The sequence below is a fragment of the Phascolarctos cinereus genome, unplaced genomic scaffold (assembly GCF_003287225.1).
Source record: "Phascolarctos cinereus isolate Bilbo 61053 unplaced genomic scaffold, phaCin_HiC Scaffold_4;HRSCAF=312, whole genome shotgun sequence".
Lineage (NCBI taxonomy): Eukaryota > Metazoa > Chordata > Mammalia > Diprotodontia > Phascolarctidae > Phascolarctos > Phascolarctos cinereus.
In genome coordinates, this window is record NW_027555847.1 from 651263158 (window position 1) to 651377864 (window position 114707).

General features: G+C 44.7%; 1 protein-coding gene and 1 non-coding gene across 3 annotated transcripts; both read left to right on the forward strand.

Annotated features, from left to right (window-relative positions):
- The first annotated feature begins 10408 nt into the window (after positions 1-10408).
- On the forward strand, positions 10409-63193 carry RHPN1 (rhophilin Rho GTPase binding protein 1). 2 transcript variants are annotated; one of them, XM_020995268.2, is made up of 16 exons: positions 10409-10722; positions 21330-21371; positions 29237-29352; positions 31843-31971; positions 34985-35060; positions 38618-38695; positions 41110-41234; positions 42321-42487; positions 43376-43563; positions 49754-49910; positions 51219-51338; positions 55823-56017; positions 57600-57676; positions 58622-58768; positions 61262-61420; positions 62168-63193. In XM_020995268.2, exons 1-16 carry the CDS (start codon positions 10636-10638, stop codon positions 62348-62350), a joined length of 2046 nt encoding a protein of 681 aa, XP_020850927.1. In that variant the 5' UTR covers positions 10409-10635; the 3' UTR covers positions 62351-63193. The 2 variants fall into 2 exon arrangements, with proteins under 2 accessions (XP_020850927.1, XP_020850926.1); XM_020995267.2 differs by lacking the exon at positions 21330-21371 and having other exon boundaries at positions 10448-10722.
- A 43047-nt stretch (positions 63194-106240) lies between these two features.
- Positions 106241-106344, forward strand: LOC144457277 (U6 spliceosomal RNA). The gene has a single exon (XR_013486598.1). It is a non-coding gene; the product is annotated as a U6 spliceosomal RNA (small nuclear RNA).
- The last annotated feature ends 8363 nt before the right edge of the window (positions 106345-114707 follow it).

Below are 114707 nucleotides of genomic sequence, written 5' to 3' on the forward strand. Positions count from 1 at the left end.
CTGTAAGTTTTCAGTTCATCCAAGGCGGTACAATCACGGGCAAGGCTCCTGGCCTGTGCTGTGGTCTGTGAGTGACCACAAGCACTCTTTTCTGCCTTGGAACTGTGAGGAGGATTCTTTCTGCACTGCTGCCAGTGCTCCTCCTCGCCCCAGGACAGCCACCCAGAACTGTGACCAGATCTAAGCATGGGCAAAGGAAGAGAATCTTGCCTCAGTGCCAGCAAAGAGATCCCTGCAATCCCCCTCTGATCAGCCATTTGATCCCCTCACTGTCTATAGGCTACAAGGGCTGGGACTAGACTGTGCCCCTCTCTCACCCAGGTCTGACAAACCCTTCCCACTGACCTTCTAAGTTGTCTTTGGCGTTTGTGGGTTGAGAAGTCTGGAAACCACCACAGCTTCCCCGTGATTCAGTCCCCTGAGGTCTGCTCTGGGTTCACCAAAGCCTGGTCTTTGTCTGTGTGGCCCATGCTGAACTGAGTTCCTCTCCCAGCCCCATGCAACAGACCTTTCTCATCAACCATCCATGTTGTCCTGGGCTGGAAATTTGTTTCACTCTGTCTTTTTGTGGGTTCTGCTGCTCTAGAATTTGTTTAAAGTCATTTTTACAAGTACTTGGAGGAGTTTGGGGGAGAGCTCAAGTGAGTCCCTGATTTTACTCTGCCAGCTTGGCTCTGCCCAAGGACTGTTTTCTGTCTAGCATGCTTATATTTATGTCCCCACCTAGCACAGTGCATGGCACCTATTAAGAACTTAATAAAGAATAGCCCAGTGGTGTAGTGGATAGAGCTATGGGCTTGGAGTTAGGAAGACTTATCTTTTTGAGTTCAAATCTGGCCTCAGACACTTACTAATTGTGATCCTGGGCAATCCACTTAACACTGTTTGCCTTAATTCCTCATCTGTAAAATGAGCTGGAGAAGGAAATGGTAAACTACTCCTGTATCTTTGCCAAGAAAATCGTCAAGAAAATCATGAAGTTGGATAAAACTGAAACAACTGAACAACAACAACAACAATAACAACAAGAGCTTAATGGATGCTTTTATCTATCAATCCATCACATATCTGGTTATCTAATTATTAGGGACACATTTTCTAACATCAAGCTTATATTGGTCTCTTTTCATTGTTCACCCATTGCCCCTAATTTGGCCCTCTGGAGCCAAATAGAACAGCTCTAATCCACCCCACTTGACTAGCCTTCAAATACTTGAAGATAATTATCACATCCCTCCTCAAGTAGTAATAATGAAGCTAGAGCACTGGTCTTAGAATCAGAAACACCTTCTTTCAAATCCTTCCCCAGACACTTACTATGTAACCCTGGGCAAATCACTTCCCCTATTTGACTCAGTTTTCTTATCTGTAAAACAGGGATAATAACAACACCTACCTCCCAGGCTTGTTGTGAAAATCAAATGAGATAATATTGTAAAGTGCTTTGCAAACCATGAAGTGTTATATAAATGTTTGTTATCTACTCTAAATCTTCTCTTTTCCAAGTTAAATAAACATTCCCAGCTCATTCAACCAGTCCTCATGGACTCAAGTCCTTTTATCATGCTGGTTGCCCTCTTCTGGACATACTCCAGCTTTGCTATAAAAGTAGAGTCAGTGAATGATATGATATGAAATATGAAATAAGACTAGAAAGGTAAGTTAAGGCCCAAGGGTGACAGGATTGTAAATACCAGGTAAGGGGAATTCATACTTATCTTAAAGACAATAGGGAACCACTATAGATTTTTGAGCTGGGGAGTAACAGAACCAAATCTTGGCTTAGAAAGATTCCATGATTCTTGGCCACATGGCATCACCAGAAGAATATTGCTGTTAAGAGAAAAATTGAGAGAGGTAGTGGCACAGTAGATGAACAACTGGCCTCCAAGCCAGGAAGATCTTCTTTCAAGTCCTGTTTCTGACACATATTGGCTGTGTGACCTGAAGCAGGGCAATTCATCTTTCAGTGCCCCCAGGAATCTCTGTAAGAGTATAAATTTCAGTGTCAATCGTTATTGTTTTTAAGTGTTTCCTCCTTAGGAGTTCTCTATACCAATTAAATCACAGGTGCAATTGAAGAAAAAGGTAAGGAACCTTTTATGACAATGCATAGCTTGATATCATCAAAAGTACTGTGAATTGGCCCAACCATTCTGAAAAGCAATGGAGAATTATGTGAAAAAAATGATTAAATTGCTCATACTCCTTGATGCAGAGATCCCACTGCTGACACAGAGAGGACAAAGACAAAAAGAAAGGTCCCATGCATACCAAAATATTTATAGTCAAACTTCTAGGTAGGACAGGAGCAAAAGAAAAGAAAACAAAGTGGTACCCAGCAATTGCAGAATAGTAGTTCAGTTTTGTTTCAGTTGTGTCCTACTCTTGGTGACCCCATTTGGGATTTTCTTGGTAAAGATACTGGAGTGGTTTGCCATTTTCTTCTCTATCTCATTTTACAGATGAGGAAACTGAGGCAAACAGAGTTAAGTGATGTACCCAGGGTCACATAAGTGGTATCTAAGGCTGTATTTGAACTCAGGAAGATGATTCTTCCTGACTCGAAGCCTGGCATTTTATCCACAGTGCATATCTAGTTGCCCCAATTACAGAATAACCAAGCAAATTATAGGATATGCATGTCATGGAATATCATTGAGCTCTAAGAAATAAAGAATGATGAAGAATTTAGGGAAACATGAGAAGACTTGTATGAACTGATTCAACATAAAGTAAGTAGGACCAGGAAAATATATGTATGTGTATATATACATGTACATACTATACATGCATATACACACACACACATACATACATATATATATATATATATATATATATATATATATATATACACATATATTCTAGTAATGGAAATGAAATGAAATGAAGGAAGAAAGGGAAAAAAATAAGCATTTATTACATACTTACTTAAGGTGCCAGTGCTTAAGTGCTGGGGATACAGATATAAACAAAAAGACAGTCCTGCCCTTAAGATGCTTACAATCTAATGGGGGAAGACTATACATAAAACAAAATGAAAATGAATTATAACGACCAAACTTGGGGGGAAAGAAGAGATGAAGAAGTGTACCTTATGTCTTTTCTTGGAGAGGTGGTGCACTGTGGGTATGGAATATTATATATGCTGTCAGAAATAATTGATGAGTCAGTTAATTTTTTGTTTCCTTGCTACAAGGGAAGTCTTACTGGGTTGGGGGGTGGGGAAGGAGGGACCTATACCTGAGTTTATCTGGAAATGACTGTGATGTAAGAACAAAACTCATCAATAAAATATTTTTTCTCACTTTTTTGGTAAATAGTATTTTATTTTTTTCTAATTACATGTAAAGTTGGTTTTCAGCATTCATTTTATAATATTTGGAGTTCCAAATTTTTCTCCCTCCCTCCCTACCTTCACCCCTCCTCAAGACAGCAAACAGTCTGATATAGATTATACATGTACAAACGTGGAAACATATTTTCACATTAGTCATGTTGTGAAAGAAGAAACACAACAAAAGGGAAAATCCACAAAAAACAAAAAGTGAAAATAATATGCTTCAATCTTCATTCAGACTCCATAGTTCTTTCTCTAAATGTGGATAGGATTTTCCATCATGAGTCTTTTGGAATTGTCTTAGATCTTCGTTAGCTGAGAAGATCTAAGTCTATCATAATTAATCATCTTGAAGTGTTACTGTTACTGTGTACAATGTTCTCCTGGTACTACTCACTTCACTCAACATCAATTCATGTAAGTCTTTTCAGGTTTTTCTGAAATCCATCTGCTCATCATAAAATGTTTTTTTTTAAGAAAAATCTAGGATAACTATATCTGCAGAATTCTTCCAATCTATGAATGTAGTAACCCTGGAAGAAAAGGATTTCTTTTTTTTGCTTAAAAATTCAATTTAACAAACATTTATTTGGTGCCTGCTGCATGTATACATTGTGTCACATAGCTAGCAAATGTTTCAGATAGCAATCTGCCTAGTGTGAGGGGGTGGTCAAAGACAGAAATGAAAATAGTCCCTGCCTTCAAGGAGCACTTATTGGGTAATACTTGTAAACATATAGGGAATACCAATTAACTTGACAAAAGCTGGGTTTTTTTTAGAAGACTAAAAAAATTGATAATGTGTTCATTACACCTGAAATTCTGAGTCTTTGGAAATCTATTATTCTTCTATTATTTAAATACTTCTAATAAAATTGGTTTCATAAAAATATCTCATGACATCACTTTTTAACACTGAAGATAAGTAGATGAGTTTCCTGATGTCCAGAAGTTTCCAGTTATAGAATTCCAGAATCCATGTTGATCAGATCAGAACCTCAGGATCTAACCCTATCCTACAGTATCTTTGACAAACGAACATCCATTTCCTACTTAGGCTAAAAACCTTGGAGTCATCCTCAACTCCTCACTCCCACTCACCCTATGTATCCTGTTGGTTGTCAGTTCCTGTAATAATATGTCCCTTTCTCTCCACTCACACAGTCACTACCCTGGTGCAGGTCTGCATCATCTCACACCTGGATTATTGTATATTGCATTATATAGCCTTCTGGTTGGTCTTTCTGCCTCGTCTTTCCTGCACTCTAATCTTTCCACCACTCAACTGTCAATTCAATCTTCACAAAGCTCATCTGAAATTATTCAATAAATTCCAATGTTTTCCTGTTTTCTCCAGGACCAAATATAAAATCTTGATTTACTTTTAAAGTCTTTCACAACCTTCCCCTTTCCCTTCCTATCCTTTCAGTGTTCTTACACTTTTCTCTCCTCTACTTACTCTATGATAGTTATGGTGTATTTGTTGTTTCTCCCACACGCAAGACTTGGTCTCCCAACTCAGTTCCTTTTCACTGGCTGTCCCCCATGTTTGGGGTGCTATCACTCTTCACCACTTCCTGGCTTCCTTCAAGACTCAGCTTACATTTCACCTTCTGCAAGAGACCTTTCCTGGTTTCTCCCCATTACTAGTGCTTTCCCTCTGAGATTACTTCCTACTTATACTGTGTTTATCTTGTATGTAGGGAGTTGATGAAAGCTGTCTTCCCCATTAGAATGTGAGCCCCTCAGGGCAGAGACTATGTTGTTGCCTTTCTTTGTATCCCAGTGCTTGGCACTGCTTGTTAATGAATGCTTGTTGGCTGAGGAACCTCACTACCACCCAAGGCAGCCCAATTAAGAAGATTGAAATCCACCTTCCTGTAGCTTCAATTCAATAAAAAGTTATTAAGCACTGTGTTAGGCTCTGGGAATGGTATAAAGTTTTGAGAAGATCTGCCCTCACAGCCCTTACAGTTGTAACCCTTCAATCAACCAATCAATAAACATTTATTAAGTGCCTACTACGTGCCAGGCACTATGCTAAACACTGGGGATACAAAAAGAGGCAAAAGACAGTCTTGCCTTCAAGAGCTTACAATCTAATGGGGAAAACAACAAGAAAACAAATATGTACAAAGTGAGCTACACACAGGATAAATAAGAAATAATTAAAAGAGGGAAGGCCCTGGAATTAGGAGGGGCTGGGGAAGGCTTTCTCTAGAAGGTGGGATTTTAGTTGTGACTTAAAAGGAAGTCTTTCTCCTAACCTTTACAAAGGACATAGATATGCTTTGAGATTTCTCACTTCTCTGCCTTGCTGCTAAAAGAACTAATAGAATCTGGAAATACCAGCATCTGACATATTCCCAGAGGATAGCCACTAGGTCTTCTTACAAGTATTCAGTATGACAAAACTCAAAACATTAAATATTTTTTATTTGTAAGTTAAAGGAAACATTAAAGGTTCTCTTTATAATTTACAGTACTGTATTCCCTGCAGCTACTGAAAAGGGAAAGGCTGGGATTTGATTCTGCACATTGGTACTCTCCTCCCTAGCCCTTTGACTGTTCTATTTAGCTCTTCCTCCAGCAACTCTCCCCAGGTGTCACCAGATGCTACTTTCCATCCTTCTCCATTGTCTGCCTCTTGTAGTTCTCCTCATCTCCCAGAAGGTAGTGATTACTCCTCATAGACTCTTCTTGGGCACTCTATAGTACTGAAACCTATAAGTTAGCTCTATTACTGGTTTCTGCAATTCTGCTGCTCTCCAGAAGATGGCAATCATGACCTTCTCCAGAGGACCAGTTCATTAGCAGCTGGTTCCCTAGCAGTCCTTAATAACTCTGGAGATTTCTATTCCTGGTCAAATGTGCCTAGAGCTCAGACTACACCTGCGGTTCAGAATGCCTCTATTCTTTTGAAGCAATAGGACCTGTGTCCCATAGCCAAAACCTTCTTAATCTAAGATTCTCTGAGGGTGCTACAGGAATAATCCTTTTTTGCACAGTTCAAACATTTTTTCCCCCAACTCCATGCAAACTTAGGTGAATCAATCCTCTGTCTCCCAGTACCCAGGTGGTCTCCCTTATGCTTGCACCAGCACTTCCCAAGGTGTTTTGTTTTTTAAAAAGACACTTCTTTTCTCTTGTTCATCTTTCCCTTCTTACCTCTTTTCCTAAGTTTCCTCAGATAGCTGGTCCAAGTTTTTAAATACCTTATGGCAAATTTGAGAAAAATATTCAAAAGGAAGGGGAAAAAGTAGAGCCAGCTGCTTATGGGGAAGAAGACAGGGAGTTGATTTTGTAGTTTCTACTATACAGTTTTGTGTGTGTGTAGGTGTAGGTATTGATAACACACATATAATTATAACACACAGTAATACTTGATAATGCATTCAAGAGACAAAATGCTATGTGCCATCCTCTTCTGGATATACTGTAGCTTTATATCTCAATATATCTATTATTTCATCACTGTGGGTACTTCCTTTAGTGGTGCAGATTACAACTCATCATGAGTGATTTCTCATCCAGTGCTACTCTTGTTTATATCATTTCTAAAACATATTGCCCAGAATTCAGTTTCTTCATCTGTATGCGGTTTAATAGTATCTACCCTGCATATTTCACTGGGATGTTGTAAGAATCAAATGAAACAATGGAGATGAAAGCACTATATATAGTGGTTTTTATTTAATTTCTTATTGTCAAAGGAATTCTTAATACAATTATGTTTAGTTCTGGCTACCACATTAAAAAAAAAAGGACATTGGAAATCTGGACAGCCTTCAGACAGGGGCAAAAGGTAGCAAAGGGTCTCAAAACCATGTTACCCAAGCATCAGTTGAAGCAACTGTGGATGCTTATGACAAAAAGACTTATGACAGACATGACAGCTATCTTTATTTTTTTAGTTGTTATTTTCAGTTCCAAATTCTTTCCCTCTCTCCACCCTCTCCCCTGCTATCTAATGAGATGATAAGAATTACAATACTCATTATACATATGAAGTCATACAAAACATATGTCCACATTAGCCATGTTGTGAATATAAAAAGAAGCAAGAAAAACAGAGAAAAAATATGCTTTGATATGTACTTGGACTCCATCAGTTCTCTATTTAGAGGTGCATAGCATTTTTCATCGAGTCCTTTGGAATTGTCATGGATCATTGTATTGATCAGATTTGTGAAGCATGACAGCTATCTTCAAGGTCTCTGGGGAGAATGGACCCAAGAATATAGTAAAATGATAGTGAGGCAAATGAGTAGAGAGAACATATGTGGTAAATGAGTATCCAAGAGCTCCTGGTTACTGTAAATCTTTTTCTCCCTTTGCCAAATCTCCATGAGCTTCCCCTTAGATAAAGCTCTGTGCTGGGTTCTGAGAGTTGGGGTCACTGTAGGGTCCATAGTGACTCTGTGTCACAAGCGATTATTAGCCACTATACTCTGGCAGCCACTGCTTCTAGCTCTGTTTGTCTCTGCTATAGACTGGTTATCAGTTAGAGCTCTGATGGAACTTCAGGATTTCCAGAATGCCCACAGTCTGGGGGTAGTGGAGGGGAGGGGGAAGAGAGACAGACAGACGAAATACAGATACACAGGGACAGAGCCAGAGAGAGAGACAGAAGGAAGGAGGGAGGGTGGGAGATAAAGGGAGGGAATGAGGAAAAGAGAGAGAGAGAGAGAGAGAGAGAGAGAGAGAGAGAGAGAGAGAGAGAGAGAGAGAAGAGAGAGAGAGAGAGACAACCCCATACCAGACATACTCCATCTTGTCAATGTGCCCTTTAAAATGGAACCAAACACAATATTCCACACTTGGCCTGAGCAGGACATAGGGTAGAAGCCATCCTTTCAGAAGACCTGTCACACTGCCTCCAATTTACAATCTAGTTGAGGTGACGGCATACATGCAGATAGGGTTGTAGAAGGGGAGAGCTTAGATTGGCCAGGATAGTCTTGGAGGGTCTTTCATAGTCTTGCCCTCAAGGAGTTTGCAGTCTAATGAGGGAGACAATGAGCAAATAAATATATACAACGTGAGCTATATACAGAATAAATAGGAAATAATTAAAGGAGAGAAGGCAGTGGAATTAAGAGAGGTTGGGAAAGGATTCCTCAAAAAGGTGGGAGTCCCTCTCATAATACTTCACATTTTTTTTTTGGTGATTAAAAAGTTCTCTCAATATGCTTAAAATATTTTTATTGATATCATTTGTTTATCATATCACTATTTCCTTCTCCCTTCCCCTCTCAGAGAGCCATTCCAAATAACAATTATTTTTAAAGGAAAAAATAGGAAGAGGAAAAAATTATCAAAACCAATTAAAAGACAGAAAGAGTCTGAAAATACATGCAATGTTTCACACTTATGGATCCTCCACTTCTGCAAAGGAGCAGGGTAGAAGTGTCTTCTCATACCTTAGGGGTCATGCTTGTTCTTTGTAATTTTGTGATATTCACTTGTGATTTTTGTGGTTGTTCTTTCCATTTGCATTATTGTTGTCATTTTGTATATTCAATTTGATAAAATTAAATATACATTTATTAAGCACCTACTATGTGCTAGGCACTGTACTAAGTACTAGGGATACAAATAAGGGAAAAAAACACTTCCTGCCTTCAAGGAGCTTACAGTTTAATGGGGAAGACAACGTACAAAAGGAAGGCAGAAAGTGGGTATGGGGAAGTGCCACTAGGTTTGGTTTTTTTCCGGGGGGGGGGAGGCTGTGATTACTTTACTCTGAGTCAGTTCATGTTTTTCATGAACTTTTTTTCATGCCCTTCCAAGCTTCTCTATTGATCATATTGGTAGTTTCTTTCCGCTCAATAATATTTCACTACATTCTTGTACCACAAGTTGCTTAGCCATTCCCCAATCTGTGGGCACCTACTTTGTTTCCAGTTTTTTGTTTGTTTGTTTTGTTTTTTGGCTATTACAGAAAATGCTGCTATAAATATTTTGGTGTATATGAAGTTTTTATTCCTATCAACGAGTTCCTTAAAGTATATGCCTGGTAGTGGAATCCCTGGATCAAAAGATATGGACATTTTATTTGCACCATTTCAAATTTAATAGTTCCTATTTCTGTAGACCTTTTAGGTTTAGAAAGCACAGTCCTCACACGGACTCTGCTAGGGAGGCAGGGGCAGTATTATTACCCTAATTTTACGGAGATGAAGAGTGAAGCCTCTTTGTCCAGGGTCTCATAGCTTGTAAATATCACAGATCCAACTTGCACGCAGGTCTTCAGATACCAGGGAGAGTGCTTCCTTAAGCCACCCCGCAAAGCAAGGTTTTTGGGAAAGGCAAACTAAGAGGTGGTGGAAATAGCACTAACCCAGGTCTCCTAGGTTCAGGTCCAGCCTCTGCCACTTACTTGCTGTACGATGTTGGGAAAGGCCCTTTCCCTTTCTGGTCCTCAGTTTCCTCCACCGTAAAATCAGTGTGCAGAACTACAGAGATAATCTCAAAGGTCTCTTCCATCTGTAAAAATCTGTGGTCCCATCATAAGAGGCTACAAAGTAAATTTGCAAGGGCTGAGGAATTGCATTAGTGGCTTTTCTTCCAAAGTTGCGTGGGGGAGGAAGTTGGGGCAGAGCGGAGCCACGCGACCCAGCTGCAGCCCGGCTCTGAGAGTCGGTTAAAGGACCGACTGACCGGGGGTTGGGGGCGGGGGGCGGAGAAGGGAGGGGAGAGAGGCCAGGGGAGGCGCAGGCGCAGGTAGTCTCTCGCTACCCCCAGGCGGCCCCTCCCGGCTCTCGCCTTCCTGTCTCGGAGCGTTCTAATTCCCACCGTTGCCTAGGGTGACAGAATTCCCCCGGGACTCCGCCGGGAGGGAGAGAGGCCGAGCAGACCCGCCGAGACCGTTCCGCCCCCATGGAAACCGCCCACCCCCTCACTCCCATTGGCCCGAGGCCACCTCCATCCCAGCCATTGCCGCAGGCGATTGGGTGAGGTCAATTTTTTTTTTGCCCGCCCCCCCCGTCCTCCTTCCAGGGGTCACCTCCCAACCTTTCCCCAGGCACCCCGCCCCAGTCCCGCCCCCCCCCTCCGGGTAAGGGGAGTCAAGTGGGAGCGGAGGGCTGGGAAGCGGGCGGGAGCTGCTGAAGGGGGTGGAGAGGGGGGGAGGAGGAGGGACCCGACTGCCCGAACTGCCCGGCTCTGTGGGCTCCGGACCTGCCCCTGGATTGTGCACTTGCTTGCACTTGGCCGCGTCCCTGGGCGGTAGCTGCAGGTTGTCCTACACGGGACCTGGGCTGCTGGATGTCCCAGCGGCGTGGGCCGAGATGATCCTCGAGGAGAGCCCAGACGGCGAGGGAGGCGGCGACGATGGCTTCTTGCTTCAACCTGAGGACGAGGGTAGCGCCCGAAAGGTGAGGGGGGCGTCCTGGGCTGGAGAGCCCCTCAGGTAACCCTTCCGGGGAAGCAAAATGCGGGTGCAGGGTTGCCCCTCCCTACCCCAATCTCCAGTGGAGGGGGGGCAGCGTATGACCTGGGCACTGGAAGGGGGCGAGGGTCCCCGGCTTTGCATCTCCTCCCCCCTTCTGCGCACACAGGGGCTAGGGTGGGAGGTGGATTGGGGAGACCAGAAGGGAAGGTATCATTAGCACCAGTGACAGGTCTGACGGGACCAACACCTGCTGTTTGAGACTTGTTGGCAGGGGTGAGGAGGTGGAGGAAGAGGAGGTAGAGCTGGCTGTCCCCTGAAGCCTGAGGACAGGCCTACTACGGGTTCCTCCCTCCAGCCCTTCATCCCCCCTCCCTCCCCTGCCAACCCCCCCGACAATTGTTAAAATGCCTCTGACCCCCCCCCCCAACCAAATGCATCTTTCCCTTCTCCTACTTCTATGACTATCTCTGAGAATCTCCAGATGGTGCTGGGACCACCAAGTCCCTGGCCCCAGGTCAAGGCTGTGAGGGTGTTATTGCCTAGTTTTCCAAGTGTGTAGGGTATACTAGGAGATCAAGGAATCCCTCCTGAAGGATCTGGGTGGGATCCTAGCGTACAAAATCTGGCAGAAGGGACCGTAGAACTTAGAGGGGCAGAGCTGTAAGGGGCTTTAGGACTTGGAGATATGGGGGACTCGGTGGGGTGGAAACTGCCTTTAGAACCATTTAGTCCATTGGTTAACAGATGAGAAAACTGAGGCCCAAAGAAGAAAAAGAACTTGGCCATGGTCACAGAGTCCATTCTAAAGCTGAGACTGGAACCCAGGACTCCCGGCTCCCGTTAAGTTATGAGAGAACTTTTATGGGAGCTCAGCACCTGTTACTGTGTTAGGTTTAGCAATTTCTGTATTGTCTGGCACTTTGTTACCAAATAGTGCCTCTGGGAAGTCTTCTGGGGCTGCCCTAGCCTGAAGTCATGACTTCTTCCTCCCTTCCTAGTAGGCTTCCATCACTTGACTTTTCTCATGGGATGCTTGGGACAGCTTTGTTGTGGCAGTGGTTGTCCTGAGCTATTATTTAAAGCTTTATTAAAATTTTAATTTATTAATTTTAAAAAATTATTAAATTTTCTTTTCTTTAACTTTTAAAGCTTTTTTTTAAACGCTTTTATTTTTTCTTTTCTTTAACTTTTGAAGAGTTTCCTTGTTCTCACTCTCTCTCTGGCCTCTCATAACCAATAAGTTACCAGGTCTTGTTGATTCCACCTTCCCCAAATCTCTCACATCCCTCCATTCCCACTACCACTCTCTTAGAGACATTCATTGCCACCATTGCATGGACCATTGCAGTGGCCTCATCTCTATTCTCTCCTCCCTCCAATCCATCCTTTTCACTGCTTCCGAAATACAATTCCTTATGTATCGATCTGGTCAAGCTGCTACTCTGCTCAGAAATCTTCAGTCACTTCCAATGCCTTAATTCCTAGTCTTATCTCTGATGACTCTCTTGTAAAGGACTCTGCTTTAGCCAAAATTGGACAACTCTCTTCCCCTCAAACATGCTAAACTCTCTTACTGCCACATCTTTGCTCATGATGGTCCCCCTTTGTTAAATCCTTTCCTATCTTTTAAATCCCAGTTCAAAAACTACTTTTTCCAGGAAGCCTTTTCCTGGTAATAATGACCTTCCCCTTCTAACCTCTCCCAACAGGTCCACTGTACTTATGTACGATGTTTGTGTCTTTTCCCCTTACTAGACTGTGAGGGGCACAAGGGTTGGGACCTGTCTTATCTAAATTTTCTGTTATTTCTGCAGCAGTTTAAGATTCACAAAACAAACAGGAAGTAAGTAGTTATGCATATTATCTCCATTTTATAGACAGCCAGTCAGTCAATAAGCATTTAATAAGTATGCACTATGTGCCAGACACCCTGCTAAGCACTGGGGATACCAAAAGAAGCAAATTATAGTCCCTGCCTTCAAGGAGCTCACAATCTAATGGGAGAGACAACAGCAAACAGCTATGTGCAAACAAGCTACTTACAGGATAAATTGAAATAATTCACTGAAGGAAGGCACTAGAATTAAGAGAGGTTGAGAAAGGCTTCTCATGGAGACTTGAAGGAAGCCAGGGAAGCCAGGAGGCTAAATGTGGGACTCAGAATTAAGGATCAAAGAATCTCTTGGGGGCAGCTAGGTGGCACAGTGGATAGAGCACCGGACCTGAAGTCAGGAGGACCTTGCTTTTTCCCCAAGACAGCTCTTCTTATGGAAGGCAATGACCTTATACATGGCCCTTTCCTGGCTAGAGAGTTTCTTGGATTGATCCTCTTATAATATAGTAATAATAATAATAATAACAATAACAGAAGAACATTTAAAGCTGGGGCTTTAAGTTTCCCTTGCTTTAACTTTAAAGTTTTTTTTTTCTCCCAAAGCAATTTGTTATCTCAGTTGAAAGCTCCCTGGGTTGGTGTGGAGTTTAGGGCTGTGTATGTTTTCCTCACTGAGGAAACTTGTTTGTCCTTCAATCTGGAGGAGAAGTATTGATGAAAGTATCAATGTCTGAGAAGTTAACTTGCTTACGGCCACAGCTAGCAAATATCTAGGTGAGATTCAACTCACTTTTTGCTTAACTCCATTTTTAATTTCCCTAATGAGTTGTATTGCTTCCTCCAGAGCCTAACAGGGTGCTTTGTATATGGCAGGTGACTGATACAATGTTTGCTGGTGGATCTGTAAAGGCCTGATGTAGAAAATGGCACTTGAGAACGAGGCTAGGGATTCTGGGAGGCGGAGCTGAGGATCCAGAGTCTCCCAGGCATGGAGGGTTTGTAGGAGATGATCATAAGGAGGCCTGTTCAACTGGCTTATAGAGTGTGTGAAGGGGAGTAATGAGCACACAATGAGTCTGGAAAGGTAGACTGGAACCAGATGGGAAGTTATATATCACTGCATTCCTTCCATGAACATTGATTAAGTGCTTACTGTATGTGTCCTAGTTTTAAGTATTCAGGGTTGTTTTAAGCCTAAGGCCATAGAGGAAATTGCAGATAGCTTTTCCCAGTGGTCTTGATATTTTAGGTTGGTCCCAGCCTCATATTCTTTGGAACAAGAGAGCCTTGGCCCTGGAATCAGGGAAGCTGAGTTCTTGCCCCAGCTCTACCACTAATTTGCTGAATTAATGATCTTGATTTTCTCTTTTTATCTCTGGGTCTTGATTTACATGAACAAAAACACTTTCTATCACTACTCTCCACTCTGAAAGATAGATAGAGCATGTATTTGTGTCCTACTTTGACAGACAAGGAGACTGAGGTTCAAAGAGGAGAAGAGCCAGCCCTGGAACATAGGTCTTCATATTCTAAGTCCAGATCACCCTTCTGGGTGCTGTGCCTTTTAAAATGGCTTTAAAGAGAAGAGGGAGCAGCTGAGACACAGGCTGAGAGCTCTCTGAGTGTTCCCAGGAGACTCAATGGAGCCATCTCCAGTTTCCACTCCCAGACTGGCTGGGGGCCCTGGGTATTATTTCAATCAGGGGCTGCTAACTTGGACGGGCCACCTGCAGCCCTGTTCTGAGGGGATCTTGTAACACAGGGAAGCTATTTTCCCCATCTCTAGTGACAGGGGATAAATTCTCTTCCCAAATGCCATGCTTTGTTAACCATCTTAGGATTCATCGAGTCATAGAATACTGGCACTGGAAAATACCTTGGACTCAGGAAAGCATAAGTCTCAGTGATTAGTCAAAGGATCATGGGGAATAATAACCATAACATTACCTCTAGTTTCTATAGAATTTCACAGTTGACACCACTTACCTTTCAGCAATCCAGTGAGATAGATAGGTAGGACAGATATTCTTTCCAAGAAAACATGTGACATGCCCATGGTCATCCAGCTAGTAAATGTTGGAATTGGGACATGCATGAATCTAGGCCCAGTGCCCTGCCTCTCAATGGAAAGGTACCAAATCTCTTAAGGTTCCTCATCTATAATGGTCGAGGGATTGGAGAGATGGTCTTTGATTCCCCTTCCAGCTCTAAATCCGTGATCCCATGGCAGAAAGCTGAGGGCTGGGTGCTAAAGGCCAGTTGAGTGTTGTTAAAAAAAATTCAAAGGAGACAGGTGATTGAAGACTTCCTTGGAAGACCTTAGTTGGGCCTCCATTTCACTTGTCATCTTTATTTACTTCCTGGTCTTCAAGGGGAGCCTTCTCACTTGTAATTTTGAATTTCCTCCTTTCTTCCAGAATGGAAGTGTCCTGAGTGTGGATAGGGACAGATGGTGCTGTTTGTTGTTTGTCCTTCCTTCTGGAAGAGAATCAGTGACATCAGGAGGGTGATGTCTTGACTTGGATTTGAATTGGATTTAAGTGAGGCAGAACTTTGCCAAGTCATCAGCCTCCGTCTCTCTTCCAGTCATCGGAGTCCGGTGGCAGGACATTGGTTAGGACAACTGTCGATGGCCCTGGGGGTTGGGGGTGGGGACAGATGGTACATTGAAAGAGGAGGAGATGGACATGGTGGAGCCCCAGGAGCTAGAATGCTACAGCTGAAACCTTCCCACCCCTCTTGAATGAGTAACCTCAAGGACAAAGCATGGAGGCAGCAAAATGGGATAGATTCCAGGGACGGTGTGTATCCATTTTAGTTGTATTGAAGGTGAGAAAGGAGAACTAAGACTAGAAAGACAGTTGTCAGATCCTGGAGGGATTCGGATGCCAGTCTGAGTGGTACAGAATTTATCCTGTGGGCAAATGGGGAGCCATGGGAGGGTTATGAGCAGGGGAGGGATGCTGTCAGAACTGGTATTTCATGACTGTTTCTTGTGTAGAGCACTGGAGTGAACGAATATGAATAAGGCATTTATTTAGGGCTTACTGTGTGCAAAGCACCGTGCTAAGTGTTAGAGATATAAAGAGAAAAATAAGACAATCCTTGCTCTCAAGGGGCTCACCGTCTAATGGAGGGAGATAGCACTGGGAAGATTTGAACTATAGGTCAGATGGAAAAGTTAAGGTATAGGGGAAAAGCAGATATTAAGGCTTCTTCTTGAATGTCATTTCCACTGACAAACTAACAGTTCCTGAACCATCTGACAGTGCCAGGGGCTTTGATGACAAGAGCCTTCTTTTCTGGATCTTCAGCAGCTGTGACTATAGCATCCACAGGAACAGTTGCCAGGCTGCCGGCAGTATCTCCTGTTGCTTCCCAGGATGATGGATGGCTAAGGGCACTGGGTGGCTCTTGGGTTCAGGATCTTGGGCTGCCTGCTTCAGGATCTAAGGGGAGATGGTGATCACAGTGGTGGTGGTTTGACTTGGCTGGCCCATGCTGCTTCCTGTCTCTCCTTCTGATTGACTGGCTGGCTTGCCTGCCCTGGGGGTAGCAGTTTGTGAGGACAGCCTATGCCATCTCAACACAGGAGCTGCTTTGGATGATGACTGTGAAGGCCAGGCTGGAAGCGGAACTGGGAACCATTGGTCCTGAACCTGCTCCTGGGGTTTTAACAAATGTCCTTTCCCAGGCCCTCAGTTTCCTTATCTGTAAAAAAAAAAGGGGGGGGTGGTCTCTTTTATCTCTAGATCCAGGAGGAGCCTGCAGTCTTGTGACTTTGAAGCAGACCAGCTTCCCCTGAAACCCGGGCCTTCTGCTTCCTGGCCTGGGGACCTGTTTCTTCTGCCACGCCTCGTTGTTCAGTCCTTAGTGTTCTGAATCTGGAACTAAACTGAACTCCTAGGGTTTTTAATGAGAATAATAATAGCTCTCATTTTGGTGACACTTTAAGCCTTGTAAGATGAGTTCCCCACATCAATCCAGTGAGGTAGGTGGTGCTGGTATTATCCCCACTGGAAAGATGTAGAATCCAGATACCTGGATTGGAGAATTGGTTCTGCCCGCTTACTACCCACTTGAGTGACCTCCAACCTCAGTTTCTGTCTCTGAGAAATGGAGATAAGGATATTTGCATGAATTAACTCTCTAAGACAGTTAAGAAGACAGTGCATTAAAGCCTTTGAGGGCTAATGAATTTTATCTCCCCCTGAGACTGCCAGAGATATCCCTTGGGGCAAAGCCCTGGTCTCTTTCCCTCTGTTCTATCTTCCCATCTTCCCTCCTAACCATGTTCTCAGCGCTGAGGCACCTGGAGCCAGGTTGGGGTGAGGTCTGGGGGAGGGGGGATCAACTGAAAAGAAAAAAAAGGCTTTGCTGAATTGAACTGCAGAGCAAATATTCCCAAATTGTAGCTGCTTGACTAAGTGAGGAGTGGCCCACAAAATGAACGAGGGAACTCACCTCAGAGCAACATTTTCCATCACAGGAAAGACAGAATTCCTCCCCCTGCACAAATAACTGTGATATAAAATGGAAATAAATGCCTCTGTGTGTGTGTGTGTGTGTGTGTGTGTGTGTGTGTTTGTGTGTGTAACAGAGAAAGAGAGAGAGAGAGAGAGAGAGAGAGAGAGAGAGAGAGAGAGAGAGAGAGAGAGAGAGAGAGAGAGGATTTCTATATCATAGTTTCCATCTCTGTCAAATGATGGGATTATGCTAGACAGGGTTCCTTTTCTTTGAAAAAAAAATCAATTTTATTTTCAGCTCTGAATTCTTTCCATCCTACTTCTTTCCCCTCATTAAGAAAGTAAGGAAAACAAAACCTGTTAACAAACTCAAGCAAAACAAATTTCCATATTAAACCATATCCAAAAAAATGTGCCTTAATCTGCACTTCTCTGTTTGGACATGGGGGTAACACGTTTCATCATGAGTCCTCTGGAATTGTGATTGGCCATTGTGTTCATCAGAGTTCCTAAGTCTTTCCAAGTTGTTTGTCTTTACAGAATTATTATTGTAGAAATTGTTCTTTTGGTTCTGCACCCTTCGTTCTGAATCAGTTCTTATAAGTCTTCCCACATTTCTCTGAAACTACCTCTTTCATCATTTCTCAGAGCACAATAGTGTTACGTTACATTTATATTCTATAACTTGATCAGTCATTTCCCAATAGATGAGTGTCCCTTCAGTTTCTGATTCTTTGCCACCTCAAAAGGCTGCTATGAATATTTTTGTACATATGGTAGACCATGGAGTCTTAACTTTTTTTATGTATCATGGACCCTTTTGGTATTCCTGTGAAACCTATGAATGCCTTCTTAGAATGATGCTTTTTTTTAATAAAAAATTCAATTGATTAATTTATTTTTAGCTTCTGCAAGATTTTTAGTTTTAAATTTTCTCTCCTGTCCACTCCTCAAGACAGTGTGCAATGCAATATGGGCTCTACTTAGGCAGAGTGATGTTTTTAGATAACCGAAGGTAATGCTAACTTTAAATTAAAAGTTATTGAAAATGAATGTATTTTTTCCTCAACCAAGTTACCCTTCCTCCCCCCAAATCTAGGCGAGGAGTTAAGATCTTTGAGGTATCTTCCAGTTCTAATATTCTTTGATTATGTAACTGTCACAAGAGGATGGATCAAAGGAATGTTTAGCTTAGGAAAGATAGATGACTTCACATGTATAATCAATATCAACTTGCTTGCCTCCTCAAGGAGGGAAAAAAGGACAGAGAGAGAGAATTTAGAACTCAAATTTTAAAAAAATGATTGTTAAAATATTTTTTTAGATATAATTGGGAAATATTTAATGAAATAAAATATATTAAAAAAAGAAAAAGATGGAGAACAGACTAGCTGTCTTCAAATATTTGAAAGGTTACATGTGGAAGAGAGAGGTTAAATTTGTTCTGCTTGGTCCCAAAGCATAGAATGGAAACTGTTCAGAGACATATTTAGACTTGGCCAAAGGAAAAACTTCCAAACAATTAGAGCTAAAGAGAAGTGAAATGAGCAGCCCTGGGAAGTAGTGAGTTCTTCCTCGTTAGAGATCTTCAAGAAAAGTCCTGATGGCCCCTTGTTGGGGATATACAACCATTCCCTTTACAAGAGGCAGGCAGGAGATAGACTAGATGATCCCTGAAGTCCCTTCTAATTGAGAAAGATGGATAGGGGACCAAGAATAAGAAGCAGTGAGGAGAGGGTCCAGTTTTAGCAGTGGAACACAGCTCCTGAAACCCTGGGCGATAAAGCTGCCAAGTTATGTTGAGTCTAGGTGATGAAGAGCCTTAAATGATGACTCACAGGAAGTTAGGCTACCTAGAAAGTGAATGTCTATAGTACACACCTGGTTACTATAGCCTTTGACTACATCAGCAAGCTTTACTAGACCAAGTTTTAGAAAAGTGCCCAGGGGGCATTTAGTTCAACCCATAAAGGAACAGGAATCTCCTTTAAAACATCCCTAACTGAAAAAAAAAATTAAATAAATAAAAAGTAAAAAAAAAAACCTAACAAAATAAATGGCAATCTAGTCTTTATTGGAATGCCTCCAATAATGGTGAGTTCACTACTTAACTGTTCAGCAGCTGGTTCCATTATTGGGCAGCTCCTTCCTGGCTGAGTTAGCAAACCCCACCCAATAAGCAGAGCAGGGGCAGCCTGACAGAATACTTTGTACATTGAGGCTGGCTTCAAACTTCGCAGCCAATACAAACACTAAATGAACTCCTAGGGTTTAAAAAACCCTGGGTCTTAGCTTCCTCAGCCATAAGACAAGAGAGTTGGATGAGATGGTCTCTGAGGTCCCTTCGAGCTCTTGACCTGTGACTTTGAAGCAGATCAGCTGCCACAGGAACCCAGGCCTCCTCAGCCCAGGGACTTGTTTTTCTGCCACACCCCGTTGTTCTGTGTTCAGTGCTCTGAAACAGGAACTAAAATGAACTCGTAGGGTTTTAATGAATAATAGTAGTTTAATGAATAATAGTAGTTTGGTGACTCTTTAAGCCATATAAAATACTTTTCCCATATCAATTCTGTAAGTAGGTGGTGCTAGTATTGTCTCCATTGGACAGATGAGAAAACTGAGGCTAGAAAACTTAAGTGACTTATTCTAATTGCTCAAGGTCACACAGTTGGTAAGTAGCAACCCAAGGGACCCAGGTTCCCTGAATCTCTTATTTATGCCTCTTTTCAAAGAACACCATATTTGGAGCCAGCGTCCCTGGGTTAGAACCCCAGCTCTGCTCCTTACTTACTACCTGTGTGAGCTTGGGTGAGTCTTTCTTCTGTGAACCTTCATTTCTTCATCTATAAAAGCTTTTTTTTTTTTGGGAGGGTGCCCACAGAGGTAGATTAGATATGTTGGACTTTGAGGCCGTTTCAGTTCTGCTGAATAGAGTAAGCCTCTAAGGAGAAGTGTCAGATGGACCCAAGCAGCCCTCAGAAACTCCAGAGTGCAGGCAGAACCAGATTAAAATGTAACTGAGAAATGTTTAAATAAAAATACAATACAATGTAGGCAATGTTAATTGGTGGTTTTCTTTTCTTTTCTTTTTTTAAATTGGCGTTTTCTAAATCAATATGTTGCCAGCAGGGATCATCTGTATTTGAGTTTGACCCATCTGCTCTACTGTGCTCCTGTGATTTACTACTGCTCCTTCAGGAACCCAAGTAGTCCTTATACTTTGGTTCTTCCCCTGGGTAGGGGGGAGGGGGGGTTGAAGTGGGTTAGCCCTCCTGCCTTCACCAGGTTGTGACTGCACCCTGAAGAAATGGGCAAGCCATAGCCCAGGCCCAGGAAGGGGCTTCTTGCCTGAGTTCAGAGTAGCAAGGATTAGAGTCAAGATTTGAACCCAGGCCACCTGATTTCAAGTCTGAGAACTCTCTCTTCCACACCAGTACTGTCTCCAATAATAATTCATATTTCTATAGTATTTTAGGGCTTATCCATTGTTCTCCTCACTGTGAGAGATTGAAAAAAGACCCTTTGAAGAGGAGGATGCCTAGATTAGATAAACTAGGTCAAGGCATGATTATCCTGCCCAGTGAAAAGTCAGAATGAGAACATAAGGTTTAATCTGACTGGGCTATAAGACTGCATCTCCCTCCTCCCCAGGCATTCCCTAAGGCCTTAAGAACATCCTCCCAGAGAGAGATCCTCCTGCCTTACACTTCTGCCCAGCCTCTCCCCACTCCTATCCCAAAGGACAGCCTTTTTATTCTGCCATTTTCTACCTGTCCCTCCCCTGCTTGGGGTGGGGGGCATCCTTGGCTCTCTATTATCCTGGAGGCAAAGTCTGTGCTCTGTATCTTGGTATTCAAGGCCTTCTACAGTCTGTTCCCCTTCTACTAATAATAAACGATGTCTCTGTTTGTTCGTATCCTAGCAAACCTCACTTCCTCTTGAATCCAGCCTGCTGCCTGATTCCTGGTTCAGTGATTTGTTTTCAACCACACCCTGTTGTTCTGTCCCCTCTTCCCCACTCCCCTTTTTCTGAAAAGCCTGGTATAGTGGAAAGGGCCCTGACCACAAAGCCAGAGGTCCTGGCTCTGATTCCTCGCTTTGCCGTTTACTGCCTTTCTCACCTAGGCAAGAACATATCCCTTCCTTAGCCTGTTTGTCCTTAAGTAAAATGGGAATAACAATTTATTGCCACACCTGTCATACAGGGGCTCTTGTGAGGGCCAAGAATGGATATAAAGTTCACTTCTAATTCTGAAGTTAAAATTTGACCAAATGCTTTCCTCTCAACAGCCTTCTGAAGCAGAGACTCCAAGGATTATTCTCATTTTACAGGTAAAGAAACTGAGGTCAAGAGATGTGAGATGACTTTCTCAAGATTTCACAGCTAGGACATTTTAGAGCAGGGGATTAGAATCAGGGCTTTTAATGGAGATCAGAGTTTGTGGTCCACAAAGGCTTTGTGGAGAAGGTTGGGGCCTGAGTTGGATCTTGAAGGACAGTAGTATTTGAATAGAAGGAGAGTTAGAGAGAGGGTCATTTGGTGGCAGGAACTAGCCTGATGTGTATCAGGAAAGTCAGCAAGAAATACATGTGCTTCATTATGCAATGACTAAGATTGTTAAACTGAACCCTTCTCAGCATTATGAGGATCTAAGACATCTCCAGAGGCCTCAGGATGGAAAATGCTGTCCACATCCAAAGAAAGAACTATGGAAGTCGAATCGCTATCACTTATTTTTACCTTCTGTTGAGTTTTGTTTCATCTTTCTGATGGTTCCTCCTATTGGTTTTAATTTTTGCTTACAACTTCACTAATGTGAAAATATGTTTAATGGGTATGTAAATGTAAAGCCTATATCAGATTGTCTGCCGTCTTGGGAAGGGTTGGGGGGAGGAAGGGAGAGAAAAATTTTCAACTCAAAAGCATGTGGAAGTGATTGTTGATAAATCAAAATAAATTAATAAAATTTTAAAAAAAGAAATACATGTGCTTTAGGGGCTGAATGGACCTTAAAGATCATCTAGTTTAACCTACTAATTTTTAAGATGGAGATGAAGACAAAGTGTCGTGGCCAAGATACTGGACATTAAGTCAGGAGGACCTGGGTTCAGATCCTGCCTTAGACACTTACTAGTTGTGAGACTCTTGGCAAGTATCTTAACCTCACTGTGTCAGTTTCCTCATCTGTAAAATAAGGGAAAAATATAAATGTGTATTTTAGCAGCTGGGGTGGGGATGATGATCAGGAAAGGTCTTCTGTAGGAGGTGGCATTTGAGCTTTGAAGGGAGCTTAAAGTTTAGAGGTAGAGGTGAGCAGGAGGGAGTGGAGGATAGTCTGTGCAAAGGCATGAGATGGAAGATGGAAAGTTCTAGTTAAAAAACAGCCCATAGGTCAGTATGGCTATAGCCCAAAGTGCATGAATGCATGACGAGCAGTAATATGTAATAAGCTTGGAAAGGTAGACTTCAACCAGATGTTGAAGGGCTTTAAACACCAAACAAAAGATGTTTGTATTTTAATGTGGATGCAATTTTTGAGCAGGAAAGTGACATGGTCATACTTGTGCTTCAGGAATATCACTTTGTTGGCTGTGTGACAAGTGGATCGAGAGACACTTGAGGCAGGAAGACCCACTAGGATTTCATTGCCATAGTTCAGGGGAGAGGTCATGAAGGTATTAACTAGGGTATTGGTTGTGTGAGTAGAGAGGAGGGTTCAGATAGGGGAAATGTAGAAGTAGAAACAATTTGGCAACTGATTAGGTAGGTGGAGTAAGGGAAAGTGAAGAGTGTTACTGTGGAATAAAGATACAAAGTAGTTGCATCCAGACAAAGATTTACTTAGCAATGAATGCCTGGAGCTACAGAAACATATTGGGTTTAAGGATCTTGGTAGCCAGGGACATTGACCATTGGTTTCTACCCAGTTTGGAGGGAATAAAAAAATAGGATAAACAGTATGTAGGGATTGAGACACCAGGAGACACTGAGGCAGGAGTGAGGGGGTAGTTTTGTGACATTCCTTAAGTTGGGTGATAGTTGGGAGGGGGAATAATCAGGTGATTCACATGAAGTTGAGACTTAACTTCACAGAATGGTGAATAAAGGACAAAATGGAGTTATGCATGCTGTTTTTTAATGTAACCAGGAATCAAAGATGATACCCAGGCTGCGAGCCTGAATGATTGAAAGGGTGGTGATGCCCTTGACAAAATTAGGGAAACTGGGAAGGGAATGATGAATTTTTGGGAAAGATGAATTTTTTTCTTTAATTAATTAATTATTAATTCTTTTATTAAGCACCTACTGTGTGCCGAGCACTGGGCTAACATGTTGAGTTTGAGGTACCTGTGGGACATCCAAAATGTCTGATAGGCACTTGGTCACAGGAGATTGGAACTCGGGAGAGAGGTTAGGGCTAGATATAAAGGCTGGGAGTCATCTGCATAGACATGTACAAAAAAACCCCAACATATGGAAGCTAATGACTGAGAGAGGGGCTGTGGAGAGGTAAGTGGGCCTATGACAGAGCCTTGAGGTATACTGCCAATTAGGGGATATAATACAGATGATGATCTAGCAGAGAAGACTGAAGAATAGCAGTCAGCAGTCAGTAGAGGAACTAACAGAGTGCAGTGTCGTGGAAACCCAGGGAGGAAATGTACCCAAGAAGAGAGATGGGCAAATGTTGCGCAGAGGTAAAGAAGGTTAAAGTCTGAGTAAAGCCCACTCAATTTGGTGACTAAGAGATCACTGGTTACTGGAGGATATTCCCATTGATGTCGTTGGAAACCCAATTATGAGGGGTGGAGAAATGAGTGAGCTAAGAGTTAGTGGATGAAGAGGATAGACAGCATTTTCTACAAGTTTCGATGTGAAAGGGAGATAATAACTTGATAGAATGATAAGGTCGAGGAAAAGCTTTTTAAGGTTTTTTTTTTCCCAGTTTATCCTGTACATGCTTGTTTGTACATAATTGTAGCTGTTTCCCCCATTAAACTGTGAACTCCTTCAGAGCTGACACTTTGTTTTGCTTTTCTTTGTATCTCCAGCTCTTGGCTATACATAGCAAGTGTTTAACAAATGCTTACTGACTGACAGGGAAGGACCCAGTGGATCAATAGTTAGACACCCTCTTTTCTTCCTGCCTTCAGAGCTTCAGATGGATGTAGAGTCCCAGCAAGGAAGTGAGGAACCCAAGATTCTAATCTTGGCCCCACCATGTATCTACTGTGTTACCTTGGACAAATTCCTTTCCCTCTTTGTAATAATCAAAATTGTCCATTTTACCTTTTGTGATCCTCTGTCTCTTGTTTGGTCATGAATCCTTCTCCTATCCCTACATCTGACAGGTAATTTCTTCCTTGCTCCTATAATTTGTTTATGATGACGCCCTTTTATGCCTTTTAGAGTTTGTTTTTCTTGAGACTAATCTCTTCCTTAACCTACTCTTCCTCTTATTACACCTTCTTTCTTCTCCTATTTCCATGCTGTTTCCCTGTTTAGTGAAATATATTGCAGTACCTAGGGTGTGTGTGTGTGTGTGTGTGTGTGTGTGTGTGTGTGTGTGTGTGTGTGAGTTCAGATGAGAGGTTCACTACTTCCTCCTTGTTTATATAGACTTTTACTTGCTCACCTCGGTTTCAGGATATAATTTTCCTTCTCATTTCTCTCTCTTTGTCCCCCCTTCCCCAGTATATTCCTTTTCCTCTCCCTTCAGTTTTGCTGAGTAAGTTATTCTTAGTTGTAAGTCTATATCTTTTGCTTTCTGGAATGTCATATTCTAAGCTATCCACTTCTTTATGGTGGTAGTTATTGAATCTTGTGTGATCCTTGTGGCTCCTTGGTACTTGAATTCTTTCTGAATGCTTGCACTGTTTTGTTTTGTTTCGTTTTTTTCTTCTTTGATCTGGAAGCTCTGGGTTTTAGCTCTAATGTTCCTGAGAATTTTCACTTTGGATTTTCTGTGAGGAGGTGACTGGTAGATTCTTCCTATTTTCACTTAGCCTTCTACTTTTAAGAGATCTGTGAAATTTTCTTTTTAAGATTTATTGAAATATGTGGAGGATTTTTTTATGGTAATGGCTTTTTTGATAGTTCACAGATTAAATTATCTCTCTTCAATCTGTTTTGCAGGTCAGTTGTTTTTGCTATGAGATATTTTATATTTTCTTCTTTTTTAGCCTTTTCATTTTGTTTTAATATTTCTTTTGTCTCAGGGAGTCATTAGCTTCTATGTGATCCATTCTAATTTTCAGGGAGTTTATTGCTTGGGAATGTTTTTGTATGTCTTTTTCCAAGCTGTTAATTCCATTTCTAATTATTTCTTCCATTTCTTTCTTGTTTCTTTTCCATTTTTTTCCCCTCTAGAGCACCCATTTATTTATAAAAAAAAAATTTTAACTCATTACAAAAAAACTTTTGCTTTATCTTCCCTAGAAATTCTAGTTGAACTTATACCCAAGCTATGTTTTTCTTTGTAGATGTTTTGGAGTTAATTTTCCTTTTCATGGTTTGTATTTTGCATATCCCTGTCTCCACAATAGCTTTTTGTGGTGGGATTCTCTTTTGTTTTCTCATTCTTTCAGCCTACTTCCTGACTTTAAATTTTGTGTTAGGGCCAGACTCAGCATATTTATGGAGGGAATGTCTGTGTTGGACCTGCTGTTGCTTTCTGAAGATTATTGAATATTGTTTTATTCCATAATTTCAGGGACAGTGTAGAAGGGAGAATCCTTAAGCTTTCAGTGGTCGAATCTAGGGTAAAGTCTGACTGTTGTCTTCTGCAGAGTTCCTTACTTGGGTTTGGGTATGAGCAGCAGGCCTATGGTTTTGCCATGTTCGGAGTTCCAGTAGACTGCTGTTGGACTCAGTCACTGTCAGCTAGCTGGAGAGTTCTACTTATTCATTGACAGAACTGCAGTTTCCCCTTTGGTTTGGAATTCCTTTGCTGATTATTCTGCTGCAGGATTCAGACTGGGCTAGAGGCTGGAATTTAGACCTCACCTCTGCTTTGCTTCTGAGGTCAGTCATACAGCTGCTGCTTATTTCTAAACTTGCTTCTTGCTCGGTACATAGCTTACAATCTGCAACACCTTGAAATGCCACCCAGAGTCTGTCCAAGATTTGTGACCTGGAACTGAGTAGTGAATAACTGAGCTGCCAGTTGGCACCTGCTCCTGCACCCTTCAGGAGGCCAAGCCTGTCTCTAATGGATGTGGGGCTTCTTCTTGCCTTTGTACATTGCCTCTCCTTGTTCTGAAATGGTCTACATGTGGTTATTCCTCGTCCCCTGTGTCCAAAGACCTCTCTGTCTGTCTCCCTGTGCCTGCCTGGGCTGGAAAAATGATTCATGATTTTTTTTTCTTGGATTTCCTGATCAAGACGGTCTTCCTGACTACAGGTCTAGTGCTCTACCAGCTCTGCTGCTAACCTGCCCTAAAATCTACCCAACATGTTAGAGTCCTACTCCTAGCTCTTTTAACATTCTCTACCCATGTGGTATGTCCATCTGCACTCTCTTACTCTTGATACCTAACCAACCTACATCCTTTTCTGAATATGCATCTTCTAGAGAATATAATTTACTCCTCTTATTGGACTGGCTATATACTGCAGCCTTTTTAGAGGAGGGAAGAAAGAAGGAAGGAGTGAAGGAAGGGAGGGAGGGAAGGAGGGCCTACAATGTGCCAGGCTCTGTGCTAAGCACTTTACAAATATTTATCGTATTCAATCTACCATATGTCTTACTTTGTCTTCTGCCTTAGTTATGCTTGTGATGTCCCATAATGCCTGACCGTATAGCATCATCAGAAAAATATTGGTATTAAAATGATGGGCTTTGTGTTAAGGAAAAGTATGGGAGCCTTGAAATCCCTATATCGTTTACCAGACACAATCCAGGTTGCTCACATCTTCTTATTCAAATCTGAGTCCAGGTCATTGTTCCATCTCTAGTGCCTATCTTAGGCATCTGTGCTAACAGACTAACTCAGTGGACTGCCTGCCCACCTACATGCCATTGTTTGGGCAGTAGGCATTTGTTTTGTCCTCATCCATATAATTTTTCCTGTGCAGTTGTTGAACATCTGATTTCTGACTGTACCCTAGTACCTTGAGGCTTTATGCTACAGCATGATGTCATCCACCACCAGCAGCATCTAGAGCCTCTTAACCATCTATTGGTGCACAACATCTATAGTTCCACATTTGAACTCTACACTAGAAATATTCCATGCTAGTGGTGAACGTTTTTTGCAAACAGATAATCTCTCTATTTTATATGTCACTTGATATTACCAATCAAAAACTCATTGAGCTGAGTATAAGCTATGGTCTAAAATTCATACTCTAGGACCAGGCTCAATCTAGGTGGATGGGGATGGGGTTAAGAGGTGGGATTTATCATGGTAAATTAACTAATAGACCAAGTTTAGTAGGTAACACTTTGGCTTCCACTGTGATTTCTGAGGGACCATCAGAATTTGGGCTTTTCAAGGACTCACACCCTAACACATAAACAGTCAAGACAATTCTCACTCTTCCCCCAGGGACCTGTACAGTCCTCCAGACTGATAGCACTGTGGTAGAAGAGCAAGTATAATACAAGGATGCCACCCACCTGTCATCTACCTTTCATACATTGAAAAGGTGGTATGGCATTGAAGGGATATTATATATATGTTTGTATGTTTGGTGTTCTTGGCACCTGGGCTGGTGGTCTTTTACATGGGCCTTTGCTGGGCTCATATGAAACTACCCGTAGATGCCAGTATGCCTGTTTTTGGAGATCAGATCAGCTTTGGATGGATCAGAGTTGAAGGCCAGGTATCACACAAATCAGTGGCCCATGATTGCATGGCTCCACTGGGCCTTTGTGTAGATAAGTTCTTATAGTCTTCATAGAAGCTGTGGCAATACGTGATACCCATTTGGTAGCATAATTCATGCCATTCTTTGGCTTATTAGGGCAATTCTATTCATTCAGCTGAGTGAATTCCCAGTGGAAAAGTCTAGCCAACTGAGTTAGGAGTGGATAGGGGGGAATAGGTGGGGTAGAGGGTAATGTCTGAATGGGATTCTCCCATTGGCCAATAGAAGCACAGCAGCAGCAGCAGAAGAATGTATATAATAATTGTTGGGTCTGTCACAGAACCATTTAGTTTATCTACACAATGCATGTGGCTAGGTAGCATTTCATCTGAAAATATTTGTGCTTTTTAGTGGATGTCTGGCTCAATATGCATATTGCACTGGTACAATATGGTGGCCAGAAAGGCTAACGGTATTCAAAGCTTCATAAGGAGAGGTAGAATGTCTTCAACAAAGGAGGTAACATCTCTTCTGTGCCCTTCCCCTGTCAGATCATACAAATATCAGACTATCCTGTGTTTGGTTCCTAGCATCATGCTTTACAGGCTGGACCAGAAGAAGGTTACCAACATAGTGAGAGAACTGGAGAGTGTACCACGGGAGGCTTGGTTGAAGGAGCTGGGAATGTTTAGCCTGGAGGAGAGAAGACTTGACTCATGTTAGTTATTTCAAGTTATTTGAAGAGCTGCCATGTGGGTAAGATATTCAGTTTGTTCTTCTTGGCCTCAGAATGAAGAACTGGGAATAGTGCATGGCAGATGCAGAAAGGCAGACTTAAGCTTGATGTGAGGCATATTCTCTTGACAACTAGAGCTAACCCAAAGTAGAGTGGGCCTCCGGGGGAAGTATTGGGCTTCCCATCATTGGAGGTCCTCAAACAGAGGTACGTGACCATTACAGTCAGGCAGAGGTCTAACTTGGAGGCCTCTGAGGTCTCTTCCAGCTCTTAAATTCTGCGATTCTGTGAGATGAGATTTGGCATAGTTGTGAGAACTTTGGAATGATTGAGAAGTCCTCTTTATTTTCTGAAATGTGACCCAGGCCATCTTGTCCTTCAGATGTCACAGGTATAGTGACCATCCTGTGGGCTCGTGTCTATAATATAGGGTATAGAGGAAGGTGTCCAGCCTCTGGAGGATGTACAGGGTAAGGAGGAGAAGGGGGCAAGGTGAAGTTCTTACGAGCACTTGGAGGAGGTGAGTTTTGGAGCCACGGAGGCTAGAAGAAAGCATGATAGCAGGGACAGGTAGAGAAGGAGATCTGAGGTCCCAGCTGCACAGGCCATCTGTCTTGAATTGAACCCTCTTCATTCACCTCCCTGCAGGGCTGCAACCCCCTGGTCCAGACCCAGAGGAGCTGCCTACAGAACCACCGGGCCAGGATCAACCAGCAGATCAACAGGGAAATGAGGATGCGCACAGGGGCAGAGAACCTCTTCAAGTGAGTGCCCGGCCTCGCCAACGTGTTCTCACAATGGTCCAGGCAATGTCACATTCTGGAGTTATTCCCTGGGAAACTCCTTGTGGAAATCAGCCCTAACCCACTTAGCTGTGTGGGCCATGCCTCTCCCCACTTAGTCCTGGAGGCTTCCTAAAGGCAAGAACTGTCTCCTCTCCCCCATTCTAGGGGTTCTCCGAGGGTCAGGTCTGTGTTCCCCCTGGCATGCAGGGTGTATCCTGATACCAGGTGTATCCCCTGGCATCCTGAAGGCAACAGCTGTCTCCTCTCAATTCTAGGGGTTCCCTGGAAGCTGGCTCTGTGTTCTCTTTCCCATTCTGGGGGCTCCCTAACCCTGGCCTGACCAACTGTCCCTTGGGCATTTCCAGCTGACTTTTCTGTCGGCATAGGTTCCCGAGAGTAGGGGCTTTAACAGGTTTCAGGGTCTTTCTGGGATAGGGGTCAAAATGTGAGTTGGTATCCTGGAAGAGAGTAAACATGTGCTTATCCTTCAGGGATGAGGAAATCATTTCTGGCTTCATATTCTAACTCTTTGCACTCATCAGCCCTGCCTTTCTCTTTCCTCTAGGACTTCTTCCTTCTCTGTAAGAGTGCCTTCCCTCAGACTCCCTCTCAGTATGTGGCTCCAGGTGTCCTTTCTCTCCCTCATGTTCCCTGCCCACTCTGTGCCCATTTCAGCCCCCACAACCCTTGGCCAAGCCCCACTCACCCTGGGACATTTAGAGGATGATGTAAGCCCCAATCATGATGACTTTGTCCTAGGCTAGCTCGTCCCTTGGCCATCCCCCACAGGCCTCCAGACTTAACCAACTGTACCTCCCCTGTTCCTTCAGACCCACTCGAGGGAGGAATGCACTGTCTCAGCACCTGGTGACACCTGGCTCACAGAGGAAGGACTCAGTGCCAAGTTAAGATTTATGGGATCACAGGGCACAGATTTAGAGCAGAAAGAGATCTTTGAGATCATTTAGTCCAACAAGGAAGAAACAGGTTCCCAGATGGGTTAGAGGCATGGGCAGTGAGTAGCAGAGCCAAGATTTGAATCCAGGTAGATCAGACCATCAAACAAGCATTTATTAAGCACTTACTGTATGCCAGGCACTATGCTAAGTTCTGGGGATACAATGAAAAGCAAACTTCTTTGATTTTAGATCCAGCCCTGCTGGATCTTTACTGTGCTGCTGCTACCTCTGAATATAATTTAGATGTAGAAGAGACTCATAGAGATGATATCTCCAAATGTGTGTCTTTACAGGATGAGAAGCCAGGGCCTGGAAAAGTGAGATGACTCGCCTAAGCAGGAAGTCTTAGGATGCCTTAGATTGCAAATCCCTCCCTTCAAACCACCTTCCCCCCCAAAAAAAAGCACCCTGAAAATCCCTCTTCCTTGGCTCCCTCTCGGCAAAACTCTAGAGGAAGGAACTCAGGTTGATGAAAGGAAAGAGCTCTGGTCCAGGAGTCGAGAGTTCTGGGCTAGAATTCCAGAGCTAGGAGTGGAAGGTATTCCCCATCCTGGCTTTGTCAGAGAGATTTCGGTCCTCATGGTACCAGAGTAGGAACTCTTCTAAGTAAGGTTTGTAAAGTACTTTATCTCACTTCATCCTCATAACAATCCTGGGAGGGAGGAGGTGTTATCCCCATTTTGCAGATGAGGAAACTGAGGCTGTGAGAAATAAAGTGACTTGCCCAGGGCCACACAGCTGGTAAGTTTCTGAGGTTGGATTTGAACTTAGACCTTCTGGCCCCAGGTCCAGTGCCCTATCTTGCTTAGTCACCTGTCTGCTTCAAGTGACTTGCCCAAGGCCTCACAGACACTAGGTCTTAGTGCTAGGATTCAAACTTGGGTCTCCAGACTTCACGTCCAGCATTTTTCCACAATAAATGCTTCAAATGGAATGTTCTTCAGGCTCCTTCCTCATCATGGGCGTTTCCCTCTAATAACAGAATCACAGCTGTCTGCATACGCTTCCACTTATATAATGTCCCTGTTTTTAAAAGAAGTGGGGCTCATCTAGGTGATAGAGTGGTTAGAGTCAGGAAGACCCGAGTTCAAATCTAGTCCCTGACATTTACTAGCTGTGTGCCCCTGGGCAAGTCACTTGGTCTCTGTCTGCCTCAGTTTCCTTAACTGTAAAATGAGCATAATAATAGCACCTCCCTTTCAGGGTTGCTGTGAGGATCAAATGAGATAATATTTGTAAAATGCTTAGCACAGGTGCATAGTAGTTGTTTAGTAAATGCTCATTTCCCCCCTCAGAAAAAATGTGGCAGAGCTCTGCCTCCCTGATTGCTAGGGGTGACTTTGGGCTCAATTAGTCTCTTCTCTGATTTAAGCCTTAGTTTTCCCCATCTGTGAAATGGGGCTAATAATTATACTTGTCCCCACCTCTTTCAACAGAGTCTCTTGAAGGAACTACTTTAGGCTCCCTAAATCAAGACATCTTTTAAAAAACGTTGTGGTTCTTTCTCTAGAGCTACCACCAACCACCGAGTTAAGGAGACTGTTGCCCTGGAGCTGAGCTATGTGAATTCCAACCTGCAGTTGCTGAAGGAGGAGCTGGAGGAGCTGAACAGTAGCGTGGATGTGTACCAGAACGAGAGGTGCCTGGGGGGATGGGAGGGGCTCCAGCTTGGAGTTCAGACTTCTTGTTTTTAAGGAAGGGAAACTGAGGCCCTAAGAAGATCCCTGTCTCATCTGTGTCAGAGCTGGGGCTGACAACAACAAACATTTAGCATTTCTGTGGCACTTTGATGGTCAACCAGTACTTTATATTTAAATTATTCTCTTTTGTCCCCCACAGCAACCTTGTAGGGGAGGTGGGGTAGGGATGACCTCCATTTTGCAGATGAGGTCCTGGGAAAGGTCACACAGCTGGTAAGCAGCAGAGTCAGAATTTGAACCATGTTTTCATACCAGAAATCCAGGATTCTTCCTTCTCTCTCTACCCCTTCTGGGGGATTTCATCAGCTCCTGTGGGTGCAGTTATCATCTCTGCTCAGATAACTCCCAGTCTTTTTGTTTGTTTGTTTTAGGCAATTGGGGTTAAGTGACTTGCCCACGGTCACACAGCTAGTAAGTGTCAAGTGTTAGGTCTCAGGCTGGATTTGAACTCAGGTCCTCCTGATTTCAGGGCCGGTGCTCTATCTACTGCGCCACCTAGCTGCCCCTAACTCCCAATCTTTATATCCAGACCTGAGACTCTCTCCTGAGCCCCTCTAGCCCTGCATCACCAGCTCCCCATGGGACACTTCTCGCAGGTCATTCTATAGGCATCTCAAACTTGATTGTCCAAAGTAGACTGCCTTCTCTTCCTCTTCCAAATCTTTTAGTCACTTAGATATGCAGCCTTGAGGTCATCTTCAACCCTTCCCTCTCTCTCACAAGTATCCAATTAGTTGCCAAGTATAGTTGATTGTTCTGAAAAACATCTCTTGAATCCATTACTTTCTCTTCAACCCAGTCAGCCTAGTTCAGGCCCTTTTGGCCTCTGAACTGTTGTAGTAACCTCCCACTTGGACCTCCAGGCTCTTCCTCCCCTGATCCATCTTCCAAATTGATATTCCTAAAATGCAGATCTCATTTTGCTGGATAGAATCTATGGTTTACTTTTATCTCTAGAATCAAACACAAAACTTCTCTGTTGGGCACTTAAAAGCCTTCACAACCTGACCCCCCACCAGCCTTCTAAGTTTCTTGTGTACTATTCCTCGGCTTTCCGACTTTGCTCCACAGGTAAAAATTCCACCTCTTGTCCCCTTGCTTGTACAAGCTGTCCCTCAGGCCTGTAATGCCCTCCTTCCTCATCTACCTTTGAGAGCCCCTAGGTCCATTCAGAGCTCAGCTCAAGTGCTGTTTCCTAATTGAGAACTTTCCTGATTCCTTCCTACTACTAGCCCTTCTCCCTTGAAATCACCAAGTACTTTTTTTGTACATACTTGTGCGTACCTGTTTTCCCTAGAATGTAAGCTCCTTGAAGGCAGGGATTATTTCATTCCCCCCCCCCCCCGCCTTATCCTTAGTGGCACATAGCAGGCACTTAATAGATTCATATTGATTGATTTTCTACTACCCCTCGTCAGTTGCCCTAATTCAGGGTCCATGCAGCCTTTTCTTTCAGAGACTGCTTCCCTAGCTCCCCCCTCCCAGAGGCACAGATTTCTGTCAGTCTTAAGTCACCCTCACTCTAGAAATGACAACTATTATTATCTGAGAAGCCAAGTAGAAAGAATGCTGGCTTTGGGTTCAAGAGACCAGTAATCAAGAGATCAAAATCAGAGGGAGCCTTAGACATCCCCATCTAATCCAGGGTTTCTTAAACTTTTTTCTACTCAGACCCCTTCAGTGCTTCTTAACCTACAGTTTAATAAGTACTGAATTCTAATCCAACTCTTCCATATTACAGAGGAGGAAAATGAAGGCTCAGACAAGGAAATGACTTGTCTAAGGTCACACAGCTTAAAAATAGCAGAGCCAGAATTCAAGCCCTAGTCTCTTGAACCCAAACCAGTGCTTTTCATACTGTATCACCAAATATTTCATTTCAGCACCATAGCTTACTAACTGGGTAACCGTGGGTGAGTGAGTCCCCTCCTTCTTGCTAAGCCTCAGTTTCCCCATCTGGAAGATGGTGGCAATGGTATTTGGTCTCCTCCTATGCAAGGTTGTTATGGGGGGAAAGCTCTAAGGTTTATAAAGTGCTATAGAAATGTGAATGGCTATTATAACTGCCTTTCCTTACCTCATTCCTAATGCCTCATTTTAAATTAGGCTCCCTTGAGTCTAGGGCTGGGAGAGAGCCTGACTTGCAGGAACCATAGGGCTTGGGCTCCTGGTTTGGGGGGAGGTGGGGGAGGCTCTGGCTCATGGAATCTCAGAATTAGAAAGGACTTGCGAAGTTGTTAGAATGAAAGGATATATGAAAAATTATTTATTAGTCACTGGTTGCCAGGCACTGTGCTAATCACTGGAGATAGAAGCATCAGCAAGGTACTTCCTGCCTGCAAAGAGCTTACTTTGTTTTTTATTTTTATTTATTTTTTATCTATTTTAAAAACATTTATTTATTTATTTTTAATTTATTTACTTTTTAGTATTTATTTTTTATTTTCACTTTTTTCTAAGGAGCTACTTTCTGATAGGATAGACAGTACACTTAGGGGGTATTTTGGTCTAGGAAGTCCTGAAAGCTATGAATAGAATAATAGGCTGGTCCATTGACATGTCTTTTCCGGAGCATGTGGTGGTATTGATTTGAACACAGTTCTTCAAGCCTAGAGGTAGAAAGGAGGGTCTGTCTGGGTTCATGTGAGGCAACAGAGCAGAAAATGGCCTGGGTTAAGAAGCTTGGTGCCAGGGTGGGCATTGGAGGCTATCCTTATCTGCTCCTGAGTGTGGTCTCTGGAGGTCTGGTTTGAAGGGTGGAGGAGCAGCACCAGAATAGGGAGGGAGGAACAAGCATTTATTAAACACCTACTGTGTGCCAGATACGGTGCTAAGTGTCTTACCTTGGTGAAGAAGTATGGATCCAGCCCTCTCTCTTCTCTAGGCTGGCTGCTTAGCCTGGGGCGGGTGAGGGGTCTTGAACCTCAGAGCTCAGAGTCCCTTTTGTTTCAGTGAAGGCATCAGCGTCCCCATGATCCCACTGGGGCTGAAGGAGACCAAAGACTTGGATCTGGCCACGCCTCTGAGGGTAAGTCCTTGGCCCTGACTGAGGAAGCTCCCAGTCTGACGGAAAGACTGGGCCTGTGCCCTCAGGGAGCCCTTAGTCTGAGAGGAAGATGGCCCTTTCCCAGGGGGAGCATACAGCCTGGTTGGGAAGAGTCTGGTGATCTGAGTTCCAGTTTCCACTCTGACATCTCTTAGCTGCCTGACCAGGGGCGAGTTATTTCTCCTGCCTCAGTTTCTTCCCCTATAAAACGGGGCTAATATTCATACTACCTCCCTCCCAGCTTGTTTCAAGGAAAGTGTTTTCTAAGTTTTAAAGGACTATAGAAATGTGAGAAGGTGCTATTGTATTATTATGGCTTCTACCCAATAACTCTGGATTCCTCAGCTTAGCATTCTGGGTCCTCCACAGTCTGTCCCCACGTAACTAACCTTCCTGACTGTGTCTTCCAATTGCCTCTTACGCTCTTTATGCATCAGCCAGACTGAGTTTCTGTCCCACAGACACGTCCTGCCTTTTTTTTTTTAAACATCTAAACTTTTGTTCTCTCCCATTTCCTAACCCTGAAATGCCTTCCCCCCCCGCTCCACTTTGTGAAATTCTATCCATTTTTCCAGGCCCAGTGTGTTAGCTACCTCTTCCAAGAAGCCTTCTTTGATTCCTGCCCCACTCCCCCAAGATAAGAGTGATCTCTGCTTCTCTGAGTGCTCACAAGCCTAAGAGAGACTTTTCACCTTTCACTCAAAAGAAATGTTAGGTGCACAGATTTAGAGACATCTCCACTCCAAATGTTCCTATGGACTATTTGTGCCTGACTTGTGGTAGAGCTTTCTGAGCTCGTACCAGTCTGATCAGCTGCAGTCAGACACACTCTTGTGATGTCATTTTGGTTCTCTTCAAGAAAGAAACACAATAAACAACCAGCCATCGGTGTGCAGCTCCCTGAAGGACGCTAAGATCTAGCCCTGGGCTTTAGACCTCGCTGACCCTTTGGCCTCTCCCTGGGCCTCTCACAGCTGATCTGTGGGACCTGCCTTCAGCTCCCCGACTATTTCACCTTTTACTTCTTACTAACATTTTCTGATTCCTAGACTCCCAGCTTGAGGCCCCAAGCTTCCCGAGTCCATGAGCTTTCTTGATTCCTAGGGCTCCCAAATTTGTTGTCCCAAATCCTTGCTGTCTTGATTTGTCCAATCACCTGTCACCCTGTCCAGGTTGCTATTCTTCACTTGGAATAATGGATTAAAAAACCCCCCAAGATTCAAAGAAACAGTTGTTTTACTAAAAGCATTCTACTATCTTAGGGTGGAAGTAGTTCTCAAGACATTATGAAAAGCATTTCAGAGAGATAAAAACAAAAACCACTAGCCAGAAAATTAAAAACAGTAGTCGAGGGTGCTCCTTAGGGTATCATGAGTTCCCCACCAAAATCTAAAAACTGTCTTATGTTCTTTTTTGGCTAAAGTGGTCCACAGCTGGGTCCTAGATCAGGCCACCCTGGGGCAAAGTTCACTCAACCTGCCTCAGGACTGCACTCTCTAACTTCCTTCAGAGTCTCATCTGGTGTTATGGGAATATAAGGAGGGTTAACTCCTACCTGCCCAGTTCTACCAGTGTCCTGGATGGCAAAAACCTTCCTCTACCAAGGCCAACATCTTCAGATGATGTTTCCCAGCTGGATTCCTCCCTCCTAGCAATAACAACAATAGTGATGATAGCTTCCATTTTCGCACTTCCTAAGAAGGTTCATAAAATTTGTTCCTCCATTAGCTCAGTGAATAAGCTAGTGCAATGATTGTTATCCTCATTTTATGGATAAGGAAACTGAGTCTTTCATGGGAAATGACTTTCCATCACTTCATAGTGAGGTAGTATCAGCTGGCATTTGAAACCAGGCCTCCTTATTTCAATAACAACAAAAATAATACTAAAACTAGATTTCAGTAATGCCTCTGGCAAAGCTGTCATGCTATTTTTGTGGACATAGAGAGATGTGGGCAAAATGGTGGAGTGAATTGGAAACTGCTTGAGGCAGTTAGATGACCTACTGGATAGAAAGCCAGACCTGGAGTCAGGAAGACTCAAGTTCAAATTCAGCCTCAGACACTAGCTCTGTGACCCTATCACTTAATCTTTGTCTGCCCCAGTTTCCTCATCTGTAAAATGAGGTCATTGGAGCAGCTAGGTGGTTCAGCGGATAGAGCACCAGCCCAGAAGTCAGGAGGACCTGAGTTCAAATCTGGCCTCAGACCAAACACTTGACACTTACTAGCTATGTGACCGTGGGCAAGTCATTTAACCCCAATTGCCTAAAAATAGTAAAAAAAAGTTTTTAAAAATGGGGTTATTAATAGCACCCACCACCCAGGGTTGTTGTGAGGATCAAATGAGATAATATTTGTCAAGTGCTTTGTAAACCTCAAAGCATTATATAAATTTAGCTATTGTTGTTACTGAATGACCATACCTAAAAAGTAATCATCAATGGGTTGGAAGGCATCCTAGAGGGACTTCTCCAGCAGAGTGTCCCACACTCTGACCTGAGTTCTGAGCTCTTTAACATTTTTGTGAGTGACTGGGATAAAGGCTAGATGATATGTTTAATTGAATTTATAGACAATGTAGAATTGGAAAGAGTCGTTAACATTTTATATGACAGAGTTGGGACCCAAAAAGATCTTGACCAAGGTGGGCCAAATTTAATAAAACTTAATTTAGTGCAGCAAATGTAAAGTGTTACGTTTCAGTTCAGAAAATCAGTTTCACAAGTACAAAATACTGTGTGGCCACACCATCTCCATGTCATGTGAAACACTCATCCACGGTGTAAGCTCTTCATCCCAGCTTTGTATCATCTACATGTTGGATGAGAGCACTGTCATCTGTGCTTTGACCAGATTCATAGATTTTTAGGGAATGGATCTTTGAGACCATCTAGTCCAATTCCTCCTCAAACAGGAATTCTCTTTATGATATATCCAAGAAGGGGTTGTCTAGGTGTCCTTTGAAGACTTCTATTGACCTCCCCCTGAGGGAGAGCTGTTCTGCTTTTGGATAACTCTAATTTTTATGAAGTTTTTTTTATATACTGAACCTGAGTCTATACCTCCCACCCATTCCTAGTTCTGCCCTCTGGGGCCAGGCATAATAATTCAAATCCCTCTTCTCTGTGATAGCCCTTCAAACCATAGGAACATAGATTTAAGGCTAGAAGGGACCTTGGAGACCAATGAGTCCAACCGCCTCATTTTACATGTGAAGAAACTGAGGCTAACAGGTTCAGTGACTTGCTCAGGGTTGAACACCTATTTAGTGTCTGAGAGAAGATTGGAACTCAGTTCTTCTTGACTCCAAGTCCATTGCTCTATCCACTCTGCCATTCTGACTCAAATACTTGAAGATAGCTGCTAAGATTTTGTACTCCAGGATAAGCATCCCTAGTCCCTTTTTCTGGTCCAGTTACAGCATGATTTCAGTCCCTTTCACCATCCTGGCTGCCGTCCTTTGGACCCTTTCCAGTTTATCCATGGCCTTCCTAAAATGGGACATTCAGAACTGAACATCATCCTTTCATTCCCTAGGAGATGATCTCAGAACACTATGGCGAGGACAGCACCTCTTATGAAGTGGAGATCAAGAAGCTTATGGACCTGAGACAGGTGTGTGGGCAGGTGGCCAGTTACTCAATGGACCACGTAGATAAGAGTGGGTAGAACATGTGCTGTATGCACACCTATGAGGGTGAGGGGCATGGGGAAGGAGCTCAAAGGGGAGGACAGGGTGGATGGAAAGAGCTGGATTGGAATCAGAAAATACAGTTATCCCTGCCACATTGCAGGTTCAGGGCCTGGTGCCCCTGGGATCTGGAAAATCTGTGTAAAATGTTTTTTGTCCTCCCTCTCTCTGTACCAGAGAAGAAGTCTGAATTTTTTTTCTTTTTTTTTTTTATGGGTTATTTACAGTACCTTATTGTAAAATTTGGGTTAAGTATTTGGTTATAGGCTCTGTGTCATCTGCTGGCCTTTGTGTGTCATCTGTGGCTTCTGCAAAACTCCCCCAAAATTCCCATTTAATTTCTTATGCCAACCCACAATATATCAAAACTGCGATGGGGAAAGTCACAATGTGGAAGGGATTACTGTACCTGGATTCTAATTCTGGCTTTGCCACTTATTGGCTGATTGGCCCTGGGCAGCTCACTTTACCTCTATTGATCTCATTTTCCCTATTTGTAAGAATGAAGGAATTAGACTAGGTTTTTCTCAAGTCCCTTCTACCTTTAAACTTTTGTGATTCTGCAAGTAATAATAATAATAATGATAATAATAGCTAACGTTTATGTAGCACCTACTATGTGTCAAGCACTGGGCTAAGCACTTAACTCATAACAGCTAACATTTATGGGGTGCTTACTATGTGCCGGGGGCAGCAAGGTGACTCTGGATAGAGTACTGGCCCTAAAGTCAGGAAGACTTAGCATCCTGAGTTCAAATCTGGCTTCAGCTGTGTGACCCTGGGCAAGTCATTTAACCCTGTCTGCCTCAGTTTCCTCATCAGCAAAATGAGCTGGAGAAGGAAATAGCAAACCATTTCAATTATCTTTACTAAGAAAACCCCAAATGGGGTCATGAAGAGTGGGACAGGACTGAAATGACTGAAAAAATGCCAGGCACTTTGTGAGGAGCTTTATAAATATTATGCCATTTTATCTTCACAACAACCTAGGGGGTGGGGGAGAAAGGGTAGGTGCTGTTATTATCCCCATTTTATAGATGAAAAAACTGAGGCAAACAGAGTGACTTGCCCAGGGTCATACAGCTAATAAATGTCTAAGACCAGATTTGAACTCTGGTCTTCCTGAGTCCAGACCCAGTACTCTATCCTCTGCACCAACCAGCTGCCCCAAGTGGAAATAGGTAGGGCCCAAGTCTCTTGAATCCCAATTATGCCAGATGGAAAGAGGTAGAAAGACATTAGAGATTATTTAGCACTGCCCCCTCATTTTGCAGACGAGAAGACTGAGGTCCAGATTCCAAATCCCATCTTATTTTCTCTATACTAGAGAAAATTTTGGTACCAGTCAAAAATGACAGTTTGAGGTCCAGTGAATTGGAAGATGTGATCCTTACTTGCCCTCAGAGAGCCTCCACTCTGACAAAGAGATGATAATAATAATAACAATAACACAAACAACTAACATTTGTATAGTACTATGCTGGGCACTGTGCTAAGTGATTTATAATTATTACTTTATTTGGTCCTCACAATAACTCTGGGAGGTAGGTGCTATTATTATCCCTAATTTACAGTTGGGGAAACGGAGGCAAACAGTGGTTAAACTTTCCTGTGATAGTACATGGGGCTGGATTTGAACTTGGGTCCCAGGCCTGGAGCCCTGTCCACTCTACAACACACACATGGTATCCCCCAAATCCTGGAGTTCCACACTCTACCTACCCTCCTCCCAGCTGAGGTCAGGTAGTGGACAAAGACCTGGACTGAGAGTCAGTTCTAGCCATGCCTCTGACACTCACTTGCTCTGTGACTGTGGGCTAACCACTTCTCCCTTCCGGGCCTCTGTTTCCCCATCGGTACAATGAAGAGGTTGGAATGTCTCTTCTTGCCTAGGATCCAGGAACACTGGACTTCCTGCTGTTCTTTAACCAAGGCACTCTCTTGTCTCCTGACTCCAGGCCTTTGTGCTAGCTGTCTTCCATGCCCGGCACCTTCTCCTTTCTCACCTCCGCCTCCTCTCTTCTCTGGCTCCCTTGAGGCCGTGGTTAAAAATCTCAATTTTTGCCAGAGCCTTTCTTGCTTCCAGTTAATGGTAGTTCCTTCCCTCTGAGATGATCTCAAATTGGGGAAACTGAGATTACCTCCAATTTATCCTATCTATCTAACTTGTTTGCGTGTAGTTGTTTACCTTTTGTCTCCAAAAGAAATGTAAACTCCATTAGGGCTGGGACTGTGTTCATCTTTCTTTGTTTACCTATCGCTCAGCCCAGTATCTGACACATAGTAAGTGCGGAATAAATGTTTGTTGATTTGACTGTCTGGGTTCTCTCTCCTATAGGCCATTCGAACCCCTAGCAGAAATGAGGCGGGTCTGGATCTCCTCATGGAATACTATAACCAGCTCTATTTCCTGGACATCCGCTTCTTTTCACCCAATAGAAACCTTGGAGTCTTCTTCCACTGGTGAGCAAGGGATGAGCTAGTGTCTTTTTCTTCAAAAATACAGAAAATGGTTTGGGACACAGGACGTGGCCTCTGCCCTTAATTTTGGTGTGCAAGTCTGACAAACTTCCTAAATTTAACCATGTCCCTTTTCTTCCCCTGCTTTTCCATTTTCCTAAAGTCTAGCTGCATATGTAGCTACCATCTTGGGTGGAAAGCAATAGTCAAACCTTTGGAATGGGCCACCTTGGAATGTAATGAGTAGCTCCTTTTTTTTTTTAAGGCAATCAGAGGTAAGTGACTTGCCCACAGTCATTAGGAAGTGGCTGAGGCCACATCTGAACTCAGGTCCTCCTGTCCAGGACTGATGCTGTATCCACTGTGCCACGTAACTGCCCCCTTCAGCTCCCTTTCACTATAAGTGTTTGATCAGAGACTGGGCAGTAAAAAAAATGAATGTGTTGGGGTTACCATTATAGAGAGGATTTGGGCTAGATTTGTCCCATAGTGGAGTGGGCAGCTCTAGGAAGTAGCCTTGACCATTGATTAAGTTCTCAGAGAGGGTGTGATATGCATCTGTAGAGGAAATGACAAAATCCTGGATCAGGAAAGGCCTGAAGTAAAATATTTCATAGAATCACCAAATCGTAGGACCTTAGACTCACAGAACATTGGCATCTTAGAAGGATTCTGAGGATTTTAGACTCACAGAAACTTGAAATTATGGAATCTTGAACTATTAGAACCCGAGGGTGGGAAGAAACCTCATAGGGCGTCTTAGTCTTTCACCTTCTCCCCCTGGTACAGTGATGCCATCTAGAGCATCTCTTACAGAAGAATGAAGAAATCATTTGCCTTTTCTACTATGTAAGTCTTATCTGCCCAGCCAGAGTAGGAGCTCTCTGAGGGCAGGGATTGTGCCTTATCTCCTTCCTCCTGTCTTCTTCACCCACAGTGTATCCTGGTTTGGTCTGGGTCCACATGGATTGGCCTGATGAAAGTATGAAGGGGTGACTGAGCCAATAGTTTTGTGAATGGGCGTATATGTGTTGGGTGGAGAACTCTGCAACTTGGCTCAAAGACTTCCATTTCTCTTCCTTTCTGCAGGTATGACTCCCTCACTGGGGTCCCCTCCCACCAGAGGACCCTGGCCTTTGAGAAGGGGAGTGTCCTTTTTAACATTGGTGCCCTTTATACCCAGATTGGGGCCAGGCAGGACCGGGGCACTAGGACAGGCATTGACTGTGCCATCGAGGCCTTCCAGAGAGCGGCAGGTATGTATCCCCACCCCCAGAAATGGGATGGCCACCTTGGGGCAACAGAATCATGTCTTGCTGGAACTGCTGCATATGGTAGGGCCCAGTTTGCATATAATGTGCATGTATTTTTGTTTTGATCTTTGTAGTATGGGATAAGGGAATCAGAAGGAAGGAGGAGACATGCCCCTGTCTTCGCTTGGCTTTGGGGTGGGGAGAGTTATAATTAAAACAAAACAAAAACTCTGTATATAGGGGGGCCAGTGTGTAAAGATAATAAACGTGCTTGGGATGGTCTCTGGGGTGGTGAATAGGCACAGGGACTAGGTGGTGGGGAAGTGAGGGCAAGACTAAATACCACATTGGAAGAGAGTATGGGCAGAGGGGAAGGAGCTAGGCATGTTTTGATCTGCCTGGTATCAGGGTCTCTTGACTGCAGATGAAACTGGGAAAAGATAAAAGGACCTCAGTGACCTTGTGACACAGGGTCACTGTACTCCTATGCTTGGGGCACAGCCCAGTGCATGAGAGTCTTCCCATGGGTGTGCACAGACACACACTGTACAGAATATGCCACCCTGGTCACCAGGCTCATTAGAGACAGACTGCTGTGCCAGGATGAGGTCTCACTTTGGTCTCTTCCTCTCCCTTCTGCCAATATACTCCGTTCTATAGCTAACGTATTAGGGACCATTTGACCTACTCCCTGTAGACAATCTCCGAGTAGGAGAGAGGCTGGTGCTCTTGTCAGGAATATCAGAAGGAAAGAGTTGCTCCCTTCCTGACCCTCAAGGCTCAGTTGCCTTACTTCCCTGTTTGGGGCTACAGTTGGACCCCAAGGGTTGAGAAGGAATTTTGTGGAACCTAAAGGGGACCATTTCCCAGATGGTGTCTCTGATCCCACAGGTGCCTTTAACTACCTGAAGGAAAACTTCTCTAATGCTCCAAGCCTGGACATGAGTGTGGCCTCTCTGTCCATGTTGGTTCGGCTCATGACTGCCCAGGTCCAGGAGTGCGTCTTTGAGCAGCTTACCCTGTCTGGGACCCCCCGAGAACCTCTGTCCCAGATGAGACTTGCCCAGGAAGCAGCCCGGGTATGCCCCTCACTGAATGCTTACCTCCCTGTCTTGAGTTCTTGAGGACAATGAGGGGTTCCAGGACAGGCTGAGGCGGTGATTGGTTGCCTCTGATGGGGAGGGAGATGAGTCAGTCTTTGAAGCAGGAGCTACTCCCATACATCTAAAGACCTAAATTTGAATCCCAGCACCACCTTCTTACCTATGTGACCTTGGGCAAGTCCATTCCTCTCTATGATCTTCAGTTTCTTCATCTGTAAAATGAAATTGAGTCTTGGCAGAAAGATCACACTTCTGAGAGGCAGAACTAAGGAAGACGTGCATTATAGGCATGGAGGAAATTGTGCACAGATGCATAAGAGCAAGAGACAGAATGGCAAGTGTGGGGAATAGTCATTGAGCATTTATTAAGCACCTTCTACATACCAGGCATTGTACTAAGTCCTGGAGATACAAAGAAAGGCAAAACACAGCCCCTGCCCTTGAGAGCTAATGGAGGTGACAACGTGAAAACAGCTCTGTACAAACAAGCTATAGATAGAATGAATTAGAGATAATCAACAGAGGAAGGTTCTAGAATTCAGAGAGATTGGGAAAGCTGACTTCCAGCCTGTGGGATTCTCTTTGGGGCTTAAAAGAGGCATGAGGAGGTAGAGTATGCCAGACATGGAGAAGAGCCGGTGAATATGCCCAGAGTCTAGAGATGGAGCATTTGGTGCAAGGAAGAGCCAGGAGGCCAGTGTTGCTGAATCACAGAGTAGGGGGTTGAGTGTAAGGAGTAAGAAGAAGCGAGGAGGGGGGCTGGGCCCACAAAGAGCTTGGAATGCCAAAAAGGAGATTTTGTGCTTGGTCCTGGAGGTGACAGGGAGCCGTTGAAGCTTACTGAGTAGGAGGACTGGCACGGTCACACTTGTACTTTAAGAAGATCACTTTGGGAGCTGAGTGGAGGACAGACTGGAGTGGGAAAACACTTGGGGCAACTGTTGGGCTGTTGTAGTGGTCTAGGCATGCAGTGATGGGGCACCAGGGTGATGGCAGTGCCAGAGGAGAGAATGGAGCATAGGTGGGAGATACTAGGAAGGTAAATTTGATAGGATTTGGCAACAGATTGAATATTGGGGTGGGGTGAAGGAGGGAAAAGTTGAGGAAGACGCTCAAGTTACAAGCCTGGAGAACTGGAAGGATGGTGGTGCCCTTGACAGTGTTAAGAAACTTTGGGGAGGGGCAGAGTTTGGTGGGGAAAGATAATGAGGTCAGTTTGGATGTATTGAATTTAAGAGGTCTATGGGGCATCCAGTTTGAGATGTCTAATAGGCAGCAGGAGATTTGAGTCTGGAGGCTAGGAGAGAGATGGGGGCTGGATAAGTAAATGACAATCATTAGCATAGAAATGACAATTGAAACCTTGGGAGCAAAGGAGATCATCAAGTGAAACAGTATAGGGGGAGAAAAGAAGAGGGCCCAGGACAGAGCCCTGTGGGACACTCACCTTTAGTGGGCATGACCTGACTGAAGATCCAGCAAAGGAGACTGAGAAGGAGCAGTCAGACAGATGGGAGGAGAATCAGGAAGCCTAGAGAGAAGCCAATCGAGGAGAGAGGAGGGCATCAAGGAGAACAGCATGACCAACAGTATCAAAGACTAAAGAGGCAAGGAGGATGGGGACTGAGAAAAGGCCATTGCATTTGGCAGCCAGTTTTGTCAGTAATTTGGCTGCAACATAAAGTGGGTGAAAAGAAGTAATGTGAGATAATGCTGGGAAGGTCAGGTGGACCTGATTGTGGAGGGCCTTAAAGGTCAGGTTGAGGAATATTTTTATTCTAGAGGTAATCAAGAACCATTTAAGGTTTTTCAGCAGGAGAGATACATGGCATCAGACCTATGCCTTAGGAAGATTCTTGTGGCAGGTATGTGGGGGATGAATTGGAGAAAAGAGAGGCTGGAGGCAAGGAAGCCAATTGGAGGGCACTTATGGTCATCTGGACAAGCGATAATAAGGACTTGAACAAGGGTGGTGTCTCAGTGGGAAGTAGAGAATGGAGTAGATGTGAGAGAGATTGTGGAGGTAGCATCAATTAGACTCAGCAACTGATTGAATGGGGAATGGAGTGGGAGAGTAGAGGAGGAAAGAGTCAAAGATCACTGAGATAAAAAACTTGGGTGATTGGGAGGGTGGTGGTACCCTGACCACAAATAAGGAAGTTTGGAGGCAGGGCAAGTTTAATGGGAAAAATGATGATTTCTGTTTTGGGACATCCAGTAGAGATGTCCAGGCAGAAGCTGGCAATGTGCAATTGGAGTTGAGGGTAGAAATAGGATAGGCTATATAGATTTGTAGAAATTATAATTTAAACAAATAATATATTATTTGTAGAAATAATAATGAAGACCATGGAAGTTGATGAGATTACCAAGGAAGAAAAGTGTAGAGAGAGAAGAGTGCCCAGGATACAGCTTTTTTTTTTTTTTGGTACATATAGATTTAGGACACTGAGGAGGGATGAACCAGAAAAGAGACTGGGAAGGAGCAGTCAGGCAAGTGGGAGGAGAACCAGGAGAGAATGGTGTCATGGGAGCCAAGAGAGGAAAGAACATCTAGGAATAGAAAGTGGCCAGCAGTGTCAAATGCTACAGAGAGGTCAAGAAGGATGCGAACTAAAAAAAAAAAAGCCCATTGGATTTAGTAATAAACAGATTATTGGTAAACTCGGGAGGTACAGCTTTAGTTAAGTGATAAGACTGGGAAACTAGATTGCAAGGGATTAAGAAATGAGGAGGAAGTAAGGACATTGAGGAACAAATATAGATGATTCTAAGTGTTTGGCAATAAAAGGGAAGAGAGAAATAGGAAGATAACTTGAGTGGGTGGCCTGGTTGGGGGTAGATTTTCTGAGGATAGAGGAAACTTGAGTATGTTTGTAGACATAAGATAAGAGGATGATACAAACAGAAAGAAGATGAAAGAAAGCAAATGGTTGGAGGGGCAAGCTCTTGGAAGACGCGGGAGGGGATGGGATAAAAAGCACAAATAGAGGGGTTGACCTTGACTAGAAAGACCATCTTGTTGTCAGAGACTGGATAAAAGAGGAGAGACTCCCTGAAGGTGCAGAGGGGTTTTGAGTTATAAAGCAGGGAGGTTGAAGGAGCTCACAGCAGATGTCCTTGGTTTTCTCAATAAACGTGGTGGCAAAGTCTACAGGTGAGAGAATTAGGGGAAGGACAGCTGTAAAATTGAGGAAGAGGTTTGGAACAGCCAATGTGGGAAATGTGATCTAATGTCACTTGGAGAAAACCGGTGTCCTGCTGTTCTTACTATACTTGTATTATCTAGAAGACACTCGTAGTCTTAAATCTCTTTGCTAATTGTTCTTCCTAGAATGACCCCTGATCATCACCACTACCATGTTATTGATCAAGACCTAGTCCAACTAATTTTCAAATAGGTCTTCCCAGTCATAAGCTATGTTACATCACCAGTTACAGGTATTATGGTGTCAAACATGGCTTAGCTGCCCACAACACTCCTGAGTGTGTGGCAGAACCAGATTAAGATGTAATGGGGAAATATTTAATGAGATAAATAAAAGTACAGTAGAAACACAGTTAATCTTAATATGTGGTTTCCCAAGTTAATGTGCAGCAGACAGGGATCCTTATGTAAGTAATGATCCTGTTTGACCCCACTGTGGTAGGTCATGGCTATCCTCTGATTAGCGGGTTATCAGATTGTCCCTGTGTGGATACCCGTCTGGACCTGGTGTTTCTTTAAATTGTGGCTGTTGTCCTCATTAGCAAATCAATATTATTTGAAGGATTTTTAATTTTGTCAGTGTAAGGAGATCTTCATTTGGGAACTCTGTATGTTAATTCAGATTACAACTATCTGACTCAATGAGTAAATCCCATGGAGTTGCCTGAGGTCACAAAGCCAATAAGTTTCAAAGGTGAGATTTGAACCCAGGTCTTCCCTGACTCCAAGCTCAGTACCTCTAGCTGCTCTGTTTCTTGGCAAATCAAAGGAAGTTTAATATAAGCCATAGACCTTGAGTAGAAAAAAAAGGTAAAAATAAGTACAATTTTCCCTAGAGTTAACCTCAGTCATGATATGCCAACAGACCCTAACCCAGACAGTTAAATAAACAATCTACAAATGGAAAATAGTGCAGTGCTAAGAGTGTCGCCATGTTGAAATCTGCCCTGTGTCGCAGGACAGAGTGGGTTCCCCTCTCTGAACATCTTCGAGCGAAGGCTGCATGACTGCTTGTCTTGTCTTGTGCTGTGGGGATTCCTTTCTCGGTAGGGAGAAGCTTTGCAGCTCTGAGAGCAGGTGCTTCCGTGACCTGGATTCATATCCTGCTGGGCTGTTACTACCTGTAGGATGTCAGTCAAATCACTTGGCCTCAGTTCTCTTGACTGTAAGATGAAAGGGCTTAAACTAGCCATAGGTTCATAGATTTAGGGCTGGGAGGTATTTTAGAGGTCATCTGATCTAACTGCCTCCTTTTATATATGGGAGATATGAAGGCCTAGAGAAATGACTTGTCCAAGGTCACACAGGAGAGGATTGGGATTTGAACCCAGATCCTCTGACTCTAACCACAGTACCCCTTTTCTATGTGCTATACTGCCTTTGCCTTTGAAGGTCCCTTCTAACTGTAACTCTATGATGCTGTGACCGGTATTGATAGGTGGTGTTGGCTGTTCACAGACATGGCGCACAGGCTGTATTAAGGCAGCAAGCATTGTTTTGAACAGAGACCTGGGGGCTCAATTAATTGCTAATCATTTCAAGAAGACTACCTGGGGTGAGGGCACAGAGGGAGTTTCAGGAGACTTGAAGGACGGGAAGAGATTGATGCCCAGTATCTCAATAATAGCTAGTATTCATGTAATTTTTTAAGGTTTACAAAGTGTTTTGCAAATGTTATCTCATTTTATCCTCACAAAAACTCTAGGGGGTAGGCACTATTATTATACTCATTTTGCTGATGGGGAAACTGAGGCAAAGAGAGGTCAAATGACTTGCCCAAGGTTACACAGGTAGTAAGTGCCTGAGGCTGGATTTGAACTCAGGTTGTCCTGACTCCAGGTCCGACACTGCATCCACTGTGCCACCTAGCTGCCACCAAACTTGGGAAAAGACAGATGGAAGGACTCTCAGGGTAATTAGCTCTTTGGAGTGGGATGAGATGACGAAAGATCCTTTCCCCTCATTCCACATAACTTGGCTTTCCATCCTTTTGTAGAAATGACAGTGGTCAGGAACGGGCCAAGAAAATGCTGGAATATAAGGGGCTTTTCACAGCCAGGGTTCAACATCATAGCTCTCTGCTTCTCATGCCATCTCTCTTGTTAGGTCTTTTTGTCCATTTGTGTCGTTACCTCTATCTCTTTTTCTGTGTCTTGCTGCCTTTCTATAGCTCACTTTTTTTTCATGGCTCTAGTTTTTTTCCCTTCACAGCTGAACCTTAGGATTGAGAAGGGGATAGTGAGGGTGTATGTGCGTGTGTATGTGCACGCGCATCACACACACACCTCCTGCTTGTGGGGACATCAGGCCTTTTCCTCATTCCAAGAAAGGAATGAGAGCAGGGAAGGAGGAATAAATGGAGGGAGTTAGACACAGAGAGATATAGGTGGCAGATAGAAGATGAGGTGGAAGGATGGGGGAAGAGATGGAGAATAAGACAGGAGCAGATGAGGATTCAGAAGATGATGGGTAGAGGGCAGGAGAATGTCGAGGAAGTGCACAATCGTGGGAGAGCCTGGACTGCATGGAAGAAGAGGAAGAGAGGTGAGAAGGGATGGAGGTGATTGGAGTGAATGAAAGGAAAGACAGAAGGGGCAGAAGAGTAGATATAGAGGGGGAGAACAGAAAAGACAGAGGAGAGTGGAAAGAGCTATGGAAAAGGAAGTGAGTGAATTTAGAGAGAGGAGACTAGAGAAGGTGAAGGAATACAGGAGGTGATGGGCAGGTGAAGGGAGAAGATTGAAGGGCATAAACAGAGCAGTGGAAGTGACAGGAGTAGATGGGAGAGGAAGGTGCAGAGAGAGGATTAGAGGAGGGGGTGAAGGTACATCAACAGGAATTGAGTGGGGGATGGAGAAGAAGGGAGATAGAAACAGGGGGAGGAAACTGAGAGGGACAGGCCCAGGGAGGAAGAACAGGGGCTTTGATGGGCCGCACTCATGGTACCACTGCTGGCAGGTGGAGGACGTGTACTCCCTTGTGTACCAGACCATGGTTCAGCCACCTGTCAGAGACTACGTGCCCTTCTCCTGGACCACCATGGTGAATGTCAAAGCCAAACACTTCCGAGGCCTGTCCCACTACTATGCTGCCATTGCCCTCTGTGATGGGCCGCGTGAGTAAATGCCCAGCCCCATCCGGCCAGCCCCTGGGCTTCCCTTCCTTTCTCACTCCCCTCCCAAGCCCAGGAGGGAAGCTAGCCTGCCAGTTGTCCCTTCTCCTGTCCCTCCCACCTCCTTTGTGGACCCTTGCCCTTGCTTGGGGCAGGACATGTGTGCTGACGCTGTCACGCTTTCCACCAAAGGCTTGCATATGGTCCCCTCTGCCTCTCCTTTGACCTTCTCTGTTTGCTTATTGACAGTGTTTCTGCCCCTCTGGTGCTCAGTTCCTTCATCTCTTCTGCCTGTTTGACTCCTTTAAAAAATACTTTGCCTTTATCTGGTTCATTTGTTGTTATAACCACCCTTCCCGAGCTAGATTGCTTTGTTGACACTGTTACCTCCTGGGCAATTTATTTGTTGTGAGAGATTAGACATAGGAAGGAGGTCTCTCCCAGAGTCCATGCCCCAAGCAAAAGTGAAAGTCCTCTGCCCTACTGACTACTGTGTGAGTGTTGGGGAGAGGGAAGAGTATCAGGGAAGACATGGCCCTGTGGCTCGCAGGAGTGGCCTGCTGGGAGAGCATCCCTCTCTTGCTGCGCGGGAAAGCCTTTGGGAGCCACATCACAATGTCATTCTTCTTCTTGCCTTCCTTGTCACCAGTATCTCTGTGATTTGTTTCAGAAGACTTGGCCAAATCTTTCCCTATCCTGGGTATTGTTAAGATTTGGTGCTGGGGTGGGCTGGATTGTAGAGAGATGATAAAAATTGAAATATGGCCCCTGCCATGAGCCAGGGATCAGATGCTCTGCCAGTCACTTGCTACTCGTGTGACATGTATATGGCATCCCCTGCCTTAATGAGGGGATCAGACTTAATCTTTTTTGTGTTGTGGATCTTTTGGCAGTCTGGTGAAGCTATGGGCCCCTTCTCAGAATAATGTTTTCAAATATATAAAATAAAATACATAGAATCACAAAGAAAACCGATTATATTGAAATGAAGCTGTGATTGTTTTTCCACTCAAGTTCATGGACCCCTTGGGGGGGCAGTTGATGGACCCCAGGCTAAGAACCCCTAGACTAAATGATCTTTGAGTTCCCTGCTAGTTTTAAATATATGGTATAAGCTGAGTTATAAATACTGAGGGCGTTGAGAATCCCAGAGTAAATTGAACAAGGCTGGATGATAATCAGGGAGAGCTCCCTGGAGGAGGTGACTCATAGACTCAGTAGAGAAGGCTTACCTTCCTGACTTGGGCAGAGTGGTGGGTCCTCCCACGTTGTGGATGGCACAGCCACCTTTCCCTGTTCCTCTCTTGGCAGCTGTAGCAGACTCTGAGATTCCCAAATATGAGAAAGCTTTTCTCCAATTCCACGTCACGGTGCCTGAGGGCCCTTCGCTGCCTGTTCTCCTTCAGGACTCAGAGGAGCGGAGAAGACTCGGTAAAGGGTCCATGAGGGCTGGAAGAAAGGGCCCCACAGGCCTCAGCCTGGGGATAACGAGGGTGGTGCCATGGAACCTGGGTTGTTTTTGCTCCATGCTTTGTCCCAGTCCCCCTTCCTCAATGGTGCATAATCAGGCATGTCCTAGAGCTCAGAGAGAAAGAAAGTTTTTATAACATGAGGAATCTCAGGATACAAGCTTGATACAGGTGGGCAAATTGTAAAGACACAGCATAGTGACAGAGTTCAGTCTGGCCCAGTTATGTGGTGTGGTGGAAACACTACTGGTTTGGGAGAGGGGGGGTGTCGAAGGCCCTAGATTCCAATGCTGACTCTGACCCTTCCTGGATGTGTGACTTTGGACAAGTCAGATGAGGGGTTTGGCCCTCTCTGAAGTCATTGTAGCTAGGTGGCTCAGTGGATACAATGCTGGGCTTAGCCTCTGAGTTCAATTCTAGCCTCAGACACTTAGTAGCTGTGTGACCCTGGGTAAGTCACTTAACTTCTGCCCTAATTTCCTCAACTGTGAAATGGGAATAACAATAGCATTAACCTGCCGGTGCTGTTATGAGGATCAAATGAAATAATATTTGTAAAGCCTAACATACTATTAGCGCTATATAAATGCTAGCACTAATCATCATTAGTATCATATTATTATTATTATTATTATTTTTATTTTTAAGACAATCGGGGTTAAGTGACTTGCCCAGGGTCACACACTAGTAAGTGTCAAGTGTTTGGTCTGAGGGCGGATTTGAACTCAGGTCCTCCTGACTTCAGGGCCAGCGCCTCTATCCACTGCACCACCTAGCTGCCCCAGTATTATTATTGTTAAGGTCTCTTTTAGCTCTAAATACTATCACCCTACCACTTGTCCTCCCTCCCACCCCCGCCCCACCCTACTGCAGCTAGATCTCTCCCCTAGCTCAGCCCCCAAGACACTGAAGGTGTTACCTGGCTGTTTCTGGGGGAGTAATCCCTGTGTTCAGGTGAAGCAGCAGCTCTACAGGGAGCGTCTGCCCTGACCCACCAAGTGGGCAGTTTTCTTCCTGGCCCCTTCCCCACCAGCCCCACTCCCAGAAACCTTCCAGCCTGTCCTCGCCAGTCTTTACTCAGTCCCTACTCTGCTACACTCCTTGGACACTGCCGGCCTCACCCCAACCCCCACCTCTTTGTTGACAAGGTCACCACTCCCCCAGCCAAGTCCTCCTTTGCCTAATTAAGGCCTTTGTTGACCCAGCAGAGATTAGAGCCAGCCTGCTGTGCCCAGCTGGGAAGATGCCTCCCGCACAGGAAGATTTCCCTCCTGCTCCCCTCAGTCCTTCCCCGCCCCCCTAATGTATACCACATGGCAGGGTGTGTAATCAGCGCTGAGATTTGGGGAGGAGAGAGATCCTCATAGGGGTAGGGGTTCAGAGGTGCTTCACTGAGGATGTGGGGCCAGAGCTGGGCTTTGAAGAAATGGGAATTGGAGAAGGGGAGGAGAAAGAAGGAGGCCATTCCTTCTGGTGTTGGCTGGAGAAGAGGAAACATGAAAGGAATGATTTCACTCCACAAACATTTATTAAACTCCTACTGTATGCTAGGTGCTGTGCTTGGTGTTGGGAATACAAAGATAGAAAATGACACAGTCCCGGCTCTCAAGGAAGGAGACAGCATGATTTAGTGGAAGAAAACTTTGGATTTGGGTAGAATATCTGCTTTTGAATCCCAGCTCTGCCCACATAGTACCTATACCATCTGGGGAAGGTGATTCAACTTGTCTATATCTTTTCCCCAAACGCTCTACCCTTCAAAATTTTTGTATTACTGTTGAGTGTACCACCATCCTCTCAGGCCTACAGGCTTGAAACCTAGCTGTCATCCATGACTCCTCACTCTCTGTCACCCTCATAACCAGTCAGTGGTCAAGACCTGTCAGTTTTACCTTTGTAATATCTCTCCTATGTGCCTCCTTCTCTCCTGTGACACTGCCTGCTGCAGGCCCCGATCCCTTTACACCTGGACTGTTGCAAGAACTTGCTGATTGGTGTCTCTGCCCTAAGTCTCTCCCACTCTAATCCATTCTCCATTCAGGTATCTTCCTAAAAAGCAAGTGTGTCCCTCTCACCTCCTCAACCCCAACAGCTCCTGGATGACTCCAGTATCGAATCTAAAATCCTCTTTGCCTTTCAAAGCCCTTCCTACCTTTCCAGTCTTCTTACACTTTACTCTCTTCCACATCCTCTGCAATCCGATGACACTGGCCTCCTGGCTGGAGGCAGAGACTCTAAAACACTCCACCTTCTGATCCCAGGCATTTTTTCTGGCTGTGCTCCATGCCTACAACTCTCTCCCTTCTCATCTCTGCCTTGTGGCTTCCCTGGCTTCCTCAAGTCTCAGCTAAAGTCCCACCTTCTTCAAGAAATCCCCCTCCATGCTAGTGCCTTCCCTCTGTTGGTTATCTCCAATTTATCACGCGCACATATGTATGTATGTTTATATATCTTATTTGTACATAGTTATTTTCAGGTTATCTCTTCCGTTAGACTGCAAGCTACTCGAGGGCAGGACTGTCTTTTGTCTTTCTTCTTATCCCTAGTGCCTGGCACAGAGTGAGCACTTCATAAATACTGGTTGACTCACTGGTTGATGTACCTACCTCTCTGGGCCTCAGACTATGAGATATGAGGGTCAGTTGAAGGGACTGAAGACATTTAACCTGAAGAAAGGAAGACTTAAGGGAAACATGATAGCCATGTTCTGATATTTGAAGCTAGAATATCAATGTTCTAAATTATACTAAAACTCCTTCCCACGAGTACAGCTAGTGTCATTTGTTTCAGTGCCTAGCACAATGCCTGACATATAGTAGTAGCAGGTTAAGGAATTCTTGTTAATTGAATTGATTGAAGGCTGTTCTTCATGGCCTAGAAGATGGCATTGGGGGCAGTTGGGAAGATTTGTGGAGAGATCGCCATTGGCTGCACAGAAGGAACGACTTCTTAACTGTTTTGTTGTTCAGTTGTGTTCAACCCCTCATGACCCATTCAGGGTTTTCTTGTCCGAGATGCTGGAGTGGTTTGCCATTTCCTTCTCCAGCTCATTTTACAGATGAGGAAACTGAGGCAGGCAGGGTTAAGTGACTTGCCTGGGTCTGAGGCCAGATTTGAACCCAGGAAGATGTGTCTTTCTGACTCCGGGCCTGGCACTCTAGCCATGGTATATCAGAGCTGTCCAAATGCTGAATGGATTGTCTCAGGAGGTAGTATATTTCCCCTGTCCCTGGAGATTAAGAGCAAGCTGGATGACCATTTCATGGGAATATTTTAATAACAGGCTTCTGCTCAGGTTCAAGGTGGACAAGAGATCCTTTGAAATCACTTCTAACTCTGATATTCTGTGATCTAGAAAATGAGGAGATTGGATTAGATCTCTCAGGTCTCCCACCTCCAGAGAATATATGGCATGAAGGATGGAAAAAGCCTAGACTTGGAGTTTAGAGACCTGGGTTTGAACATTTACCTTTAAGAGCCTCAGTTTCTGGGGCAGCTAGGTGGCGCAGTGGATAGAGCACTGAAGTCAGGAGGACCTGAGTTCAAATCTGGCCTCAGGCCAAACACTTGATACTTACTAGCTGTGTAACCCTGGGCAAGTCACTTAACCCCAACTGCCTAAAAAAAAAGAACCTCAGTTTCTTCTACTGTAAAATAGGAGCATTAATATCAAACCATTTACCCTAAAGGGCAAGCACTTTATAATTCTTAAAGCACTATAGAAATGGGAGCTATTATTGTCTCAACAGAGTCGCACAACAGCCTTAAGAAATAAGCAGGGGTAATTTTTTTTAGGCATCATAATTGTCCTGGCATGTGTCTTATCTCTCTTATGAAAGAACAAATGAATAAACATTTATTAAGTGCTTACATAATAATAATAATAATAATAATAATGATAGCAACTATCATTTATATAGCACTTTTAGGTTAGCAATGTGCTTTACAAATATCTCATTTTATTCTCACAACAACCTTGGGAAGTAGGTGTCCATTTTATTCCCATTTTACAGATGGGGAAACTGAGGCAGATAGTGGTGAAGTGACTCGCCCAGGGTCACCCAGGTAGGAAGTGTCTGAGGCAGGATTAGAATTCAGGTATTCCTGACTCCATCCAAGCCCAGTGCTCTATCCACTGAGCCACCTAGTTTCCTACTGTGTGTCAGCCATTGTGCAAAGTATTAGAGGTACTAACTAGATTCTGAGTTCCATGAAGGCAAGGCTACATCTTATTTACGTTTTCCATTTTTCCTTAGTACTGAGCACAGTGCTCTGCAAACAGTAGGTGCTTAATAAACATTTTTGAATCAGTTTGGATTTAGGAGACTCAGGTTCTATTTTGCTAGCTCTGTGGCTTTGTGAGAGCCCCTTCCCCTCTCCAGACCTCAGTAGCTCTTCGATAGCATGACGGGGTCAGGCATCTCTAACTCCTCTGAGCCTCTCCAGCAAAGGCGCACCTGCGGAAGGCCATGATGAATCATGAAGAAGCCCTGCGTCTCCATGCGGTCTGCCGCATCTTTCGAAAGATGGACCTGCTGCAGGAGGTTGTGTCCCTGGCTCACAGGCGCTCCCTGGCCAAGTACTCAGAGATAGACCATGAGGATGACTTCTTTGAGACTGCTGAAGCCCCTGACGTCCACCGTGAGTGGGGACTCTGTGGGTGGGACCATGTTGGGGGAGTTGTGTGGGTTCCCATGGATGGTGGAGCATGAGGGAAAGGAGAGAATTCTACCTGAATGGAGAGAGGGAGGGGGACAAGCAATGACCCCCTACATCTCCTAAGGACATGGATTTTGTTTTTTTGTTTTTTTTGCTTTTTTGCTAGGCAATGGGGTTAAGTGACTTGCCCAGGGTCACATAGCAGGTAAGCATCAAGTGTCTGAGGCCAGATTTGAACTCAGGTCCTCCTGACTCCAGGGCCAGTGCTCTATCCACTGTGCCACCTAGCTGCCCCCCAAGGACGTAGATTTAGAGTTGGACCTGAGAGGTCCTCTTGACCATTTCCCTCCTACTACAAATACGGAAATTGACTTGTTAATAATTCATCTCCCTCATCCATTACAAAGAGGCAGTCATATGATCTGAAGTTGGGAACACAGGTGCAGTTTCTTGTTCCGCTACCACTTGACCTCTGTAACTGTGGGCAAATGACTGCTTCTCTCTGGGCCTCTGTGAAGTGAGGAGCTTAGACTTAGGTGATGCCTGTCGTCCTTTCCAGCTCTAAATCTCAGATTCTTTTCACATCTTTCTTGAGGCGTGATCCTCACAGCTCAGAGGATGGGCAGAGGAGGAAACCCAGATATCCTTATTCTCAACCTGGGGCTCCTTTGGCTCCTCACTCCTGCCTTCTATTCACATGGAGGCAAAATAGAACCTCAGTCAAAGTGAAAAGACCTTAGCTTAAAAGGGCCAGGGTCTCCCATTGCATCCTGGGCCATCTCCAGTTGTCCTGATGAATATCTGTCCACTGGACCCAGATGGCTCTGGAGGAGAAAGTGAGGCTGGTGACCTTGCACAACCCTACCTCATTCAAATCAAAGTCAGTTGCGAGTCATGTCATCATCTCCCTGATGTCATGATTCTGTTCCAGAATGAAGGACAATCACCCAACAACCTGTGAGAATTTGCAGAGTTTTCTTGCATGTACCATGTTAGCTCATTTACAACAGAGAATGTGATATTTTGTGATTTTTAGGACACAGAATATTAGCCCATAGAATGTTAGATCCTAGAGGGATTTTAGATCCCAACCCTTTATAGATGGGGAAACTAAGACCCAGAAACAGCAGGATTCTAGTTGGCCTGTGACTCCCCATTGCGATGGGTCAGGACCCAACCAAAGTCTACCTCTTCTCTCTCTTTGTTAAGTGGGGGATGGGACACTTTCTCCCCATTGGGTATGTGGCCTTTAACTGGAGAGGAGTAGGTCAGTGTAATGCAGGATCCAGGAGAAGCGAGGTTGTGGAGATACAGTGAACATAGATGATAGGCTAAAGAAAAGGCTTTTTTTCTTGTTTTCTCTGGGGGTGATGTTTCTGGTCTGTGTGTTTCTTGGGAGACAGACTGGTGGTTAGGTGAAAGATGGTGGGAAGAATCTTGGGGGTGAGGCAAGAAGGGAGTATTTAATCTGGGAAGGCTTCCCATGGGAGGTAAAAATGTGTGTTTCTGTTTATGTCATTTGATGGTCCTCGATCTGACCAATTTTTGCTTTTTATCTTTTTAGCCAAGACCCACCAGAAACCAGAGATAAAGACGCCCAACTTCTCCCAGGTGAAGGTGACAGACATCTTCCACTGCTTGGTGAGTCCTCAAGGCCCTCTTTGGGACCTATGACTTTTGCTCTCTGACCAGGGAACCCACTTCCATTCCTTTCTTAGTAATAATAACTAACTTTTATATGCTGTTTATGAATATGCCAGCCACTGTGCTAAGCTCTTTACAAATACAATCTTGTTGGACCCTCACAGCAATCCTTGGAGGCAGATGCTATTATTACATTATTATTATATTATACAGATGAGGAAACCAGGGTCACACAGCTAGTGAGTGTCTGAGACTGGATTTGAACTCAGGTCTTCCTGACTGTAGGACCAGCACTCTCTCCACTGTACCACCTAGCTGCCCCTTTTCATGGTGTCCTTGCTGTTACTCCAGAAGATAAGTGACTGAGGTCTTCTTCATATTTCACATCCTGAGGTGATCAAAGGGCTTGCCTAGGTACAGAACAAGCTTATGGCCAAGTCTGGAACCCAAGACTATCCCCCTCTAGTCAGCTTCCATCCTTTTCTCTCTGACAATGGGCTTAAAAATCCCTCATTCAAGGACCTTCAACATTCCAAAACCCTTTCTCCGTCCATGTTCTCATTTCATCATTAACCCTATATCCCACTCAGAATAAAAGCCTCTGAAGAGATTAACCTTGTTTTATTCCATAAATTAAAAATTAAAAATAAATTTTTTAAAAAGTAATTAACCTAAATTAAGAAACTGAAGCCCAGGAAAAGGAAGGAGGTCACATAGGAAGTCACAGCTTTTGGGTAGATGAGAAAATGAAGGTGCAGGAGGGGATGGGGTTATAGGTAGTAAGTAGTCATCTAAGCCAGGACCTCTTGACTACAAGTCTGTTGGAGTTCCTGTGTAACACACTGCGGCTGATTGCAAGGAATTCTACCTGATGAGGCACTGGTAAGGGGATAGGGGAGCAAGTGCCCATGGCTGAGCCTTCAGGCCTCTGTCTCCCAACAGGGACCCCTGTCCGTGTTCTCTGCCAAGAACCAGTGGCGGCTGAAGGGGCCCATACACCTGACTCGAGGCGAAGGCGGCTTTGGATTCACTCTCAGGGGAGATTCCCCTGTTCTCATTGCAGCTGTAATTCCTGGGAGCCGGGCTGAGGTAAGTGAACCCTGAATTCCTAAGGGTATGGTCCTGTCCTCAAAGAGCCCCTGGCGCTGAGAGGGAGATGGAATGGGGAAGGTGCCTTAGTGCCACTTGGGGAGCCCCTGAGGCCGAGGGGGAATATCCTACCCTCTGGGAGTCTCTGAGGCTGAGTGGGGAGACTTAGCTCTGCTTCTGAGAGAGCCCTAAGGGATGACGGGCAAGATGTGGCCCCTGCCCTCAGGGACTTGGCAGGAGCATCAACGCCAGCTCAGCATCCCTTTATACACAGAGATCCTGGAATGTGCTGAGGGAGGCTTCCTGGACCAGACCAACTTGGAGCCAGGTCTGGCAGGAGGTGGGGCAGGGCCCTGCCTGTGGGAAAGAGTGCATCACCCACCTGCCTTCTGCCTGTGACATACACCTCACGATTTTCCCATCAGGCTCCCCGACCTGGTGCCTGAATTCTTACCCTTACCCTGACTTCTCACCTCCTCCAAGTATGTTTGTCTGACTTCAGCCCTGCCACGGACTTGGCCCAGAGGAGAGAGCCTCATAGGACCACATAGTTAGAGCCAGAAGGGACTTTTTAGAGGATCTTTAATCCTACCCTCTCATTTTACAGATGAGCAAACTGAGGGCTTGGTGGTCAAACAGGTAGCATGAGGCAGAGGCAGGATCGGACCCCAGGTCCAGTGTCCTTTCCAGGATACCAGCCACCATGAGGCAGGGCTGGCCCAGGTCCAAGGGGTGTTCCTGTCTTGAAAGGACTGGTCCAGGTTCAGGGGCTCACTGATTCTGGCTGCTTCATCCCTCCTGCCCCAGATACTGATCTGACCACTCAGCCTGTCACATGAGACCTCCATAATTTGGCTTACACTATGCCAGCGTCCTCTCCTCCTTCCCAACATGCATCTTCCATTCCAGCCACAATGGGGCTTTTCCTGTCCTATGAGCAATTAATTCCTGATCTTTGCTCAAGCTGTCCCTGTCACTAAGAAGCCCCTCCTGGCTTTCCCTGTCCTTCAGTGTTTATTCTGAGCCATGCTGTCTCCAGGAAGCCTTGGCTAACCTCTTTAGATTTCTTCATCCTCCCAACCCCTGTAACTTTATATATATATATATGTATATTTTTTTTTCTTTACCAGAGTGGCTGTTATGTGGATGGAAAGAAGGGAATGGGTGAAAGAGCTCTTTATTTATTTATTTATTTAGGCAACTGGGGTTAGGTGACTTGCCCAGGGTCACACAGCTAGTAAGTGTCAAGTGTTTTGGTCTGAGGCCAGATTTGAACTCAAGTCCTCCTGACTTGAAGGCCGGTGCTCTATCCACTGGACCACCTAGCCCATTCGAATAAAATTTTTTGTTTGTTTATTTATTTATTTATCCATTTATTTATTTATTTGGGGGGGGGAGGCAGTTGGAGTTAAGTGACTTGGCCAAGGTCACATAGCTCATAAGAGTCTAAGGCTGGATTTGAACTCAGATCCTCCTCACTCCAGGGCCAGTCCTCTGTCCACTGCACCACCTAGCTTCCCCTAAAAACAAGTTCATAGACATCTTTTTTTTTCCTTTTTGGAGGCAATCAGAGTTAAGAGACTTGCCCAGGGTCACATAGCTAGTAAGTGTCTGAACTCCTGACTGCAGGGCTGTCACTCTATCTCCTGTGCCATGTAGCTGCTGTGTGCAGGTGCAGCTTGGGTTTAATTGTTCAAGGGAAGGACCTTGTGGCTAATGCAGGAATGTTTTGCACGATTTAATGTGTATAATGGCTATTGTATTTCTTGCCTTCTCAACGGACAGGGGAAGGTGGAGGGAGAGAGAATTTGGAACTGAAATTAAGTTAAATTTTTACAAAAGGAAGGACTGTAGGAATCATCTGGAAAGGCGTGATGGAAAGCTTGTTGGTACTAGTCAGAAGGCGTGCGTTTGTGTTGTGGCTCTGACATTTGTAAGTGGTGTGACTTTAGACCACCCACTTTCCTGTGTCTTCTGAGGACGTGTCCTCATTTGTAAAATGAAGATTAAAACACCTGTGTGTCCCTATCTTTCAGGGTTGTTGTGGGGGTTAGAGCTTTGTAAACTTTAAAGCATTGTAGACATAGGAATTATTCATTTTACACATTAGGAAGCTGAGGCCTAGCGAGGGGGTGTAACTTATTGAAGGCTGACATAGCAAGTCAGTGAGACAGAGCTGGAACTAGTCCTCAAGCCTCAGGACTCCCAGGCCAGGGCTTTTTCCACCACACCACAGAGAATCTGAAGGGGTGAGGTTCTGGCCAAAGTCACTGCCTAATCAGCAAAGCCAGGGCCACACCCGTATTTGAATCTGCTGTTCACAAATAGACTGGGAGGCCCTGGCTTCACATGGGCTGGTGCTTTGGCTGAGTCCGGGAAACAGTACTGCCCATATGCAGAGAGCTCATCACAAATTGGCCCAGGGGAAGCCAGCTACCTCAGGTCAGGGGTTACTTTCCCGAGTGGCTTACCCTCTACCCCCACTCTCTGTAGGCAGCTGGACTGAAGGAGGGTGATTACATTGTCTCCGTGAATGGGGAGCCCTGCAAGTGGGGGAAGCACTCGGAGGTGGTGGCCCTGCTAACAGGTGTGGGAGAAGAAGGTGTGGACATTGAGGTGGTCACACCCCAGCGAGAGGAGCCACTTGGCCTGGTAATCCTGAGCCCCAGGATGGGAGGGAAGGTGGTGGGGGAGGGCCCAAAAGCCAGGGAGCTCTCCCCTATGAAAGGTTTTCTAGAGGGAGAGGAGGTCCAGCTGGTAATACCTTATAGCAATGAGGGCTAGGCAGAGCCTAGAGACCTCTCGGTCCAGAGGGGGAAGCTGAGTCCCAGAGGGAGGAAGTGATGCTTTCTTTAATTACAGAATCCCAGGGCTTCAAGTCGCCTTGCACCTGAACAGGATTCACTTTACTCTGTCCCCCACAGGTGGCATTATCCAGCCTTTGTTTGGAGACCCCCTTTGGCGGGGCGCTCAGTACTCCCCAAAGCAGCCCATTCGAATAAAATAGTTGTTAGGAAGTTGTAGAATTAGATCAAACCAAAAGTTGTCTCTATAATTTTCACCCATAGCTCCTGGTTTTGGCTTCTAAGCAGAATCTTTTTTTTTTTAAGCTCATTAACCTTTTTATTTGTTGTGTGATGTTTTCTAATGGTTCTGGGTGATTTTTTTTGGCTTAAGGATCATCTGTTGGTTTTAGATGACCCACTATATATGGGTATCATCTACTGATTGGGATTTACTCCTTTAAAATATTATCTTTGCCAGACCCTTGTGTAAAGATTCAAGGGGTGATCTTGGGGATGATAGGTGAGAGAGGAGGGGTGGGGGATAGGAGGAGGAAGAGGTGACTCCCTGGAGGAGGGGATGACTGTCTCATTCCTATTCTCTGTCTATGACCAGGTGGATAAGAAGGCGACCACCTTGTCCTCTGTTGGGCTCTCTCGCAGTGACAAGGAAAATGGCGGACAGGTCACACTGCCCGGGCCTTTCCTTGGCTGGAACAAGAAGGCTAAGCGGGGCCAGGGCCTGAAGCGGCTCCAACCTTTCTCCCCATCGGCAGAGAACACACCGGCTTCCCACTGAGGCACCTGCCCTGGGACATCTTCCTTGGCCCTCTCTAAAGGGCTGGTGAACGAGGCCAGAAGTACCCCTTACCTTGGCCTGGGAACCTCTAAGAGGCAGCTAGCCTCTGGCTGGTTATGGGAATGGGGCCTGAGGATTTATTTCCCTTTTGGCTCAGGCAGGCCCTGCAGGAATTCAGGGCTGTCAGTGGATGGGCCTGATGGTCTTTTGCAGCTCCAGTTCCCCCTCCCCAGAGATGGTGGGGGTGGGAGGAGGTCCCAGGATCTCTTCCTCTAAACCTTGTAAACTTTAACGCACTAGAGAAATGAGCCCTGTTCTTACTCTTCTCCTGAGACTTGGTGATGTAGTAGAGGTAACACTCACACTTGTAGCCAGCAGGCCTGGATTCAGATCCTGGCTATGCCATTTGCTAGTTGTGTGATCTTGAGTAAGTCACTTCTCCTGCTCATGCCTCAGTTTCCTTAAGTGCTATAGAAATGAAAAGGGCTGATCCCATTGGGCTGGATTGGTGAGAGCTCATATTTCTGTAGCATATTAAAATGTACAAAGCACTTTCCTAAGAAGGGAGTCCTAGGATTACTATCTGTTTTACAAGTAGGAAAACTGGGGCCAAGGGAGAAGTTACTTGCTTAGGGTCATCCGGCCAGTTACAAAAATGAGACGCTGGTCTTCTGATTCCAAGTTCAGGGTCCGAGCTCCTGCCCTGAGGAGCTCATATTTGGGACGAGAGAGGCCACAGCTGTGGGGGCTTCTGCCCCAAAGCTGCTGTCCTCTTCAGGAGGGAGAGTCCTCCTCCTCCCCCTCCTCCTCTCCCTCTTCCTTCTCCCCCTCCTCCCCCTCCCCCTCCCTCCTCCTCTCCCCTTCCTCCCCCTCCTCCTCCCTCCTCCTCCCTCCCCCCCTCCTCCCTCTCCTCCCCCTCCTCCCTCTCCCCCTCTCCTCCTCCCCCTCTCCCTCCTCCTCCTCCCCCTTCTCCCCTCCCCCCCTTCTCCCCCCTCCTTCTCCCCCTCCCCTCTCCCCTCCCTCCTTCTCCCCCTCCCCTCCTTCTCCCCCTCCCCCTCCTTCTCCCCCTCCCCTCTCCTCCCCCTCCTTCTCCTCCCCCTCCCCTCCCCTCCTCCCCCTCCTCCCCCTCCTCCTCTTCCTCCTCCTCCCAGAGGTTCAGCCTCCCAGACCCTGAGCAGGGTAAGAGACAGTCTCTGAGACAGGCCTTGGGCAGGTCCCATGTGGGGCCCTTGTCCTTCTGGATTCTAACTGAAGGCCCACAGGAGGGGGCTTAGTGGACCTGGAGTCCCATTCTGTCATTTTGCAGGAGAGGAAATAGATCCAGGACAGGGAACCAACTTTCCCAGGATGACGTGGTGAGTTAGAGGCTGATGGAGAACTGGGACCCAGGTCTCCTGATCTAGGCCAGGTGCTCTGCACATTAGTTACATTAACAGAGAATTGTGCCCAGTAAACATCTGCGGTGGGGGAGGCGTTGGGGAAGGGAGGAACCATGGAATGGGCCCTGACCCTGGACAACTCAACTCTCTGGGCCTCTGTTTCCCCCTCTGTCAAATGAGGAAGTTGGAATTCTTCGTCTCTAAGGGCCCAAGGACTCTTGAGTTCTCTTCAGGGGTAGAACCTTCTCCCCTCAATCCATATTCTGCACTATCCTTCAAGACTCAGCTCAGGTGTCCTCTCCAGGAAGCCCTCCGTGATCACCCCATTTGAAGTGATCTCTCCCTCTTTGGATTTCAAAGTCCTTGGCCTGGTCTCCATTACACTGTCATTGTATCACATTTATTTCTGTAGAAGCAGTGTCTTTTTAGACTGAATTCCTGGAAGGCAGAGACGTGAGTAGTAGGCACTTAATAAATGTTTGAGTCAAATGGAATTTGTCTGTGTCGCTGTCGGGGAGGGCAGGATCCTGCTTCTTAAACTCCAACAGGAGGGGCCTGGGTAGGCTGAGAAGAGAGAAAAGACACAAGACACATCACCAGCTCGGAGAATCCAGAGACAAATTGGGGTGGAGGGAGGCGGGGGGAGCTGGTCCTTATTCCTGGGCCCACCTCAGAGGAGGAGGTCAGGACATCCCTCTTCCCTCAGGTTGCCTGCACATCTCAAAGCACCTTTCTAAGTTTATTTAGCAGAGATAATGTAGAAGAGATTCCATTTTAGGCATGGTTTGGAGTAGAAGGTCTCTGATGTGCCTTCCACTAGTGTCTAAAATTCGGTGATTCTCAGCAGAGAGGGTTGGGTATCAGCTCCTGTCTCCCAATGGCAGGGAGAGTGCAGCCATTTTCAAATTAGTTACTTGGTCCTAGGATTGCAGAGTACATTTCTGAGTTAGGGGACAGATGGAACAGGGAACTCTGAGAAGAATCCCCCCTCCCCCTGCCTCTCCAACCCAAAACCTGAATTTTCCTACTTTCTCCCACCCCCAGTAGATTCTGGGTTGTCTTTGGCAGGGATGGTTCTCATATTTTAAATTGGGACTGTCCAGAGATTAGAAAAATGTCCTGAAATCCAAGAATGAGGTAGAATAGAACTGAAACTTGAGATCCTGGTTCTCTCAGGTTAATATCTAACTCTCTTTAATGTAGCATATTAAAGATGTCTCCAAGGAAGAATTGAAAACTATCAAGTGTATGAGAGAGTAATTCAACTCACTAATCATTGAGGATACAAATTAAAACAACTTTGAGGTTTCACTTTACATACAGTAAATTGACAAAGATGACAAAAAATGAGAATGTTCATGTTGGAGGGGTTGTAGAAAGATAGGCACATTTGGTAGAGCTGTGAACTTGTCACACCATTCTGGACAGTGATTTGGAATCATGCTAAGAAAGCAACTAAAATGTCTATATTTTTTGATCCACAGATTCCACTACTAGGCATATACCTCAAGGAAGTCAATAATTTTTTTTAAAGTCTCATATACATCAAAATGTTTATAGCAGCCCATTTTGTAATGGTAAAGGAAATGAAGGGAAAGCAGACAGCCACAAATTGGGGAAGGGCTAAATAAATTGTAACAGGCAAATGTAGTGGAATATAACAGCTCTAAGAAATGATGGCTGTGACTACCTCAGAGAAGCATCCAAAGACTTATTTGAACTGATGCAAGGCGAAGCGAACAGAATCAGGAAAACACTATGTGAAATGATCACAACAATGCAAGTGGAAACACCAAAACAAATAAATCATAATGACCAAGCTTGGCCCCAGTGAAGGTAAAGGAGAATGAACCTCCATCCCTTCTTTGCAGAATGAGGGGGTATAGGGATGGAATACTGCATATGATGATGATAGACTTGGTTTATGTGTTGGTAGGTGAACTTTTTTTCCCTCTATTCTTTTTGTGGATGCTTTCTGAGAAGTGAGGGAAGGATATATTGGGAAATACTGGTGAGATAGAAACTATTAATAAAAATTATTAAAAAAATACTTATGGTATGTTAAAGTTACAAAAATCTTCCTCAAAAAAATTCCAGGTAGAGCAAATATTTTCATTCCTATTTAAAAGTTAAGTAGACTAAAGTTCAGCAAGGTAAGGATATGCCCAAGGTCTTTAGGCAGCAGATGACTAAGGTAAGCACTTTCAATTGCCTTTCAATTAAATTAAATTATAGTGCTTTGCTGTAGAAAGACAAAGATTAAATAATCTCTTTCCTCAGGAAGTTTACAAATGAATAGATGGGTTGTTATAAGGGTTTTGTTTTTTCTTCCCAGTTGGTAGGGAGTGGAAGGGGGGGGGAGAATCAATTTTTATTCAATGAAAAAATATAGTTTAATGTTTTCAAATCAATTTTTGTTCATTGAAAAAATATGATTTAATTTTTCAAAAATAAATTAATAAGTGGGGAAAAGTAAGTATAATTCTTTGGTTTCATAGATGAAGAAACTGAGTCCCAGATGGGGAAAGTCATTTGCCTGAGATCACATAGTAGACCATTCCGTTGTGGCGTTCTCCTTTCACTGAGGAGCAAAGAGAAAAACGGGGAGAAGCTGCTGAAGCTGGACCAAAGGATGATCTCATCGATGTAATAGTGGCATTCCATTCATGTTCAGGGCATCCCATTGAGGGAATGGGGCTTGTTTAGAAAGGGAACGCTACTTGGAGAAGGGGAAGTGAGAAAGAAAGAAGGAAGGGTATCTGTGTGGTTGGGGCTGTCAGAGAAGAAAAGTGGAAGTTGGAGCTGAAGCCCTCGGGCAGGGGCAGAGGGAGGCCCAGGCCTCCACCTCAGCCACGTATTGGCCTTCTGCACTCCGCCGCCCTCCCCCCCCCAATCCTCTGTGAATCTTTGGCAAGTACAATGGGAAGTCTTGAAACTTCTGTCTTTCCTACTGAAAGAGGAGGAGGGCCAGGTGGTGGGTCCTATCCTGAAAATGTGTGTGTCCAGAGTTCTAATGCAAATAACAATAGCTAGCATTTATATAGCGCTTTAAGGTTGTTTTTTTTTTTTAAAAAACATTTTATTTGTAATTTATGGAATAAAACAAGCATTTCTATAACATAGCACAATAAAAAAAGATGATTGCCCATGAAACTGAAAATCTACAAATTATACATAGATAAGTTATCACATAAATTTTTTATTTCTTTTTTCTCCCCTTCTCTCCTGCCCCCTGCCCTAACTTTACAAATATGATTTCATTTTATCCTGACAACGATCCTGGGAGGTAGGTACTATTATCTGAGGTTAGGTGACCCTCCCAGGGTCACAGTGCTAGGAAATGTGTGAGGCTGCATCTGTTCACCAGCAAGGGACACCACTTGCAACTGGGGCAGTGCCATAGTGACTGACCATAGTGCAGGGGCTGCTGGAGGAACCTAGCCTGTCCACAGCTAGGAGAACACCAAAGGTCCTGAAGGAAAGATTCCCATTGACCTTGGTGGACACAGTAGGCAGTGAGTCCCACAAGTTCGCAAGCTCCCAGGGCGTCTTCTCTCCCTCAGCCAGCATGAACTTCCTTCAACCTCTAGTGACCCAGGCATTTGTTGGGTGGGTTCCTGCGGGACAAAGAGAGAGAGAAAGACACAGCTGAAGGGGCCTGGACCAGCAGCTTTTCTCACCAAATGGCTTCAGGGGACTACACACAACCCTTAACGTCAGATCAGAATGTCTAGAATTCTCCTACTCTCCTGCCCCCAACTGCTTGGCCTGGTTTGGTCTCTCCTGAGAAATAATAACTCCCACAGGCTTTAAATTTTCAGAGGGCTTCATATAATGTAATCTCATTTATACCTCACAATATCACTGGGAGGTTGATGCTATTGTTATCCCCATTTTACAGTTGGAGAAACTGAGGCAGTGAAAGGTTAAGTGATTTGCCCAGGGTCACACAGCTAGTGTTTGATAGAGTGTCTTCCTGACTCCAAGTCTAGCACTGTCATCTTCTGGCCCAACTAAGTGCCCAGTCCTTGTTCCCATAACCACTCTCATGGTCCTTGTTTCCATCCCAGGGACTGACTTTCCTTCTGACTCTGAAGTCTACATAGTGCTGGAAAAGAGATGAGCCTTGGAAGAAAGAAGGGAAAGGCTCATTGGGTTAGAGCCCCATCTGGGAAATAACCTCAACTAATTAATGAGGTACTGCATTACGCCTGTTTTCAAATACCCAACCATTGGCAGGCAGGTTTAGTTGCTTGCTTACACAGATCCAGAAAAACTCTCTGGGACAAGTGAAATACATTATCTTGCTAAAAGGCTTCCTAGGAATTCTGGAGATGAGTGACTTCCTTTCTACCTGCTAAGATTCTTAGGTTTCCTTTCCATGTGGGTTGTTAGGGATACCATTCCTCCCGCATTATTACTGGTGAACTACTTTCTAAATAAAGATAGAAGCCACATTGGGAGAAACAGAGACAGAGAGAAGGAACCTCCCCTTTGCTCTGAGGAGGTAAGCTATGACTCAGATTTTGGTGTCAGGGAAAGGCAGTTGAATGTAGTAGACCTAGGGTCTTTGGTTTGAATTTTGGCTCTGCTGCTAACTTGATGTATGAACTTGAGCAAGTAACTTCCTGTTGGTGGACTTCAGGTTTTTACTTTATAAAATGGAGGGGTAGACTCACTGACCTCAAAAAGTCTCATCCAGGTCTTTTTTTTTAACTATTTCTTTCAATGAACAAAAATACGCCTTTTCTCCCTCTTTCCACTGTCCTTCCCCACTGAAAAAGGAAGAAAAATAATACCCTTGTAATAAACATGCAAATAAAACAATTCCAGCATTGGCCATGTATATAAAAAAAGGTCACAATTTGTACCTTGGGTCCATTAGTTCTCTATCTGGACATGAATGACGTGTTTCATTGTGAGCCCTATGGAATCATGGTTGGTCATTGTGTTGATCAGAGTTCCCAGTCTTTCCAGCTTTGTCTTTACAATGTTATTGCTATTGTATACATTGTTTTCCTGGTTCTGCTCATCTTACTCTGCATCAGTTCTTACAAGTCTTCCCAGGTTTCTCTGAAACTATCCCTTTCCTCATTTCTTATAACACAGTCCTATTCCTCCACATTCACATACCATAATTTATCTTACCCAGTTCTTAAATTCTGTCTGCATGTCCTGGCCTGCATGAGGAGATTATTTTATCTCTATCTAAGACTTATCCACTTATCAGTTGTAGTCTTCTTAAAGCTACTTTGGTGAAGAGAATTTCCTCACAGAAAGTTCCCTACACCAAATGAAATCACAGATTCCATACCTCCCCCCAAGTGGAGATAGTAATCACTTCAGTTCCTTCCCCACAGGGTCATTGCAAGGTTTAAATGACAAAAGTTTTTTTTTGCAAACCTTAAATCACTCTAGAAATACAAGCTTTTATTATTTTCTAACATTCTATATTCTAAGGTTGAGGCAACATGGTTCAATACATGGAATGCTGCTCACTGGAGTTAGAAGACCAGGGTTTGAATCCTACCTTTGCTATTGGCTACTTGTGTGCTCTTGGACATATTGCTTCACCTCTCTGGGCTTCAGTTTCCCCACCCATAAAATGGGTTTCTTTCCAGTGCCATTGCCACCACTGTGGTTCAGGTCTTCATCACCTCTCCTCTGGACAACTGCAGTAGCCTTCTGCTTGGTCTCCCTGCTTCATCCCACTCCTTTCCAATCCTTCCTCCACTCTATTGCCAAGGTGATTCTCCTACAGTCCAGTTTTGATCACATCACCCCCCTCTACTCGATAAACTCCATTGGCTTCTTGTTACCTCCAGGATGAAATACAAATGCCTCTTTTCGTCATTCAAAGCCATTTGCAAACTGGCCTCTTCCCACTGTAATGGGGGTTTGTGGCATGTGCAGATCTCCTAATAAGGAGACGCCCATGAGGGAGATGCCAAATGTCTAGATGCTTATTTTGGCCTACTTCGGAAGTAAACTACTCCTTTGTAAAAAGCCAACCTGACCACTGAAGGGTTAAAAGGAATCGGGATGCTTGGAGGGGAAAAAACAATCTGTAGGGCCTTGAGTCAAAAGCTGAGACAAGAAAACCTCCCTCAAGCTTCTAAAGGGGCAGGGGTATTCTGGTAAACGTTTAACAACCAGCTCTCAGAAAAACCTGGCTTCACAATACTGTTTTTAAACATTTAATCTACGTTGTTAACCCACATTTTCTCTGCTACTTTCCTAAATCTAGACAATCAGGAGGGGGTAGAGGGAGGGAGAGAATTTGGAACTGAATAATAACTAAATAATAATAACTAAAATTAAAAAAATTAAATGTATTTGAGTGACCAAAAAAAAATCTAGACAATCCATAACACAACAAATAAATCCCTGATTTGTGGTATCAACAGCTTTCTGAGGTGTAAATGTTTTCAAAGAAAATCTAACAATCAGCTCTTTAGAGCCTGATTGAGCCAGCTCCAGTATACCACGTGCCTGGGGAAGCACATCCGCAGCAGCGGGAGGCGGAGAAATACTGTTACATGACACTGTTACACTGTTACACTGTTACGTGGAGTCTAAGGACTCCACAATCCACAATCCGGTGATGCTGGCTTTCTGGCTGTTACAGGATTGTTGACAATCCTTCCCCCGACCTTTTTATTGGCTAGCTCTGATAGATGGAATGAATGCTCTCCCTTCTCACCTCCTTTTTCTCAGCCTCCCTAGTTTCCTTAAAAGTTTAGCTCAAATCCCATCTTCTGCAAGAGGCCTCTCCATGCTTGCCCAATTGCTTACGATCTCCCCTCTGAGATCAACTTCATTTTCACTGTATATATTTTACATTATTAGCTGCTGTCTCCCCTATTAGACTGTGAGTTCCTTGAAGGCAGGGTCTGTATTTTTGCCTTTCTTTATATCCCCAGCACTTAGCAGAATGCCTGGAATGCAATAAGCAGCTTCTTGAGTGATTGACTGACTGGATTAGCTATCTCCAAGGTCCCTTCTGGTTCTAAACCCAAAGTCCTTTTCAGATCTCACATTCTATGTCCTGTGACAGTGTGAGCCTCAAAACCCAAAGAGGAAGTGATGCTGGACTTTCCTGAGTTAGGGGGCCCAATTTGCAACCCCTCCTACACGCCCCGCCCCACCCCGTCTGTGGTATAGCTGAGTAGAGGATGGATAGATGGGGCAGCGAGAGGCAGATGAAGCTAAGAAGTCATCCCTGCTGCAGGGTGGGACAGAAGATGGAGAGCCAAGGACCTCATCACTGGGGTGGAGGGGTGGGGGCAGGAACATAGGCAGGGAGGGGCAGGGGGACATCAGTTAACTGCAGCTGGGTATGGTTGATTTAGAGGCAGCTCCTGCTGTTCCACCTGTGGCCACCAGAGGGCAGCAGTTGCACATCAAAGTAGCAGGGGAGATGACGAGCTAGAGGATAGGGTAGGACCTAGCTGGAGTTTGGGGAGTGGGGAGAGGAGGACCTGAGGTTACAGGAACCTCTGTCAACCTGTCTTTTGGGACCTCCATCCTTGTCCCTATTTCTCTCCGTGTCTCAGCTTGCATATCTTTATTTTCCTGGTTCATTCCATTTCTCCCCATCTCTCCTCATTCTCTGTCTCTGTCTCTCCCTGATTCCCTTTCCTTCTGTCCCTCCTATTTCTCCCAGCCTCTCCGTATTTCTTTTCCTCTGTCTTCCTTAGTCCTTTCTGATCTCTTTCTAATTCTTTTCCTCTGTCTCTGTCCCTTCTTACCTCTCTTTGTCTCTATTTCTCTTTCTCTAGATCTCTCCAGATCTTTCTCAGTCTCTGACTCTCTGTCATTCTGTCTCCTTCCCTCTTAGTCAGTCTCCCTGTGTCTCTAGGTCTCTTGTTCTATTTGTGATTCTCTCCCTCCAGACCTCTCTCTTGGGCTTGGCATTCTACCTTTCCAGATCTCTGTCTCTCCAAATCTCTCCCCTCCCCTCCCCCTATTTCTTTGTCTCTTTTTCTTTGGGTCTCTATATGCTTCTCATAGAGCATAAGATTTAGAGAAGGAATCTTAGACATCCTCTCTTATTTTGCTCATCCAGCCCCTTTATTTTGTCAGTCAGTTTGAAACTGTAAGTGACTTGTCCAGGGACACACAGCTAATAAGAAGAACCAGCACTGTCTAGTGCCTCCATCTTTTTCTTTGTGTCTTCCTCTTGATACAATGACAGAAAAATTAATGAGGAATCAGGAGACCTGGCATCTAGTCTGAGCTCCACCCCCAACTCACTCTCTGGGTTTCAATTTCCCAAACTAGGAAGGGGTGAAGGAGGGAGGAGGGTTGGACTAAATTTCTAAAGTTCTTTTTAGCTCCAAACTTAAGATCTCTGTCTCTGTTCCTATATCTCTCCCTGTTTCCCTTTATTTCTTCCTTGTCATTTTCTCCTTTTATCTCAGTCCCTCCCTCATCACTCTCCCTGTCTCTGTCCCTCTCTCCTGTCTGGTTCCTGGAGGCAGGAGGCAGGAGCAGGGCTGTGTCCCTCTGGTGGTGGAGATGGTGGGACACTGGTGGGACACAATGGGGCTTGCTCTTTAGGCGGGCAGATGGTGCAATCACTAGTCAGGAAGACCTGAGTTTGAGTCCTGCCTCAGATACTTACTAGATTTGTGACCCTCGGCAAGCCTGTCAGCCTCAGTTTCCTCATCTGTAAGGTCTAGATAATAATAGCATCTACTTTATTTTTTTTAAATAGCATCTACTTTAGAGGGTTGTTGTGAGGGTCAGATGAGATAACATATGTACTTAGCAAACTTTAAAGATCTATGTAAATGTCAGTTGTTATTATTATTATTGACGAAGAAGTCTTTCTTTCTGGAGTTCTGGGAGTGAAGGACTGGGGTGATTCTCCCGCCTCTCTCCTGTCTCGATATGTCATCCTGGGGCAGGCATTACTGTTCTCTGGGCTTTCAGTTTCCCCTCTAGAGTACGGGAATACTCCTTTCTGCCCACACCCTGCCCAAACTGATTTGAGAACTCTGAATAAGAGAGATTACAATTGAATCTCAAAGAGTAGACCAATTCTCTCTAGTCTAGTCCTTGTTATTTTACAGAAGAGGAAACAGAGACCTAGAAAGTGGAAGAAATTTGTCCAAGGTCACACAGAAATTCAGGGTCAGAGTCAGACTAAAGTTTAGGTTTCATCTCCTGCATCAGACTTCTTTTTAACTGCGCTCTGATCTTACTGGGATTCCTCTCCCTATAGTCCTTCAAAACTCTGCCCTGAGGCCTTGTGTTGCTGAGGTGTTCCCCCGCCCCAGGGTAGAGGGGGCAGAATCACGGTGAAATGAGATTAAGGCAGGGAAGGGGGAGGGGTGGAGAGAGTGGGAGACAAGGAGATGTCCCCTTCCAGCCACCCCCAAGTGTCCTGGGGATACACACAGACACACGATGACTATCTGACAAGAGGCTGGACTCCCCCCTCCCAGGAGAATCCTCAGCTCAGCAAAACTGCCAAGGTCAGCCCTCCCCCTCTCCCACCTCCCCGGGGTGCATTAATTTGATTAATAAACACGTGTGTCAGGGAGGTAATTACCCGCTAATTGGGGATGACAAGGTTGGCAGGGCCTGTCCCCGGGAGGAAACATCAGCTCCCTCCCGCCCCCCACCTCCAGTCCCTCCAGAATCCCTTGGGCTGTAGGGAGTCTGGAGTAGAGGAGAAAGAGCCCTGGCCTGGGAGGAAAGAGGCTTGGGTTCTAGTCCTAGCTGGTCCCTCAACTTGCTGTGTGCCTTTTAGTAAATTACTTCCCCTCTCTGGGCCTCAGTTGTCTTCTCTGTAAAATGAGGGGATTGGACAAGATGTCTTTCAGCTGAGACATTTTATATTCTACATTCTAAGGTGGTTAGAGCCCTGGAGTTAGGAAGTTATTGACAAAGAACTCTTTCTTCCTGGAAATTAGGACTTGAATCCTGGGACTTAGGAAGCTAGGAAGACTTGAATCCAAATCCTTTGTCATATACTTTCTAGCTGTGGGATGACTCTTTGCCTCAGTTTCCTCAACTGTAAAATGGGACCATCATGGCACGCCCTTCATAGGCTTGTTGCGAGATAACATACATAAAGTGCTTTGTAATCCTTGAAGTGCTTATACGAGTGCTAACTGCTATGTACTAGCTGTGGGACTGTAACTGTGACCTCCCATCTCTGAATCTCTGTCCTCCATCTGTAAAATGAGGCAATAATATTTTCACTGCTTCCTTTACAGGGTGTTTTGAGGAAAACAATTTACAAACATGGAAGTGACATAGAAATGGGATGATGATGGTGGTGGTGCTCATTCTAGCTTTGACCTTCTCTGTTCTCAGCTTTAAGGTCCTTTCCAGGTTAGGGGGAAGAACCCAAAAGAGCTCAGTTCTAACCCCTGTCCTGATAATCATCTTGGGTGAGCCACTTAATTTTTTTGAGCCATGGTTTTTTCATCAGTAAAATAGAGATGATAATACTTACCCTCCCTTCCTCATAGAGTTGCTGTGAGGAAAGTGCTTTATAAGCATTAAAGTATTAGAGAAAGTAAATAGGAAACAAGGACTTGGTAATGGGGTTTAGAGGCCCCCTTCCCCCTAGCTTTGATGGTCTAAGACTACTGTTGTTGCTCTAAGCATTGCTGGAATAAATGAGGTCTAGTGGGTTCCCCTTCTCAATTTCCCTCTTCCTCACTCTTCCTCAATCCAGCTTGGGCTAAGAGAAGAAGACAATAATGGGTGGTAACAAGTCACACATTATGAGTCTGAGGTTTTCTTTGGCCTCCCCTGGTCTCATTCAGCACAATTCACCTCCTGGCCCCATTCCTGCAGGGATATGGGAGGAGAGGGCAGATGTGGAGCTTCATAAAGGATGGAGTGGACATGGAAGGACAAGGAGAGTGGGAGGCAGGGATGCTAAGCACCTGCCAGAAGGAGGGAAGTGCCCTCAGTAAGGGTCACCCCATCCATCCCCTACTTCCATGTGGCCTTCTTCTGGCCTAGGCCCAGGTTGTGGGGTATTTGATAGTGTCACAGCTGGGTAGAGAGGAGGTGGCTACTCCTGGCCTAGCTTCCATATTTCTGAATCTGTTCTCAACCATGGACTACTAAGGAAAGATGAGTCTGGAGGGGAGGTACCATGATGCTACCATCGCCAATGTTGGTAGTGCAGTAGTGACTGCAAACTGCTTTTCAAACTTTAATCACCACATGCAAGTACATTATGCCTATTGTTATGTTTGTCCATCATCATCACCAGTGATACCGTCCCTCTCAGAGAATCTCAGAGTTGGAAGGGGCCCTTTAGGCCAACTCTTATCAAAGGATGAACCCCCAAGATAACATCACTGACAAGTATCATCCAGTCTCCTCTTGGAGACCTCAAATGAGGGGGGACCCTTGACCTCCAGCTCATTTTCTTTTTGTATCGCTCTAATTGTTGGCACTTCTGTGACATCCATCCCAAACGTGCTCTTTGTAACTTCTCATTTCACCCATGGAGGCCAACTAGAATAAATCCCTTACTCACAAGACAAGCCCTCAAATACTTATCAGGGGTTATAGATTTAGAGCTAGGAGGGACCTTTGAGGTCACTGAGTCCAACCCCTTCATTTTATGGATGAGGAAGCTGACACAGAGTGTTAAGCAACTTGCGTGAATGTGTCTGAGGCAAGAGTTAAGCCCAAGCCTTTGTGGTTAGGACCAGAAGACAAGAGTGAGGGTCTGGGGAGGGAATGGAGTCAGCTGCTCCCTTTAGGGAGTGGCAGTCTGGGGTGGGGCAGGGTGGGGGTGGTGATGGAAGATGCTATCCCCTCTCTTTGAGGAAAACCTAATGTGCTATCACTGATGAGGGAACTGTATGGTTTGTCCTTCGTTCTCAAAGAGGACCATGACATCAGGAAGATAATGCCATGACCTGCAAATGAATTGGATTTAAGTGAGGCAGGGTTGTGCGAAATCACCAGCCTCACTTTCTCCTCTGGAGCCATCTGGGTCCAGTGGCCAAATATAGACCAGGATGACCGGAGATGGCCCAGGATGTGGGTACTAGAAGCACTTGGAACTTCTAGAGTTGTAAACAGAGGTGAGGGCTTGCAGCTAGAGGGAGCTATAGATGAACTTGTCTGCACTGGAGAAAGAATAGGAAGGTCTAGACCTGAGCCGTGTCAGTCAGAAAGGGCTTCCTGGGCAGGTGGCTTTAGTTGATTTGGTGAGCTACCCAGGGAAAATGCTACCCAGGTTTATTTTCACCCAATGAACTCCCTCCTCCCTTCTTGAGTGCAAATCTCCCCATGTGACCCAGGTGAGAGTTCTTAGGCCTTGAGTTAGAGAGAAACCTGGAGGAGAACCTTCCCCCTTCCCAGTGGTAGATAGAAGCTAGGGCCTGAACCCCTAGATGCCCTTGTCTCCTAAGGTCAAGAAATGAGTAGACATCATTAATGTCAATTTGGCAGGAAATATCCAATGTTGTGTCCCAAGGATCTGTGCTTGGCTATGTGCTATTGGACATTTTTATCAATGACTCAGGTTAAATTTGCAGATGAAACAAAACAGGGAGGAATGAATAGCTAGCTAATACAAGGGATGACAAGGGTCAAGGTTCAAACAAATCTCAATGGACCAAATCTGCCAAGATAAAATATAATAGGGATGAATGCAAAGACTTATGCTTATGTTCAAAAGATCAGCCACACAAATACAAAATGGAAGAGATGTGGTTAGACAGTAGTTTGTCTGGGGGAAAAAATGATCTGAGGGCTTTAGTGGACCACAAACCAGTAGTGTGATAGGAAAGAGAAAAAGGCAACTGTGATCCTGGGCAGCATTAAAAGAAACTGAACATTGTTTCCAATTCTTCATCTCCCCTTTTGGGGGTTTTCTTGGCAGAGATACTGGAGTGGTCTACTGTTTCCCTTTCTGGCTCATTTTATAGATGAGGAAACTGAGGCAGAGTTCAGTGACTTGCCCAGGGTCACACAGCTAGTAAGTGTCAGAGGCCAGATTTGAACTTGGGTCTTTCTGTTCCCAACCATGGCACTCTATCCAAGGTGCCACCTAGCTGCCTGTTAAAAGAAACATTGCTTCTAGGAATAAGGAGTTGAACCTCTCTTGCTTGGCTTGAATGTGGGTCTCCTGACTCCAAAACCAGGTCTCTTTCCATTACACTGTGATGAGGTAGTGAGAGTACTCTATATCGCTAGAGAGAGACTGAATGACCCTTTGTGATATAATGTATTATTAGAGTCATCAGTGAACACACAAGAACTTGACCACGATGAAGCCTCCTTCAAATTGTCTATCTCTGCCCGGACCCCAAAAACAGCCCTGCACAATGACCTAGTAAATCCTTGTTGGATTGAATTGAATCCTCCAGTTCCTCCAGTTCTGCTGTTCTGTTCTAATAATAATAATGCCATGTTTCTATAATTCTTTAGAATTTACAAAGCAACCCTGTGTGGTGGGTAGTATAAATTTTACTACCCCCATTTTTACAGATAAAGAAACTGAGGCTCAGAGGGGATAAAATAACTTGTCCAAGGTCACATAGCTGTAAGCATCAGAACTGGAACTTTCACCCAGGTCTTCTGACCTGAGGTTCAGACTCTTTTTGTTCCAGGATGCTTCAGTGAGGCCCTTCTAGCCCCGCCGTTCTATGTTTCATGGGCCCTTCTTACCGTGACAGCCTGTGATTCTCTGGGTGAATGAGCTCACCAGTTCAGATCCTCCTTACAGAGGTCAGAAGAAGGATCAGAGCTCTGGGCCTGGAGAGGGAGGGAAGCTGGGGGGAGAAGGGAGTCCTGAGCAGCAGAGATTCAAGGAGACACCTGGAAAAGCTCCGATCCAGGACACAGGGAGGGAGAGAGGGAGGGAGGGAGGGAGGGAGGGAGCGGGCAGAGGAAAAACTACAGACTTTACATGGTAGATGAGGGAGCAATTTGTTGTCATGTTCTATTTGGGGTAAATGAGACCCAGAAAGAGGAAGGGGTTGCTTTAGAGTCTTACAGTGAAGTCAAGAGCAAGGCAAATGAGGGCCCAGGGCTTCTGCCTCTCAGACTCTTCCTCTGACGACATCAGGGCTCTATTTTATGAACCCACAAATGAGGCTGTCTCCTGGGAGGGCCATCCAGTGATCCATCCATCCATCAGCTGACCCTCCTGGCGTCTGTCTCCTAGACCCCTTCCTGTCTCAGCATCTGAGATGCTCCATCCCTTCCATCCTCTCTGGCTGATCCTCTGGCCCAGGCCTGGGGATGAGATGATCTGGCTGAATCAGCAGCATTAAGGATACAGGAAAGATCAGGTGTCCTGGGCATGGACAGCTCCAGAAGGATCCAGAGCGGGAGAGGACACAGGCACCTGGACATCATGCCCTCTGGGTTCTGGCCCCAAAGTAAGCCCATAGAATTACAGATGCAAAGAACCTCAGCTGGGGGGGACCGCAGAGGCCACCAAGGCCTGCCTGTGTCTGGGCAGGAATATTTCCATCCTGTTTTTTGCTTGAAGACCTCCAGGGAAGAGGGAGAGCCCACCACCTCCAGAGAGGTGGCCCACCTCACTTTTGTATAGCTCTGTTAGGAAATATTTCTTACATCAACCTTGAATCTGCCTCTCTACAACTTCAGATCATTTCTCCTCATTCTGTCCTCTGATGATGATGATGATGATGATGATGATAACAGCAATTGACATTGTGCTATAAGGTTCTCAGATAGCTAGCATTTATATAGTGCTTCAAGGTTTGCAAAGCACTTTACAAATATCATCTTGTTTTATCTTCGTAACAATCCTGGGAGGTACGTGCTATTATTATCTTCATCTATCTGAGGCAGCCGGAGGTTAAGAGACTTTCTGAGGGTCATACAACTACTAAATGTCTGAGGCAGGATTGGAACTCAGGTCTTCTTGACTCCATGCCCAGCACTCCATCACTTTATGCTCATGATGTATCTGATCCTCATTATAACCCTGTTGGGTAAATGCTATAGATTTTATTCACTACATTTTACAGGTGAGGTACAGGGAGGTTAAATGACTTATCTGAGGTCACGGAGTGAGGAAGTACTTGAAACAGAATTTGAACCCAAGACTCCCTCACTCCTCATCCAGCACTCACTGCCTGTGCCATATGACAGATGCCCCCCTAAGTCTTCTCTTCTTCAGGCTAAATATGCCTTGTTCCTTCAACCAACCCATGTATAGTTTTGGCTCCTGTCCTCTCATCATCTTGGATTCTCCCTTCTGGACATGCTGTTCATATCCTGCAAAAAATGCGGTGCCCAGGACTGACCAGAGCACCATCAGTCAGGCCATCTTTTGTGTCAATTCTTAACACAGTGCCTGGCACATACTAGGCACTTAATTAGTTGGCTAACTGACCGCAAGCTCCATATGAGTCAGCAGTGTGGCATGACAGTCAAAAAGTTATTATTACTTGGCTTACATTTAATAGAGAGAATCCAGAATGAGGGAGACGAGAGTCTCATTGCCCTACCCCTTGGTTAGATTCTACCTGACAATTAGGCAATTCAGTGCAGATAGCCACAGGACCTGGAATCAGGAGTGTGAATTCTGCCTAGCTGTGTGACCCTGGGCAAGTCACTTAACTTCTCTCAGTCTCAGTTTTCTCATCTGTAAGATAAAGATAATAATAGCTTCTATCTTCCTGAGGATCAAATGAGATTTTACATACATGCATACATATACACACACATATATATATATATATATATAGTGCTTTGTTAACCTTAAAGTACTCCATAAATGCTAGCTATTGTTATGGAAATGATAGTTATCTAGAGTATTGTGTGGAATTCTGGGCATTAAATTTTAGGAAAGACATTGCAAGCTGGAGGGCATCTGAAGAGAGTGAGCTGGATAGTGTAAGAGATAGAAACCATGCCAAGCAAGGAAGGAGTCCTTCCTTGAAGGATGCTTAGGTTGGAGAATGGAAGATTTGAGGTGGTCGAAGGCATGAGAACAGTCTCCAAGCATTTGAAGAGCCACCATCTTGGAAAGAGTTTGGTTCGTCCTGTTTGACTGCAGAGGGCACAACTAGGAGCAATGGGGGGGGGGGCAACTGAAGAGAGGAGGGTGTCAGTTCAATAGAAAGAGAAACTTCCTAACCATTTAGAGTGTAATGGGGTCCCTTATCATTGAAGGTCTCTAGAAGGAAGTTAATGACCACATGTCAAAGACTCTGTAAGGGGTGGAAGGGAAGAGAATAAGCATATACTAAGTGCCTACTGTGTACCAGGCACTATGCTAAGCACTTACAATGGTTATCTCATTTGACCCTCACAACAATGCTGGGAAGTAGGTGCTATTACTATCCTCATTTTACAGATAAGGCAACTGAGGCAAACAAGTTACACAATTTTACTCAGTTATCTGAAGCTACATTTGAACTCAGGTCTTCCTGACTTAGGGCCCAGAGCTCTAATACTCCATTTAGGAGAGATTCTTGGTCAGGTAGAGGTGCTATATGGTCTCTGAGGTCCCTTCTTAGGACTCTGATTCCTAAATCATGGACCTAACATAACTGTCAGCAAAACTGGATGACTCTCAATCTTTGTGAAGCTAACCTAATTCCCCCCTGACTTTTCCTTAGCCTGGCCTGAAGTCTCATACTGTCCAATATCTCCAGACTCAGACTAAGAACTCACTTCTGGGGTATATGCTTCTTCCTGGAAAGGTACTTTCCCATTTTTAGCATCCTGATAGGTGCCCTGCCCTTGGCTCCTCCCAGCTTCTGACTCCTTGGATTTTGCCTATTGATTCATTAAAAAAACAAACAAACAAACAACCCAGGCTTCACCCAGACCTGCATCCCACAGTGATTAAGAACTCCCTCCATTCCTGGTCTGATGATCATACTTCTTCAACAAACACCCGTGTGACTCCTACCTTAATACCTATGCTATCCCTCTACCTTGACCTAGGGAGACATTACAAAATTCACAGGCTTCAGGCAGGGTGTAGGCAATAGCCCATTTGTTTCCTAGAGCATCTCAAAAATTCACAAAGACAATCTCTTTCTTAATGGCAATGGGGATGGGGAGATCATAATCATGATGATGGGGATGATAATGATAATCTTGGTTTTGGCAATGGTGATGCTGATAGATGAGGAAATAGCAATGATTGTGAGGGCTTGACTCAGTGGCTACCTATTCCAAAAATCCTTCTCTGATCTCTCAGCTGAAAGTGATTTCTTCCTCCTTATATTTCTTAAAACACTCTGTCCAGCCACCTCATCTGACCCATATCACATTGTGCTTGGTGTCATTCTTAATGTATATCTGCTTTTAGACTGTAAATTCCTTGAGGGCAGGGGCTGTGTCATCTTTCTTCTATGTATCCCCAACACTGAGCATGGGGTCTCAAATGGAATAGATACTTTAAAAATATCTGTCGAATTGAATGATGTTAATAATGGGCCAATAGTGATGGTGGGGAATGATAATGATTACCAACATCTTATAATTGATTAATAATAATAATAATAATAATTAATGTTTGGGTTTATAAAGAGTTTTGCCTTTTGCACATTTAGAGAGGGAAGTAGGGATCACCATGAGCCAGCATGAATTTATCCATATCAAGTCATTCCACACTAAGATTAATTTTTGCATAGTACTGCTACACCCAGGATATGCCAAAGATGTGGACCCTCAGACCCTCAGAGCTGGAAGAGATCTCAGCAGGTGTGCCTGTTCAGGAATCCTCCACCTACAACATTCTGACAAGTAAGAGACCATTTCCACTCGATGAGTTTGACAGGGATCTTTAAGTATGCCTGGATTTCATCAAGGTGACATGGTGTCTCATATAGCTTTGTGGATGAGATAGAGAGACATGGAGTAGGTGTAGAATGGATAGGTTGATTCAGAATTGGTTGAAGGACCAAATGCTGAGTGGTGATTCAATGGTTATACCACAGGGCTCTGTCCTTTGTCCTGTAGTGTTTAATTTTTTTTTTTTTATCAATGATTCTAATTGGAGGCATAGATGTTTTTCATACTTGCCTTGGCAGAAGGCTAGGCAAGATAGCAAATATATCAGAAGACAGATTGATGCTTCAGTAACCTCTTATCTCATTGATAAGGATACCCTTTCCAATGGGATAGATTACCATACATCCGTGCTTTGGACTTTTGTCCATGGCCTCCCATAAATCCTCCATAGAAGGGCAACCCAGTGCACCTGGGGCAGGGGGTGTTTTTTTCTGGGTCTTTCAATACTCCATGACCATCAAGGGGGTATAAAGGCTGTATAGGTCAGCCCTGTACTCTTGCAATATGACCAACCCTCTTCCTTTTCTGATTATACATCTCTTTGGTGAGATCTTTTACACAGTTTCTTGTGTGCAGTTCATCACTGATATATGCTGAAGCCTATTTACACCCACCATACATCTTTCCATTGCCCTTTAAGTGACCTGCAATTTTGATTCTTCAGAGATTATGGTGTTTCTTGATTCACAGCCTTGATACAGCATTGCTGGATGAATATTGGTGTGAAAAAAGAAGGGTTTTTGTTTTCAGGGAGAAGGGAGGGGTCATTGAAAGCACTGTATGATCTTCAAAATGCAATTCATCTCTCTTTCTTCCTCTTCCTTCATTGTCCTCCCATGCTATCTGTCCTAGATTTATGTAATCAATCCATCATCAAGCATTTTAAAATCACTTACCATATGCCAGGCAGTGTTAAACACTGGGGATAACAGGCAAGAATGAAATAGTTCCTGCTCTCAGGATGCTCACATTCTAATTGGGGAAACAATATTTACATATATAAGTGTATATATGCCATATGCACATCAAATTCAAGGCAACTTGAGGGCAGGGCACTAACTGCTAGTGATGGACCAGTTCTGCGGGTTGTCCATCCAATTGCTTATCATAATTGGGACAATAGGTAGGCATTCTTCTTCCTTTTGATTTCCTTTTTGTGGAATATTAGGCTGAACATTTTTGAGTGATTATAAATCTCATCAAGATCCAGGGATCTAACCTCTTCAGTTCTATAGGGAAAAAGGAGAGAACAATTTTAGAAAGATGAAATTTAGTAAGGCAAAGACAAAGTCCTACATGAGTTTTTTTTTTAATTAGCATGCCGGTACAGGATGGGAGAAGCAGGTCTAGTTAACAAATTGTGTGAAAAAGATCTGAGGGTCTTAGTGGATTGTAAGTTCCATATGAAACAGAAGAGTGACACAGTAGTCCCGAAGCTAACAAGATCTTAGTCTGTATTAAGAGAAGCATAATGTCCATATGGAGAAAGTTCGTAGTTATATTGTCCTCTGTCCAGTTCAGACACATCTGGAGTATTGTGTCCAAATTTGAGTGCTGCATTTTAGGGATGAACATATGTGTCCAGAAAAGGGCAACTCAGATGAGGAGGAGACTGGAAGCTATGCCATATGAGTCTGAAGAATCAAAGATCACAGATTTAGGTCTGGAAGGGACCTCAGAAGCCTTCTGAGCCTCTGAGGTTCGGATCTATAAAATGAGTTCTCATTTTACAGCTGAGGAAACTAAGTCTGGGAATACTTAGCCTAGAGAAAAGAAGACTTTGCCTGGATAGGATCACTGATGTCTCATGTTTACCAGGCTGTCCTGGGGCAGAAGGAGCTGATTTGCATGAATTATTAGCAGGGAGGGAGAGCACAACTAGGACTTTCTTTTGGGGGTGGAGGTGGGGCGGGGATAGTCAGAGGATCTCAGTTCAAAGCCTAGTTCTTATATTACCTGTGTGACCTTTGGTAAGTCCCTTTAGTCTCCTCATTTGAAAAATGAGGGTGGGTTGAATGGAGAGGGAGGGGAGTCCTCTTTCAGTGTTAGATCCTATGAGTCTATGAGAGGGCACAGAGGCAGTTTTAGGCTCAATATAAGAAAAACACCTGAAAGTTGGAGCTGTCCAAAAGTGGGATGAATTGCTTTGGGAGGTGGGGGGTGGGTTTCACCATCATTGGCAGTCTTTAAGCAGAGGCTGGGTGATCGGTAGTTGTGGGTGCTGGAGAGATGATTTTTATTCAGATATAGGCTGGGTTAGAGACCTCTGAGATTCCTTCTAATTCTAGGATTCTGTGTGTGTGTGTGTGTGTGTGTGTGCCTGAGCATGCACACATGCAGGGACCCGAACTCAGGGGGCCCTGGGAAACAATATTTCATGTGTCCAAGTGTTCATGTCCCCTGAGCTTGAGGTCAGAGTTGAGATCAGCACAGAATTCTTTTTGCTTTGCCAACAGAAACCTACAGGGCTGGGAGGGAGGAGGCAAAATCCATTTCAGCTTCGGTCAGCAGGAGCCAGAGCCCAAGCCTGCTTAGCAGTTGGAGCCAGCATTGTAGAGAGCCAGTGAGCAGGGAGGGTGAGGGGGAGAGGGAGAGAGATTAATGCAGCTGGAGGGGAGGCCACTCGGGAACCGGGGGATGAGGGAGGGGGAGAGGAAACAGACTGATGTGGAGAGACAGAGGGATGACCAGGAAGACAGAGATCTGGAGAGATACATACTTAAACACAGAGGGAGACAGAGAAAGGGGGGAAGGCAGAGATAAAATGACAGAGGATGAGACAAGAGACAGACAGAGGCAGAGATGTCGATGTAGAGATAGAGGCAAGGGCAGACATGTAGCTAGAAGGAAGCAGAGGGGGAGAGAAATAGAAAAGGGTAGAGGCAGATAGATACAGATATAGATGCAGAGACATAAAAAGGCAGAGATAAAGAGATAGGAAGAGATAGTAACAGATGGACAGATATACAAAAGAAAGAAAGAAAAGAGAAGAGAGAGAGAGAAAAGTGTAGGGATGTAGGGATATATACATACAGAGAGAGGCAGACATATAGACAGAGGTAGGAAGAGGTAGAGATATACAGAGAGGGAGGGAGGGAGAAAGAGACAGAGAAACAGAGAGGGGTAGAGGTATATAGCTAGAGGGGAAGAGAGGCAGAGATATAGACAGAGATAGGAAGGGGTAGAAAGATAGAAACAGAAAAATATATATGGAGAGGCAAAGGTAAGATATACAAAGAAAAGCAGATTTATAGACACAGAAAGGCAAAGATATAGACAGAGAGAGGGAAGTGGAGATAGAAGAAGAGAGACAGAGAAGAGAGAAGAGCAAAGATAAAGACAGAGGCAGAGAGAGAAGCAGAGATAGGAAGAAATGGAGATATAGAAAGAGATAGAGAGAGGCAGACATGGACAGAGATAGACCAGGGCAGAGATTTAGACAGAGAAGTGAAGATAAAGATACACAGCGAGACAGAGTTATAGACACATAGAAAGGCAAGGATATTGACACAGAGGGAAAGAGGTAAATATATAGCTAGAGGAAATAAGAGGAAGAGAGAGGTAGAGAAATAGAAAATAAAGATGAAGATAGAGAGAATCAGAGAGATACAGACATAGACACAGAGAGATGGAGGAGGGGCCAGAGATATAGACCAAGGCAAAAATAGACAGAATCAGAGATGCAGACAGAGAACATCAAAGATAAAGACAAAAAGAAGGATATACAGACACATGGAGTTCAAATTAGGAAGAGATAAAAAGAGATGGAAAGATCAAGAGAAATGCAGATAGGAATATGGAGAAAAGGGAGGGGGAGACAGACAGGAAGATGGAAAGAAAGATGGAGGGAGAGAGAGAAAAAAGATAGGGGAGAGAAAGAGAGAGAGAGACAGCGACAGAGAGGGAGAGGGAGAGAGAGAGAGAGAGAGAGAGAGAGAGAGAGAGAGAGAGAGGGAGGGAGAGAGAGAGAGAGAGAGAGAGAGAGAGAGAGAGAGAGAGAGAGAGAGAGAGAGAGAAAGAGAGAGAGAGGCTGCCCACACATTCATGCATTTGTTCCTGAAAGAAACAGAGAGAAACAGACAAAGAGAGAGAAACAGACACATGGAGACTGAGAGAGACAAATTGAAGAGATAAAGTTAGAGATAGAAAGAGAGGTAGGAAGATATAAATATGGACACAGAACAGAGGGGAAGTGAGACAGGCTGAGTCCTGCTTCAGGGTTCTTCAGACTATGGTGGGGAGAAGGGAGCTCATTGATCACACCGAATCACACATTCTTGAAACCCAGGATAAGCCAAGCCTTCCTGAGTTCCCTGATCCCTCTGGACTGGGGCCCTGGAGAGTTCTAGCCTTTGATAACCCCAGTGTTCCACTAGTCAACTTGGTAGGGGTGGGAGGAGGGAGAGAGAAATAGTCATCTGTTCTCCAAAGACCTCCTCCTCCCCCATACTCCCAAGGAACAAATGTTTCCCTGGTGGTAACCTATTCCCTGCTATCTCTCATGCTTTGTCTGGGAGTTGGGGTGGCAGAGAAACAAGACCCTGAGACTTTCGGTTCCTAGGAAAGATGTGGGGAACCCAGGCCTGAGGTTCTTTGAAGAAATAGGGGAACAGCCACTCAGTTTAATGTCCAAAAGCCATTGGACTGATTGCTGGTTTTCTCATCAAGGGACTGGCTGAGTTGAGTTAGTGTGGAGAGGCAGGCAGATCATTTTTTTTTTCATTTCAGAGTGCTATTCACACATCTCATATGGTCATTTCAATAATCTGTAGGGAAGAGAGGGTAGAGTCAAAATCCTCATTTTACATATGAGGAGACTAAGCTGCAGGTTGGTGAAATCACTTATCCAAGGTCCCAAAGGCAGTTAGTGGCAGAATCAGGCCTAGAACTCAGGTCTACCATACTATATGACTATTCCTGGATTTGGTAATCTTAAAAAAATCACGGGTGATGCCATATGAAGTATAGTGATGGTAGCAAGAGAGGAAGAAGCCTTGGAGGGAGATAGTTTAGGGTCATGTCCTTAATCAGAAGACCTGGGTTCATATCTGAGTTCTCACTGGGAACGGTGGTACAGGCTTGTAATCCTTGCTCTTTGCGGAACTGAGGCTGGTGGGTCCACTGAGTTCTGAGCCTCAGTAAGGCTAAATCTGATTAGATATCTCCATAAAGTGCAGAGCCAGTACGATGAGTTCTCAGGATCAGAAAGCCATCCGGCTACCTAAGGAGCAGCAGAATCAGTTCAGGTTGCAAAGACGGAACAGGTCCAATCTTCTGTGACAACCGATATTGGGATTGGCCACTTCACTTCCAGGCTGGCAAGATGGGGAGACCTACTCTTAAAAACAACAAAACACTTCAGTTTTGCTACTAACTTATCTGTGTGACCTTGAATAAATTCCTCAAATCTATGGGTCTCTGTCTGTCATTTTGTAAAACAGAAGATTTGACTAGATGTTGCTTCCAGTGTGACATCCCATGGCCCTATCATAAACCCATCTTGAGTCCCACCTCCTTCAGGAAGCCTTCCTTGATTATAGGGAGAGGTGGTATTACATAATGGATAGCATACTGGATCAGGGAAACAAGAAACCTGTGTTTGAATCTCACATCAGACATTAACAAACCATGGAACTATGTCACTCACAGATCTAGGTTACAGCCTCAGATTCCAATCTGTACAGAGAGCATAATATTATTTGTATAATCTACTTCCTGGGCCTTTTGTGAAGAAAACCTTAAGGTGCTGTAGTTTCATTTTCCTGTCTGATTTTTTCTTCATCTCCATCACAACATTCCCAGCACAAGACTAGGCACTTGTGAGGAGCTCAATGAATCTGGGATCAATTGGTCTTGCCTTACTGTACCTTCCTAATTGGAGAAATTCAGAGAGATGAGAGGAGAAAGTGGGTTTGCGTCCTGATTCTGCGATGAGAACTCAATCATTCGTTCATTCATCAGACACTTATCGAATCTGAACAGCTTGCAGAGGCCCTCATTAGGCACGGGGGTGAGGGGGATGTACAATGGTAAATAAAACATACTGTTTGCCCCCACTAGCCCTCATTGGAACTCACTATCTAGTTGGAGGATAAATAAGGTCACAGTTACGAAATTAAGTGTTATGTGGAATCTCAAGAGAAGGATCGTTACTGACAGAAAGATCTCTTGGAGGAGTTGGGGGTGCAGAAGTAGTGGTCTCTAAAATGGGATATTCGAGATGATCTTTTAGGGTTCCAAAAGAAATTGCTAGAAAACCAAGGGGAAGAGCACAGCTGTTCGGGGCTCTGCAGCTGTTGCCCGGCTCTGCGGCTCTCCAGCTCTCCTCTTTCCTCATCCCCCTTTTCTTCCCCCCTCTCTGTGACCATAACTGCCTCGCAAGATGGTCAGCCACAGGCACTCCCCGCCCCCCGGCAGGCCTGGGCAGGCAGTTGTTTTCCACCTGGCCCCCACCATCCCCAGTTCTCCCCTCGGCACCCCCAACAGCAGCGGACGTCTCAAATGTCCCCTGGCTAGGGCTCCTCACCCCTGCACAGCTGGGATGGCAGACCTTGATCCTCTGGGAGCAGGGACCCTTTCATGGCCTCACCTTCAGACTGTGTGTGTGTGTGGGGGGGGTGTGTGTGCCTGCACTTGAGCTGGGTGGGGGAGGATGGAAGAAGTAAAGGAGGGTACCAGAGGGGAATGGGATAAGTTCTCCAAAATTTGACAAAGCCTCTGGGCAGACCCTGAGTAAGCCCTGGTTTGGGAAGGGGATTATGTTTCCTTAGGACTTGAGCTCCTTGCCGATGGTGCAGACTCTTCTTACACCCACTCTTCAGTGCGGGGGAGGCTCCTGCTGACCTGGAGGAGCTGCAGAGAGGACAGCCATCTTCACGGTATCTGGAGGGGGAGCAGGAGAGGGAGAAAGCAGCAGCTGCTAGCAAGGAAGCAAGAGTCAGTGACCCCTGCTGCCACCAGGGGGCTTGGGGCTCCAGTAGCCAAGCACAGAACTGCCCAGGTCTGCAACCCTGCTTCCTAGGCTCCCCCTCTCTCCCCCCCTAATAAAAACAAAAATAAACCACTGGACAGTTTGGAAGCAAATGAAGGTCATTCACCACCAGGAAACCATGGCCTAGCCGGGCACCTTGCTGTCTGCCGTAACAACATTCCTTCTATGCACCTGGAGCCACCACCCTCCACCCTCGGGATCTGATCTCTAGAGGCCACGTTTCCCTCCCTGGTTCAGAGAGTATCTAAATTTACCAGCCAAATTTCAACAAATACTTTTGCATAATTGGTGGACTGACTATTTATTAACTGACTGACGTTCAGATGTTTTTTTCAGCAAGGATAGTCATTAACATGAAGGATGGAGACAAAATCTGCTTAGAGGAAACTTTCAAATCACTGTATTACAAAGTGTTAAACCAAGATTTTAAAAAATAACGAAGCACGTTAAATCACAATGCTATCGCCAAAAATAGAACTTTCAGATGACAGCAAAAGGGGGTTTTGTAGTGTTAATGAATAAAGAGAGACATAGCATAGAGAAGCTACCAAGTTGCTAGGTGGAGCAGCCCCACCCTGGAAATGAGTTCCCCCCCCCATCTCTGACGATTGAGTAATGCTTCTTTTCCATCAAGGCCAGCTCAGGGGTCACCTTCTTCATGAAGTCTTTCCTGACCCAGCCCCAGCTGAAAGCAGACTTGCTGTTTTTCAGTTGTGTCTGACTCTCTGTAACCCCATTTGGGGTTTTCTTGGCAAAGATACTGGAGTGGTTTGGCATATCCTTCTCCAGCTAATTTTACAGATGAGGAAACTGAGTCAAACAGGGTTAAGTGACTTGTCCAAGGTCACCCAGCTAGTAAATGACTGAGGCTGGATTTGAACTCAGGTCTTCCTGAGTCCAGGACTGGTGCTATATCCACCTGCCCTAGAAAGTGGGCAGTCTCTCTCCAAATATCCCAGAAGCACTTTTCCTATTACCCTCTTCCTACCTGGTGCCATAATTCTCTATGAATGTCACATCCCTCCCCTGCCCCATTATATTGAAGGCAGAACCTATGTCATTATTCATCTTTGTATCTTCAGCACCCAGGACAGAGGCCCTCACCACTCTAGGACCCTTCTGCCAGATTTAAATTCTGTGATTTGGATTACAGCTTGAGGTCCCTACCATTAGGCTTCATTTTTCACACTGTTCTGAGCCTCAGCTTCTTCCTCTATAAAATTGGGATCATAACAGTCCCTACCTCACTCTGCCATTATGAGGCTCAAATACTTTGCAAGCCTGAAAGCGCTAGGTAAAAGGTCAGCTATCATTGCTGTTACTCACACGGAGACTGCACTTATGATTTAAGTGGTATAGATTACTCCCAGATGAGGAAACTTCTTTCTGATAGCAGGTCAACACCTTCTCTGCAACTAGGTCTTGGACAGAGAATTGCGTGGAGCAGGCAGAAATGACTTGCCCAAGGTCACACAGCCAGTATGATGGTGGGACTAGAACTTGACTCCACTATGGTGTGATGGCTAGTTCATATAATATTATTACATAGGATATACGTGTATAATAGAGATGATATATTATTTTATATTATGTAATATTATATAATTATTAATATATTATAATACAATGGCTTTCTAATAGAATTGAGTGGAGTGGAACAGAAGGAAGCAGGGGGGACCCAGAGGTCTGGGGCTTCTAAATGCAGAGACAAGAGTTCCAGAGTATCCCACAGCAGAGACCCAGATTTCTGGTGGCTAAGCCAGGGGGAACTTTGAATTCTGGAGGCTCCCAGAGGCAGAGACCAAGAGTTCTGAATAATGATCCTCATCCTAGCCACCATTTCTACAGAGCTTTATAGTTTCCACAACACTTTCTCCCAAATTTCCTCCCTGTTGGGAAGGGAGTGCAAGGATTATTATCCCCATTTTATAGATGAAAAAACTGAGCCAGAGAGCTGCTCCATGACCTGCCCAGGATTATATAGTTATGCATGTGTCTTGTATAAACTCCTAGATGTCCATGTTGTCTCCTCCATTACAGTGTAAACTCCTGGAGGGCAAGGACTATTTGATTTTGTTACACGTGCCTGGCACATGGTAAGTACCTCATAAATGCTTGTTTGATGGATTGATTGGTTGTTTGAATGAGCCAGGTTACAAACTCAAATGGGTCTTTTGACTGGGAAGGCAGGGTTCGTCTATCCTCCCCCCACCCAGTTCTAAATGATACTTCTTTAATACTTTAAGATTCAAAACAAGTCCCATTTGCTCATGCAAGTATTATAACCCCCATTTTACAAGGAAGAAAACTGAGGCACAGAGAAGTAAAATAATTTGCCCAAGATCACACAGGCAAGAGTGGCAGATTGAAGTCAGAGACCTGCAATTCCAGAGGTCCCAAAGACTTTGAGCTGTAACCTGGGCCACAGAATTCAGAGCTGGATGAGACTTTAGAGGTCATTCAGTCCAAACCACTTATTTTACTGAGGAAGGTTAAAGTTAAGTGACTTACTCAGGTCATTCAGCTAGGTTAATATCTCTGTTCCTCAGTCTGTCCTCCACAATAGGGATGGCTGACTGTTCTTCATGATGGGTAGCATGAGGAAAGGAATGGTGGCAGGTGGAGGTGAATCCACCAAACAAACCATGCCCTGTCAGCAAGCTCATGGGCAAGAACTGGGGAGGTCTCTCCTTCCATCCTCAATAAGCACCCCCAGGGCTGGGGGAGCCACCATTAAGGGAGGCCAGCGTGAGGCTCCAAGAACCAGTCCTGTTCCAAACACACCCAGGTATCCATGGGCCCAAGGCCCAGGCAGGTCACCAGGGGACCTCAGGGGAGGCAATTACAGGGCCAGAATCACAGAGGTCTATGTAGCCCCTGTACATCTGGGTGGAGAGGCAGGAAAGCAAAAGGTGACCTAGATGTTCTACCTGTAAGGAGGAGTCACATGGCCTCTTTCTGTCTCCTTTCCACTCAGATACCCTTCCTGTACAATACCCCAAGAAATCCAGATATTTCCTGATGTTTGGAGAGGGGCCTCCCTTGGAATGCCAATAATAATAATAGTTCATATTTTTGTAACTAAGTTCCATAAGATGTTTCCTTCACAATAGCCTTGTGTGGTAGATAATGCCTACATTATCATACCTAGTTTATAGATGAGGAAACTGAGACCTAGTGAGGGGAAGCCACTTGCCCAGATCATATAACTAGTCACATGCCACTAGTCACTTGTCAAACAATTAGAGTCAGGATTTGAATCCAGGTCTCCTAAATCCAAGCTGATGGCTCTTCCTATTTACGCATACTCTCACATATCCATACTTACACCACACTACCCATGCCGTCTCCCTCATTACTCCTCATGCCACAAAATGTAATTGTGTTACACTTCTCTGGTGTCACAATCAGTAGTTTGGGTCCCTAGCGGTGGAGGTCACTACCCTTAAGTTCTGCTGGAAGAGTGGGCACAAACCTAGAATTCACAGGAAGTGAGGTACATGTATAACCAATCAATCAGCTTTTATTAAGCACCTATTGCATGGCAGGCATTGTGCTAAGCACTGGGGATACAAAAAGAAAAAAGACAGTCCCTGCCCTTGAGGAGTTTATAATCTAATGGAGGAGATAACATGAAAAGAAACACATACAAAGCAAGCTATGTAGAGGATGAATAGAAAATAATTACCAGAGGAAAGGCATTGGGATTGAGGGGTTTGGGAAAGCTTATTGTAGGAGGTGGGTTTGGTAGATGAAGCTGAGAAGGGAGAGTTTTCCAGGTACGGGGAACAGTCCGAGAGAACGGCAGATGCTAAGGGTGGGAAGGTCTTGTGTGTAGGGAACGTATGAGGCCAATGCAGCTTGTGTCCAATAATGCAAAGCCCCAGAGTATTTTACCTTCTTGGGGGGTCCTCAGGCTGCTTTCTCCTGGGCCCAGTTTCCCATCTGAGCCTGCTCTTCTCTTCAGCTCAGCTTCTCACTGCGGGCTTACTCTCTTCTTCCACAATTCTCTTCTATGCTTAAAAGGGTCACACTCCTTTAAGATGCTTCTTGCCACTAGTTCTAACTGCTCTGTCTCTGTCTCTGTCTCTGTCTCTGTCTCTCTCAGAGAGGGGGCAGAGAGAGAGAGAGAGAGGGAGAGAGACAGAGAGACAGAGAGAGACACACAGAGAGGCAGAGAGAGAGGGGAGGGGGCTGAAGATCATCCAGACAAGGTATCTAGGAGGGCATAGTACCCCAAGATCCTACCCATATAAGGATTGCTTGAAGGAACCAGGGGTGTTTGGCCTAAAGAAAACGTGCAAGGCACTTAACAGCTGTGTTCCTCTATCTGAAGGGCTATCATATGCTTCGTCTTGTTTTGCTTGAGTCCACAGGGCAGAACAAGGAAAAATGAGCCTAAGTTGCCAAGAGGAAGGCTTAGTCTTGATGCAAGTATAATCTATGGCTCATTGTCCCCACACTGGGCTCACATACACTGAGTTCAAACTTGGAAACTACCCCAAAAGATCACTCCCTCCTTGCCTTATATTACCACCCCCCTTTCCCCTCACCCTCATTTCCACTGAGAAATCTCAGATGTGGGTAATTGGATTCCCAGTTATCGTATAGGCATTCAAAAGTAACACATGCATTTATCAGGTACAGGTTGGTTGTTATTTCACTCCAAAAATAATGGAAAAAATGCAAAGGACTTACCAGAGCCCATAAACAAAACAAGGTAATATATAAAAGAATTCACAAAGGCCCAGAAATATCAATACAATTTTCTCTCTTTTTGGTGAGTCCCATTTTTCCACAGGGTCCTCACTTCCACCTTCAGACTTCTCTGCCTTCTCACTAAATGACTTCTCACCCTGGTAAAAACTTTTCCCTGGGGCTTTCTCCTGATTGGTGATTGTCTCTTAGAGATCGCTGTTTCAGGAATGGCCCCAGATATGCTTCACCTCTTTCCTACCTCGGCACACTCTCTAGAGAAGTCAAAAGACTTCTCCCTTTTCTCACCGATCACCTTGTCCCTGTTAGGGTACCCTTCCTCCCCACACCGGCTGTCCAATTCTCTTTTACCGGTTGCTTTCCCCCATTAGAATGTAAGCTTCTTGGGTACAGGAACTGTCTTATTTACTTGAATTTGTATGCCCCATACTTAGCACATTGTTTGGTACAAGATAAGCAACTTACAAATGCTCTCTCTCTACCACATTCCAGACTCAACATCACCTCCCGTTTGCTCCTACCAAGGGAAGCACATTTGGCTGCCAAACGGGCACCAGGTCACTGATTTTCTGAGTCTTTCTTTTATTCCACAGAGACCCTTTGAGGGCTTGGAACCCCTAGAAGGGAAAGCCATTTGGTGATGCTAGTGAGGCTAAGCCTTCCCATTGGATCTGTACTATTTGAATAGTACTTTAACAGCAGAGTGAAAAATTCAAATCTTGTGCTCCTCCATACAATGGATTTTGGTCTCTTGCCATCCAGCCCCAGGAACCACATGTGAAATTCACCAAAGGTGAAATCCTTTTCTCTCTTCAAGAGGATGTCCAGGAAATTCTTTTCTCTCATGAAAAAATCCAGGATCACACTGCCTAGGAAATCCTTCTTCCTCTGTCTAGGAAGCTAAGGGTTAGGATTTATGACCTAGGAATTCTTCTTGGGGATCTCATTGGTGAGAGCTAACTCCTATACTTGTACATAGAATCTATCGTGATCCCAACAGTCATTGGTGACTTTCCCCCAGAAATTATTGTGCATTTACTTTGTATATATTTTGCATTTACTTCGCATATGTTTTAATTTATTTATATCTGTCAACCAACAAATATTTATCAGGAATTTACTATATGCTATAGTGTGCTTATGAATGTTTAACAATCGCTGGAAGGGGAAGAGGAGGAATGCATGCATGACATGCTTTTAAGTTTAATCTTCATTGTTATAATTTTCTCCATCACATTCTTAGTCCACAAATCAACAAATCAAACCCTGATTTATATCATTTGCTGATTCTGAGGTGCAAATGCTCACACTGAAAATGTAATGATTAGCTCTCCCTGTTCAAGCTGGCTCTGTGGTACCTCCTACTACATATGTCAGGCAGCTAGCTGAGTAGCAAGCGGACAAGAGCAGAAATTCATGAGTTCCCATTCTTGAGGACCTTCTATTCTATTAGAGGCATATAACAAACTAACAGAAAAATAAAAACAGATTCTACAACAAAATAAATGTACAGTCATTGGAGAATCAAGAAAAGACTCTTGTAGAAGGAAGTACTTTGGCTGAGCTTTTGAAGAGAGTTAGGGGTTCTAAGAGGTAAAGGTGAGGAGGGAGAGCATTTCAGGCATGGGAGGCAGACTGTGAGAAGGTACAGGGGCTAAAGGGGCTAAAGAAATATCAGGAGCACAGTTGGGCTTCCTGTAGAATGTGTGAGCTAGGTGGTGTAGTGGTTAAAGCACTAACCCTGGAGTCAGGAAGAACAGTTCAAATCTGGCTTCAGACACTTCCTAGCTGTGTGACCCTGAGTAAGTCACTTAACCCTGTTTGCCTCAGTTTCCTCATCTGTAAAAGGAGCTGGAGAAGGAAATGGCAAACTGCTTCAGTATTTCAGCCAACAAAACCCCAAATGGGGTCATGAAGAGTTGGAAATGCCTGAAACAAGAACAACAGGCAAAGGCAGAAGACATGTTCCAAAGACTTGAGAAATAAGAAAGTGGAGGCAACCACTACAGGAAATCTCCACCTCATCCTCATTTTTAGCTGTGAAAGAGAAGAGATTTAAAATGTAGGATTCTACTTTTAGGGACTGATGGAGTTAAGCAAAGGTTTTATTTGTTTGTTTGTTTGTTGTAAGGATGAGGAAGACACAAGCATGTTTGAAGGCAGCAGGGAAGGAAGCCAGGAGATTATCAGAGATTATAAATTAGGGAGGGGGTGATGAAAGGAGCAAACAGATGGGGGGATGGCATAAGTGAGAGGACTGTTGGCGAGGAGGAGGGACACCTCTTCATCACAGACATGGAAAAAGAGAAGACGGGGCATGATGCTAAGGTGATTTGAAGTGTTGAACTGAGGATCAGGGAGCTTGAGGCAGACAGACTCAATTTTTCCGGTGAAGAATCAAGCACAGTTTTTTTTTTTCTGAGAGATAGGGAGGCTGGAATGGAGTAGATGGTTCAAGAAGAGAAGGTTTGGTTGAGCCTTGGTAGGGTGTAGGGGTGGTCTGCCCAAGAAGGCTTGTAGCACAGGGCAGTAAATTGAGATTGGAGACTCAGCCAAGCTGTGGGACGTCTGAGTTCTTCCAGCAGCACGTGACCAGGAATGGAGGTGGACAGTGGAAGTCACAGAGTTGGATTCTGAAGGAAAAAAGCATTTATAAAATACCTACCATACTCCAGGCACTCTACTGAGCTTTACAAATATTATCTCATTGGATCCTCATAACAATCCTGAGTAGGAGCTATTATTATCCCCTTTTTACATTTGAGGAAACTGAGGCAGGCAAGGGTTAAGTGACTTGCCCTGAGTCACAAGCTAGTAATGTCTGAAGCTTCATTTGAACTCGGATCTTCCTGACTCCAGGCCCAGCACTCTATCTGCTGTGCCACCTAGCTGCCTAAAGGCTGATGGTGCCAGGAATTCAAGACTCAAGAAAAGGTTAACCAAAAGATTGAGATTCTTTTTGTGTTGGGGAGTAGGGATAGAGAGACCTGGGAACATAGTGGAGAATGGAGTGACTGGATGTTTCAATGAGGAAGGAGAATAGGTCTAAGAGGGAGGAGTCATGGAGGAAGGGAAAAGACAGGAGGAGAGGGAGGAAATAAACATTTATATTGCACCTACTATGTGCCAGGCACTGCACTAAGAGCTTTTTACAGACATTATCTCACTTGATTCCTCACAACAACTCTGAGATGTAGGCACTATTTTTATCCCTGTTTTGCATTTGAGGAAACTGAGGCAGACAGAGGTTAAGTGACTTCTCCTGAGTCACACAGGGATGGACTGTCTTCAGGGGACAGTCAGGTTTCTGTGACAGAAAGGACATGAAAGGACCACAGAAGGATGAAGTCTAATAGGAAGGCAGATTCTTAAAAACAGAATGAGCATTCCACAGGGCATGATGGAAGGGAAAGTCACTGTCAAAGGGACAGAGAGGACCCTCTCATCTGTTAAGTGCCTTCTAGGTATGGGGTTCTGTGCTGGTGGCCAGAGGAGAGACAAAGTATAGATAAGTCATGACCATTCCTACCCTTATGGGTCTCAAAGTCTGGCCTGAAATAAGTTGTCGTCTACTCAGAGGAGGCTAACACAAAATATTATATAATAAGTGGAGAGCAAACAAGCTTCTCTGAGATGCTGGCAGGGGCGAGATCTTTAACTGAGGGGGAGGATCTCAGAAAGCTTCCTAGAGTAACCATTCTGTCTTTATGGAGTTCCTGTAGCTCTGGTACGTATCACCCCTGACTGGCCTCTTACTTTCCCTCCCTGGTCTCTGTTGGTGTGAGATAAGAGCTAGCAGCCTGACTCAGGCAGGAGAAAGGAAAGTCCATACCTAATTGCCACCCCATCTGCCTCACCCCTAAAAGAGCAAAGGATGCTTCAGGTGCAGATAGGGGTGCTTGGGGGCTTGGGGGCTCTATGGGATGACCTCTTTGCTGCTGACTGAGTGCACCTGAGTCCCAGGTCAGGGTGAGGGGAGAGAGAGGAGTCCCAGTCTGTGTAAATGCAAAGAGTGAGGTGAAGGCTGCATGAAATTGTACATGGAAGCACACGTAAGGTATTTCTGTCCTGTTTGTGACGAGGAGAGGCTGCCTACAGACCAGGCCAGTGAAGGAAACTCAAGTTCTAATGAAGTTTTGATAAAGTCTCTGCTGCCCAACCTGGGCCATCCATCCAAGAGGGTTCCTCAGAGGGGAGGAGGCAGAGCATTAAAGAGGTGTGACATTAAGTGAAGATCTCTGTGCCCAAGGTTGCACCTGCCCTTAGGGTCTTACACTTGTGTGATGACTTGTTATTGTGTGTGTAACTGAGTGTGGGTGAGAAAGGATCTGTGTGTGTCTCTGTCCTTCTGGGAAGGGGAGAGGTCTGTGTGTATGTCTCTGCTGTACTGAGAGCTGGTGTAGGGAGGAGAGCATCTGCCAGAGCTCACAAGGCTCTAACTCCATGGGCAGGGGCCTTTGAGCCACTTATTCCTGGGCAAAAGGAAGATTGGGGAGGAGCCTTTCTGGGAGGAGGGGAGCCCCAGAGTATGGCAACCTCATCCCATGCCCAGGGAAAGAACTGAGGGAATGAATACAGTTAGGAGGGGAAGACACTGCTGCTTCCCTCATTAAGTCCTAGATCTGAAGGAGGAGTCCTTAAGAACTGAAGAAATCCAAGAAAATCAGTGGTCAGAGTTTGGGTGGGGGGCAATCATGGAAGACTTTCTGAAGGAGGATCTGTAGGAATTGGGGAATGGTATGAATGGAAGCATAGAGAAGAGTGAGAAGAGGCTTCATAAATGTAGCCACTTGGGAGACAGACAGGGTTAGGAGAAAGGGTTGGTAAAATTGATGGAATCCCAGGGTCTGTCATAGTGGGAGAGAGCACAGGAAGCCACCATTGGTTCCCATCCCTGGGAAAATTTTAGAATCAGATTCTTAGGCTGCTAGAGTTTGTCCTCCTGCTTCCAGGACTGGAGAGGCCTGAGGTATCCCTCTCCACTTCCCATCTCTTTCTCTTTGTGGCAGTATCTCTGTCTCTGTCCTTGTCTCTGTGTCCACCTTTGAAGCTCTTTCTTTGTGTCTCTGACTTTGTCTGTCCTCATCTTGCTTCTAGTCCCTTTCTCTCTCCTTCTCAATTTTTGTGACTCTGTGTCTCAGCATCCTTCTGTTTCTCTGTTCCCTCTGTTTTTTTGAACGATGTCTCCTCTTGCCAACTCTTATAACTAGGAAGGACTTTCCCACATCTACCCTGTATCTTCTTGTGGCAGCCCAAGCTGTAAGGGAGATAGACGAGGTCAGTGGCTCCATCTGCCCTCCAACCAATTATTAGGCAGAGACTTGGGGACCCCTGAAGCCTAAAACTATGTCATCCAGGGGTGGGGAAATCAGAGGTTCTGCTTGGAGTAGTAGACCTTTCCTGGGAGGTAGGAAAGGGATCAGCTAAGGGTCCCAGGATAAGGTAGGGCACTTATCTCTCTGGACCTGAGCCTTCCTCCCAGTCTTCCATGAATAATTCAATGTTTACCTTCTCCCAGGCCCAAGCCCAGCCTGGCCAGAGCTGGGATGGGGAGAGGGGGGAGGATATGATTGACAGGTCAAGCCCATCTCCCCCAGGCCCAGGCTGGGGCCCCTCCCCAGCAGCCCCCAGACGACAGATGAGCCAGACGTGCATTAAGGGAGGAGTGAGTTATCGAGCTGTCAGGGGGAGCGTTTTAAGACAGAATTATAGGGGAGAAGAAAAAGATTTTTACCAAATTAATGAAAAATCAATGGGGCCTCAGGACTCCATTAACGCTCGTAATGCACTGGTCACAGGCGGGGCCGGCACAATCCGATATCGGCTGTTAAATACCATGGCCAGCTCAGGTCCAGCCCGGCCCGGCCGGGGCCATTCATCACTCTGCTGTGCTTACCTTTGAGAGTGACAGCGGGAATGTAGCTGGGCCAGCTCCTGGTCCAGCTCCTGTTTCTTGCCTGGCCTGGCCCTGAGCTTTCCTCAGCCAGACCTGGAGCTCAGGGGGCTTCCCCAGGAAAATGGAGACATTTCCTTATAATCAAACCGTGTTCCCAAGACTAAGCCATCCCCCAACCCACCTGGAAGTAATGAAGAGGTAGCCTGAAAACCCCTGAGAGAGAGGAAGCCGACCCTGGGGTGGATTCATGAATTGAGTGACAAATGCTGGGGATGATGGCAAAGCTCTATATCCAATGCCTTGAATAACTGTTCTTGTCACCTCCACCTCTTAGAATAGAATCCCTGACTTCCAAGGTCCAGCTCAGGGGCCACTGCTTCTTGATCCTCTGAATTATTGGCACTCTCTTCCTCTTGAAATAATCAGGTATCTACTTATCTATTTACATGTTGCATCTCTCAGTGGAGAGTGTAAGCTCCTGGAGGGCAGGGGCTGCTCTTTATTTTGTCTCTGAATCCCAGTGTTTTGCACATAGTAAGCATTTGATAAATATTGGTTGGCTGGTATTGGATTGGATGATGATGATGGTGATTATGCTGGTGATTGTGATGTTTGGTAATGATGACAACAATGCCAATGGTGATCATTTCTTCACTTTCCTCTTTAGGAAAAAGGGGATGATAACCCTCACCCTTCCTGCCTTATAGGCTATTGCGAGGTAAAGGAGCAAACCTTAAAGAGCAATAGAAATATATACTCTTGTGGTGATGACGTTGGAGTCAGATACAGGTTCAGAAATCTAGGGCTGGAAGAGACTTTCCAGGCCATTGAATCTAACCTGCCTCATTTTACAGATGGGGAAACTGAGGCCCAGGGAAGTGAAGTGACCTGCCTGAGGTCATACAGGTAGTAAGTGACCAGTGTGGCATTTGAACCCAGGTCCTCTGACTCCAAACTCAGCACTATTTTCCCCTGAATAGGGCAGGCAGGAGGGGGAGTGGGTGGATGAAGGGAGTTGGACACATGTCAGGTTGAATTATTTTGGGTTTTGAGTTGATGGGAGATAACACCATCTACATCCATGACTTTGTCTTCTCCCTGCACCTTTCTTCCACCCCAAGAGTTGAGGAATGTTGGAGAAGGGAAGGCTGTTTAGTCTAACCCTTCATTTTATACATAAGGTAACTGAGGTCCACAGAATCTAACAAGACTCGTCCAAGGTCATATATGCGTCATAAGTGACAGATCCTGATTTGACTTTGGGCTCCAAGGGTAACACTCTTTCCATTGTTCCACTGTGGAGGTCAAGGAATCAATTAATTAGCCAGTCAATCAACAAGCTCCCCAAACCTGGAAACCAAAGACCCCGGGAAGACCAGAGGATTTACTGCCTACCTGGTGGGCCACTCTCTCTGCCTCTGTTTCTTTGAGATCTTTTAAGGCTGGTGTTCCCCCAGGGGTCTGAAATCCTGGGCCCTCTGCTCTCCTCTTTCTACCTTTCCCCCCTTGGCCACCTCTATGCAGAGAACCCTCAAATCAGCTTCACTGCTGACCTGACCTCCAGACCTCCAGCTGTCCCTTACTGCAGCTTGGACATAGCCAAGCCTCCTGCTGTCTTTACTTGCCCCTGGGAGGGTGACTTTGGGGCTTGCTTGCAAGGGGAAAGTGAGGACATCATTCACTCATCCCCCAGTAGAATGTAGTTGGCACTGTGGTGTAGTGGAACGGACTCTGGAACTGGGTTCAAATCCAGGTTCTGGAGCTTGGTACCAGGGTGACCTTGGGCAAGTTACTTCCTCTTCCTGGGCCTCAGTTTCCTCATCTGTAAAACAAGGGATTGGGCTAGATGATTTCTCAGGTCCCTTTCAGCTCTAAATCTATGATCTTGAGGGTAGAGATTGTATTTCATTTTTGTCTTTTCATCCCTAGCACTGGGCATGGGGCCTTACAGAGCAATTTATATTTTTCCTGCAGGCAATAGGGAGCCACTGTAGTTGACTGAGTAGGGTAGTCATGTATTTAAATCAGTGCTTAAGGAAAATCGGTTAGGTGGTATAGCTCGAGTACTGGGATTGGAGTCAGGAAGACATGAGTTCAAATCCAGTCTCAGATATTTACTTGCTGTCTAACAAAGGGCAAGTCACTTAACCTCTATCTGCCTCAGTTTTATCAACTGTAAAATGTGGATCATAACAGCATCTACCTCAGGGCTGTTGTGAGGATCAGATGAAATATTTGTAAAGCACTTAGCTCCCAGTTCCTGGCATACAGTTGGTGCTTAATAAATGCTTGTTTCCTCCCTTCCTTTCCCCCCTGTCTAAGCTACATTTCTCTTCTTTGTAAAAATAAGGGCGTTGGACAAGACTGTCCCTATGGAAAGTTTCTTCTATCTCTGAGTTCTGTGATGCTTCAGTCCTCCCTATTAGGAAGAGCTGGCTCCCAGCCCATGAGAAGGGTTTCTTCCCAAGGGTTCCTTCCATTCCTTCTAGGAGGCTAGGGTACCTACCCCCTCCTCTTCCTCTCAGGCTTCCCCATTCTCACCCCTAGGCACCCCTGCCAAGGCCAGGACTCTTTCCATTTCCCAGATTGGATTTTCATGCTATCTCTCCATCCAGGGCCCATTGCACATTAATGTCTCTGGGAGACTAGATTGATTTTTCATTAATTTGGCAAAAATCTTTTTTCTTCCCCTCCCCCTATAACTCTGTCTTCAAGAGCTGCCTGCTCCCCCAGCCCCAGTTTCTTGAGATTGAAACCACAGAGAAAGTCATCAGTCAGTCACCTTGTTAAGAGAGGCTGGCCTGACTGTGCTCACTCAGGAAACCCCGACTTCTCTCAGTACCCCCTCCCAGAGTTGACTCAGTGAGTCTTAAGATTCTAAGAGTCTAATAGTCTATGTCTTAAACATTCAAAGATTTGAAGATTTGGAGATTCTTTAATTCTGTGATTTTAAGATTGTATGATTATAATTCCCCTCCCCCCAAAAAGACCCCAATTCCATTCAAAATTATTTTTATTTTAGTGCTTGGCAGTCAGTAAGCCCAGGAGTCAAACCTGTCTCCATGCACCTCATCTTCCATAATTTTCCATCAACCTTCCTCTTACCCCACTAGAAATCCCCAGAATCATGCCCTGAGGGCAGATCTGTTTTCTCTCGGAGGCTCACATGATGCCGTCCATGTGTTCCTGGAGAAGGGACTGTGTCTCCTTTTGCCCTCACCCATTGGCACAGTTTAGTTTTGGGATAAATAAGTTGCCATGGGATGGGCAGCCAAGATTGCAGAGGTTGAAAGAAAGAATAGGGAGTTTCCATGTGTGTGTGTGTGTGAGGGAGTTGGAGGGAAAGAAACTCTGAGGGCACTGGATGAGAGGATGGGGGTTAGGTCAGGGTAACAGCCTGGACAGGGTGGTGATGAAGACAGCCTTTTATTCATGTTCTTTGCAGTATAGGTATACAGTGGAAGGAGGTCCTGATGGGCAGATGCAGGGTGGTATTTTTTCTTTTCTGTTTTTTTTTTAAATGGGGCGATGGGGTTAAGTGACTTGCCCAGGGTCACACAGCTAGTGAGTGTTATGAGTCTGAACTCAAGTCCTCCTGACTCCAAGTCCAGAGCTCTATCCGCTGCGCCACCTAGCTGCCCCTTATTTTTTCTTTTCTAAATTAAATTTTATTTTATTTTCAGATATGAATTCTCCCTATCCCACCTTCCTACCCCCCAAACTGAGACAGCAAGAAAAACAAAACCCCTTTTCTAAACATGTATAGTCAAGCAAACAAATTCCCACATTTGTCATTCCATATCCTCCCAACCCCACCCCTGCAAATATGTCTCAAGCCGTATTCTGGGTTCACCTCTCTATCAGGAGGTGGGTAGTATGTTTTCTTTTAAGCCCTCTGGAATTGTGGTTGGTCCTTTATTGATGAGAGTTCCTAAGTCTTTTGAAGTTGTTTGACTTTACAATATTGTGTGTGTCTATAAATTGTTCTAGTTTTTCTACCTCACTCTGCATCAGTTCATACAAGTCTTCCTATGTTTCTCTGAAACCATCCCTTTCATCATTATTACAATAGTGTTTTTCCATCACATACATATACCATAACTTGTTCAGCCATTCTCCAATTGATGGGCATCTCCTCAGTTTCCAATTCTTACAGGGTTGTTACAAACAAGTTTTACATGGTTCAAGCAGATAAGATGATCCCTATCTCTTCCAAATCTATGATTTTATAACTCTAAGGTTCTGTGACTAAAAGTGAAACTAGCCATATATAAGCATATTAGGGTGCTTACATATGGAGGGCCACCCTTCTTTCTCTGGGGAAATTGTACCCTGAGTGACCATTGTCCCCATGCCTTCACTCGCGGCCTTCACCTGCTCTTGCCACCATAAGGTGCAGCCACTAGCACCTATCCATTCCCTCCTCCTCCCCCATCAGGTTACCGTAGTGACCCTCTTAAGAGGCTTTCTTCCACCTCAACCTTAGCTGAGGGTGGCATCCAGGGTCTTACTCCCCAACCTCCCTACTGAGGCAAAACTAGAAGCTATCAGTGTGTTTCTAATTAACAATCAGCCAATAGACATAACTAGCTCTTAGCAATAGCTAAGGCAGCATAGTAAAAACAATAGCTAAAAAATATTCTCCACTTTCCCACAAATATACAGTATCAGTGCAGAGAATAGGCATACATGGAATAGATTTGTAGTGAAGCACGTGATAAGGAAGACATGAAGACCAGGCAACTCGGAAGATTTGGGTTTAAATCCCATTCAATTGAATAATAATCCAATTCAATAAGCATTTATTAAGCACCTACTATATGCCAGGCACTGTGCTAACCACCTTGGGCAAGTTACGAACTGTTTCCACCACAGCTGAAAATATCCCCAGTTATGGCTCTTCTAAGATTTTAGTATTCTGAGATTCTATGATGTTAAGATTCTAAGATTTTGTGATTCTAAGATTTGGTGGCTCTCATAGCCCAGTTCCTAGCTGGCAATGCTAGGCCCACTCTCTGGAATGAGTCCTGGCCTCTATGAACCCCAGGCCTATCCCCCTAGTTACATTTTGTCTTGCATGATCAGAGTTTGTATTCATAGATAATCCCCCCTCCCCAAGATAGGATATGTAAGAGAAACTAAGGCTCAGATGGAAACTAAATTACTTTGCCCAAGGTCACACATTGAAATGGGTTATAAGTAGGGTTAGAACTCAGGGCTCCCAGTTCCTAAGCCCAAGCTTCTTTCCTCCTGTTTCCTTCCCTAGCAGGCTCTGGGGTACAGCTAGACTAATGCCTGCTTGCCCCTCCATATTTGTGGTTAGATGGATCAAATCCCAATTCATTAGTCGGGAGAAAGGAAGGGAGAGGCCTCCCGCTCTGCGGTTTCCTGGCCAGGCTCGGCATGCCTCGGAGGCCACCAGGCTGGTCTGAAGGAATCGGTTTCCAATAATTAATCAATTTGGATGGGCTGGCCAGACTGTGAATCACTGCTGGGGTATGGCCAGGCAGGATGAGTAGGGGGTGGAGGGGAGGGGAAGGAAGGGAAGAGTACTTCCATGAGTAGGAAGGGGGAGTGGGGCCAGCCAGATTGACCTACCTAGGCACCCCACCATCCAGGGTTGCCCAGGAAAACCTGGAGTCATTAATTCAGCATCAGAAGGCAAAGACTGGAGACTTCAGCACCCCCCTCCCCCCTCCTCTTTATATTCCCAGTTCCTCTGCCTCTCCATTTTTCTCTGAATGTTTCTTTTTATCTTTCCTTAGATCTCTCACTTCTATTTATCTATGCTTCTATCTAACTTTCAGTCACCAGCAATAAATGCCTCCCGGAGTCCTGATCTGAAAGAACAAAGGTCCTCCTAACTCTTACCCTGTAATGTCTCCATTCTTTCCCTCTGTCCTGAGACTTCATGAAAGTGTGCACAGCCCCGTGCATCTCACCAATCTAAGCAGCCCTTCCCACTTAAGGCTCTGGGCTCACACCCACCAGGAAGGAGACAGAAGGAAAGGAACTGAGAGCTTTGCCCTCTGAGAGTCTTGGGAGGGGAGCAATACTTGCTTTGAGGATGCAGAAGAGGATGCCGGACAAAGGAGGCTCAATAGTTAGGTCGTGCAGTTGGGAAGGCTGTGGAAGTTTGGAGAAGGGAGGCTGAAAGTAACAAGGAGGAGTGGGAGATGAACTAAGCCTTGAATAGGGCTTGATAGGGAAATTCTCCATCGGCCTTCCCTTGCTCTTTTCCCTGGCTAAAGAAAGTCTTTGCTTTCTCCCTCTCCTTGTTTTTTTTTTTTTCTAACTCCTGCCCCTCAAAAAAAAGTACCTACTACATCTGGATATCTGTCCTCTTTCTGCATCTGAGCCGTGCTCTCATTTAAACAGTTCCTGAAATCTCTGACTTAAGCAGAGAGACTCCTCTCTCTCTGTCTCTGTCTGTCTGTCTCTTTCTGTCTCTCTCTCTTTCTCCGTCTCCTCTCTTTCTCTTTTTCTTTCTATCTCTCTGTCTCTGTCTGTCTCTCTCCTGGTTGGCCTTCCAACTGGGGAGGGATTTAAGTCTTAGGATTTCAAGGGCTTGAGGTAGTAACTGAATAAAGAATGTCAGGAAGGGAACTTTAAAATTTCTTCTGTTGTCGTTTGTCCTTCTTTTTCCAAGAGGACTTATGCCATCATGGGGTAACGTCGACTCGCAAGTGAATTCGATTTAAGTGAGGCAGAGCCGCACAAAGTCGTCGGCCTCACTCTCTTTTCCAGAGTCACTGAAGTCTAGCGGCAAGACAAAAGTCAAGATGCCTTTGGCCAGGGATGCAATGGAACCTTGGCGTCTTTGATGTCTGACCAAGCTCTTCTTTAGCCGCCTTCAGCTGTTGAAACAAATAGTTCCCAACTGCCCATTCCTCTGGGGGGAAGTCTCATGCTTGGAGTAGACACCCCCTAACTCATCAATGGGTTTGAGGCCTATCAGTTACCCTCAGCCTTGGTTAGCCCATCCGCTGAGATGGTTTTGCTGGGGTGTGGCTGCTATGCATGCTACAGCTTCTTGGAGCCACAGGTGAGAGCTAGGTGGCAGGTGGACACCAAAGGTGGATGAGCAGCTAGCCCTCACACCAGAGGTGCTAGTTCTCCTTGAAGACCCCCACATTCCTTGGTGCTTGCTTTGGCAGCACATATACTGAGAAGATTTGCATGGCCCTTGTGCAAGAATGACACCCAAATTCTTGAAGCGTTTTGTATTTTTCAAGCTTTTACTGGACCGTGGAATTCCAGGGGAGTCAGAATCACAAAAGAGCAGCTAGTCCTGTCAACAAAGGGATGGTAAGGCCATTACATTAGTTATACTTCACATTGACTGGTGTTTGATACTTTTCTCAGCACTTTTAAATCCATTATCTCTCTCATTTTGACAAGCTAATAAATAAATAGCTAGTATTTATACATCACGTTAAAATTGCAAGATCCTTTATTCACGTTATTTTGCTCATATTGCTCAGATAAATATTATCCTATTTTATTTTTACATTAAAGTGAGGCAAGCAGAGATGACTGGTCCGAGTCACACAGCTAGGAACTTTCTGAGGCGAGATATGAACACAGGTCTTCCTGATTCTAGGTCTGGAGCCCTAGCCTAGGGCAGAAATTATTACCACCATTTTAGAGATTAAAAAAATGAGGCCTAGGGAGGAAATTGATGTGTCAGTCATCACATAGTGACCAGACAGTGACAGCGTCAAGAATAGAGCCCAGTTGTTTTAGACTTTCATCCCAGAAATCATTTTACTAAATTGCTCCACAGGGAAGATGTAATAGCATCAATTAATAAAAAGGGATAGGCAGCTGTGTCAGCAAAATAATTAAATAGAGGGGAGATGGCATATCAATCTATGAGAATTGATAGAACCAGATACTAGTCCTGACTTTGTCACTGACTTTCTATGTGACTTTGGGCAAGTCACTGTCCCTCACTATTCTCCTGAAAATATTCTTTTCTATAGAATGAATGAGAGTCTTGGATGAGATGATCTCTGGGGTCCCTTCCAGCCCTAAATTCAGGATTCTATGACACTGAGATCCTTTTCTGACTGGTAGGTCACGGAAATGCCATGGACAGTCAAGGATTTCAATAGGGCCTTTGACAAAGTATAGTACCCTTGTGAACAAGACAGAAGAAGTATGATAGACAAAGGTACAGTTGGGAAGATTCAGAGCTGATTAAATAATCAAACCCAAAGAATAGTGATCAATGGATGGATATGAACCTAGAGGTAGGTCTTTAGCGAAGTACCCCAGGGACCTCTCTTTGAACCTGTGTCCTTCAACATTTTTTCAGTTGCTTAAATGGTGGTCTAGATGATTTATCAAATTGGCAGATGTGAAATTAGGAAGCGGAATTATTATTTATCACACTGTATGGCAGGACCCCAAAAGACCCAAATAAGCTAGGAAAATTATTTTAATCCGATGAGATTAAATTTGGGGGAGATAAATTGGATTAAAAAAATCAGCAGTGTAAGTACAAGGGGGAGGAGTTATGGCTATGCAACAGTTTGTGTGAAAAAAAAAAGTTGTGGGGACTTTAGCGGACTGCAAGCCAATAGTTTGATATGGTAATATCTAAACCTGGTACTTAGTGTGCATTAGGAGAAGCATAGCGTTCAGGACTATGGAGCCAGTAAGAGAGTATTGAGCTTGGAATCAGGAAAACTTAGACTGAAATCCTGTTTCTGACAATTATTAACTGTAAGACTCTGGGTGAGTCACTTAATCTCTAACAATTTAGACTTAAAGTCAGGCAACTCTCTATGACTTAATCTGCTAAATCACAGATAGCAGTCATCGGCTTGGAGCAGCTAGGTGATGCAGTGGATAGAGTTCAGTCTTCCTGAGTTCAAATCTGGCCTCAGACATTTGCTAGCTGTGTGACCTTGGGCAAGTCACTTAACCCTGTTTGCCTCAGTTTCCTCATCTGTAAAAGGAGCTGGAGAAGGAAAGGGCAAACCATTTCAGCATCTTTGCCAAGAAAACCCCAAATGGGGACATGAAGAGTCTGAAATGACTCAATAATAACATGAGGAAGACAAGATTTGCTGTAGTTGGTTACAGAGGGCAGACCCAGGAACAGAGGGTGCAAGTTGTGGGGAGGCAGATATATAATATATGATAAAATAATATATAAATATATGGAGGCTCCATATAAAGAAAATTTATGTAATAATTCAGGCTGTTCAGAAATGGAATGGGCTGTCTCATAGGTAATGAGTTTCCCATCACTGAAAGTCTTCAAGTAAAAATAACCACTCGTCATATAACATAATATCCACTGGGAATATTATGCAGCGGATTTCTGTATGCCCATTGTATGCTCAACAAAATGCATCTGTATTGTAAACAACTTGCATGTGGAACTAATGAAGAAATTGGTCATGTCAACAAAGGAGTTCAGCAATGTCACACGTGGTAGTGGAAGGATTGGATTCTTAGTGGAAAGAGCACTGAATCTGGGGGGCAGGAGCCCTGAATTCAGTTCCCTACTTACCACGATTGTGACCTTGGGTAAGGTCCTTCTTTTTGCTGCAGTTTCCTTGTTTGTAAAATGAAGTCCTTTCCAGCCCCTAATCCTATGATTCTATGTGTCCAAAATAATTAAAAAGATAAATAAATAAAACAGAAGAGCTGACAGTGTCAACAAAGGAAGTGACCAGGGGAGCAAAGTTGCAGAATGGTGCATCAATTGCCCTGTGTTGGGCATGGATGAGGAGTTCCTGCAATAATCCCTTCCTAGCTAGTTGTGAAGAAGAGTGCCAGGCCTGGAGTCAGGAAGACCTGAGTTCAAATGTGGCCTTAGACGCTTACTGGCTGTGTGACCCTAGGCAAGTCACTTAACTCTGCATCTGTAAAATGAGCTGGAGAAGAAAATGGCAAACCACTCTTGTATCTTTGCTAAGAAAACCCCACAATGGAGGAGTCGGGCATGACTGAAATGACCTAACGACAAGCTAGTTGAGAGCTTCATACGCCGCAGTGGGAGAGAAGTCTTCCTGGTCCTCCATGATCTGGAATCTGCCTTGGAGGCTTCTTCCTCTAGGCCTGAAGGCAGATGGGGCTGTGGCTGGCTGGTACCCAAATTTTTGAGTCCCTTTGCCTGTCCTGGCCCCTTCTCTCCTTCCCCTAAGAGTCATCACTACAATCAATGGTCTTAGCTCACATCCTGGACGGATGAGTGCCGGATCTGCTGAGCCATGTCCCTCCCCAGGTCCCCAGCTCTCAGATCTGAGCCCTGCCCCTCTATCAATACCGCATCATCCGCCTCCTCCCATCTCCTGAGAGTCCTCCGGGATTCTGCCTTTGCTCCCCCCAGCCCAAGAGGACCTGAAATAAGGACAGCCTCGATCACTGATAACCCCTCTCTTGATCAGGTCTGGGGAGACAGGGCGGAGCTGGCCCGCTATCAGGGCAGGACAAAATCTGTTTCTGAGAATCTCTTAGTTTATCATGTATTGTAAGAGCTAAGAGTGAGAGGAATGAGCCAAGACTTAAAATATTAGAGTTGGAAGAGATCTTTGAACATAAAATGTCAGAGCTGGAAGAGGCCTTAGAACAAAGAGCATAGGATGTCAGGACTGGAATAATAATTTAAAAAAACCCCAACACTTTCATTTTCTCTCATCATTTGAATGTTTCCAATCCCGTAATGTTACAATCCTGTGCAATAGATAGTTTAAGCATTAAGATCTCCATTTTACATGTGAGGAAACTGAGGCTCAGAGAAGTTGATTGAGCTGATTGACTTGCCTATATTTATACATTTAGTAAATGCTGGAGCTAGAATTTCAACCTAAATTTCTCCTGACTACTAGTCTAGTATTCTTACAACTGAGAGTCTAGAAGGTCAGAGCTAGATGTACCTTTAATTAAGATGACTTCATCTTACCGCTAAGGAAAGCCAGGTCAAGATAGGGAAGGGGGATTGTACAACGTCCCTCAGGTAGTAAGCAGCAGACCTATGATTCCAACCCAGGTCTTTGGACTCCAGACCTACTGCCCTTGGCACTGCCCTGTGCTGCCCTCCTGTGACTCTGAGTCCTCTTTTTACTATCCTATAGTTATATTTGAACCTAGGCCTCCTAACTCCTAGTTCAATGCAGCTACATTGAGTTTGAGGCACTAAGCAGGCCATCCAGGTGGAGATAATCCTGCATGCATATATTTCTTTGTTGTATGTCTGTCCATCTGCATGTACGTGTGCACACACACATACACACACATATACAAATTCTCACAAAGCAACTTAAAAATCAGTGCTAAATACCAGTGAATTCTAAATCATCCAGGCTTAATCAGGCAGGAAGGGCAACGTGGAGAATATAAAAACTGAGGATTAAAAAAAATCATTGGTTTTGGGAGCCCACTATTTATTTTAGTTCAACAAATATTTACTAAGTAATTGCTGTATGCAGGGCTAGGCTCTAGGCCTACAAAGACAAACCTCCCTTAAATCCAGTTCACTTGCAAGTCACGGCATTGCCTTCCTGATGTCGTGATCGTTTTCAGAAACAAAGGACGAAAAAAACCAGCAAACAACAACAAAGACAAAAATGAAAAATAGTCCCTGCCCTCAAGGAGCTTATGTTCTACAAGGGAAAATGATTCTTTTTTCAGCAGTGAAAAGCTCTAGCCTTCTCATTAGAATCAGCTGAGGATGCTCTCAGTGAATGAGGCTCACAGGTGGCCTTCTAGGTCCTCAGGTGCGACCTTTGACTGAGTCCAAGTTTTACAAAACAAATCCTTTGGTTAGGGGGATTTACTCTGTAAAGTTTGGATTCAGTCAAAGAGCCACACTTGAGGACCTAGAGGGCCACACATGGCCTTGAGGCCGTAGGTTCCCCACCCCTGCAGCCCATTGTCATGTGTGACGGTGGGAAGAAGCCCCCTCCTGAGTACATATGACTACCATCGTCTCCACTTTCACAAGCACCAAAATGATTCTTGACTATCACCACCGTCACCATCAGTATCATCATTACCACCTCTCCCATCATTATCATCACCACCATCATCTTTACCAGGGACTTCCCTTGGGGTGTAGTGGGGAAATGAATTTTCTATCTGGTCTGTAGATTCTCAGACCCAACCCAATGGCATTGGGACATATAGAGGGAAGGACTTAGAGGAGGGTGGGCCAAGCTGCAGAATGGAAAAAGGAAGAGAAACCTAGAGGGCTCTCTGCCTATCTCTGTCTCCAGCTCTCCTCTGCTGCACTTCCCCTTTCTCTCTCTCTCTCTTTCCTCCCTTAGGTTCTGGGTCCCTAAGGATGAATTTTTTGGGAAGAGATAAATTTCTCTGACCTCAGCCTCTACTGATTATAAGGGACCCTTTTTGTTGTTGTTGAGTAGTTTCAGTTGTGTACAACTCTCCATGACCCCATTTGGGGTTTTCTTGGCAAAGATACTGGAGTGTTTTACCATTTCCTTCTCCATATCACTTTACAGATGAGGAAACTGAGGCAAACAGGGTGAAGTGACTTACCCATGGTCACACAGCTAGTAAATGTCTGAGGCTGGATTTTAACTCAGGCCCTCCTGACTCCAGGGCTGGCACTCTAGCCACTATGCCACCTAGCTAACCATAAGGGACCCTAGCTAGGCTCATAGAATCTCAGACTTTTGTGAATAGTGGCTCTCAGGCCATCTGGTTAAGCTCCTTAGCTGACAAGAATTGTTTCACAACATGCTCCATGGGCAGTAATTTAGCACCTCTGGTGACAGGAAGCTCATTTCCTCCCAGGACAACTTTTGAGACAGCTTTAATCTCAAGGAAGCTTTTCAATTACATGGAGCCAAAAACTGGCTTTCTACAACTCTCCCCACCCCATTTCTTCTAGATCTGCCCTCCAGAACCAAGAATGCATTTATTCTGTGTTCCATGTTTCAGCCCTTCAAATACTTGAAAACAGCTACTCTGTCCACCCTAAGTCTTGTCTAAGCTATACAACTCCAATACCCTCAATGGATCCTTGTAGGCACAGTAGAATCTGGTCCCTTTCCTATCATGGTCCCTGTCTTCTGTGTAAACTTCAGTGGGTCAGTGTCTTTCCTTCCTGAAATGTGATGCCCAGAATAGAATAGAACGCTTTGACATATGGGGGGGAGGTGTTCACCAATCTCATTCTGGGCACCACATTTCATTGATGCAGCTTAGGCACCTTTCTGCTTATCAGAGGTGTGGGGCTGTGGGTATGTAACACAGCATATACCGTCAGACTTGGCCGAAGTGCTGCTTAAGTTTTGCTGAACTGTTTTGTTCTTTCTCTCTGTCTATTCTATTCTTTGTTATGAGGGATGGCTCTCTGGGGAAGGAATGGGGGAGGGATATATTTAGAAATGAAGGTGATGCAAAAAATATCAATAAACATTTTTAAAAAATTATTGCATAGTCAAGCAAAACACATTCTGGCATTGGTCATGTTCAAAAGGTATATGTCTCATTCTGCACCCTGAATTCATCACCTCTTTGTCAGGAGGTAGGGAGAATGCTCTGGAATTATGGCTGGGGGGTGAGCAGGGAGAGAAATTAGATTTTTATTTACTGAAGCAGCTGAAATGGCACAGTGTATAGGCAGCTGGGCCTGGGGTCAGTAAGACCTGAGTTCAAATTCAGCTTCAAACACTGACTACCTGTGTAACTTAGAGCAAGTCACTTAAGCTCCCTGTGCCTCAGTTTACCCAACTATTATAGCACCCATCTCCCAGATAATACCTCCCTACCTGATAGTATAATAGCATCTGCCCCCTAGGTGCTGTGAGGATCAATTGAGAATATTTGTAAAGGGTTTTAGCACAGGGCCTGGCCCAAAGTAGGTACTTAACAAATGCTTATTCTCTGCTCTTCCCCACCTTGGAAAAAACAATTTCATTTTTAAAGAGGGGAAATCAAATTGCTGACATCCAAAAAGAAAAGCGAGAATTTGCAATAAAAAGAGGAAATAAATAAAATTACTAGAAAAAAACTTAATAATGCAACTTAAGGTCAAATGAGCTAGTTGGGGCTTTTATGTCATGGTATTGACTTGTACTGTTCTTATATGCCACTGAAATTTTTTTTTTAATAGCAGCTACTGTCTAGGCTGCCTCTTTCGTCTGTATTTGTATAGTTGATTTATATAGGACTTACCATTTATTCCTATTCAGTTTCATGCTATCAGATTCATTTTTGTCTTTTTATCCCCAGCACCCCAGCACAGTGCCTGGCACGTAGTAGGCTCTTAATAAATGTTTGCTGATTGACTAATTGATTCCCTCATTCTAGCCTGTGGATCTTTTTTAGAATACTGAACCTATCTTCCAAATGTTGGTGTACAGATTGGTTAGACTTCTCGTGGTTGTAGAGCATAAGCACAGATTTTGAGTCAGAAGATATGGGTTTGAGTCCTAGTTCTGATACTCCTTGTGTGACTTTGGGCAAATTACTGAACCTCTCTGGGCCTCAGTCTCTTCCTCATCAAAATAAGATTAGAATGTATGACCTCTTCCTTTCTGGCTTGAAATCTTACGGTCTTATCCCCTCTAAGCTTGGTGTTATTTGTAAACTTGATAAATAATGCCATATATGCCTTCATTCAAGTCATTGATAAAAATGTTGAATGGCTCAGGGCCAAGGACAGATCCTTGGGGTATTCCACTAAGGGTCGCCCTATAGGTTTATATAATCTCCTAATGACTCACTGGATTCAGTCATTCAACCAGGTCTGAATTCTCCTAATTATACTGTAATCTAGGCCACACTCTCCAAGTTATAGGATCACAGGATTTAGAACTGGAAAAGACTTAGGCATTCATCTAACTTAACCCTCTCATTTTGCGAAGGAATACATTGAGGCCCAGAAAGGTTAACTCACCCATAGTCACCCTGCTACCCATTGGTAGCAGACAGCATTTATATAGCACTTTAAGATGTTCTCAAAATTTTACTAATATTATCTTATTTGGGCTTCACAATAACCATGTGAGGTAGGTACTATTATTATACCCATTTTATGGATGAGGAAATGGAGGTTCAGTGGCTTCTCTAGGGTTACACAGTTAATATAAGCTGAGGCAGACAGAGGTTATGTAACTTGCCCAGTGTCACACAGCTAGGAAGTGCCTGGAGCTGAGCTGAGGAACTCAGTTCTTCAGGATTCCAGGTCCAGCACTCTACCCACCTAGCTGTCCAGCTGCCTCTGACTACAAAGCCAGTGTCATTTCTACTCCAACCACACTGCTACACTTGGACAACCACATGCATATCGGTATAGATTTTGTCAAATGCTTTGCTGAAATACAAGTATATTATGTCTGTGGTGTTCTACCGATCTACCCATATAATAACCCTATCCAAAAAGAAAATGAGATTAGTAAGCCATGACATTCTTTGTGAAGCCATGCTGGCTCTTAACAGTCACCACTTCCCTTCTGGAATACTCACAATGCAGCCTAAGCCCAGATGTGATAGGAAGTGGGGGGAGTGAACATGGAGGAGTTAGCCCTGGAACCAATAGGGAAGGCATGGCCGGAAATTGATTTTTTATGAAAACAAAACAGAACAAAAACAAAAAACCTGGGGGTT

Bases quoted from the DNA above. Each gene is read 5' to 3' on its own strand.
- RHPN1 (XM_020995268.2), top strand. From the start codon at position 10,636: ATGATCCTCGAGGAGAGCCCAGACGGCGAGGGAGGCGGCGACGATGGC. The intron at 31,972-34,984 runs GTGCCTGGGGGG...CTTTTGTTTCAG, and splicing joins GATGTGTACCAGAACGAGAG to TGAAGGCATCAGCGTCCCCA. The intron at 51,339-55,822 runs GTAAAGGGTCCA...GAGCCTCTCCAG, and splicing joins AGAGGAGCGGAGAAGACTCG to CAAAGGCGCACCTGCGGAAG.